The 121,896-nt window shown below is 40.5% G+C and overlaps 1 protein-coding gene across 3 annotated transcripts; it reads left to right on the top strand.

The window, feature by feature from the left end:
* The first annotated feature begins 23,996 nt into the window (after positions 1 to 23,996).
* Positions 23,997 to 97,248, top strand: LOC108701070 (rho GTPase-activating protein 39). Of its 3 annotated transcripts, XM_018235233.2 has the most exons (10): positions 23,997 to 24,193; positions 50,559 to 50,990; positions 74,125 to 75,370; positions 79,388 to 79,934; positions 83,932 to 84,024; positions 86,172 to 86,245; positions 90,184 to 90,383; positions 90,796 to 90,887; positions 93,742 to 93,911; positions 95,865 to 97,248. In XM_018235233.2, exons 1-10 carry the CDS (start codon positions 24,183 to 24,185, stop codon positions 96,057 to 96,059), a joined length of 3,060 nt encoding a protein of 1,019 aa, XP_018090722.1. In that variant the 5' UTR covers positions 23,997 to 24,182; the 3' UTR covers positions 96,060 to 97,248. The 3 variants fall into 3 exon arrangements, with proteins under 3 accessions (XP_018090722.1, XP_041433132.1, XP_041433131.1); XM_041577198.1 differs by lacking the exons at positions 23,997 to 24,193; positions 50,559 to 50,990 and adding an exon at positions 54,199 to 54,635; XM_041577197.1 differs by lacking the exons at positions 23,997 to 24,193; positions 50,559 to 50,990 and adding an exon at positions 57,032 to 57,167.
* The last annotated feature ends 24,648 nt before the right edge of the window (positions 97,249 to 121,896 follow it).

Raw genomic sequence — 121,896 nt, 5'->3', positions numbered from 1 at the left:
CTTCTGCTATTTTCGTGGCTTCAGGTCTTTTCGCCGCTTCGGCTGTTCGGCACTTCCGCTTTTCAGCTGTTTGGCTGTTCGGCTGGCCGCATATCTTCGTCGCTTGCAAGGGGGGGCTGGCTCTTTCCAAAGTACAGCACTGCCGGGCCCCCCTTCATGCCCCCCTACACTTGTCCCCCCCTGATGGCGGCCCTGTGTGCCATTACCCTAACTACATGGCTGAACACAGCAGACCCAATAGCAAACAGCATTCAGTCATACGAAAGAAACAATTTTTACATACGCAGGGTTGATTTAATTACAACATTTTCATTTTCAGTGTTACTGGTCCTTTAAAGCTACATTAGCTGTTTTGAGAAGGAAGTGCATTTGCCGGTATTCATATGACTCCCTTCTTTATTCCACTCCTGGGATTTTTTTTATGACACACAGTGACTCAGGGCATGGCAAGGTCATTGATCCCCATCAGGGTTACTGTTGTTTAAACAACTCCAATGCTGCTGTGGTGTCAACAACAGTAAGTCTGAATTTCCCATTGGATCATTTCTGATTCTCTCCTGACACTTCTATAGCTCTGCTATAATGATAGCTAGAATCTCAATGATTGGCATCAATGAGCTTATTATTAGTGTTATATATGAGAGTACCAATACTACCCTATCAGTCATACCAAGGACGTCTGAAAAACAACTCCCAGTATATCCCTGAAGGTGAATAACAAAGGAGACTGGATACCCAGGGGCTGCAAAACAATGGCTGGGAGCATACAGAGCCACTAAGGACTTACAGTATTTCTGTGCATCTTCAAAATAAATATGGAATAACTGGTGTATAACTTCAAAATAAATAAATAAATATGCAGGTATGGGACCTGATACCTAGAATGCTTGGAACCTGGGGTTTTCTGGATAAGGGATCTTCCATAATTTACATCACCATACATTCAATTATTTTTTAGTAGACTTAGACATTAAATAAAGCAAATAGTACAAGGTCATTTTTTTCATTACAGAGAAAAGGGAAATCATTTTTAAATATTGAATTATTTGGATAAAATGGAGTCTATAGGAGGTGGCCTTTCTGTAATTGTGAGCTTTCTGGATAACGGGTTTTCAGATAACAGATCCCATACCTGTCCCATACAGTTGCAGTTACTATAGTTTAAATTTGGGAGAAATGCAACGATTTCAGACAGAATTTCAACACTGCAGCGAATGCCTTAAAAAAAAGCACAAGCAGCAAGTTGAGCCAAGTTTGAACATAGGGAAAATCGCACAAAAAGCAGTCTTCAAACGGAGCCAATCCAGCCTATGCTGTTCACTTTCAAACTTGCAGTACGCTGCTCAACACCAGGGCCGCCATTAGTAGTTCACGGGGCCCCGTACAACAAAACTTTTGGGGCCCCCTGGGACTTAAATTTCGGCTGTTTTTGTGACTTTGGGTCTTTTCGCCGCTTCAGGGCTTCAATTTCGGCTGTTTTTGTGACTTCGGGTCTTTTCGCTGCTTCGGGAGTTCGGCTGTTTTCGTGGCTTCGGGTCTTTTCGCCGCTTTGGGATTTCTGAACTTTTGGCACTTTAGGCACCGCATTTGGGCTGTTTGGGACTTCGGAAATGGCCACACTGCTTCGGTGCTGTCAAGGGGTGCAGCACTGCCGGGTCCCCCTTCAGGCCTGGGCCCGGGACACTTGTACCCCTGTCCCCCTTTGATTTCGGTCCTGCTCAACACTAAAGGCCCCCATACACGGGGCAATAAAGCTGCCGACAGACCAAGTCGGCAGTTTATTGACCCCTGTGTGGGGCCATTCATGGAAAGTCGGGCAGATGCCAATCGGGCAGGTTAAAAAATCCTGTTGGATGCCACATCTTTTCGTTGATGCAACCAACTGTTTGGCCTCCAATCTGATTGTTGGACCCTAGGGCCCAATGACTGGATCAGCTCGATATCGGCCACTTCAATGTAGGCATATAGGGGAGAGATCCGCCTATTTGACGACATCGCCAAATGAGCAGATCTCCCTGTGGATGGCCACCTTAAGGGGCAGATTTATTAACCATCAAATTGAAAATTTGATTTAGAATTTTCTAATTTTTTTTCAACTCTCAAATTCGAATTGTGAATTATCCAACTCGATTTGAGTTTTAATTCGAATTCAAATTTCAAGATTTAGCATACTCTGTCCCTTTAAGAACTCAAATTTGACTATTCGCAACCTAAAACCTGCCGATTCGATAAGTCAATGGGAGACGTCCAACTTGATTCAAGTTTTCGAGGCCGTAAAATTCATCCAAGTTTTAGATATTAGATCTTTTATTATAAAGAACCCCCAGTTGAATTTCGAATATATTTGAATATAATAGAGTTTTGAATAACTCACATGAATTCGAAATTCGACCTTTAATAAATGTGCCTCTAAATGCTGATTGGTTGCTACTGGCAACTGTACTTGTGCAATGTATTGCCTGTAAATCAGCCCTCAAATTAGCATTTGTACTTGTCAGTCCCATGCAAATTGCAGAGCCAGTTTTTCTTGCTGAACCTTTGCGATAGTGGTGTTATGTCTGGCGCCAATAATGGTGTTTCAGCAGACACAAGTCCATATAGCCCCTAACAAGCCCAATAAAAAATGACTGTCTATGGCATCTTACCACAACCCCTCTGGCATTTGACAGAACCTACAGATTGCCAGTCCAGGCCTGCTCCCCAGTTCATAATTATTCAGATTATCTGTCAGGTTTCAAAAGGCTGAAACCCAAACTGACAGTTGGACCCGAACAGTCCTAGGAAACACTGAACTGTTTGGTTCAAAACCGAGCAGATGGCAACCCTAATCCTAGCAGAAATGTTGTTGTTGTTTGTTGCTTTGTCCTGTGTATAAAATAATTCTGACTAATGGCTCAGGAATAAGTCGTGGGTGCTCATTTGTAATGCTGATCCTGTACCAGAAAAACCAGCTTGTCTTTCGTTGGCCAGAATAATAAGACAGATACTGGAGGTGTAGGAGTGAAGACTGCAATTTAAACAAACTGCAGCATGTCCATTGTGTAAAGAAAAGAGAAAGGAATTTGTACATGCAAATGTCATTAGGCAAATAACCTGTACTTTTCGGGACCATAAAGGAGAAAAATAAAGGGGACCCCCACCCAAAAACTGCAATTCTAATCATCTCTTATAAGTTTGAAAGCAGTTTGTGACTGGCTGCTTATATTCTCTGTACAGCTGCTTCTGACTCCTGAAACAATAGACCTGGAGGAAATATGACCCATACACAGTGTTGGACTGGGACACCAGGGGCCCACCCAAAAACCTTAGATCAGGGGCCCACTCTTGGTACTATTATTATTCGTCTCCTCACTCAAACTCTATTCTCCTAGTCTCTTTTCTTTACATACTATAATCTATTATTCCATCTATTTAGCCTCTTTGTTCTCATAGAAATAGGGAATGGCCATGAAATAGGCCAAATATTTAGCAGCATGAGAGCCACGGACACCTGGGCCCACCGGGAGTTTTCCTGGTATCCCTGTGGGCCAGTCCGACACTGCACATACAAGACTAAAGCTGGCCATAGATACAAATATCCGACCGTTTGAGTTCTCGAACGATCGGACTTCCCCATCTCCAGACCTGCCATTCCAATCAAATAATGTACAAAAGAACAGATCAGCCGATGTTCTGCCCCTGACAGCAATCGTACGAAAGTTATGTCCGACCAATGCTAGTGACAGTCTCCCTCGGAAAATCGTATGATCGACAATATATGCAGAGATATTACCGACAGAAATCTTTTAACTTGTATGATCTACCAAACAACCGATTTCCGTGGGACGAAAAATGTCGGGACTCTCCACACACGGTCCGAAAATTGTACGAATCCTCGATTCGCACGATCGGATCTTTGCGTCTATGGCCAGCTTCAGACGCATTGAAAAGAAGGAACCGAATTCAGATTATTTATTACAAATAGCCTTATCACCGAGAATGTTTAACGTAGATTAGAAAGTGCTTAGAATTCTGTTTTATTGTCCATTTGGGTAGAGATCCCTTTAAGAGCAATATTGTAAAGATGAGCCTCGGGCGTAATAATTAAAAACCACAGTGCTAGTCCAAACAGAGGCATCATTTATTCACTGTCTTTATAATGTGCCAATGACTTAAGATAGGACACAGAGATTTAGGCTTGGAACACAAAGAACTATCATGCACTGATCTCACAGCCCTGCCATGTGGGATTAAGGGCTTGTATACAGAATCTTTGTCTACATTTATAAGTCGGTACAACTAGTTCCCATGATTCCCATACACTGACAGTATTTCATGAAATGATATTAAAGGAGTGGTTCACCTTTAAGTTAACTTTCAGTATGTTATAGAATTGCTAATTCTAAGCAACTTTTCGATTGCCTTTCAATTTTACTTTTTTATAGTCTTTGTTAAATATTTTTTTCTTTTTTAAAAAAAACCAAAAACTATTTTTTTCAAAATTCGACCAAACAACTCCAGATTGATTGTAGGGGGTCCCCCATAGGCTAAAACACCAATCAGCAGGTTTTAGATGGCGAATAGTCAAATTCGAATTCTTAAATAAATTGTCGAATTTTGAATTTTTTTTAAACTCAAATCGAATTTGTACTTTTCCCTAGTCGACTGACACTAAACTAAACTCGAAATTCGAATTTTTAATTCGACCCTTGATAAATCAGCCCCTTAATGTATCAATTTAAAACAGTTCCAGTCGGTGACCCCACTCCCAGAGCTGCTTTAAAAAATCATAAGATTGTGAAAAATGAAACTTTTAAGCTTCAATATTAGAATAACTGTCACAAATAGAAAACAGAAAGTAACTGAAAAAAGTGTTGAAAGGTCAAAAACCCCTTTAAGTGTCCTTATCGTCATCACTCGTATTGTTTTAAATGCAGTAAAGTGTAGTAAGTAAAGTGAAGTGTGGCACTAGGCTTGCTACCTTTTGGTTGGCCCCTTACCCATACCTCCCAACTGTCCTGTTTTTAGAGGGACAGTCCCTCTTTTAACAGTTCAACCCGCAGTCCCTCATTTGTACTGGAAAGTCAAGTTTTTCTCTGCACTGAACAGCCAGAAAAAAAACTATGTTTCTAACTTAATTGGCTTTTGGCAGAGAGCCCAGAACAGCCACAGCTGCAGATAAGATACTTTTGTAACAATTTCAAGATAAGCAATTACGTAATTGTAACAATATAAGATAACAGGTCCCTTGGGAAAAGTTAGACTCACGGCTTAAAGGGCAATTCACCTTCATTAGCAAAACTGTAATAACTGAAAATAACCACAGAAATATGTTCAAACATTCATAACCTGCCAAATTTTGTAAAATTAACATGGTAATTAGGGGGTGTGGCCACAAAAATGGGCATGGTCAAAAAGTTACTTTTCTGTCCCTCTTTTTATTTCCAAAATGTTGGGAGGTATGCCCTTAGTGGCTGATGGTGTGGAGGGGGTTAGAGCGAGAAGGAGCAGATTTGTGACAAAAATGAGTGGGACTATGACACAAATGGGGATGGAGTTGTGACACTGGCGGCCAAAGCAGAGGTAGAATCAGCTAGGAGACAGGATGAACGGGGTAGTGGGCAGGATGGAGGGGCAATGGGGGGGGTGGAATTGGAGAGGATAAGTTTCACAAAATAGCCAGATTTGTTGCTGCCTTACAAGATCCCTCGATCTTTATCCAGGCAGTAAACAGGGATGTTTCAGGCTAGTTCTGAAGACATAAACTCAACCGATCCTGCAGCTGCTGTTATCTTAAATGTAAATTACCCATCACAGATGCATTTTATCTCAAAACCCTTAAGGGCAGAGACACACGTGGAGATTCGGGGAGATTGGTCGCCCTTTTCTTCTGGGGGACTAACCTCCCCGAACTGCCTTCCCACCGGCTAAAATCTAAATCGCCAGCGGGATGGCACTCAGAGCGCTTCATTTTCCGAAGTTTCCTCGTCAGGCAACTTCGGAAAACGAATTGATCCGAGTGCCATTCCGCCGGCGACTTCGATTCTAGCCAGCGGGAAGGCAGTTCGGAGAGATTAGTAGCATGAAGAAGAGGCGATTTATCGCAGGTTACTAAAACTCCCCGAATCGGCACATGTGTCTCTGCTTTAAAGGAGAATGAAAGAGTTTGTCACTAGGGGTGCAAATTTGTTAGGCACTTCTAAGTGATTAGAATCGCTTTACTCATACCCCATCACTGAAAAACGCATTAACCTGGGGAACTATTCTAGCGTGTGCCACGGCAGCAAAAGAATCTTCAGAGGGGCTCAGGGCACCGGGAGTTGCTCCCCCTCCCTTGCTGGGGGCAGGCTGGAGGCAAATCAATAAGGACTTACAAATTGATTGGCAAGTACATTGCTGATATATTTATAAAACTGGCCCCGGCTGATATTTTACTGGCTAGACCAGAGAAATACCAGTCATGTGGCAACCCTACTAGGCACTCCCCAGCAAATGTAATCACTAACCTTAGACTCCAAGCTGGCATTCCTCTATGCTGAACATTTGGGTACTTATTCCATTGAAGGTCACACTGCCATCATTCTAGTATACTTTGAACCTAGGAGGGTCTGAGCTCTTACACACAGTTGTTTTTTTATGCATCTGACAGTTTTGAGCATACCCAAACACATTAGCCAAATGATTCTATTATATTGTGCCTAGCTGTACTCATGAGAATTTTACTCTGTTCGCCTTTCATTGTGATTTTTCAGTCGTATTGTGCTGCATTCTCTTGCACTTGACACACATTCAGAAACCGATAGAATAGAGGTTTGCATTTGGAACTGACAAAAACCACTTACTGTAGCTGTGTTTAAAAAAAATGCATATAAACGCAATACACATGGCTTTTTTTGTGCTTAGCATGTATTTGTAGACTTTTTATAAAAGCTATTGCAGTTGGGACCTTGGAGACAGATGCATAAACAAGTGCTAAGTACAATGTACACATTTATGTGTGTTTCTGTCCTTTCAGTTTGGTGGAGAAGAAGCTATAAATATATATGTATAAAACAAGCATGCTCCCTAATAGTCACAGCAGATTCAGCTGAAGGTATGACCTCATTGTCTCACTATTCTGTAACTGGATCTCATTTTCTGTTTAATGGCGTTTGGGGAATTCAAATGAACACAATCCTGGTAAAATAATACAGAACAAATCTTGCATTGCCAAACAGTACAAGGTAGGAGGTATGAAGCTTGGCGGAATGCTTTCTATAATGAAGAAAACGTACAACCCATAAAATGAACTGGATAAATAAAGCCAATTGGGCATATAGTGTACAGACCCTGAAGCGCTAATAATAGCCCAAACATTTGTTTTTATGCTCCTCTTTAAAGTAGTAGTGCACAAAAAGGTTTGGGGGGCCTACTGCTGAGAATCCTGGGTGCACCATGCTACGTTCCTGCAGAAGCACCATGTTGTTGTATAATGGGAAGTGTTTTGAGACAAATACCAGGAAAAACTCTCCCACAACCCGCACCCGTCTGCCCGCATCCGACTTCTAGGTTCCTTTTATAGACCTGTGCTGACCCGCTCCACAGATGACATCACAAAAGGGGCGGGGCTAGCAGGTGCGCGGCTATAAAGCCGGAAGTCTGAAGCTGGTATTTGTAGGTTTTATTACTTCAAAGATACAACTACAATAGTGATGTGCAGGCCAGCTCGATACCCACGGGACCCGTGGGTTCAGGCTGACCTCCAGGGCTAGAACTAGGGGTAGGCAGAGTAGGCACATGCCTAGGGCGCAAAGCTGGGGGGTGCGCCAGGCACGTACCTACTCTGTCCCCTACCCCATTGTCCGGTCCCGTCTCTCCCCGACTGCCGCTGATATTTTTCCGTAATTGCACTTCTGCACATGCGAGCATGCAGTTTTGAGCATGCGCGCTCGGGCGTAGTTTTACACATGCGCACCCGAGCGTAGTTTCATGCATGTGCACTCGAGCACGCAGGTTGCCTAGGGTGCCTGGCCGATTTGGCCAACCTTGCACTCTGTGGGTTGAGCTTTTCTTCTGCTCTCCCCGTCCACCACCTGCAAAGAGTAGTGCGAGGTCAACCCAAACCTGTGGGTCACTAGACAGTCACTATTTAGTGGGCTGGTGGGGGGCTGTTTGGGCCTCTGTGTACTTGGAATGCCAGGGCCTATTTTGACTTGGATTCAGGGGAAACCTGCAGCTACTGCCCCCTCAGTACCAGATGGTAGATCCAGGATTCCCTCAGTGGCCTATATCAAGAGGCACAGCATAGATGCTCCACGAGAATGACACACAACTGTAACTTTGACAGCAAGAATGATGCAATCCAGATCTTAAGCAAAATTGCATCTGATTTGCAATGAAGTGCAAGTGCACTTGCGTCAAATTAATGCATTATTTGCAATTGCGTCAGGCAGCAAATTGTGGGTAAAAAAATATGCCAATTGCTGTGGGAAATAGCATGTTACTCCAAGTGTCACACAAGAGACGGCCCTGCCCACGTCAGCTTGTAAATAGGGTTTATTATTCCATGAAATATTTAGCTTTGATGGTAAGACCAGTTTGGGTGTTGCCAGGCTGCATACAGTTACAGTAGCATTTAGCAATTAGTGAAACTTTAGATAGGAAAGAAGATCTTTTCCTCATATTCTCCTAGAACTCTCCTTCTCCATATAATAGAAACACAAGCGGGTGATAAAGGAAGGAAGTATTATTGTGTTCAGCCGTCATTTCCCTTTCATTAAAATATACAATAACCGTTTGTACTAATGTCATGTACTCGCTGGCCGTCTGACTTATCTACAACATTTTATTTGGCTTTGGTTTGTTATTTTGCATATTCTTTTGGAATGTAGCATTTCTGAAGAGTGAGTGTGTCAGTATCAGGGCTGGGTGGGGCCCTAGGGCCCTAGGTTAGATGTCTGTGTAAATGTGATAGCTCCACTGCAATAGGGACTGATATAAATGATCCACAATATATTTATATTGCTAATTATAAAAATAAAGGATAATAAATATATACTATTCATGATCATCCTTCAGTATTCAACTTGAAAGTCCTCGTCTTTTTACATAAAGGCAGAAGAACAGGGGACTCCATTATATGAAGAATAAGCAAAACTTTAATTCATATTAAAGGAATTGTTCATTATAAAAATAAAAACTGGGTAAATAGATAGGCGGTGCAAAATAAAAAATGTTTCTAATATAGGTAAGGAAGTTAGGCAACAATATAATGTATAAAGGCTGGAGTGACTCGATGTCTAATTAAATAGCCAGAACACTACTTCCTGCTTTTCAGCTCTCTTGGTTTCCACTGATTGGTTACCAGACAGTAGCCAATCAGTAACTTGAAGGGGGCACACGGGCATACCTCCCAACATTTCGGAAATAAAAAGAGGGACAAAAAATTTGTGTGTGTAGCGCGGCAGTTTTTTTGACCGAGCCTATTTTTGGGCACACACCCTAATTAACATGTTCATTTTACAAAATTTGGCAGGTTATTAAAATTTGAACAGAAACACGCTTAGGAGAGCACTCACCCAACAAACAAGGCAGGAACCGACCAGAGCAGATTGTGCTGACAACGTGGAGACGCCTCCGGATAGAGCGTAGCAATTTGTATCTATAAAGTCTTTAATCCACGGAGCACTAGACAAGGTCAGAGTTTAAAATGTTTAAATGTATTGAAGATCAGATAACATCAATGGAAATACACCAACAGTGCATCAAACAAAGCCCACGCTTTACGCGTTTCGTGGCCTCAACGCCACTTCCTCAGAAGCATAGGATTCAAACTCTCTCCCCACCCCTGAATAGTGCATGTACCCGTGGACAATTAAAAAGAATCAAAACATTTAACCCTAAAGACCCCCGAGGTTAAAAACAGCCACAAGATAAATACAATGAAATGTTATCACACTCCCTCAGAGTCTCGCGTGACTAATATGAGTTAAAAGCCATAACAAGGGATGGAAGGCAAGCAACAATACAAGTACAAGTACAAAAAAAGGACAAGAAAACATATCCCAAAATGATTATACTATATAAAAAGATATAATATACCCAATTTAAATATCCATAGGTACTGAAATGCAAAATAGTTTTAAACATTTTCGGAACATAGTTATCATTTTTAACATTATTAACAAGAACATTAATTACAAAAACACGAAAGCTCACACTTTCTATTCAAACCCCCATAATCCCCAGTAGTTTTTAAATGGTATATCCAAGACGTCTCCAACCTACTGGGGGTCATTTATCAACACTGGACAAATTTACCCATGGGCAGTAACCCATGGCAACCAATCAAATTGCTGCATTCATTGTTCTACTTGCAGCTGGCTTTAAAAAGCTAATCACTGATTGGTTGCTATAGGCAACTGCCCATGGGCAAATTTGCCCAGTGTTGATAAATGAGCCCCACTGAGTTTAGTCTCGTGATCACCCCCTCTGCTGTCTCCTAGTGGTTTATCTATAACTTGAAAATTAACCCTAGCATATCCATTGTGTTCCTCAACTATATGCTTCGCTACTGCAGATTTTAGATCCTTCCTGTCCACAGCCGACATGTGTTCCAGGAAACGGGTACTAGCCATGCGCTAGTACCTGTTTCCTGAAACACATGTTTTGCATTTCAATACCTATGAATATTTAAATCCCTTCTCCCAAGGGACCTGTTATCTTATATTGCTACAATTACTTATTTGCTTATCTCAAAATTGTTATAAAGTATCTTATCTGAACCTCGTGGCTGTTCTGGGCTCTCTGCCAAAAGCCAAATAAGTTAGAAACGTATCTTTTTTTTTTTGCTGTTGAGTGCAGAGAAATTGTGAATTTCCAGTAAAAACCAGTGACTGCGGGTTGAGCTGTCAAAAGAGGGACTGTCCCGCTGAAAACGGGACAGTTGGGAGGTATGCACATGGGTCATAACTGTTGCTTTTGAATCTGAGCTGCATGCTAAGGATCAATTGCAAACTCACTGAACAATTATGTTCCATGTTGCCCCCCTTCAAGTCGGTGACTAACTCAGAGTTAGAGAGCTGCAAAGCAGGAAGTAGTGTTCTGGCTATTATGTTAGACAGACAGTCCAGTCACTCCAAACTTTATACATTACATTTTTGGCTAACTAACTATATCAGAAACATTTTTTATTTTGCACAGCCTATCTATTTACCCAGTTTTTATTTTTACACTGAACTCTTCCTATGAGCAAAAAAACCCAAAAAACTCAACGCATTTCAATCCCATTAAAGGCTCTTCATCAGGGGAACATGCAAAAAAATTTAAAAAATTTAAAAAATACAATTCCATACAAATACAATTTTCATGCTCCCCTCACTGAGACCTCATGGGGTTGAAATTGGTTTTTTGGTTTTTTTTGCTTAATATGAATTAAAGTTTTGCTTATCTTTCAGTGAATGGAGTGCCCTGTACCTCCATCTTTATAACTGTTGTATGTTATGGGGACTTACAGGTTAGCCCCCTTACAGTGAGCACCCTGGCTAAAAACACCAATATAACATTGTCTGTACAAGAATGAAATACAGGGGCATGTTTATCAAAAAAAGAGGATGCTATCTGTGTTTTAAAGCAACGTGCAGGGGAGCAATACATGTGGTTATTTCAAATGATTGCTCCAAAAGAGTAAGGCAGCAATTTCCCTGATGCCGCACAGAGTAACGCTTTGTTGGAAAAAGCAGATAAATATCTACGGTAAGATGAACCAAAAATGAAAACTGAGTAAAAAAAACTGTCACTTTTTCTTGCGCAATATTGCCAAAATCCATCCCTTCCTTTCACCTGATACGTCCAAGACGCTCATGCATGCTCTCATCCTTTCCCGACTAGATTACTGTAACCTTCTACTAACTGGCCTCCCTAACTCTCATCTCTCCCCCCTACAGTCTGTATTAAACACTGCTGCCAGAATTATCCTCCTCTCATCCAAAAGGGTACAGGCCCCTCCGCTGCTGAAGTCCTTATCATGGCTTCCTATAAAACAAAGAATAACTTATATACTCCTCCTCATAACCTTCAAAGCCCTTCATTCCTCTGCTCCTAACTACATCTCATCTCTTGTCTCTCTATATGTTCCTGGCCGAAACCTCCGCTCCTCTCAGAGCAACCGCATGGTTGTACCCCCCACTACTACTGCTGTTTCCCATATCAAACCCTTCTCTCTTGCGACTCCTTATATTTGGAATGTCATTCCTGAAACTCTCCGGAGAGAATCCTCCTTCAATGTTTTTAAAACGAAACTCAAAGACTACCTCTGGGAGCACCTGGATAACACCTGAACTGGGGACTGGCACTTATATAACAGTGTAACAAACTGTAACCTACAGCACTTTAATACCCCTCCGAATTGTGTCTGTCTGTTACCCTCCCATTTAGACTGTAAGCCCTACGGGGTAGGGTCCTCCAGCCTTTTGTCTCCTTGACACCGAGCACTTAATCTGTATTGTAATTATATTTTATATTTATGTGAATTGTATTTTTAATAATGCACTTATTTTTATTTCAATGACCCCTTGTTTGTTACTTCTAATATATTGCTTTATAAAGGGCTTTGCCCTAATGGAGCACTATACAAATAAAAATATACATACATACAAAATCCTTTATTTGAGCAACTTTTATGTAGTCATTACAAAAATCTCTGGAACTGGTTAGACGGTGGTGTCCTTCTGAGCTTCTGTGCTACAGCCCATTGTTCTGTGCCAAGATTAGCAGTAAACAAAGGAGGATTTCTGGACTCCGTACAAGTGGAATTCACTGGCATGAAAAATAACCTTGTATAAAAACCAGTGTACTGGATTAAACCCGGAAGTCATTTACTGCTGCATTATTAAATTAGTAAACCCAGGAAACCATCTTCTCCTGAAAGTCAAAACTATATCAACAGAGAGACTTTGAAAATATTCAATAAAAAACATGCACGGTTGCATTCATTTTGGTAAATCAGACAGAATTTTGGTAAGCGCAGACAAATTTCATTTGTGACCACAAGGATGGTGGAAATCTGGAAAGAAATCTGCATTGTGGGTAAAAAAAACATAGTGATATCACTTGAAATTGCACTTTGCTCAATGCATTGAAGACTTACATGTGTTTTCTGGATTACTAATAGTGGTTGTAGTACTATGAACAGCAGGTTTCCGAGGTGCTCAAATTGTTCTGGAACAGTCTGTTGTGGTGTCTAAGGGCAGAGACACATGTGGAGATTCGGGGAGTTTAGTCGCCCAACGACAATTTGCCTCTTCTTCGGGGGTGTCTAATCTCCCCAAACTGCCTTACTGCCGGCTAGAATCTAAATCGCGGTGGTGTGGCAGTCGGATCGTTTTTGTTTTCCGAAGTCACCTGAAGTTGCCTCTTGAGGAAACTGTGGGCAACTTCAGAAAACGAAGTGGCATCCCGCTGGCGATTTAGATTCTAGCCGGCGGGAAGGCAGTTCGGGGAGATTAGTCGCGGTGGTAGTAGAAGAGGTGATTTGTCGCCGGGCAACTAAATCTCCCTGAATTCCCTTAAGGATTAATTTATTTTTGTATCAATTGAAACGTGTCTCTTTGTGGGAACCCCTGTTGTGAATAAAACACAGGTAAATACCTGCTTGAAGTTTCATTGGATGTTGCTGAGTCTTTAGCAAAGCCACTGTTGCCTTTTGAGTGAATTCCCACAATAATTTCTTTGAAAATGCAACTGCTGGAAATAAACATAGAATTAAAAAAAAACAAAAAACTCTTAATCCATTTAATAAATAAAAAATAAATAAATATAATACATGTTTTATGCAGGCAAAGTTTTCATACAAATAATATTATGGGAAGAAAGGATTTCCAGTATTTATTTCGATTCCTTCAGTCTGCTAGTTCCAAAGCTGATTCTCCCTGGGCAAAGTGGAATTCCAGACTTGTATAATAGAAAGAAAGGCTTGCAACTGAGTACTGAGCTGAAATAACTTAACAGCTGCCTGGTATTCAGCCCTGAAGATTCCTTTCCCCCTTCCTAGAAACAAACCCAGCCCTGGAAGCTACACTTGGGTAGAAGTGCAGGAGAAAAACAAGACTGACATCAGTGCTTCACCCTTGACCAATTCTCTCATTTGACTGAATAACAAATGTCACACCATTGAAGCACTTTTTTGTTGTTGTTGGAGATTCTATTAGAAAAATGATATAAAGAGAAATAACAACTAAAATATGCTGTTTTCATGTGTACAAATATCCTATGTGAATTACTTTAGCCCATTCACCAGGCAGATTTGCAGTAGGTTGCTCAGATTAGTCAGATAATGATGCTTATGGCCTTGTGCAATATCTGAACTGGGATTCAAAATCAGTCTTGTCCAGGGTCGGATTGAGCTGGAGGGGAGCCGGGAAAAAACCCGATGGGCCCGGCTCTCATGGGCCCTGCCGGCCCAGACCTGTTCCCTGTCCTTGCTGCTGCTGTGATGTGTCTCCGGGCCAGGTCCGGATTGAGAATTAAAGTAGGCCCTGGCATTTCAGTTACACAGAGGCCCAATCAGCCCACATAGAGGCCCAAACAGCCCCCACCAGCCCACTAAATAATGACTTTCTATGGCACCTTATAGCAGCCCCTCTGGCATTTGCCAGAGCCCACAGATCAGTCCGGGCCCAGTCATGTCAAGGAGGGAATGCCTGAAGTGGCTTCGGTCGAGGTCCAGAGGGGGATTTGCGGCAGGGTCGGGTCTCGGGGGGGGGATGAGATAGTCCGACCCTGGTCCTGTCATTTAAAGTACATAGAGGCCCAAACAGCCCTCTACAAGCCCAATAAATAGTGATAGTCTATGTTGGCATCTTACAACAGCCCATCTGGCATCTACCAGAGTCCTGCCTGCTAATCAGTTGGACTAAGATCAGGGCAATGACTGAGCCATAGTCAGACATTCCCCTTTATGTTCTTGAGCCGATACTTGAGTTTGTGATCATTATTGAGAGCTGCGTAAATTGAACTGGTATATACACGGGCAGATATTAGCTACCGACAGATTAAATTGGCATCTTATTGCCCAGTGTATGGCACCCTACGACGGGCTTCCCCAATCGATATCTGCCCGAAAGTCAGCCAGAGGTCTATTGACCAGGCTAAAAAATCCCCTCAACAAGATGCGGCCCTCGATCCAACAGCCCGTTTTATCCTCGGTATGATCAGGTAGTAGGGCCCATAATTTGATCAGCCGGATATTGTCCACCTCAAGGGAGGCATATCACCATACAATCAGATCTCCATATGTATGGCCAGCAGCTTTGATTCCTCCTCAGTCACCATGCCTAGCTCAGCATTTCATACACTAGGTGGCGATAAGATTGCTTTACCAATAACACTTCTTTCTTTTTTTTTTTTTAAATAAACTCATCCTAGTGTTTAAAAGCAAAATGTGTTTAAAAAAAACCCCTATCAAATTGTATTTACTTTCAGCCCAGTTACAACATCTTTTCCCGTAGTGTTATATTCCATAACTGGATTTGTTTATGTAAGGATTGTTTTTATTGCTTTGCTTACTGTGTTCACAATATGTGTGAGGGGAAGGTCAGACAGGCCTCATTGTGTGCAATGACCACGGGAAAGTCACCCAGAGGAATGTCAGCTGAGATACTCGTTTTATTACTGGCCATATGTGTTTCCCTGGTAACACTGAGCTGTCAGTGGGAGAATGTAGAATATATAAAAATAAACAAAAACATTACTATACTGTTATGCCAACATGGCAGCTTCCACCATACAGTATGTTTGTATTATCTTTTATTTATATAGCACCTTCATAGCATACATCAGAACGTGCATTAAATAAGCTGTGTGCACAAACTCTATTGTCTAATGGTAACAATTTGCCATCTTCCAATCATATGTATATACTCAAACACACTGGGAATGTGCACAAAATAAGCTTCTTTGCTTTCTCAACAATTTTTTTCACAGATCTCCCAAGCCAGGATATTGCATTTCAGTTTATGTTTATTTTTTTGTTGAAGATAAACATTTATCCTCATTGGTGTTCCTTATTCATGGCGACTCGTGTATATGCATATACAGGTATGGGACCTGTTATCCAGAATGCTCGGGACCAGGCGTTTTCCGGATAATGGATCTTTCCGTAATTTGGGTCTTCATGCCTTAAGTCTACTAGAAATTAATTTAAACCTCAAATAAACCCAATAGGCTGGTTTTGCTTCCAATAAGGATTAATTATATCTTCGTTGGAATCAAGTACAAGCTACTGTTTTATTATTACAGAGAAAAAGGAAATCATTTTTAAAAATTTGGATTATTTAGATAAAATGGAGTTTATGGGAGACAGCCATTCCGTAATTCGGATCTTTCTGGCTATCGGGTTTCCAGATAAGGGATCCTATACCTGTACATCAATTTATATGAAATTATTTGGAAAAAAATGACAATGTGTAAAAGCTGTATTAATAAACGTATGCCCATTTGAAGTGCCCTATGAGTAAGTGCCCACCTTTGGCACGAAATGCGTCTCACTAGAGTATGTCCTAATAAAGTTTTTTCATTTTTATAATATTTGGGCTCCGTCTTCACTAAACAGTAAGTCGTTCCCGATTTTGCCTTTTGAAATTATTCAACTATGTACAACCCTTGGACTGGGGGTACTTTGGGCTATGACTACTGTGTATCATTTTTGAATCATGACATTTGTGACTTTAATTAGACTTTGAATTACAGTTAGAAAAGTGGAGGCACACACCGCAGCAAAATTTCACATTTAAGTCTCAGCTACTGTTACTATTTTTCTTTTTTGTGTAATTACCCTCATTCCTTTCTGCCGTGTCTCTTACATGTTTCTTTTTTCCTCTGCCAGTATATGGTGCTTTCAGGGAAATGACTGAAAGGAGAAACATGTCACTTTATTTGTCTGACACTGAGCTCTGTGATACTACAAGCGCTTTGCATTTTTTTCCCTACAGTGGCTCCCATTGATGAATTCTACACCTGGGAAGCTTCATGCGTCAGAATTGAACGGCTACATCTTGCTCAAGACTGAAAAGTTTGAACAGTTGATATTTAGGCAACTGGCCGATTGGGGAAAGGTACATGTTTGTGGCAGAGATAACTATTCATTCCTATAGAGGACATATAATTCTATGACTGGGAGGGGGCAGTTTTTTTAGGCTCTTGGAGGCTGAGAGTAGGAACTATATTTTATGAAGAACTAATGAAGATCTAGAAGGCCAAACCATTGTCTTGTAGAGGAGCCCTCCAATGTTTTTCTTTCTGCTACTGGGGACAGTACCTACGACTTTATATTATTCAGCATTTTGCAGATCAAAACAGCCTTTTTTTCCCTTACATTTGTATTCCACTTCAGGCCATAAGAAATACTAAGGGGCACTTACAATGCATTTTTGCAGGTAATGGGCACTTTGTTTCTGTCCCACTTCAACATACGAATTGGCTACTTCGACCTTCGACTACGACTTCGAATGGAACGTTTCGAACTAAAAATCGTTAGACTATTCGACCATTTGATAGTTGAAGTACTGTCTCTTTAAAAAAAACTTCGACCACCTACTTTGCCACCTAAAACCTACCGAGCACCAATGTTAGCCTATGAGGACCTTCCCCGATGGATTTAAATCCTTCAAATCGTTCGATCGAAGTAAATGCGGTAAATCCTTCGACTTCGATATTCGAAGTCGAAGGATTTTACTTCGATGGTCGAATATTGAGGGTTAATTAACCCTCGATATTCGCCCCTTTGTCTACTATAGGACTGAGGGTGAGAGATATCCCCTCTTTAGAAGATTCAGCCAGGATATCTATCTATCTATCTATCTATTATATATATATATATATATATATATATATATATATATATATATATATATATATATATATATATATATATATATATATATATATATATATTTAATATATAATTTATATTATATATATATATATATATAATTATAAAGGGAACACTAAAGGGTTTTTAATCTAATTTGAATCAAGTTTTCCTCCGAAAAAAAACCTTGAATGTCAGCAAGGCAATTAATATATTTAAATGGTTCAACAGACCTCTGCCAGTGACTTGTAAATGAATTCAGCAGGTTTTACGTGGCGAATATTTGATTTTGGACTGTTTCCATGGTGAGGTTTGATAAATCTCACATTCGAATTTACATTCGAATTTGTGAATTTTGACGAATAGACCTTTTGACATATAGAACTTTAAAATTAGAACTCTTAAAAAAATGTCAGATTTCAAAATGATATAATACAAGATGATAATGATGCAGGCCATATTAATTATAAATAACTACTGATCAAAAGAGCAGCTTGGGTGTATTCTAATAATTTATGCCTAAATATAACTAAGAAGAAGGGTTTGGAATGCGAGAAAGGATAATTAGAGCATAACAAACCAAACTATTATTCTTTTAATGTATATTGTTGTTGTCATAACTGGATTTTCAGGACAAACAGATAACTGTTCAGGCCCATATTAAAAATGAAAGCCATTTTAGCCGTGTCTTCTAAAGTAACTTTATTTCTGGAGCGGTGCTTCGAAAATGTGATATACTACTTCTGTGGGTCCTTGATGTATACAAGTCAACAAACTCCAGAATACTATATGTATTATTTAAGCATTCAATAGATATGGGGATTTCTAGTTATAATTGTACACACAAAGTAGGTTTTCAAGATATATCTCAATATTATGGGAACTATGAGGCATATGGTTGTCCATAGCAACCAATCAGATCTTTGCTTTTGTTTTTTGACTTGTTGGAGATTGTTCTAAATCTAATTGCTGTTTGGCTGCCATGGCCTTGCTGAAAAACAACATGGCAGTTGGCAACCTCCTTTGCTGAAGGGCTATCTCAACATTCGGCTGCCATTTTTCTTACAGTGGATGCCTGTAAGAACGCCCCCCGCTGGCCTTTTTGGGGCGTGCCTTGCATTAGCTCACCTTGGTAAATTGATGAACAAAGACAGGGTTCTGTAGATAGCTAAAGGCAGCTTTGGTGCTTTACCGAATCATAAATATTGGTTCCCCATTAATGTGGCTTGAAGAAAAGCGACTTACGGCAAAAGGTACCAGCCGCGGATTAAACCCCAGGCCCTCGGGGTTGAAACCGGTGATTTGCAGCATGCAACATAGAACAATCCACCCCGGGATTCCAACCCAGGAAGACAACATGCTCTTTAGCCACCCACACTATAGAGCCTAATCCTGCTTGGAAGGGTTCTGGATGACCGCAACAACCAAACGTCCCCATGTGAAATTCTGGATGACCATAACAACCCAATGTACCCTTGTGCCTTTACATCAAAAAGGCAGTGTCGGCCGGCAAAGGTAGGGGTGAAGATAGCCTGCCTGTGATGGAAGGAGGGACAAGCTATTTGCCCCTAGGTCAGTTGATGGGATTGCCTAGGTGGGATGGGAAGGTAGCCTGACTGTGATAAAAGGAGGGTTGCCCATAGCAACCAATCAGATCTTCGCTTTTGTTTTTTGATTTGTAGGAGATTGTTCTAAATCTAATTGCTGTTTGGATTCAAACTCAGGACTCCACAGGAGACAACATGCACTTTAGCTGCCCACGTCACAGAGCCAAATTTTGCTGGGAAGGGTTCCGGATGACCACAACAACCAAATGTCCCCTTGTGCCTCTACATTGACAGGATTCTGTAGATTGCTTGAAAATAAACATTTGAGAAGCTGATAAGCGAAGGCAGCTTTTGGCGCTTTACCGAATGGTAAATATCGGTTACTCATTAATGTAGACTGAAGAAAAGGCAACTACTGCTATAAGGTAACAACCAGGGCACAAACACCGGGCCCTTTGGGGGAAGCAATTTGCTCCATGCGCCATAGAACTGACGTGTGGGGATGCCAGTTTTTGCAACTCCAAAGTAGCAGCCACTCTTGAATGCAGCCTAAAGAAAAGCTCTGTACAGGCATAAACAGAAAATCATCCACACAAGACTTGAACCCTGGACTCCACAAGCAGAGAACCGGCACTTTATTTAGTGCGCCACAGAGGCTAAACCTGCTGATTTTTCCAGATGACCATAACAAACGAACATTCCCTTGTGCCTCTACATTGACTGGCAGTGCCGGCAATCCATCTTCCGCCTCACAGAGTTAATATGAACCCCAGGTACCTCACTAAGGGAGGCCTCCGGAATGGTCAAGTGGTTAAGGCGCTTTCCTCCAAAGGTTGTGAGATCAATTCCCGTCTGTGCTGTAAACTCCATGCCAAAGCAGCTGTAGTTAGCTATGCTATGAGAATTCTAGATGGACCAATGGAAGTCACTGGAGAGAGGTGGAAGGACAAGCTGTCTGTCAAAAAGTAGGGACAAATCATAATGCCAGCTTTCACTGAAAGCTCATCGCTCAAGACAGTCAGAGTAATGGAAGGGCAAGTTGGCTGCCCCTATGTTGATTGCCCAGAGGAGGCTGGTGCTAACCCATGTGTGATGGAAAAAATGGCTTTTGCCAGTACCCTTTTCTACATTTGGCTGCCCAAGTATCTACTTCAGGCCAGGGGTTCCCCAGTATGATAACAAGATATGCTGTTCATTCTTATAGCATGCCTAGGGCCAGTAGTGTATTAGTAGCTCTGCGTGGCAATATATTTTGACTACACCCATGTTTGTGGCCAAACCTCCTAATTACCATGTCCATTTTACAAAATTTTGCAGGTTATGAAAGTTTGAACACATTTCTGTGCTTTTATGTGTTATTATAGTTTTGCTAATGAAGGTGAATTGCCCTTTAAGATGCACTTCACAGTTTCCCCAAGAGACCTACTTATCTTTAATAGTTACAATTGTTTCTTTTCTTTTCTTAAACTGTTACAAAGTATCTATGTGCAGCTGCCACTTATTCTGGGCTCTCTGCCAAAAGCCAATTAAGTTTTAGAAACTTTGTATATTTTTCTGATGGTTCAGTGCAGCAGATCAAAGAGAAAGTCCGGACATTTCAGTTACAATCCGGGACTGCTGGTTGAGCTGTCAAAATCGTGACTGTCAGTTGGGAGGTATATAAATGTACCACACATTAACACTACAGACAGTGTAATGTACAGAATGCCTTGTACTGAGCCCCAGGCCTCCCCATTGCTATAAAGAACCCCCTGTAACTGACTCATTTAATAACAATGGGCAAATTAACATTACTGTATTAACAAATGGCAGTTAATTACATTTTGGTGTAACACTGGTTTATTTTGTTTCTTCTGGTCATTCACTGATTGGCTGCTATGGGTTACTGGCCAGATGCAGATTTGCCTGGGGATAGTAAATGAGCCAAAGTGCTTTCATAGAACAGGGACATAAGTACACAGGTGCTGTAATGATATCTGTATATATATATTTATATATTTATATATATTATCATATTATATTGTTGTTCAAACAACTCTCCTAACTGGTGTAGGATACTCTGGGGGCTTCACAACTGATTAATATATATATATATATATATATATATATATATATATATATATATATATATATATATATATACATACACAGTGTCGGACTGGGACACCAGGGGCCCACCCAAAAACCTTAGACCAGGGGCCACCAAGAAAATTTAGACCAGGAGCCCACTCTTAGTACTATTATTCTTCCTCTCCTCACTCAACCTCTATTCTCCTAGTCTCTTTTCTTTACATACTATAATCTATTATTCCATCTATTTAGCCTCTTTGTTCTCATAGAAATAGAGAATGACCATGAAATAGGCCAAATGTTTAGCAGCACAAGGGCCCACTGACACCTGGGCCCACCGGGAGTTTTCCTGGTATACCGGTGGGCCAGTCCGACACTGTATATATATAAAATATGCAAGTCAGTGGCATTTAAGATGCTGAAAGTCACATGGTGCAAATTTTAGGATGTATGTCCATTCGACTGTAACTGAGAAAGGTGTTGTGTTGCGGAGGCACCTGGGGGCAGTAGCACCCCTGGGTATTTGTGGCTGTCAGGCAGCAAAAACGAAGCAAAAAGCTGTCAGGCAGAAAAGAGCCATCTCTCATAACTTTATGAGCTCTCTCCTCTCTGCCCGGCTACGGTCTGTAAGTGAGAGCGCACCTATTCTCACTGGTGTGCGTAAGCATATTCTCATTGGTGCACATGATCACCTACATGCGCATCTACGCAGCGGCCAGCCAGGTTGCCTAGGGTGCTACACAACTCAACAATACTGCACTGCTAAACACACGTCAGGCGTAGAGTGCAAATAAAATTGCAGAATGTGTCTGGTTTTGGCATTTTGCACCCTGTCTTGCATGTAGTAAATGAAGCCTTATTTATCTGCCTATCCGTGTTAAACGAAACAGCGGGAGCAGCCATGATTGCACTAATGAAGTGAAAGTACTTGCATACACTAATGTGCTAAATGAACTAAACAATAACTATTGAACAGAGTATCTCTTTGATATGGGAGCACCATTGTTTAGCCAGAAAAGCCTCACAAAGCTTGTATTATATCCTAAATATATTTTGGTTAATATAATGTTCCTTTAATTAAACTTCCTTTGAAAATCCCTCCCCACCCTATTCACTGGGACACAAAATGATTAAACAGCTCATTTGTTTTACCACAGAATGCACTGACGGCGTATATATATATAAGTACGTTTTGGAATGAAATATTGTGATCTATAATATAAGTGAATAATCATCACGTCTGTAATGTGGAAGTGAAAGTGTATTTGGGGAGGATAAAGTGAAGAAAACCCCAATGTGGGACTTTTGACAAGGGAAATTTCTCCAAAGGGGAATTTCTAAAAATGTTAATATCACCCAATTGGTAGCAGAGGTCCTGTGCATCAGTGGGGTGCAAGCAGGACGTAAACTCTGTGGGGAGCACAGAGCACTAGTTATATGGGGAGTGAAAGTTAAGAAACTCAACTGTGCTTCCCTGGTTTCATGAAAGGGACAGTAACTATGGGTCAGTTCGTAAGGCAACATAGAGTCAGAGTGTGAGAAAGTAAAATAATATGATGAATAATATGATGTCAGGGGAAGGGTCTGTAAAGTTGGCCATACATGACAAGTACCGCTCGTTTGGCGGATCATAACCCAATATGCCCACCAAAGTCAGGGCGATATCGGGTTAATTGGATTGTTTGGCCCTAGGACAAAATGGTCGGATTACAAAGAAGAAAATGGGTGCCAACGGGACGAGGACTGCATCAACTAGACAATGCAGTCCTAAATCGCAAAAAAAAAATCAAACCTGCCCAATCAATATCCGCCCGATATTTGGCCTGATATTGATTGGGGAGACCCGTCGGAACACCAATACACGGGCAGATAAGCTGCCGATATTGTCAGCTTTAATTTGCTCATGTATGGCCACCCTAACTACTTTAACTATGTAACTGTGTGTATTGTAAGGCAAGTTGATGTCAGGGGAATGGATTGTAACTGTGTGATAGTGTGAATAGTAAGGCAGGATAGTGCAATTGGAAGGGACTGTTACTGCAGGGTGGTGTGTGCATGGGGTTGCCACCTTTTCTGGAAAAAAATACCGGCCTTCCTATATATTTATCTTTTTTCCCTATTAATAACATTGGGATCAATAACATTGGGGCAACCCTAGTTGTATATAGAATGGCAAGATAGTGCCAAGGGAAGTGACAGTTACTATGGTACAGTGTGTACGTACAGCAAAGATGTAGGGGGAAAATGGAACCACTGTTCCTGTTGTTGCACTACAACTCCCAGCATACAACATCAGCCAAAGTCATTGGAAGCTAGGAGTTTTAGATCAACAGGTTGTTATAAATAACTAGGCGGCACCAGGGTATGTGCTCCCTGTACTTATGGAACAGCCATGTTGTTAAAGTGCCAGAGAGTGGTGTGGCAGGCAAGTGGTTAATCCCCCCCCCCATCCCATCTCTGAGCAGGCAGCTACTGCATGTCCCAGCTCTGTACAAAGCAGCAAAGGGGGTGGAATCTGAGGCAGAGGAATCACATTACACATCCTGCCTGGGAAGGCACAGCCTGAGTCACAACTCACACAGGAGGAGGGGGGGGGGACGCTCAAACCTACACTAGTCACTTTGCTCAGGCACACTGGATCCCAGCAGATCCCAGGGATCCCCCAGCTCACCGCTTTCTGGCCTTTTTGATCTACAAGTCCAGCTTTTGCATCAGACCATGTGAGGGGAGCACTCAGAAAGATGGCTGACAGGTAAGCACGGGGTGCAGGGCTGCAGGAGCAAACTTGGGCTGGAAGTTCTATGGGAAGAGATCCCAGAAGGGAAGCTTCTCTCTCAGTGTGACAATGTGGATGAGCAGCACTTCCACCTTCTGGGATCCCTCACTATGGGACTCATACAATGGATTGTGTTTCCCGGAAGGGGGAGCTTTAAAGTGTCCCCTGAACCCCACTCTGCTACTTATAGTGACTTAGAGAAACAGCACAGAGACAGGAGACTCACAGTTGCTTTTGTGTTGTTATTGTGACCTGGAGACGTTAGTGCTGCTGGCAACTCCACAAGCGTGCGAGGCACTTACACTGAATGGAGTGTGCTCGTCACTTCATGTTCTGTGTATTCTAAATATAATCTGGTGGGGTTTCATGGGACATGTTCAGTGGGGGAAGATTTTGCTTTTAGTGGTGTAAACTTGTATATAAGTGTGTCTAGGAAACAGAAAATTGGATAGCACAGGTTACATGACTAGTTCGAAAAGTGCTAAGAGTACACACTGGATATATATATAATTATATGCAATTTTACTTATAGGGTACAGATATCATTGGTATATATGTAATAAAGGTGTTGTATATTGTAGAGAAATGCTCTCCTGTTGGATATTGTTAAATAGTAGTGTTAGATATGGTTTTGTAGCTCGGTAACAACAACAGGACCACAAGTAGCCCCTCACTTTGTTGGGCTTGTAGCTCTTTCTCTGCAGTAATGACAGGACCAGGGGCGTAACTATAGAGGAAGCAGACCCTGTGGCTGCAGGGGGGCCCAGGAGGTATAGGGGCCCCATGAGGCCCTAATTCATATACAATTTCAATAAATATTGGAGAAACAAGTCAACCTCTAAACATTTTGGGGGCCTGAAAAATAATTTGCTTTGGGGCCCAGTAATATCTAGTTACGCCACTGGACAGGACAGTACTCAATGGTAACTAAGTCAGCACAGAACATAACTGATGGCAAAACGATCCTGCTTGGTATTTCTGTGTGTAGATCCTTTCTCAATGCATGGTGCTTGATATCATGGAATGATCCCTTGTTTGGAAAAACCAACATGTCCCAAGCATTCTGGATAATAGATTCCATACCTGTATATGTGTGTGTGTGTGTATATATATATATATATATATATAAAATAGATAGATATACCTATTTAAAGACAAGTAAATTACATTGTGTGAAGAAGAGGAGCCTCAGCCCAAAGGTGGCCATAGATGTTACAATTACGATCTTTCCAAGAAAGATCGTTTGTTTCAGTACACACGTGTAGAGCTGAATTGTCGGATATACAGGGAGAAAATTAAGAAATTTTACCTGTATCTGACGATTCAGCACAAGCAATGGCCGATGTTCCGATGCCTTCAAAGTCGCCCAATTTTCGGGCTGGCCCGATCGACGAGCCGACCGATATCCAAGTCTTCTGCCGATATCGGTTGTCTCGTCTCCCACCATACATGCGCCAAATATGGCATGAAAATTAGTTTCTTACACCATTGTCTATACGTCTATGGCCACCTTAGATGGGAGGTAAGCGACTAGAAACACTGAGGGTTATCAACTTCTCCTTTTAGGGTGAGGTATCCTATATGGGAATGTAATATATAGACAGTAAATGGGGTGCTTGTCTGTAGAATGAACATGGATTGTCTGTCCAACCAAAAAAAAAATTATTTCTGCTCCCCTTCCCCTGTGGGTGGCTCTGGACATGGGGTACTGGATTTTGACTATTATAGACATATGGGTTATTGTATATGTGACCAAGGTTTACCGTGCTGGACAGCTAGTGTGCCCATTGGGCGACCACTTGAAAACTCGGCATGATTCAAGTAAGCAATGTGATACCCAAAAGACTACAGCATGTTGGGCACAATTTAGTTTGGTTGTTGTTTGCACTGTGCCTTTCCTGACAGTAAGTTGTAATGTGCTATGCCGAGGGACAACAGGAAAGGACAAAGTTACATTCAGAAACCACCCCCAACTTTGTTAGAATAAAAACAAGTAGTATTACCTATCTTTGCTTTAAGTTTCATTTTTAACATTCTTTTGAAGTTGCTGTCTCTTTAAGAATGGGCCCAATATAAAAGTTGAATGGCTTGGCTAAGCCAACTGCAAGCACAGACAATTGTCCTTTATAATAGTGCTTCTCTGTTTTGGTTCTACACGACAGGCTGCAAATAAGTGTATTGAGGGGAAGGAGATGGTTCCATGCTAGCTTTGGGATTCCATATTATACTCTGAGCAGCTGCAGAATCGCTTAGAGGCCTGTAATGTGGATGCCGCAGGCAGGGGAACAGTAATATCGTGGCCCCACTCGTCTGCATCATTTCAAAATGTAATTAAAGTGTTATCGTCCGGTTCTGTCATTCCTCGTAACTGTCAGGGGGTGGGTATTCTGGGAACTCAAAATCCCATTGCTGGAGATCAGTGTTTCATTAGGCAGCATGGGAGGGGGTGGATTGTACTTTTTAAAAAATGTGTACAAAAATGAAAGTAAATATAACCGTTGAAGGTCGGTGACCCCCCTCCCCACCCCCTCCATAGAGAAAATCAATTTCCTTGAATTCCAGTGATTGTTAAAGTTCAGCAGCCCCGGCTTCCTTTTTCCCAGGGATCTTGTAATGCAGTGGGTGCCTCAGTGTAGTCACTTGGGAAACCTAAATGGATATACCAGTGTTTGTTCAGATGTTCTTCTGTTTTACTGATTTACCCCTGCCCATGGAAGGACATCTTTACAACCAACTGGCCAGCTAGTGGCTACCAAGTCCATAACAGCTAGCTTGCCAGATGCCTAGAATAGAAGTATCCTATTTATTCTAATTATCAGCATGGTTTCAATTCACTTTATTTTTCTATAGATGACGAGGAGAACATATTGGAAGCCTGATTTCGTGTTTGCTGCCATCTTGTTCCTTGTCGCAACAAACAGATATAGGACCAATTATTATAGGACCAATCACACTCCCTTCCCAGAGACTATTATCCCACTGTTACTATAGACACCATCTCTCCCTACTATACCTGCTATCCCACAGTCACACTCCCTTCCCAGAGACTATTATCCCCACTGCTACTATAGGCACCATCTCTCCCTACTATACCTGCTATCCCACAGTCACACTCCCTTCCCAGAGACTATTATCCCACTGTTACTATAGGCACCATCTCTCCCTACTATACCTGCTATCCCACAGTCACACTCCCTTCCCAGAGACTATTATCCCACTGTTACTATAGGCACCATCTCTCCCTACTATACCTGCTATCCCACAGTCACACTGCCTTCCCAGAGACTATTATCCCACTGTTACTATAGACACCATCCCTCCCTACTATACCTGCTATCCCACAGTCACAATCCCTTCCCAGAGACTATTATCCCACTGTTACTATAGACACCATCCCTCCCTACTATACCTGCTATCCCACAGTCACAGTCCCTTCCCAGAGACTATTATCCCACTGTTACTATAGACACCCTCTCTCCCTACTATACCTGCTATCCCACAGTCACAGTCCCTTCCCAGAGACTATTATCCCACTGTTACTATAGGCACCATATCTCCCTACTATACCTGCTATCCCACAGTCACACTCCCTTCCCAGAGACTATTATCCACTGTTACTATAGGCACCATCTCTCCCTACTATACCTGCTATCCCACAGTCACAGTCCCTTCCCAGAGACTATTATCCCACTGTTACTATAGACACCCTCTCTCCCTACTATACCTGCTATCCCACAGTCACAGTCCCTTCCCAGAGACTATTATCCCACTGTTACTATAGGCACCATCTCTCCCTACTATACCTGCTATCCCACAGTCACACTCCCTTCCCAGAGACTATTATCCACTGTTACTATAGGCACCATCTCTCCCTACTATACCTGCTATCCCACAGTCACAGTCCCTTCCCAGAGACTATTATCCCACTGCTACTATAGGCACCATCCCTCCCTACTATACCTGCTATCCCACAGTCACACTCCCTTCCCAGAGACTATTATCCCACTGTTACTATAGGCACCATCTCTCCCTACTATACCTGCTATCCCACAGTCACACTCCCTTCCCAGAGACTATTATCCCACTGTTACTATAGGCACCATTTTCCCTGCCTGTGGCATTACTTAACAGTCCGTTAATGGAGTTTATTGGCATCTCCGTGAAGAATAAATGCAATCAAACCTGTTGTAATATATATATTTTAATACATTCTTGCTGCATTGCTAACGCTATAAAATTAGTATTGTTGTTTAAAGCTTAGACAGAGCAACAGACAAGTAGACCCATGGAGCATGTCAGCCATATTTAGCTCCCATGTCTTGGTTTAGAAATTCCTGAGCTTGAGTGGGGAAAGACTCGTGACTGTGGGACATGAGTGATGTGGATTCAGGAAATTTGAGGTTTTGATTGGATAACATAGTTCTGAGGGGGTTATGGTTGGATATAGCCAACGTGGAGAGAATATCACAGACTAGAGTGTCCCATAGTCAGTGTGTTTAAGGGCATGTTACAGGCAAGTAAACATTTCTGTGTTCTCTCAGTGTAAGTAAATTGTAGCCTTTGGCCACGTCACTGACTACAAATATGAGAAGTAGGAGTATACTTTTTATTGTTTCCATATCTTCCCTTTGTCACTGGTCATTGTTAATTCCCACGCATTTAATTCCAGGCCAAGTTTGTGCTTTTGTACAGGGTCCAGAGCAAAACAGAAAGGCTGTGTCCCTAATGTAGTATCAAAGTCAGCTGGCTACATTCATGTACCCTATATGAAGTTATTGGCCCTTGGCTGATCTGATGATGGCATGTGTCTATAACTTCGGCAGTGGAAGTCCAACTTTTCTGTACATCAATTAGGATTTGAGGAGAATGCTTATTGCTGATCGGGGTTTTCTTGGAACCCGGTAGCACTAGGACTATAACCAATGGGTCTTTTTCTAAAAAGATTATGAAGACAATAGCAGCCCAGTGGGAGGTGATGAGGAGTGTATGGTAAGCCTGCATGGAGACAATGGCTGCTTAGGCAAGGCAAGCAAGTAATCCTTTCACAGAAGTTTGGAAGAACAACAAAAAGAAAATAAAGGACTTCTCTTGCTATATCTGTTAGGCACAAACACAAACATGAATCTCAAGTGGACCTTTAAGCTATGGGTACTTAGGTGCCATGCACATTATTGCTGGACATTGCTTTGCACCTTATTGACCAAGTGCCTTTGGCCTGAAGCAATGCTTAGGTTTTAAACCAAGGGTGCAAGCTCATAATGATGGAAGCCCATAATGATGGAAACCAATAAGCTAGGCCAGGACACAATGCATGCTAGAAATCTAATCATACTGAAGGAAACTAATGAAAAGGTAAAATATGAGTGTGATGGCCACTGCTCATTTTACACTTTTCCTTGCCCTGTACAGCAAACATGAAATTTAACTAACAGACCCCAAGAGATTCTTCAGGTTGTTTCTTGTAAACACACTCACTATATATTATTCATACCATGAAGTCTTACTGAGACGTGATAGGCCTCAAAAGCCGGGGGCCAGCTGTTAACAAACTGACTTATGGCGACAAATGGGCCAACTGTTGAGTGTTCTTTGCTGGCCTCTGTTCTTAAAGGGGCTATTTGTGAACTGGTGTATTATGTCAGAGCTTGAGTCCGTCTGTGACTACAACATAGCTTTCTCCCCTGCAATTACTGTAAGAACTGTTTTTTTTGTACAGTGGAGCCCCTCTTTAACTTTTTTTTTTTGAAAATCTGGAAAAATGTTAAATTATGCTTTAAGTGCTCTAAGGAAATATGTTCAAAATTCTTTGAAATATAGTATTTCACTCCGTTATGTTGAAATTACTTTGAAATATAGTAGAAATTACTGAAGAAATTTAAAGGGGTTACCTAACAAATTATTTTTGCACAGTGAAAGAAACTATAAATATACAAGAAGGTGTTTTTTTTGGTGGGGATCCCTTTAATCTTTAATGTGTTCAGTATTGTCATATTAGCAATATCTTGTATGGCTTTTTTGTCATGTAATCACCCACATAACTCTTAGGCTCTTTTTAAACAATTTTTGGCTTTGTCTTAAATTATTTGAATTACAATTGTACTAAGCATATATATATATATATATATATATATATATATATATATATATATATATATATATATATATATACACTATGGATGTTGGTTGGTTGGTGTTAACATTTTTGGACTGTGATCCTAAACAAGCGGAACATTAGAAAGATGGCCATATTGTCTATTGTCCCTTGTTTTCATCAGTAGGTTTAGCGCGCAGAATCTGCCTGTCTAGTTTCACCCACAACAGAGTTACATTCTGAAGCTGGTCATACTTTTCCAGGTCTATTCCAGATTTTGCCTACAACATTCTGTGCCAAATTGGGCTGATGTAAAAGTCTGGTCCCCTGGCCAACTATTGCATCATAATGGGACCCGATGCAGACCCATTGGTAGAAGATCACATCAATGTACTGATGCTGCCAAATCTGTAGCGCCAATTTGGGTCACTGGTAGCGATGCGGGAAATTTTTCTACAGGTTTCGCTGCAAAAAAAATTGTAGGCAATAGAATTTAAAAATGGCAAATTTTTCGCTGTCACGAAAATTTTCAGTGAAACGGGTCAGATTCAGCCATCACTAGTCACTGGCTCAAGCTAGTGCCACACGAAGCAGATCTGGGCCAATCCTCTGCTGATTAATGTGCCTCTGCTCGGGTGCAGGCGGACATGGCAGATTTCATCACCAAAACGCAAGATTTTGCATTTCAAGTTGATATCCACTTGTCTCCCTGCAGCCGAGTGGAGGCAATGTTTCCGGGTGCAGGCACATTGATCAGCAGAAGAGGATCAGGTAAAAACGCCAGTCAGTTGAGCTTGTGGAGAAGTTCAGCAGCTAAAATCTAGATGTATGAATGTAGCAAAACTATTGCTGACTTTCCTTGAGAAGCCTGGAGGCATGTGTAGCATAGCAAGGGTTAACCGAAGATGAGACAGAAAAGGGAGCAGTCAGGTTCACATGCAAAGTCCTCAAGGCTGCACAATGCAGGCCCATTAATGGAGACGGCATGTTGAGCCTTGTCTGCGGGTAGACACCTCTCTCATCTTGTGCATTCTTGTTCTCAGAAACATGGCTTTTCCCCCCACTTACATTATAGAAATCTCATAGCAAAGACTCCTTTTAACAGAAGTCTGGATTTTTGTCACTTCAGCTGGGGCTGTTGTATTATTCCGATGTTTTCATCACCCTTCTAAAGTGCTGGGAAAAAAACTGTTGTTATGAGAATAATAGACTGATCTTTAATAAAACGAGGACAGAAGCGCTGATGGAGGTGACTGCGATGCATTGTGGTTCCATTTGGCATCAAAAGAAGTACATTCGAGTTTCTTGGGAATTATATAACTTGTGGCGAATGGGTGTTTCGCATTCCAGTGTAATTATCTGCCTGAATTTACAATTAATTAGTTGCATCACACCATTATTACTTACGCTAGCACATTTATTGGGATACAATTGGCAAACTAAAAAAGTGTCCCCACCCCTTGGTGCAAGAGCATGTGATAGAAAGCACCAGCTCTTGGCAAACAGCTGGGCAAAGCAGGGGTATATTTCACAACTAAGGCGGTAACACAAATTGAATGCATAAGTTAAGACTTATTTTTAAAAATAATACCATACCTCCCAACTGTCCTGTTTTCAGAGGGACAGTGCCTCTTTTGACAGCTCAACCCGCAGTCCCTCGTTTGTACTGGAAAGTCCCGATATTCTTTGCACTGAACAGCCAGAAAAAGAAACAATGTTTCTAACTTCATTGGCTTTTGGCAGAGAGCCCAGAACAGACACAGCTGCAGATAAGATACTTTGTAACAATTTTGAGATAAGCAAATAAGTAATTGTAAAAATATAAGATAACAGGTCTCTTGGGAGTTAAAGTGGCCATAGACGCAAAGATCCTATCGTACGAATCAAGGATTCATACGATTTTCTGACCGTGTGTGGAGAGTCCCGACATTTTTGTCCGGCGGAGATCGGTTGTTTGATCAATCGGACAGGTTTGATTTTGTCCCGACCGTCCCGCCGGAGCCCATTGCGCTATCATCGTAATCCGATCACCCCCGATATAGCCATGCCCGTTAGTGGCATATTGGGGAAAGATCGGCTCATTTGGCGATGTCGCCAAACGAGCGGATCTTTGCGTCTATGGCCACCTTTAGACTCTTTAAGGGCAATTCACCTTTATTAGCAAAACTGTAATAACTGAAAAAAACACAGAAATATGTTCAAACTTTCATAACCTGCCAAATTAGGTAAAATTAACATGGTAATTAGGGGGTGTGGCCACAAAAATGGGTTTGGCCAAAAATGTCACCACGCTGCGCGCCAATTTTTTTGTCCCTATTTTTATTTCCATAATGTTGGGAGGTATGAAATACTCAAAGTTTTTTCAGAGACTCATTTTTTATAAAGGTTGGGCAGCAATAATATTGTTATAAGTGATCTATCTATACAATACCCAATACCCAAGACCTGCAGTTTTATCTGTGGGTCGGGCGAGTTTGGGTCTAAAAGTGGGGTTGTTGATTCTGGTGGGTGACCAAATCAGATTTTGATATTTTGGACCTGCCACCCTGAAGCCTTGCACTTTTTAGTTGCTGTTATCTTCCAGCGAGCCCTCCCTGTTGGGTTTCGGTTGAGTTAAAAACAAGAGTTTATGGAAAGTTAGGTGAAGGTCATAAATTTTGAGACCCACATATCACTTACTGGGAGTGGGTTATTCATTAAAGGTCGAGTTTGTCAGAGTTTTTTACTGCCAAAAACTCAAATTTTTAGAGTAAAAAAAACTTGAATTTTTCTAGATTTATTAAGCCCCAAAGAAGCAAAAAAATCCAAATCCGAAAATACTCCCATCTCAAACTTGTCGAGGTCCTGTAGAAGTCAATGGCAGATGTCCCTTTTTCCAGTTTGAAGATATTGTTGTCTGTGCTGGGTTTCGTATGATAAAAATTCAAGGTTTTCAGGCTATAACTCCAAAAAATCGTCAAATCTGAAACATTCGTATGATGAATTTTGACACGATTTTATCGAGACTTTTCCCAAACCAAATTTTTCAAGTTATTTTATTAATAAATAAGGTAATATCGTGGATAGGAGTTTGGTCGAGTTTGTTTTATTTAAATTATGAGAAACATTTGAGCTTTAGTAAATAACCCCCTTAATGTCAACATTTTGCCCTTCTGTCACTGTCTTGCTGTACTTTCTCCATCTTGCTCTACTGTTGCCACCTTGCTCTGCTATACCGGCTTTCAGAACTATGCCGCCCAATGATGTTCCCAGTTCAGTTACCCATATTCACATTTCACCTAAGGGAGCTAGCACACGGGCAGATTCGGGGAGATTTAGTCGCCTGGCGACTAATCACCTCTTCTGCGGGGCGACAAGCTCCCCGAACTGCCTTCCCCTCCTATAATGAGAAAATGCCAATGCACTCGCGGCGATTCGATTTCCGAAGTTGCGTGAGTGCATGGGCGCTGGCGTTTTCTCATTATAGCAGGGGGAGGGCAGTTCGGGGAGATTGTTGCTCCGCCGAAGAGGCGATTAATCGCCAGGCGACTAAATCTCCCTGTGTGCTAAAGCCATAAGGCTGCTTGGAGCCACTACTATTACCCTCCTGTTTCCTCTGAGAGAGCTAATGAAGGGGTATAAATAGCATCTAATGTCCAATAAAACGTTTCTTCTGGTGGATAGATACTTGCTCTGATTTACAAGCAATATATTATGCACATAGAAATATTTATAATGCACACTGAGTTGCATGGTGCCACATTAACAGATGCTCCATTGTGGAACAGTGCAGTGGTTGTACTCGCTTTCATTGATGTAAAATTCAACTACTTGGGTCTTATCTCCCAAATTAATACATTACCTATTCTCTGAAGTGCTGTTTAATCAGGTCAATATTTAATGTCTCTCTGAAGTTGTTTGGCTAATAATGGCTGCTTGATGAAAGCAATAGTGAAAGTAAGCACTGGTGTTGGACAGGAATGACCCTCAATATATTAAATCAAAGGTTGGAGTGGGGGATATGTCAAGTGATTACTAGAGCAGTGATTATTCACCTATGACTAATGTCACATGTTGTTTTCTCTGCTTGTGATCTATGGGCTGGGATCCAAAATTTGGTCCCCATGGTGGTTCCCATTGTTCTGTCTGCACTAGCAATGCGGGGAGCCCCCTTGGACCCCTTCCGGCACAGGAACGGTAAGTAATTAGGGGAGAGGCTCCTGGTAAAGATGAACCTCCTGCTCAGCCATTTGTGCCATTAGCTTTAAAGATGCAAATATTTGGCCATCCATGCAGCCTGGGGTGTAGTGATTGGATCATACTACAGGTCTACCAAGATTTGTTGGAAGAGGACTACATATTTGCCTGAGGGAGTTTCAAAACTGTCCAATAGGTGTTTGTTGGGTAGGGTTGGCCTGTGTATGGCCGGCATTAGTTTGGGTCCCCATAGTATAGGTCCTGAAGAGCACTTCCCTTTATTCTGTCCTGGCTGTTGTGATGTAAATCACTCATGTGCAATGTCAGCCTTTATTTCTTACATGTTTCACCGTGGTGTGAACACTTTGCATCTTAGGTTTTGGCTCCTCTGCGTGTAATCTACTTTGATGTGGTTGTCTGTTAGCAACAACCTGCAGCCATTTAATGGATTGGAATATTCACAACACAAAGGTTAACAGACAGCCGCCAAATGCAGGAGAAAGAGTAATAAAGTAGAAGTGGGATTCTCACATCTGCATGAAACAAAGTTGACACACCATCTTGCTTTGGTTGCCCTTTACTTTTATGTTCCCAGAATGCAATCCCTGCCTAATTCAGAGGTGGCCGGTAGGACAGTCAATCATACACAGCCTCCAGCACTAGCAGCATACAATTACCCATACTCCAATGGGCCACATGCTATAAGGACCAAACAAGCTAGAAACATTCCCCAGTTTGTTAGCAGATCCGGCTCATCCAAAGGGCAACATGTGTAATGCTTTATTGGAAACTTTGGAAGAACAAAAACAATGTGGGTGCAGCTCAACAGAATAAAAGAGTATTATTACATTATTAAAAACACAAGCCTTTTGTACAGACTTTCTATTTGGAAGACAAGTTTCTTTTGGGCTTCTGGATGTCAGTGGTGCAACTGGCTGTGGAATTGGATGTTAATGTAGATCTCCACCCTGAAACTGTTCATTAAAAATAATCAGTGGTTTTATGGTTAATTGTAAATGTAATTGCAGCTGGAAGCAGTCGTTTATCCCATTGTGCCTTTGACTATTCAAACAATGAAGCCTTCTCCTCTGTATCTCTTTATCCGCTGGCTTCTGCTACATTGTTTCATGGGTCAGAATTGAAGGTAGTGGTTGTCATTTTTTTTTCATACATGGGCACAGATATCAGCTTATATCAGTGTATCAGTCATTCATAGTTCCAAGAATATCTAGTACAGCACATACATATTCAACTTGTAAGGCTTTCAGTTGTATCTAGGCAAGCAAATTGCCATTCCTCCAAGTTCAGCCACCAACTGGCCTTCAGTCTGAACCCCACATCAGTGCTCCAAGCCCCCCAGGAGAGGCAGACCCACAGTTTGGGAAGCATTGTCCTAAGGCAGTGATCCCTAATCAGTAGCTCGTGAGCAACAAGTTGCTCCTCAATCCTTTGGATCTTGCTCTCTGTGGCCTCAGCATGAGCTTATTTTTGAATTCCAGGCTTGGAGGGAAGTTTTGGTTACATAAAAACCAAGTGTCCTACCAAACAGAGCCTTCTGTGGACTGCCAATCCACATAGGAGATACCAATACCAATCACAACCCTAATTGGCACCACCCAGGAACATTTTTCATGCTTGTGTGGCTCCACAAATCTTTTAACATCTGAATGTTGCTCACGGGTGAAAAGGTTGGGGACCCCTGTCCTAAGGGGTTATCAACAAAATCACCTGTGGCAAGTCCTTCAGCATTAAGGGGTGCAAACAGGCCCGGATTTGTGGAAAGGCCAAGGCCCAAGCCTAGGGCAGCAGGATTTTAGGGGGCGGCATGCTGCCCAACCACACCTACAGTGGTTCAAAAACACTTGGGATGTGCAGGAGATACATTTCCCCATTGCTCCTGTCCTAATGATGAAAATTTGCATGAATAAAGGGGAGGGGACAGGGGTGACGAACGGCAGTGGGCCTAGGGGCACCCGCTATGTAAATCTGGCCCTGGGTGCACAATCCTACTTGTAACAGGGAATTAAAGTGCAGCCTACCCCTTGTGCTGAACCCAGCACAAGGAATTAGTGGCATAAATTTGGGGGGATTTTTTTTTCTGGGCCCTCTGCCGAGGCAAAATTGAACTGTGATGCAGAAAAGATCACGAGTGACCTGTAATTTTTACATGCCCCCAACAGAAGAGTCAATGCGGTTCTCAGTCCAAACTGAAAATGGAACCTGACAGATATCAGTCTGGTTGGCCTGAATTGGCAACTTAAATCTGATCAAGTATGGCCACTTTTAGTTAAGACCAACATCAGGCCCTAAACCCGTCCACATTATGCTCATCCAGCCTATGAATATTTACTGGAATCCCTGATTATTGAGGAGTCTGGCCAAGAGCAATAATCCTGCTGCTGGGTGTTGAGACCTGGCTTTGGAACATTCTACTCGAGACACAAGCCTGAGATCTTGAAACTATTTAACCTTAATCCTGACTACAATATGTGATACTTTGCTAAGAACTTGTCCAGCGCTTACAGAGCAAGCTGAACCTGTTTGCAGAGTGTGCTTATGTAATAGATGTATTTGCACTGCACCTCTGTAATACGTGTCCGTCATGTCAAGGGATTTTTTTGATCACGCCGTACAGTGAAATTCCCAGTTTTGGTGTTTGTGTGCTGAAAGGTTCTCAGTAAACTTGTGAATCAGCGAGGTCATTATGGCTCACTAGGGTTTAAGTGAGGTAATCCCTCTTTAATTTTATAGTGCATGTAAAATACTTCTATTGCTATGTAGATCCAACTGGCACCGCTCATTCTGGATGTGGTCAGTCGTTTGCCTGAGAACTTTGCGGCTTTCTTTATATAAAATCTAATTTAATAGCTGCTGGCACTTGCACGCATTCGTTAATAATGCATGGCGTCTCCCATAATCTTTTTCAGAGGTGATTTGTAATCTTGTGATGAAGAAAGTTCATGGAACTATGAAAGGGCTGCTGAGCCTTCATTATTTCCCTGGAATGGATCACTCCCCCCCCCAGCATTTTTTGTTACTGTCTCAGCTTTCTCAAGCTGCCAGTCTTCCTGATTATCTCCCTATTGCGTTTAAATCCAAAAATAGGGTGGGTGAAGTTTAGTATGGTGATTACGGTTGTAGTCAGCTGATCGTGGTTGCTGTCAAATACTCCTGGCATGGAATTAGCATGAAAACCCCTAAGGCTACTGTTATATTAGGCATTTTCTCAATTGGTGGAGACAATGATATTTGGTGTTATTAGTGGGGGGTTCTGCCAGTGGAGAAAACCCCTAAAGGGTTATTTATTGTTCCTCTTTGCACAAGTGCAAGAGTCTCTATAACTTGCTGCACTTTATATTTGAAGCAGATAGTGACCCCTCTCCCGACCCTCATGGATATAGTGATGACGAACACAGCCCCTTCTCTGAAATAGAGTGCAGAGACTTGTGGCATTGTCACAAGGCAGTATGGAAAGTACTGAAAATGGGTACATTGCACTTTGAACTTTGCACGCTTCCTAGGAAGCCATAAATGCTCATCGCATACCTTAGCACAGAGGTCCCCAACCTTTTCCACCCATGAGCAACATTCAGATGTATACAAAGTTGGAGAACAACACAAGCATGAAAAATGTTCCTAGGGTGTCAAATAAGGGCTGTGATTGGTCATTTGGTAGCCCCTATGTAAGCTGGCAGTCTACAGGAGGCTCTGTTTGGCAGTACATATGTTTTTTATGAAACCAAAAGTTGCCTCCAAACCAGGAATTGAAAAATAAGCACCTGCTTCGAGGCCAGTGGAAGCAACATCCAAGGGGTTGGTGAACATGTTGCTCACGAGCTACTGGTTGCGGATCACTACCTTAGCAGAACAGGCACTGACGAGTGCTTACAAAATGATCTAAATTGTTCTGTAATTAGCATTCATCAAAAGGGTGCAGACCAGTATTTAAATGATTGAGTGCAGACAGCTGAACCTCGGAATGCCTGTGGCTCCATACAGGTCATCACCAGCGAGGGGTTCTAATACTGCACAATAATCTGTGCCAGTGACACTTGTTCATGTGATTTGCTCTGCGGAAGCCAATTAGTCACACTTTGGGTGTCTTCCCCATGAATTTAGTTGTTACAAGAATGTGACTTCAGTTTTTCTTTTGCAGCTGTGGTAGAATACAGGTTCAGGATACTGACCCTATTCTGGCCTTTGGATGGGGGGTGGTGAGGCTTTTGTGTATTGGATGTTCTGGTGTGTACTAGTTTGTTGAGTGATGAGCCAGTAGAGTTTGTCTCCCCGAATCTGCCTGTGTGCCCTGACCCTAAGGGCAATGACACACAAGATGTTTTATGCCCACATTAAATCTCGGTTACAGATGGCGACTAAACTTTCCTTCCCGGCTATCATTCGAATCGCCGCTGGGGAAACGTACAAAGTAGCCCGGCGGTGATTCACATGTTAGCTGGTAGAAAGTAAACAATATATATATATATATATATATATATATATATATATATATATATATATATATATACAATATCAAAACAGGGGGGTTGTGGGAGCACTCTAAAGGCTTTAAAGTATATATATATATATAAGTATAATAAATGCTATTTAGCCCTCACTGAAAAAACAGCGTTCAACGGACATTGATTACAGGTAATGCTAAAATGCACATAAAATATAAAACAAGTTAGGGACCGCCATTCGGGGTTTACCTTGACGTGGTATGGTGGCTTATCAATTTTATGATCATAACTTTGTAACAAAATAACCCCTGTTTTGGGTACATATGCAATAGCATTTATTATACTTATATATATACTTTAAAGCCTTTAGAGTGCTCCCACAACCCCCCTGTTTTGATATTATATATATATATATATATATATATATATATATATATATATATATATATATATATATATATATATATATATATATATATATATATATATATTGGTTTATATATGTGAATGTATAGATAGGTCTGTATAAGTATGTGTGTATATATGTGCACTGGGGTTCATTTAAAAGTGTTGAACTTGATGGACTTCGGTCTTTTTTCAACCCTACGTAACCATGGATGGGACGTTTTGTTGCCCGCTGTACCCGAGAGTAATTGTGAATGACAAAACATCCCATTGTCCTTCAGAAGACAGCTCTACATTAGTTGTCTCTTTTTGGAACTCAGGAGTTGTGACCCGATCTAGTATTCATCTCCAGATCCTGGACTACATTAGCTTCAATGAGTTTCTCTAAAATGTGAGTAACTCTGATTGGCTAAAAATAACCCTTTTGGCTCATTTGCACATTTTAATGCCACAGCTGAGCTAAAAATACCTCTAATTGTTATTGATGTTTCCTAGCAGATTAGGGAAGGATGAATCCTTTGAGCTCCACTCCTGGCCTCTTGGCCACTCTTTAAGCACAAGGCTATTTGGAATGTGTTAACAGAAATGAGCAGCTGCTTGTAGGGCGTCAGGATACCTGACACTTGGTGGCTGGAAGATGGAGGAAAAAATGTACCAGAAAAGGCTGGAAAAGAGAGGCTGTAACTAGGGTTGCCACCTTTTCTGCAGAAAAATACCAGCCTTCCTATATATTTATCTTTTTTCTATTAATAACATTGGGATCAGCCATCATTTTTACAGGCCAGGTGGCAACCCTAGCTGTAACTAAAATACATACTGGAATGTGTTTATAAACAAATAATTCATCAAGTATTCTAATAAATGAACATCCCAGCACAGTACAGTATAGGAAACTGTATTACCTGTTTATTATTTCCTTTACATGGTTCCTAGTTAGGAATCTTAAGCTCCGCGTTTGTATCAATTCCTGCTTCAGCAGAGCTTACAATCTAAGGTCCCTGTCAAGTTCACATTTTGTGACAATATAAAGGCTAAGGGCCCAGTACTTTAAAAAGGGTCATGGAATTCTGAGTTTACTTCTAATATCTCCACCAGGGTAACATGATTTCTTTATGAATACACAAGCTTTAATGATTCCTGTAACACACTAGTGACATCACTAAGCAAACTTTATACCTGATGATATCACTGATATCGTTTACAAGATTTTAATTGTTCTTATGTATTCTCATTGTTTAGATGTTAAGACCTGTGAGTGTTGTATACTTTGTTATTTTATAAATATATATAATATGCTGTAATATCATGAATCTGATGGCATTATGACATCATCACAGTGTTTTTTCCGTCCACTAGGGGTTTAAAAATTTGTTAGGCACCCCAAGTGATTATAATTCCCAACTTCAGACCAAGGGCTGGTGCTTCTCTTTACTTAAAACTGCACAGGCCCAGGGTACTATTGAAGGGAGGACACCTCTATTATGGTTTCAGAACCTTGATCAGTGATCATACCAAAAAACATTATACTCCCACTTTTTCATTAATTGGGTTGTGTTGGTCTTCATTTGCACTTTTAGATGATTGTTGGTGCTTGGTCAAATGATTATATATGCAAAACTTCAAGATGGACCAGCACATCAGTTCCTTAAATCACCAATTTTTATTGAGTCATCACTTGTGCATCCAAAGTTACGTCCCTCATTGGGGCCTTTATCATCCTTGATAAAGTCTAGGGTTAACACCTTTGTGCGGCTCATAATCCGGGCAGCGGGTCATGACGTCACCGGGGCGAGTCAGGGATGTTGCGGGCGGGTTGTACTATGTCACGTGGGTGGGGCCAATCACTGTGTCAATCAGGGGAGATCCTGCCGGGTTTTCTTTTTTTGTAAAAAAAAAATGGTCAGTCTGTCTTGACCCGGGCAGCCCTTCTCCAAACCAGGCTGTCCGGGCCAAATCCAGACAGGTGGCTACCCTAATAAAGGCCCCAATCAAGTGAAAGAGCGCAGGTCAAATTAATTAATGGTGTGGAACTGTTAATATGTTTACAAAATAGACAGAAATCAAGGATCTACTGATCAACTGACTGGCTTCCTGTAATAATTAGACCATCTCATTATTAACTGATAAACCCAATGACACTTTTTAATATTTAACTTTCTGGTTTTCATCGTTAACCTGTTGCTAAAATCATTGACGGAATGTTGAAATCCATTGAGATTTAGCGAATAAAGGCAAAGAATTCTTGCCTATCCCCGCATGACGTGTAACCGCATCTAATAATAATATCAGATGTCATTAGACATTTGGACAAAAATGTTGGCGAACAATCCCAGCAGTTTTATATGGAACATATGGGCCCAAAAACTGCATCCAAACTTGCAAAGCTGCAGTGCGATTTCTTCATAAATAGGGTTCATTTTTATTCATTTGTTTATTCATTATTATTCATTCAATTTGACTTTAGAGCAGGGGTCCCCAACCTTTTTTACCTGTGAGCCACAAAAATAAAAAGAGTTGGAGAGCAACATAGGCGTGCAAAAAGTTTCTGGGGTGCCAAATAAGGGCTGTGATTGACTATTTGGTGGCCCCTATATGGACTGGCAGAATACAGGAGGCTCTATATAGCAGTACACCTGGTTTTTATACAACCAAAATTGCCTCCAAGCAAGGAATTCCAAACTTTGATTCCACTGGGAGCAACGTGTTGCTTGTGAGCTACTGGTTGGGGATCACTGCCTTAAGGTGGCCATACACGGGCCGATAAAAGCTGCCGACAGACCGTGTCGGCAGCTTATTGGCCCGTGTATGGGGCCCCCCGATGGGCTTCACCGATCGAGATCTGGCCGAAAGTCGGCCAGATCTCGATCGGATGGGACAAAAAATCCCGTTGGATCGCGGCCGCATCTATTCGTTGATGCGGTCCCGCGATCCAACCGCCCGTTAGGCATCGTTAGGATCCGATCGTTGGGCCCTAGGGCCCACGATCGGATCAGCCCAATATTGCCCACCTCAAGGTGAGCATATCGGAGGGAGATCCGCTCGTTTGGCGACATTGCCAAACGAGCGGATCTCTCAGTGTATGGGCACCTTTAGAGTATGGCCGATCTTTCTATTTATAATAATAGAAATAATAGGTAGATAAAGCATACTGTGTGCACAAACATATTGACTTAAAGTGACTGGGGAAGGTTAAGCACTTTCAAATCAGAAATGGAAATTATACAAGATTACAGATGATCTTCTGATAAATTGATTTTTTTTCCCTCAAGTTAAAAGTTAAAAGATGACTCCAAGGTCACCAAAACCAACTCTTCTTTCCAGGCCTGGCAAATTTGGTCTTTTAAAACGAATACTAATTTGTTGAGAGCAAAATGGCAAATGGGTTGCGATAATGACTCTTTATTGCTAACAGATGTCTAGATCTTCTCTTCATCCCTCTTCATCCCTCCTTCAAGTCGGAGCTGTGTCTAGCCTCTGATAATTTCCCAGATAACAGCTTGATATTTTCACAAAATGGTTCAGCACTGCAGTGGACTGATATATGGATTCAGGGGTCGAGTAAATGTGAATTCAGGGTCAAATAATATATAAAAAATCTTCTCATGGACCCGCACTCCAAAATGTAATATTTCAATTTGCTTTTATTGTGTACATTTTCATACATCTGACGTTTCGGCCCACCTTTTCTGGAAAAAAAAAATATTTTTATGTTTCTTATTAAAACAAAACCCTACTGTTATTATAAAAAAAACATGATTCCTTGCCTGTGATTCCCCCGTTTACTCTGATCGGCTCTGATCACTGATTGCAGAAATTCTTCGGTGGCTGCCAGCTGGACTACAGTGAAACGATTGGCACTGCTCGGAGTTTTGAACGGTGGGGCAGCAGTGTGCGGAGTTGTTTCGTGCCTTTGCTTCTCACTAAAGCTAACTTCGGTCAGGAACAACCCTGCCAGCTGGTGTTGTGCCATCCAGAACTTGGGTAGCGATGATGGTTTTGAAATAATGCAGCCGGCGCAGTCTAAAGATTTGTGCATCCGTAATAAGAACCAGTGGAGTGAAGGAGGGGGATCACAAGCAAGGGATCATCATATTTTTTTTATAAACTGTATAATGTAAAATAAATATATATTAGAAATAGGTTTCTTTGTTTAATGTAGAACTTGGGACTATTAAAGCCCCTGGCCACCAATGTGTGTGTTTTGGTTTTTAACCACTAGGCTCTTGGGGAGGAGGAGGCCTGACAATTCCGTTGTACGGGACCCTGTGATTTCTGATGGCAACCCCGACTAATCCCACACCTGTATTTGCTTTTATATAAATATATTACTTACAACCACCATAGTGCTTGTTATAACCAAGGCATTCACCATATGGTTTAACAGAAATGCAAAGAGGTTTTGGTGAGTGAGATTTAATTAAGGTTTATGGGGAATGAATCATTTGAGGCAAGAAGTAGGGAAGTTTTCAGCCACCTGTAAATAATATAAGTGATGGTGTAATATATCAGAGTTGGCAGTGGTATAACCCAGTCGAGGGGTCTGCTGTGTGAAAGTTACGCCACTAAGAGCCTCCCTCCCCTGTAGAAAAAATCTTTGGGGCCAATCTCACATTCTTCCAAGTTCATATCCCCAACCAGAAGGTGAAGGATGAGCAGCAGACCCTGCGATGATCCAGTCTCCCCCTGTCTCTTGTTCTACGATAGGGTAGTTTGCTACAAATAAATATGGCCAATGACAACCTTTACAGAAATGTAAGGAAGCCTTGAACAGCCAAATTCTGCATTTTTAAGAGAAAGGAGCAATGAACATATGGCCAGTGTTTGTTATGAAAATGGCACCCTGTGTTTCCTGCCCAGGGCACTGGCTTGGACAGAAGGGAGAATGGAATGTTATCAGATTCAGCCATGAATTAGAGCACAGCTCTGTCTAGCCTGGTACCACCCGCCTGGTGAGAGATTTATTGTCGTCTAGGGAAGAGAGCAAGCTCCCCTTTTTCTTTTTCTATGCACTTTAACCCTTTGTGATCCATGGATCATGGAATCTATGGTGCTGACAGAAGTTACAGCATACCCATAAAACATAGATGACAATTTCTAGTTTCCTTGCCTTTCTGAGCAGAGGCTGTACTCGACTCAAAAGAGTTCACCTTTAAATCAACTTTGTTGGCGATGGACGATGAAATTCCAAGGCAATTTGTAACTGATCCTCTTTTTTTTTTTTCTGGATCATTTTCAAATTATGGAGCCCAGAGGGTCTCCAGTTTGGAATTTCTGCAGCTCTGTGGTTGCTATGGTCCAATTTCCCCTAATGAACAGTAGTTCAAATGAGCAGTGGCGTAACTACGTCCTAGCATGCGCAACCATACCTCTCAACCTTTTGCAAATAGAAAGAGGGAAAAAAGTTTTGCGACACTGAGCGCAGCATTTTTTAACCACTGCTTTTTTTGTGGCCACACCCCTTAATTACCATGTTAATTTTAGAAAATTTGGCAGGTTATAAAAGTCTGAACACATTTCAGTGTTTTTTATGTGTTATTACAGTTTTGCTAATGAAGGTGAATTGCCCTTTAAGCTGCAAGTCACAGTTTCCCCAGGAAACCTGCTTATCTTAAATAGTTACAAGTGTTTCTTTGCTTATCTTAAATTGTTACAAAAGTACCCAAGTGCCCCTGCCACTTATTCTGGGCTCTCTGCCAAAAGCCAATTAAGTTTCAGAAACGTTGTATCTTTTTCTGGCTGTGCAGTGCAGGAAATCAAAGAGAAAGTCAGGACATTTCAGTGGGGCTGTGGGTTGAGCTGTCAAAATCGTGACTGTCCCGCGAAAATGGGACAGTTGAAAGGTATGCACAGAGGCAAACTTTGCATCCCTACCACAAAGTCTTATGAATCCATGTATGTATTTAGTATTGGGATATGTGTGTAAAGTGAAATGAAGGATGGGATATAATGCACAGAACAGGCAGAGGAAATTAAAGGCATCTTTCTTCTGAATATTCTTCTGATGCTCACGACTTTGGTAAAAGGAGCTCTGGTATAGAAATGTACATATTCCAAAGTTTCATTTTTATCATTAGAACATACAGGGAACATTAAACCAGCGGAATAACTGGGAGTGATTGGGGACCTCAAAATTTTAGACTCCCCTCATTGCAAGCTGTTGGTTATTAGACTAATGAATATTTCAGTATGTCTACCAACACCCACTTTATAAAACTCATGTATCACTGAGGCTTTTTTTGGCTGGATACTTCTGTATACTAAAAGCTGAAGCACCCAGCAGTCTTATCAGGAACACTCGACCCTGTTGCAGGATTTGCAAACACACACAACCTTTCCCCCCTACTTTTGCTTAATCCACTGATAATAATGTCTTCTGCTGATATGCTCTTAAATTGAATATAATGTTAAAATGACCTCTTCTTCCCATCCATGTAAATGTGAGGATGTGCCTCCAGCAAGGACAATTCCTGTGGGTCCCCCACAAGGGTGACTTTGAAAATGTATTTCTCCACCATCTAGTCTTTCTTCGAGAGCGGCCCTTGCCTTTTCTGGCTGTGGTGCTCCAGCTGTGCTTCTGTTACTAGACATATTTTTGGCTGAGACTTCCCTCACCTCAGTTTCTTTGCAGAGTTACACTAGACTCGGAGCCAAGACGTTGATCTCAGGAATCTCAACTGCTAACAGCCACCTCCTTACAACTGTACAATTAAGGGCTTGGCCGAACCAGTGCTAATTCCTTCAGCATGTTATTGAAGTGAATAAATGCATAGTGGTTCTGTAAAGGACCGGACCTTTAAAGGGATATTTCCGATAAAATAGACCCCACGTTTAGAATGCAGAACGAAGTGAGCAAAAAAGCAAAGTGCAAAAAAAGGCTGCAAATGGCAATCATTAGAAAAAATAGGATTTAGCATATACAGGTAGAGGATCAGTTATCCAGAAAGCTGATATCTGGAAAGCTCAAAATTACAGAAAGGCTATCTCCCATAGAAAAAATAAATTCATTTTTTTAAAAAATGATTTCCTTTTTTCTCTGTGGTAATAAAACACTACCTTGTACTTGATCATAACTTGTCCTGGCCCTGTATTTAATGCTTAAAGGAGAAGGAAAGGTGAAAATTAAGTAAACATTATCAGAAAGGTCTATATAAATATACCAGTAATCCCTCAAAGTAATGCTGTTCTGAGTCCTATGTCAAAAGAAACACAGCATTTCTTTCCTTCTATTGTGTACACATGGGCTTCTGTATCAGACTTCCTGCCTTCAGCTTAAACCTCCAGGGCACGGCTTGAGCATGCTCAGTTTGCTCCTCACTCCCTCCTCCCCTCCCTGCTGTAATCTGAGCCCAGAGCTATGATTGTGCAGGGAGAGAAGCAGGAAGTGATGTCACACCAAGCTAATATGGCAGTTGCTATCCTTAACAAATAGAGAACACTTCAAGAACTGTTTACTCAGGAATGATAAGCATTCTGCAGAATAAAAATAGTGTTATAGCTTGCACTATTGTGGCTAATCTATTGGCAATAAACTGCTTCAGTAGCTTTCCTTCTCCTTTAAGTATTTTTATAGCAGTGTTAAAGTATGGAGATCTGAATTACATAAAGATCCCTTCTCTGGAAAACCTCAGGTTCCGAGCATTCTGGATAACCAGTCCCATACCTCTAAATGTATTGAAACCATTAAGTACCGTGGTCATAAGGCTAACTCACATGTCACATGACTGTAATTACTACTCTTTGTCCCTGGGGCAAATGTCTCTTTAAACATACCAGTGTTACTTGTCCGCCTTGGGTCTAATTGGGGCAGATCTCATAAACATGTCACTGTCACGTACAGAGTTCTCATCGCCTAAGAATGACCTTCTCCTTTTCAGCAAATTGCCTAAGAGCCAGGGTTAGCCGTGGGAATTTAGAATCCAGGCTTGCAGATTTTCATTTATTGGACACTTGTTTGGTTTCACTAAAGCCCCGTGTTTATAGAAACACAAGTGGAGGTTTGAAACTAATTAAATTGTAAGTACACCCTCAAAACTTTACAAAAATAATTGAAAAGTTGCTTAGAATAAGCCATTCTATAACATACTAAAAGTTCATTGAAGGTGAACTGCCTCTTTAAAAGTTCATTGAAATGGACAGCAATCCGCATGAGCAAAATATTGGAAACATGGAAAATCAGGCAGATTTTACCTGCAGCAATTTTTGTTCATCTCAATGAAAGGAAATTTCCGGCTGCTTTGTCGGGGAGCTTGATTTCCTGCTGGAGATAAAGCATCCTGCGTCCCATCAACTTCAAGAGGGAAAACAAAAACTTAGCTCATAAGACAAAAGTAAAGTTGGTGTTACATTTCACCCTATGTCACCCTACTATTCAGACTGAAGCAGTTTGGGTTATGTTTTCTGACCTAAATTGCCATCCCAAAAGCCATGTCTCTGCCCCCTGCTAGTGTATGAATGTCTAGACTTAAGGTGGCCATATACACAGAGATCCGCTCGTTGGCGATTTCGCCAAACAAGCAGATCTCTCCCCGATATGCCCTTGAGTTGGGCAATATTAGGCTGATCCAATTGTGGGCCCTAGGGCCGTAAGATCGGATCATAATGAGCGGTTGGATCATGGAACCACATCAACAAACAGACGTGGCCGCGATCTAACGGCATTTTCAACCTTGCCGGATCAACATCTGTCCGACTTTCGGGCCAGATATCAATCGGGGAAGCCCGTCGGAGGGCCCCAGACATGAGCCAATAAATTGCCAACTCGGTCTGTCTGCAGCTTTTATTGGCCCGTGTATGGCCACCTTTACTGTGGCCAAAGTGGAATTCATAAGGTTTTGGAGGCTTTTTCATGGCCTTGAAATATTGGGAAACGGTTTTAATCTGGCCTCGACCTTAAACTTCTGCAAACTTTCCCCTATTAAATCTGTCATACGCACCATAAAGGTCAATACTTGAAATTGTTAACATTGCTGAAAAGTGGTGGGTGTTGGTGGGTGAATCCCACAAGTAAAATTCTCGGGCCTCTTGATTCACATTAATCCCAACCAATGCTTGCTTTGTTTTCTATATTTAGCTGCCGATATACATTATGGCCCCAGGCAACTTTGCTCAGCTTTGTTTTCCAAGTGTTGTATATGTCTGCATAGATTCTGGATGACTATATGGAATCTGAGCCCTGATCCACAATTCCACTTCAGTTCAGCATGATTGTGCCCTTCTGCGGAATGAGAAAAGCTTTTGTGTGCTATAGAGAGGGGGCTGGTCTTGCTCTCATTTCCTTTGCTAAGGAACGATATATTTCTTTAACTAGTGTGCGTTTGTTTTAGGGTCTCTTTTACTGTATCTGCTATAGTGTCCATTTATGACTGCAAAGTGCAATTTTGCAAATTGCAAAGTTTTTTACCCATAATTCTAGTATAATTGTGGTCCTGATGAATTGTGCTTTGATGCCAATTTTTCACAATTGGGATGAAAATATACAATGTCTGGATGGCACAATTTCCAGTGCCAAAATGACTTTCAATTCTTTATGTACAAATTCTGCAGTTCCACTGTGGAGCAGGGCTAGAACTAGGGGTACGCAAAAGAGGCACCTGCCTAGGGTGCAATGGTGGGGGACAGGCACCCCTTCTGCCTCTAACTTCAATCCTGTTCTTTAATGGGGAAGCTATGGCAGAAGAAACAGGAGAGGTGCTAGCAGAGATTTGAGGCAAGAGAATTGCTAAGAGTGGGGGGCATGGTGATGGGGAGAGGCTGCCACGTGGATGTGGTTTCTGAGTGGAGATTTGAGGCAGCAGACGTCGTGGGTTTTGACTTGAGCCCAGCTCTGTTCTTGAGCTTCCACCTTAAAGGTGACCAAAACCTGCAAAACATGTTTGGAGGCAAGTACCTTTAAAGAATGCCGTCCAACTGTGACTGCAGGTGTAAATGAACACTTATGGGCCACTGGAAGGAGGCTTCATTAGCTCTGCAAACTCTGTATTGTCAAGTTCTGCTTTAGCCTTACAATAGGAGGCCAGGCACACATGTATTGTATAATGGAAAGTGAAGTCAGGGATAATTTGACACCCAAAGAACATTACTTTTCCCCTAAGAGCAAATTCTGCTCCAAATAGCTTATATTTCTTATAAAACCGCTCTGCTACATATATGAGAATGTAACCGAGTAGAAAAGGATTGTATTTCAGTTATTTCGGTTATAGCCTTTAAGGAAAGTAAGCATTGTTACAGTGATGTGGTGATTACAATGTGATCCATCATGTTTGATCACTGCAATGCTTTCAGCGAACAGAGGAGCACAGGGGGTTTTGGGCATTTCAAGGGTTATTGCAGATTTGCAGTTTCCAGCTGCTGTTTCACTACAACTCCCAGCATGCCCTGACAAACCACATGGAGTGTAAAGGCCATGGGCTTAATATCCGTGTTTGATTCAGCTTCTCTAGTGTGAATATTTGGGCCTGGGGTGCTGTTGTATTTGTGGTACTTAGAGACCTGGAATCTGGGTTCCCTGGTGGTGATGTTTATCCAGAGAGAGACGGAAAAAAGCTGGTTAAAGATTAGCCACAAGAGCAAACTTAGCATGCCCTGATATTTACCATACTAAGTGAATGAGCACAAGGTTGGGACTGCTGTCCCTGGCTGGGTAGACCTAGAATATGCATACGAGTTCAAAGTCCGGATGATCTGTTGTGGGTTTATATGCCAATGTTAATCAGGGCCTGCTTTTACAGATTGCAGTGAGCTTGATAAAAAAGGAGAACTGATAATGCAAATTCCATCTAATTTAGTCAGTCACTTCACGATTGCAGCTGCCAGGGTCCTTTTTAGAGCCCAGGAGCCGCTCCCCTGCTGGGTACTAAGGCAGGGCTCCTCCTCCGTCTTTCCAGCTTTGCTGTGTGGCTTCCAACATCACTAAAGAAAGATTATTGCCCCTCTACTGGCAGAGCAGCCCGGGGGAACAAAAAGAAACTGATATATTGGATGTCTGCTGTATGGAGCTGCTGTATGACTTCCCACACTCGGCAGCCCTGTTTAGCTTGTTTACTGAATGTGGTACAGCAGCTCTTTGCATTAACTGAATCAAATTCTACTTTCATCATCCCTGAAGTGGCACTTTAATTTGGGTGTTAAAAGCAAGTGAAGAAAGCACAAACTGAACCTGCTAAATGTGACTATTTCCTCTGACTTTACCTAAATCTATATTCCTTTACAGCTCAGACTGGGTGGAAATCATTGAGCCACGCTCCCAGGAGCGAATGTATGTGAACCTCGCGACTGGAGAATGTGGCTGGGAGCCCCCACTTGACGTGCCCGTTCGCCAGTCGGACAAGAAACAGTGGTGGGAGCTGTATGACCAGCAGAGCAGTCGCTTCTACTACTACAATGCACAGAACCATCAGACAGTGTGGCATCGACCCCTACAGTGTGACATCGTGCCCCTGGCCAAACTACAGGCCGTGAAACGTGCCTCCCAGCCTGGCATCTTAAGTTTATCCAGACAGGAGCGGCTTAGCCATCGTGGCAGCACTAGCAGTGAGGGTGGGCACACCTCTTCCGAAATCCTAATGCTTCAGGATGCCTCACTTGAGAGGGACGGCGAGAAAAGAAAAGGGGACAGTGTGGATAGCAGAAAGGATTCTGGGAGGTGAGCCATTTTTCTTCATATATGATTTTGGTTCATTGCTTTGCTTTTATAGCTTTTTCCAAAGAAAGGCTGCATAATCTAATGTCTGTAGATGTAAAAAGAAAAAGGAAAATATACTACAGGTATTACACCTTTTTTCAAGCCATTGTTGTTTTTTCCCAATTTCCCATTTTTGCAGTGGCGTAACTACTCACCGACGGGCCCTGGTACAAAATAAGTACCTGGGCTGTCAGCCCCTCTCCCCTATGAATTGCACGATGGACTGCAGATGGCGTGCACGCTGTAAAATCTCCCCCTGCCCAGCCACCAGCCATATTCATTTTCTAGGCTCCAGCAGGCCCCACAGGGGGTGCAGGCCCTGGTGCGATCACACCCTTTGCACCCCTGGTAGTTACGCCACTGCATTTTTTCTTCCACTCTTAAGTCGGCTTTTATGAAAAGTTTCACTTGCTTTGCAACCTGGCAGATCATTATCAACCTTAGCCACAATCAGATCATATTTGAGCCTATGGAGGACTGCATGGAAAGCCAAACATGATTTGTTGATAGCTGCCCATTAAATATGCGTATGTTATGGCTATGGGTAAGAGAGATAATGATATATGCCCCAGATGCAGAACTCCAGCAGCTAATTTCATACACATGATTTGGGCCTGCCCAGTGATCAATACATACTGGGCTCAGATAATAGTAACCACACTTGATTTAGGGCATTACTGTATTATGCAAAGACAAATATAATTATGCACTGGGTGGGACCCACTCCTCCCACGAGAAGCTCCTGGATAAAAGTAGTCAATGTAGTAATACCACTGATTAAACTTACACACGTAGCTAGGGGCACGGCTCATAAATTTGATAAGATACGGAGCCCATGGTGGGAATCGGGCCCTGGTACTCAACCAAGGTTTGACACGATGCGGGAATAAGGGTGTCTTTTTACAAATTAACATTGGGAGTTCTAGACCAACCTGCAAGTAAGAAATAAAGAATTTGATGCAACGTAAAATAAATCAAGTGACAAACAGAAATGTTTATTGTTATTTCAATGTTTATTGTTTATAAAACGATTAAAATTATACCTTTTAAAAAAACAAATAAAACATGTGTATGTTAACTAGCTACATATCCGTATGTGGCACAATAATCTATTGATGCAGTTCTAAAGGCCGACTAATTGACGTGTATCTCCAGAAAGGAAGCAAATATACCTCCCTGTACAAGTGGCCAATCTAGTGACCATACATAGGCCGATAAGTTGGCAACTCAGCTCTACTAGACAGTTGTCAGCTTAATGGTCCATGTATGGCACCCTCCTGACTGCCTGGCAGATCAATCTGTCTGAGAACTAGGTATATATATATATATATATATATATATATATATATATACAGTGTGTATACATACTGACTTAGGGCTAGTCCACACGAAGAGATCCCCGAACTGCCTCAGCGTTTTTCCCCATAGGCTAGAATGAAAAGTCGCCTGCGCTAATGCACACCCGGTGAGGAGTTTTCTATAGTCGCCAGAAGTTGCCTATGGGGAAAACGCTGAGGCAGTTCGGGAGATAGTCGCTCAAAAGACGAGGAGATTAGTCGCCAGGCGACAAAATCTCCCCGAATCTCCTCGTGTGGCCTTACCCTTAAAGTGGCTGGGGTAGGTGAAGCACTTTCAAATTAGAAATGGAGACCATGCAAGATTACAGATCTTCTTTGCTGAACTTCTGATAGATTGCGGAATAATTGATGTTTTTTTTGTCAGAAAGGACACACACCTCAAGTAAAAAGATGACTCCGGGGTCACAAAACCAACTTGTTTTTTCCAGGCCTGGCAAATCTGGTCTTCTAAATCTAATTTGTTGAGAGCAAACTGGCAAATGGGTTGTGATAATGACTCTTTATGGCTAACAGATGTCTAGATCTTCTCATCTCCATCCCCCTTCCAGTCGGAGCTGTGCTGAAACTTCTAGCCTCTGATAAATTCCCAGATAACAGCTTGATATTTTCACGGTTCAGCACTGCAGTGGACTAAAATAATATGTAAAGGGCTTTTTCAACCTTCTAGATACTTTTTTCAGTTGCTTTCCATTTTTTTGCTGTTTTCCTAAAATTGAATTCAAGTTAACTGTTCAGTCTGGCAGCTCAGTAATTCAGGTGCAGATTCGGAACTGTTACAATTTGCTCCATTAGTTGATCCATTTCTCAGCAGCATCTGTGGAATATTAGCAACTATTGTGTCAATTTTATTTAATGAATTTAATGAAACTCATGGATTCTGCTCAGCAGGGACAAAGATCAGAAATGTATCATGTGATGTGACAATTTAGAACACTGTATAGGGTCAGCGACCACCTTTCCAGAGATGCTTTAGAAAAACATAAGAAGGTAAAAAATAAAACTTTAATTTTCAGTATTAGAAAAACGCTCACCAATAGAAATTAGAAAGCAATTGAATTGGTGATTTAAGGACATTTTTGGTCCTCTTGGCCCCCAAAACGTTGGTATGTCACCCCAAGGGCCTGATCACCTGGGTTCGATACTTTTTTCCTAAATGTCTGGTTTTTAGTTTCAGCTGCCCAAACATGTAGGCCTGACTCACTAAGAAGCAGTGGATGCTAATTTGCAGCAGCAGCTCAGGTTAATGACTTGGAGCAGGAATTTCAGACAGCAACCACACTGTAAGGGCTCTTACTGACGAGCGGTTGTAGCTGCGCTCCCCTGCATTCCGTTTTTCTGCGTTCATCCGCAGTAGAGCGCAGGAATAGACGCATTACGTTTTTTCCAATGGGGCTGTACTCACACAGGCTCGTGTAGGCGCCGAACGCAGGTTGAGACGCAACATGCTGCATTTTTCCTGCGTTCGGCGCCTACACGCGCCTGTGTGAGTACAGCCCCATTGGAAAAAACGTAATGCGTCTATTCCTGCGCTCCCCTGCGGATAAACGCAGAAAAACAGAATGCAGGGGAGCGCAGCTACAACCGCTCGTCAGTAAGAGCCCTAAATGTCCTCCCTATAGGAAAGCAGGTCACAGGGATAACTTTCTTATCCCTATCATCCAATTTGACTGTATTTTAGATGTATATTGTGCGTTCTTTTTTTTTTTTTTTTTACATATTTTGACTGATCGCCATATTGTTTGTTTTTTATACTGTGCTGTTGGCCTGATTATCCTCGGAAGTTCGGAACCCTATCTGGGTCGAGCCGACTGCTAATTGATTGTATTTAAATGAATTGCAGCCGGCACTGCCCTGCTAATTGCATTTTGCAGAAGTGTCCCCTGATTTGTTACATAATGTAGGATCTTTAGTGCTGCCAAACAAAGGGAGGTGTAAAGCAAACACTACAGGCTGAATAGGGCTGCTTCATTTTGTTGATTAGCCATTTCCTTTAGCAAAATCCCCCCTTTTGTATATGGATGAAAGCTGTCTAAGCTGGGCATGTATGGGTGGGAGTTGTAAGTATTGGTATGCAATGACCAGTACAGCTAATATGTGCTGTGTTCCATCTCTGCGAGGGAGCCATATGTTGGCAGAGGAGGTGATCGCACACATGGGAGATGCTTGGAATTGCCATGTGTTTGGTCAGATAATACTCCTGGCCTTCTGTACTCACACACTTCTTCATTTCAGTTCTCTGCAGAAGGGGGTAAGCAACCGAATGCTCTTTATACTTTATATGAAATGATCTTACTAGGCCAGTAAATAAGCATGATATCACAGAGCTAAGCTTTATACAATTATATATTATAATAGCATACAAATGGGTTGTGAGACGTCTATGGTTGATCACAAATATGTTGGGCAGAAATCATTAAACCTCTGTCGACCGTGTGCCTGGTTGCCTAACAGCAGGACATGTCTTTTGTCTGCTTTACTGCCCCATATGTCACCACCAGTGCTTGCCATATATATATATATATATATATATATATATATATATATATATATATATATATATATATATATATATATATATATATATATATATATATATAGAGTGTTTCCCCTTGAGTAGTGGTGTCAGGTAATTGACTACTGCAGAGCACCGTAGTTACATGTGCCATAGCACTTAAAGTGATACTAACACTAAAAAAAACTACTCTTCAATGTATGACTGTACATTATGGGGCACATTTACTTAGGGTCGAATATCGAGGGTTAATTAACCCTCGATATTCGACCGTCGAAGTAAAATCCTTCGACTTCGAATATCGAAGTTGAAGGATTTACCGCATTTCCTTTGTTTGTACGATCTAACGAATAAATCCTTCGAATCGAACGATTAGAAGGATTTTAATCCATCGATCGAACGATTTTCCTTCGATCAAAAAAAGCTAGGAAAGCCTATGGGGACCTTCCCCATAGGCTAACATTGGTGCTCGGTAGGTTTTAGGTGGCGAAGTAGGTGGTCGAAGTTTTTTAAAGAGACCGTACTTCGACTATCGAATGGTCGAAAAGTCGAACGATTTTTAGTTCGAACCGTTCGATTCGAAGTCATAGTCGAAGGTTGAAGGTTGAAGTTTATTCTATTCCTTCACTCGAGCTAAGTAAATGGGCCCCTAAATGTTGCCTATAGGTCATGTTGATTTTCACTGATACTTCTGCTTTTGTAAGTAATTGTTACTTGAAGTTCTCAAACCTGACTGTTTTTTCCAACCTGACCCTTCTTAATCTGTCAGTTTCTAATGCTAACTGACTACTGCTGCACAAATATGGCCGACCCCTCATAGAGGAACATGGGGGATCAAATAGGTAATGTAACCGCTCTGGACAAATAATTTTTGTGGCCAAATTATAAATAGCATGCGAAGACAGTGTCAGTCATTTCATTTCTGGTGTCAGTATCCCTTTAAGGGAATCCAAAACATTTTTGCAGAGTTATGAGGTGGGTACCACCAGCTCTTTGTTGCAACATTGACAACTTTCCCTGTATGTTTATTGTGTGTAAATAATTTTTTCCCCCCTGCATCCATATTTATAGTTAATGAAATGTATTTTACTAAAAGTAAATTTACAGTTTATTGTTTATTTGTTTTAAGCTCATTTGTAACACGTGGGAAATCTGCGCTACCAATGGGTAACAAATCATCTGAAAATACCTTTGAATACAACGTTTATCTTTGCTGGTAAAACACAATAATTGGATAATTGCACGAAGTTTCCTTCCAAGGTTACTGTGCATGATTACCTAATGATTGTGTTTTATTTCATTGTTCCAGGTGCCAAGGAATTTTCAGGTGATTTTCAGTGAGCTTTCCTGTCGGCACAAATCTCTCCATGCGCCATGAGCCTTATGGTTATGGATGTTTATTACATATCACTGTTTCCATGACGCCTGGAGGTGACTTAACGTTTCCACCTCTCCCTGACAGAAGCCTACCTTCAGCAAAACTATTGCCTTTTTTTTTTATTGAGTCAGGGCTTCACCTGTCATGGTGAGAATCATGTGTGCAATGGATAACCAGGGATGGCCAAAAACCACCTCTGGGTTTTTTAAAAGCGGAATTTGGCTCTTTCAGTGCAGAGAGTGCATTGGCTCCCCTACAACCAGCTGTGACACTAAAGAGGTAAACATTAGGGGGCAGCACTGGGGCTTTTGGAAAGCAATCAATCCCCTTATATAACCCCACTGAAGGCTTTCTGACACTTAAAGGAGAAGGAGAGTCATTTCTACTTGGGGGTGCCAAAGGTTAGGCACCCCCAAGTGATCGCCTTTATTTACCTGACACCCGGGCCGGTGCTCCTATCAGCAGAAAACTGCTCCAGCCCAGAGTTATTACAGCGAGCATCACAGAGCGCTCATCTGCATATGCAAATTAGGGGCAGGGAGGGAAATCGAGTGACTTTTTATGACAAAACAAGGAAGTAAAAAATGTTTTCCCATTCCCATCCCTAATTAGCATATGCAAATTAGGGTTTGGATTCGGTTCGGTATTCGGTCGAATCTTTCTCGAAGGATTCGGGGGTTCCGCCAAATCCAAAATAGTGGATTCAGTGCATCCCTAGTTACTAAGTAAATAGTCAGCTTTTTGTTAAAGTTTGGCTTTTCACTCTACTGGGAATGTGCAGCCTCAAGAAGAAATAAGATGCCGGAAGAGGATCGCTCCGTGGTGCTTGCTGGAAGAACCCCAGGCTGGTGCAGTTTTCTGCTGATAGGAGCACTGACCTGGGGTGTCAGGTAAATAAATAGGGATGCATTGAATCCAGGATTTGGTTCGGGATGCGGCCAGGATTCGGCCTTTTTCAGAAGGATTCGGATTCTTCCCAGACGATCTGAATCCTAATTTATATATGCAAATTAGGGGGCAGGGAGGGAAATCTCGTGGCTTTTTGTCACAAAACAAGGAAGTAAAAAATCTTCTCCCCTTCCCGGCTTAATCCAAATAGTGGATTCGGTGCATCCCTATAAATAAATACGATACCCCCAATTATAACCGGAATTTCCTCCTTTAAGGTGGCCATACAAAGAGATAAATATAATAGATGCCAATTTGACCATTCTGAACCAAGTGGGCAGCTTATTGGCCCAAGTATGGGGCCCGAGGCCAAATTATGGCAACAGCCCAATAGATCAGCTCATTCGGTGACCTTACCAAACTAACTTATCTTTTGGCATATGGCCAGCTACAGTTGCTACAATTGAAAACTTGTTGTAACAAATAAAAATGAATTACAGAAAAATCATTGATGTAGTAAAAAAAAGGGATTGACCCACAATCAACACATGATAGATCTCTCTTTTTAGACATTAAACAGTCCATATATTTCAGAAGTATACCGCTAATTTAGGTGTTTGCTTTCCCTTTAATACAGTTTTATTATAACACTTTTCTTTTCTATTCCCTGCTCTAGTGCCAGACTCTCCCTAACAGAAACTTGATGCTGCTTTGCTTTTGTAGCTGTTCAGTGGGCACACACACACATACATGCACACGCACACACACGCACATACACGCACACACACGCACATACACGCACATAGCCACTGGTTCTCTGGTAGTGCACACGGCAATGAAGAGCTCAGCTGGCAGGGTAACTGGAGATTGTAAGGTTTGCCGAGCAGAGCAGCTGCTTCTGGAATCTGTTCAGTCAGCAGATAAGAGGGTGCATATCTCCCTCTCAGGGTACAATACATTCTTTCATTAGCTGCTTGTAACCGCCACGCAGATAGAGGACAGACAGACAGCTGCAGCATTGTCTGATCTGCAGACATATAGGAAACAGTTCTAGATACTTTCCCAATACCATCACTAGTCCACAACAAATCTGTTTATGGCCAGCTTTAGCCAAACCTGTCCAGAGATATCTTTAGGGTTGGGGCAGACGGGCGGATTCGGGGAGATTTAGTCGCCTGGCGACTAATCTCCCCGATCTGCCTTCCGCCTGCTTGAATGAAGAATCGCCTGCGCTAATGCACTTGCTGCACTTCGATTTCCAAAGTCGCCCGAAGTTGCCTCACAAGGAAACCATGGGCCGACTTCGGAAATCGAATCACCGCGAGTGCATTAGCGCAAGCAATTCTTCATTCAAGCAGGCGGAAGGCAGTTCGAGGAGATTGTCGCCCCGCAGAAGAGGCGATTAGTCGCCAGGCCACTAACCTCTCCCTGAATCTATCCATCTAACCCTAAAGGACAACTAAAGTCTAACTAAAGAAGTAACTAGAAATATTGTACAGTATGTTTTGGGCTTCTATACCAGCTGAAGGCAACTACAACCCTTTAGCAGTAAAGATATGTGTCTCCAAAGATGCCCCAGTAGCTCCCCATCTTTTTTTCTGCTGATTCACTGCACATGCTCGGTGCTGAGCTTAGGGACTCACTTACAATATATAGTACACTTAGAATAGAAATGTCACAATATAAGGCTGATTAGTAATTAATACAGATAATTACTACATGGCAGCATAGAAACCAGTGCAATTAGCATCAGAATTTAATAATCAGCCCTGTAGCATCATCTTATATGACAGGCCAACCTCATTTCCTTCTTGATAATTTGCAAAAACCCCTAAGTTTAGCTTCTCAACAGCTGCTCAGAGCCCACTGAGCATGTGAGTGTCACAGACACTTTACAAGATGGAGACCCCCTGTGACAAGTTTGTAGTCCTGGATCATTGCTGCTATTGACTAGCTGAAACTTTAGCCAAATACATTTTTAGGGTTTAGTTCTCCTTTAAGGAATGGGACCCCCAACATTAATAACCCAACAAGCTGCATATTAGAGTGAGAGCCCCAAAATTAAAAGTTTTTTTTCATACAGAAATAACAAAATGGTTATTTTGGCTTCACCTTGGAACCCAGAACCAATTATTTTGGCTGTTATGTAGGGTCACATGTTGTTTCATCTTTGGGCGTATCTTATATGCATAACACCCTAATGGCGCAGGCAGATGCTGACAATATTTGCAGACATATTAAAGCATAAAACATACACAGTGATAGGCTTTGTGGTAACTGACGTACTCAAAAATATACATATGCAGATGGATTTTCACGCTCCAGTGTGACGTAGGATGTCCTTACCGCCATAATTCGTTTGTTCTTAAATGGGACTGTGCTTTTAAAAGTATCACTGTCATTAGTACACTTTGGGCCTAGGATGGAAAGCATTTTAATAAGCAGGTGTTTGTCAGGAGCCAGTGGTACAGAAATAGAAGCTGGATTGTGTCCTAGTGACAGTGGAGTGTATGGGTCGGCAGGTGTGATTAGTAATGCAAAAAAGAAATGTGAATCAGATGCAAGCAGCTGTCAGTTCTTAGTAAAACATGCTGTGATGAGCTTGCCAAGAATTTTGTGTGGGGTGGGGGAGAAGAACTGGCATTTGCATTTGTTGTACTAGAATAGGTCCTGCTTGTGCATATATTTGTAATTGATTTCTCTATATCTCGCTAGGTGTTTAATACAGAAGCACAATTGCAAGCATTAACCGCTCTCAATATTCATGGATGTCTACTTTTTTAAATATAATTCAGCTATAGTTAAGTGCGTGTGGGTTAAGATTCTACATTAAGGATTTTAAAGGGACGAGGACACCCTGCTACAGAAAGCACTTAGATACAATTGGAGATTATAATAAATAAATAGCCTTATGTTTGCTTTTCTAGTCTAGTAACGCATGGCAACTAATCAACAGGTAGCATTTATTGGCCAACAGTTTGATAACAAATATCTGATTGGTTGCTATGGGTTACTAGACTAGCAAACATAAGGCTGTTTATTACATTATCTCCAATTGTATCTAAGTGCTTTATGGAGAAGGGTGTCCTCGTCCTTTCTTAAGATTCTTAACTATAGCTGAATTATATTTATAGAAGTAGACATCCTCCAATGTGTTTAGCGGTTAAAAGCAAGGTACTGCATCAAGGCAAGACTCTTTATAACACCATTCCCTTGTGTAGCAGCAGTTTCCAATACTTGACAAACAGGTACAGGTATTGGACCTGTTATCCAGAATGCTTAGGACCTGGGGTTTTCTGTAGGGATGCACCGAATCCAGGATTCGGTTCGGGATTCGGCCTTTTTCAGCAGGATTCGGCCGAATCCTTCCGCCCCCGGCCAAACCAAATCCGAATTCTAATTTGCATATGCAAATTAGGGGTAGGGAAATTGCGTGACTTTTTGTTATAAAACAAGGAAGTAAATATATGTTTTCCCCTCCCACCCTTAATTTGCATATGGATTCAGTTCAGTATGTGGCTGAATGTTTCGCGAGGGATTCAGGGGTTCGGCCGAATCCAAAATAGTGGATTCGGTGCATCCCTAGTTTTCTGGATTACAAAGTCTACTAGAGAATCACGTAAACATTAAATTAACCCAATTGGCTGTTTTTTTTTCCAATAAGGATTAATTATATCTTTGTTTGGATCAAGTACAAGCTACTGTTTTATTTTTACAGAGAAAAAGGAAATCATTTTTAAGAATTTGGATTATTTTTAGGGATGCACCGAATCCACTATTTTGGATTCGACCGAACCCCCGAATCCTTCATGAAAGATTCGGCCGGATACCGAACCAAATCCTAATTTGCATATGCAAACCAGGAGTGGGAAAAATGTTTTACTTCCTTGTTTTCTGACATAAAGGCACGTGATTTCCCTCCCCACCCCTAATTTGCATATGCAAATTAGGGTCCGGATTTGGTTCGGCCTGGCAGAAGGACTCGGCTGAATCCGAATCCTGCTGAAAAAGGCAGAATCCCGAACTGAATCCTGGATTCGGTGCATCCTAATTATTTTATTATAATGGAGTCTACGGAGATGGCCTTTCTGTAAATTGGAGCATTCTGGATCATGAGTTTCCTAATAGTGGATCCCATACCTGTACTTCATTTATCAGAGGGCTGTTCCTTATTCACCACTCAAGATGCAGACTCCATGGCCACTATATGATCAAGGTGTGGTAAATACACTAGACCTAAATCTTGAGTTTAGTGTCTGTGGGTACCTAACCCAAGGCTCCCCTTAGCCACAGCTAATCAACAGCATTCATACAATTGTACAATTAGACCACAGACATATATCGCTGGAGCTGTTGCAGTTGTCTGGTCAATAGACCTTGAAATGAGCTGATGGCTATACAGGAGGTGCCAGCATTGGGTCATGCACATATGACTTTATTCTCTAAACTCTGGATTTGCAATCCTCTTCCAGGGTGAGGAAAATAGGCACTGCTTTAAAAATCTGAAAATGCAGTTTATTTTTACCCCAGTTTGAGCTCTGTATACAGTCTGGTCTGTTGTGCCTGGACAAGAACTGATGCACATTTGCACATTTCAGGAAGTTATCATGCGCTGATATTTATAAGGAACGCTGGTCTTCTCTTCCTGCTTACATAATAAAGTCACATCAAAAGATATAACACTATGCGGTGAGTGTGTATAGTGCGCTGTACTTGTGTACGGATCACTAATAAATAGGATAATCCAACTGAATATCATTTATCTCTGAATATTCATTTATCAACGTAGACTTAACTGTAGTGTTATCGTTTTTCCCCCCTCGGTTAAAGGGTAACATAACATTTAGTCTACATTTCCTTATATAATTGGCTTATGGAAATACTAGGGGCTTCTAAGAAAGTGTTTTATTCAGGCTGGCTATGGTCTCCCTAACCACTTCCCACAGCCCATCTGAAGAGTCATTATTTGTTTTTAAGGGGTCAGCAGGGGGCATGTTATGATATCACTTGGGGCATGATTATTGGGAAACAATCAAGGATTGGATTTTACAAGCGAAAACATGGTAGGAGCTTGTTAAGGTTTGTAAGAAGTGGAATACCATAATCACATGTCAGCATGTATTAAGCTTAAAGGGATACTGTCATGGGAAAAAATGTTTTTCTCAAAATCAGTTAACAGTGCTGCTCCAGCAGAATTCTGCACTGAAATCCATTTCTCAAAAGAGCAAACAGATTTTTTTTATGTTTAATTTTGAAATCTGACATGGGGCTAGACATATTGTCAGTTTCCCAGCTGCCCCTGGTCATGTGACTTGTGCTCTAATAAACGTCACTCTTTATTGCTGTACTGCAAGTTGGAGTGATATCACCCCCCTCCCTCACCCCCAGCAGCCAAACAACAGAACAATGGGAAGGTAACAGCTCCTTAAAACAAGATTTGCTGCCTGGTAGATCTAAAGCTGGCCATAGACTCAAGAGCCGCTAGTTTGGGGACATTGCCAAACAAGCGGATCTTTCCCCGATATGCCACTTACGGCATGGCTATATCGGGGGTAATTCGAACGTTCGGTCGGTTAAAAATCAAACCTTCCCGATCGATATCGTGGCCAGATATCGATCGGGAAGACCCGTCGGAAGCCCCCATACACGGGCAGATAAGCTGTCAAATTGGTCCAAACTACCGATAACAGCAGCTTTATCTGCCTGTGTATGGCCACCTTTAGAACAGCACTCAATAGTAAAATCCAGGTCCCACTGTGACACATTCGGTTACATTGAGTAGGAGAAACAACAGCCTGCCAGAAAGCAGTTCCATCCTAAAGTGCTGGCTCTTTCTGAAAGCACATGACCAGGCAAAATGACCTGAGATGGCTCCTACACACCAATATTACAACTAAAAAATACACTTGCTGGTTCAGGAATGAAATTTTATATTGTAGAGTAAATTATTTGCAGTGTAAATGGTGCAATTTAGAAATAAAAACGACATCATGAAAATCATAACAGAATCCATTTAATTGAGTAGGAACAGCCATATCATAATATAGGTACTCCTCTACCCAAAGCACCTTTACTTTCTAATATAATATTAATAATATTAAATATCTATAATATTACCGGATTGCCTATGGTTTCAGCTTTCTTCCCCATTGGCATTGTGGCATTTCCCTTTAAGAGATGCTGGCTTCATGTGCACAATACATGTATGCGTCGTTTAGTTTCCATAAACAAGAAGATTGTTCTAGCAGAAAAGGAGCTTGAGTCAGCTTTGTCTCCTGCACCATGATGTAATGCAGGTTTCTGGCTCAGTGCGAGTCCAAGGATTGGAAATGAATAGTTATGGGGTATCTGAGGGGGCCAAATGTATCCACGGAAAATGTTACAGGCGAAACGGAGACTTATCTGCAGGAATACTTGGCAAGTCCTCACTGCCTTTTTAACGCAAATTAATGTGTCTGAGGATATAGATGCCTCTCGTTAGCACAAATTAATTTGTCTGTAGATGTGGAAGGTTGGACGGTTTCATGCCGTGCCAAAAAGTTGCACAAGCCTCAAATGTTTTTGATGTATTTCCCTTAAAGCAAAACCAACACTTATGTACAGTAGAGGATGTTGCAGATTTCTTTAGTATTTACTGAACCTATTTTAATATTTCTTCTGTATTACTTATATATTTGAATATATATTCTTTCTGCAAGTAACCTGTTCCATGGATGTCCTTTTGTGCCTTCCAAGCCCCCATTACCACCTGGGTCGGTGGAGGATTGTTGCAAATTTGTCTGCTTCCGGCTCTGGGGGAATGGAAGCGGTGGAGGAAAGTGCATGGCCCTTTTTGTAGATTGTTGCCACATCTGTCACATTGGGCAATGGCTCACAGGCAGAGTGTGGGTGTTTATTTAATGATGCAAAAAAATCATCTTTGTGTGCCATTACCTTTAAAGCAGTCCTGATTAGTATTGTCATCTGTAAACTGGCATTATGTATTAAATTGCTATTCAGCAATATTTATACCTGGGACCTGGGGCTACTACGAAAATAATTTAAACATGAAATAAAATTAATAAGAATTTTGACTTTAATAAGGACTAATGGTAAATGTATCTTAGATGGGATCAAGTACAAGGGCTATTTTTTGTAATTCTGAGCTTTCTGGATAACGGGTTTCCAGATAACAGGTCCCATACCTGTGTATGTATGTATATATGTATGTATGTATATATATATATATATATATATATATATATATATATATATATATATATATATATATATATATATATATATAATACACAAAAGCCATGAATATCCTGTAAATTATATCCTTATAAACGGTGAGTTCTGATGTCATCAGTTATAAACGGTGAGTTCTGATGTCATTTCCGTCACATGACTCACTTAAACTTGTGTATTATAATAAATAAAGTACCCCAGTTGCAAAATATGAGGATATTAGAAGTTACCTCGGAGTTCCATGACCTGTATAAAAACACTCAGCCTTCGGCCTCGTGTTTTTATATGGTCATGAAACTCCTCGGTAACTTATAATATCCTTATATTTTACAAGAGGGGGTACTTTATTCACTATATATATATATATATATATATATATATATATATATATATATATAAATATATATATATATATATATATATACACATACATACATACACAGGAGCCATGAGTATCCTCAGGGGCGTAACTATAGAGGAAGCAGGAAGCAGGGGGGCCTAGGAGTGTAGGGGGCCCAGTGAGACCCTAATTAATTAGCAATTTTAATATATCTTGGTAAAATAGGCCAACTTATAAATATTTTGGGGCCCTAAATTGAATTTGCTATGGGGCCCAGTAACAACTAGTTACGCCACTGAGTATTCTGTACATTTTATCCTTATAAATGGTACTCAGTGATGTCATCAGTTATAATCGGAGCTTAGTCATGTAATTGAAACTTGTGTATTATAATAAATAAAGTACAAACTGTTGCAAAATATGAGGATATTGTAAGTCACCTCAGAGTTCCATGATTTGTATAAAAACACTCGTCCTTCAGCCTTGTGTTTTTATATGGTCATGGAACTCCTCGATAACTTAAAATATAAAATGTGTGTGTATGTATGTATGTATGTATTTATGTATCTATATATATATATATATATACACATACAGGTATGGGATCAGTTATCCAGAAACCCATTATCCAGAATGCTCCGAATTACAGATTGGCTGTCTCCCATAGACTCCATTATAATTAAATAATCCACCTTTTTAAAATGATTTCCTTTTTCTCTGTAGTAATAAAACAGTACCTTATACATACTAAGCTATAATTAATAGGGATGCACCGAATCCACTATTTTGGATTTGGCCGAACCCCCGAATCCTTAGCGAAAGATTCGGCCGAATACTGAACCGAATGGGTAGGAATGGGAAAACATGTTTTACACGATTTCCCTCTCCGCTCCTAATATGCATATGCAACTTAGGATTCGGATTCTGTTTGTCCAGGCAGAAGGATTCAGCTGAATCCGAATCCTGCTGAAAAAGGCAGAATCCTGAACCGAATCCTGGATTCAGTGCATCCCTAATAATTAATAATATAATCCTTATTGGAAGAAAAAACTGCTTTTTGAGTTTATTTAATGTTTACATGATTTTCTAGTAGACTTAAGGTATGATGATCCAAATTATGGAAAGATCAGTTATCCGGAAAACACCAGGTTCCGAGCATTCTGAATAACAGGTCCCATACCTGTACGATGTGGATAGACCAGCACTCTCTTTTAGCGAATTTCTGCATTTCGCCGCCGGCGAATAAATTCGCAAAACTGGAAGGAAAATTAGACAGCAAAAATTTAAGGGAGTCCAAATACCCGGAAGCCGGCATCCGTTTCTTTGGGCGCTGGCGCATTTTCGAATTTCACGGGAAATTCACAAATGTTTCAGCAAAACGGGACAAATTCGCCCATCACTACTCTTTTTACGTGAATGATTAAAGATGTACTATTCATGGTGAAACACATCACAATCCAATGTTTCAGTCCCAACTTTTTCCTAGACAAAACATTGCATTGTGACGTGTTTCACCATGAATAATAAATTAGAAATCATTCACGTAAAGAGAGTGCTGATTCATTCACTTCGTATATATATATATTATATTGGGGAATTGATGTAATAGATGTAATATTGCGCCAAGTGGGGTTATAAGGTGAAAAAAGAGTTGCAATGAGTTTTCTGCTTTGCAAGAAAATGAACTCTGCTTTCACGGAGTTGGCTCTTTCATAACCCGCATCCTGCTGAGAGACAGCTGTTGCTGGGAGTTGTAGTTGAACAGCTAGATACCCTTCCCAGCTGCCGGGTCACAGGTTGGATATCCTCTTCCTTTCGGACATGTGGCCCCACCTATCCTTTTGCTTGGGCACAAATGGACACTGGCCGTGGAAGCGAGTTACAAAGAGAACTCCTCAGGGACTGGGAGAGCAGTAAGTGTTTAGAAACATTGGCTTCCTGGTGACTCTGTGCCTTTGATAAAAACCCGTTTCCACAAATTGAATTAAGAGGATCTCTTTAGTGTAATTTACAGAGGCTGTCAGTATAGTAATTCCACTGTCCCGGGAACAATCGTTCACACCTCCAAAAGACAACTGCTTCCACGGAACACAAGAATCCATTGGGATGGAAAGGCCGACTCCATTGACTAAGAATAATTTAAATGCCCCCCTAGGAATGGCTAGTGTGAAGTCTGGGAATCAATTCTAAAGGACGGTTACCAAATGCAGCCTTTGTTGTTTACAAAACCAAGGTTAACAATACATTCAGTAATGCAGTTAATTCCACGTTACACTACATTGCAACTATAGGTCATAATAAATATCCCTTGCGTTTCAATAAACCCCCAACTACATAATCATCTCAAAACTCATCTTAAAGGGATCCTTTACCTTTAAAATTTTAGTATGTTTTAGAAAGGCTAATTCTAAGCAACTTTTATGTTGGCTTTCATTTTTCTTTATTATATTTTTTGAATTATTTCCAGGCCCAGATTTGTGGCGAGGCCACAAAGGCCCCGGCCTAGGGCGGCACAATTTGAGGGGCGGTATGCCGCCCAGCTGCATCTACAAAGGAAAGGCGAGTGTGCGCTCGTGGGGAATGTGCGTGCTTGCGGGCGCTAGGACCTGGCAGACTAGGGACAGGCGCATGCGCTCGCAAGGGGGTTTCACGCTTGTGGGCGGCGCTAGGACCCAGGTGGCCTAGGGGTGCGAAAAGATGAAATCCGGCCCTGATTATTTCCCTTCTTCTTCTGACTTTTTCCAGCTTTCAAATGGGGGTCATTATAAAAACAAATGCTCTGGAAGGCTACAAATTTATTGGTAATTGCTACATTTTATTACTCATCTTTCTATTCAGACATTTTCCTATTCATATTCCAGCCTCTTATTGACAAAAAGATGGCTGAAATTGCAAACTGGAGAGCTGCTTAATAAAAAGCTAAATAACTCAAAAACCACATATAATAAAAAATTAAAACCAATTGCAAATTGTCTTATAATATCGCTTCCTACATCATACTAAAAGTTAATTTAGAGGGGAACAATCCCTTTAACTCTATCATCTTAATAAGTACATATGGGGTACCTAAAATTAATCCCTACCATACAGTACAGGTACGGGACCTATTATCCAGGGGTTTTCCGAATAACGGATCTTTCCGCAATTTGGATCTTCATACCGTAAGAACAATATACTAGAAAATAATGTGAACATTAAATCAAACTAAAAATCTGGTTTTGCTTCCAAAAAGGATTAATTATATCTTAGTTCGGATCAAGAACAAGGGATTGTTTTATTATTACAGAGAAAAGGGGAATAATTTTTAAATATTTGGATTATTTCATTATAGTGGAGTCTATGGGAGACGGCTATTCCGTAATTCAGAGCTTTCTGGATAACAGGTTTCCGGATACCTGTATATGCATGTACTACTGATTTAGGCATTTAAGTAGTTTTTTCTTTTGTCCTTTTGTTGAATCTCCATGTGTAAGTACTGATTGATTGTACTTTTTCCCTGTGGAAAGTTCTCTGCTACAGCGCAGATAGGAATGTTGGCAAAATCCCCCTGTTTAATCACAGTACGTCGTTCCATACCTTCAGTTTTATATAAGCGCACAATGTTGTGTTTATGTACATGTTAAGTATGCAGTTCGGTTCTCAAGTAACTCATATTTCATCTGGTTCAGTTTTGCTGTAGGCAACAAGCAAATAGAAAAGAGCTGTTCTTTCCTTGTAATACCCACTAGCCATCAGAGGCATAACTACAAGTCACTGGGCCCCACAGTAAAATCATTTTAGGCCCTTCTCTCTAAAATTTGCAAATATACAATTTCCAAATAAATATACTGTAGTTTTTTATTAAACAGTGTCCCATTGGGCCCCCAATTCCACCTGTCTAGTTGCTTCCTCCATGCCCCTACTAGCCTGCTAATATGTTATTATATATTGTATTCGCTGATGTGGAATACATGGCTGGAAAAATCACCTTGGAGTTCCATGATCTGTGGCCTTGTCCCGTCAGTTCCTTTGGTTTACTGAAGTAATCAGACACTTATAAACTTCTTACAATTTACTGTAGGGGATGAAGTATTCCCCATATACATTAATGGTGTTGTGTAAATCATCCTTCGACCTTACCATTCCTTTCCATGGTCACAGAACTAAGTGACTCCTAATGTAATTATCGGTTATAATGGAGGCACAGCGATGTCACTTTTGTCACAAGATGCGTTAAAACTTGCATATTATAAGAGATATTTGTCTTTTAAAATGTAAACAGATGAGTCACGGTGGAATTTCATGACTTGTATATCTGAGCTATATCAATAACTCAGTGACTAATATCCTTATAATTTACACTAGGGAAACCTTATCCTTATAATACATGAGTGATACTCAGAGTTCCCTGTATAACTCAGCCTGCAGCCTTGTGCCTTTATATGGTCACAGAACCCCTCAATGACTTCTAATATCATTATAATTAACAGTAGGGAAACATTATCCCTTATAATACATGAGTGATACCCAGAGTTCCCTGTATAACTCAGCCTGCAGTATTGTGTCTCGCAGAACCCCTCAGTGACTTTGAATATCCTTATAATTTACAGTAGGGGTACATTATCCCTTATAATACATGAGTGATACTCAGAGTTCCCTGTATAACTCAGCCTGCAGCCTTGTGCCTTTATATGGTCACAGAACCCCTCAATGACTTCTAATATCATTATAATTAACAGTAGGGAAACATTATCCCTTATAATACATGAGTGATACCCAGAGTTCCCTGTATAACTCAGCCTGCAGTATTGTGTCTCGCAGAACCCCTCAGTGACTTTAAATATCCTTATAATTTACAGTAGGGGTACATTATCCCTTATAATACATGAGTGATACTCAGAGTTCCCTGTATAACTCAGCCTGCAGCCTTGTGCCTTTATATGGTCAGAGAACCCCTCAGTGACTTCTAACATCCTTATCATTTACAGTAGGGGGTACATTAACCCTTTATATTACATGAGCAATACTCAGAGTTCACTGTGCATTGTGCTTTTTATTGTTCACATAATTCTGCGATTAGTATAAGCCTAGTTTTCTTTGTGAACTAGGATTTCATATCTATCTTTTTTTAAGTTACTGCCAATTTGAGAATTCTATAATGACATGTTTCTTTGCCACTTCCGTGGTTACTAGAATGAAATAAAACATTTAATGGAGAATATTATTTGTAATAATGGGGTAGAAACACAGTGCACTGGCAGAAGAGTTGACTTGTATCAGGTGAATGGAAACCTTTGGATACCAAGGCACCCAGCAGAATGCCAAGCAACTCCTACAGCACCAGGGGAGAGGAGATGTTTCTGGCATCAGACGATACCTTAATCTCATACGTGCGAAGAGAGTATGTTTTCCTCTCTATAAATAGGGTCCACATTTTCTCGTCTTAGGCTTCGTTTCCTGAAAACTATAATAAAACTTGTAATTAAAGTCTGACAATGCCAGGAAGTGCTGTCCTGAGGAGTAGGAGGTAGGAAAACTGGCAAAATTGTTTTGGGGAGGAAAAAGGAATGAGAGAGGGCACAGGAGGCCAGCAGAGTGCCAATAACTACCCAAGGGTAACACACGGAAATGCTTCCCCCCCCTCGCATTATATGTAATGTTTATTTTATTTTCAAACATTCAGCAGCATTCATACAAGAAATAATATTTATTATTTCTATCTTTTCTTTGGCCCAAGGCATGGATACTATTATCCGAATTCCACTGGGCACAATAGAACAAACAAGGAGTTGTTTAGGTAACAGATAAGTAACCAAGCAACATTAGCAAGGCAACATATTTGCATGTACAGGATATCAATGCCTCGTATGTTAATCTAAATCTAAATTATTTATGTGCCTCGGGTGCTTTAAAAGGTGTTTGCATAGCCAGGGCGTTTTATATCTGGACGTATTGTATTTGCATACTGAAACAAAATGTGAACCTTCCAATATACATCCATTTAAAATGTTCAAGCTGTATTAAAGATGCTTGGAAATGTAAATACAAATGAAATCAATATTTGTCTGGCTGTCACCGCTGGTTCTAACTCCAGAAACAAAGTAACAGAAGCCAGGTGATTAACAGACGTAGAGGAGAACTGGCTTCCACCATATTGTTTTAAGAGTCGGAACCAGAGAACAGAAAGTCATACATAGTAATTACATGTGTATATAACTTTAAAATCATTGACATTTTTAAAATGAATGTATATTGGAAAGTTGCTGTGAATGGAATCTTCTTTTCCGTGTTGTGAGGCGTTAGCTCTTAAGACATTTGATATGGACCAAGCAACTCTCTTCTAAACGTAATTGGGGCTCATTTATCAACACTGGGCAAATTTGCCCATGGGCAGTTACCTATAGCAACCAATCAGGGATTATCTTTTTAAAGACAGCTGCAAGTAGAACAATGAAAGCAGCAATCTAATTGGTTGCTATGGGTTACTGCCCATGGGCAAATTTGCCCAGTGTTGATAAATGACCCTCGCTGTGTCTTCTTAGCTTTTGTTGTGGGTCTTACAGACTCATAGTGGGAATTCTTGCGTGAGCAGGGAATAATGTCTCCGTAAACCTAATATTGTGCCGTACATTTTCCATAGAACGGCATAGCAGGGGAGGAGTGAAATGTAAACAATGGCATACAAATAAGCGATGTCGCCAAATGAGCGGATCTCTCCCTGATATGCCCACATTGAGGTGGGTGATATCGGGCAGATCCGTTCGTGGGCCCTAGGGCCCGATGATCGGATCAGAATGGAGGCAATACGGGCGGTCGGATCGCTGGACCACATCAACGAACAGATGCGGCCGCAATCCGACAGGATTGTTTTCCCTGCCCGATCAACATCTGCCCGACTTTTGGCCAGATATCGATGGGACGCCCATCGGATGGCCCCACACATGGGCCAATAAGCTGCTGACTCAGCTTTTATCGGCCCTTGTATGGCGGCCTTTAGCATGACCATGGCGGCTCATATTTAGAATCCCTTGCAATTCAGCAATTAGCACTTTGAGCCAGGAACCTTACTGTGCCTTTGAGGGTTGATACGAGATTATGGTGTCGGTATGGCGGTGCTTATATGTTTGGCACAAATACAGGAGAAAGGGATAGAGAAAGAATTGTGTCCAGCATTTCCAGTTCAAACTGAGGTTACTAATCTTAATCTTGGGATTATATCACATGCACTTTAATCACCACTAATTCTCAAACGCAATGAAAAGTGGCATTAAGATGGATTTCCTCCCTGAAATTAGCACTATTATTTGATATGGAATACAAGCCAGAGGGTCAGATCATGTTAAGAAATAAAGTATTATTAATGAACGCTGTTAAAATCTTGTTGTGTATTAGTTAGGAATTCAATAATATCATGTTCGACCTTCCATGTGTTTTTCTTCCTCTCTCTCGTCAGAATGCTGGCCATATATGCCCAAGTTTGGTTGGGTAGTTTGTCAGTTCATATTTCCTACCCAGCTGGGCATGTATCTCAGCTTGGGGGGGCTGGTTTGATATGCCATCCTGTGATCTGTCTAGGGTTGCCACCTTTTCTGGAAAATAATACCGGCCTTCCTATATATTTATCTTTTTTCCCTATTAATAACATTGGGATAAGTCATCTTTCTTACCGGCCAGGCCGGTAAAATACTGGCCAGGTGGCAACCATAGATCTGTCCAACCTGAAAATATCACTGTGTCTGTGGGTTCATGGTATATTGGCAGATGAGTATGTGAAGAAGAGCAATAGCTTCTGCTCTTACATGTGTATCACTGATCCTGCACGGAACATTTCTGCCGTTGGGAAATCCTAGATATCTGAACACGGGTGAACAAGCACATACATGCCCAGGCATGTATCCTCATAAATATTTATACACAAAAGCAAGGACATATCTGCCAACACTGCACTAGGCTTAAGTTGGGTTTTAATGAGGGTTCACCTTCTTTTGTTGTTCTTCAGCAAATATCAAGGTCAGGAAATCTTAAGCCATTTCCCTTCAAAATATTTTCAACTTTGAGTAATGTTCCATCTTCAGTAATGTTCCATCTTCATCCTTTGCAGTTCTTTTCCTTTTAATCCTCCCTTGTCTGTCTCTCCTCTTCCCTCTCCCCCTTTCCATCACTCATTGAACAAAAAAAATGCCCTGTAACAAAAGCCTGATTGTTGCCCTTAAACCCTAAGCTATTTATCAAGCTTCTATTTCCTGTTGTCCACAGTGGGGCAGGACCCACCCAGATTAGCCCCTGCCAGGCGATTGTGTGAGCACAGAATTTGGAACAGCACAAGAATCTCATTGTTGTCATAATCTGACAACGGATATGTGGGGGTCTGAGTGTGAAGGACTGCTGCACATTTGCTCTGCCAATAAAACACCCTGACACCCGCTAGAGGTTTTATAGGATGGCACATTAGATACAGATTCCAACCATTTGTGTGCATGAGTGCAGCTGTACAACAGCAGAAGGAGTGTGCGTGTAAAGGAAACCTCACAATATTGCATATATATATATATATATATATATATATATATATATATATATATATATATATATATATATATATATATATATATATATATATATATATATATATAGATATATATAGATATATATATAGATATATATAGATATATATATAGATATATATAGATATATATATATATAGATATAGATATATATATATATAGATAGATAGATATACATATATATATATATATATATATATATATATATATATATATATTATATATATATATATTTTTTCTTTTAGTGGAGATCTTACCTTATCTACTTACAGTATATGTAGAATAATAAAGTCTCCTAAATTATAAATGATGTGGCCAGAACATTCCTTCTTTGTATATTTGAATTTGGGATAAACTATACTGTGTCTCTTAGAATATGCCTTTTCTTTATATTTGTATTTAAACATGTGGATTGAAGCTGCCACATTCCTTTAGAGTTTAAACAAGACAGCATGGGCCTTATTGTGTTCCCAGAACATTCCTTCTCTGTATATCTGCACTTTAATAGGGACATTATAACCCAGACACTAGTGTTGCATCTTATATGCAGTATGTACTATTCTCTATTGTACCAACACATTTACATTACTAAAAGATATAGATTACAGCTTGCCTACAGAATGAGTTTCATCTTCATACTATATGACCCAATAAAAAATGTTTGGCTAATATATTTTTGGTTGAAACAATTACTTTTACTGGTAAATTCCTTTTGCTATGGATTATTTGGATCAAACTCTATGTATTTATCCTGCATGCTTATGGTTTATGTTGTATATTGGAAATGTGCAAATTAACGCCTCCAGTTCATAAGGAGTGTCTCATATGTCATATTTTGTTTTACAGAGAAAGCTCACAACGGTGGCAGCCGGCCCCCGGGACCAAAGCAGCCATGTTGGTAAAGGTGAATAGCCTAAGACAAGGCCCTACATCCATATCCAGTGCAACGAATCACAGCAGCAGCCCAAAACACGTAGTCCACAAACCCACAGCATACGCACAGCCTCAGCCCTCTTTTCTGCAGCTGAAAACTAATGTAGATACCCAGCAATCAATGCAGATCAAGAAGACAGACAATGGAGGGTTTTGCCTTGTTATGACAGTGGATGGAGCCAATAGCCAAACACCACAAAGGACTCCTACAGGGACAATTCAGCCCATGTCTCCCCGATATGGCTCTCCTCCTCCTATATATGATGAACCATCAATTGACTCACCCATATATGACGAGCCACCAGTGGAAATGGATTTTGAAAGCATGACTGTGCATTCACTTTCTCCATCACTGTCCCCTACTAATAGCCTTCAAAACCAACCTCAGGTCACAAAACTTCTTCCCTACCCTGGCGTTCATCATAAACATAAAAGGAACTCATCCGCTACAGAGTACAGCCCAGCAGGCCGGGAATACATTAAACACATGGTAAATGTAGACCAGTCTTCTAAGCAAACTGTATCCCCAACTGGATCTCTTGACGTTCCTCCAAAGCCTGGACATTTGGCTCTAAAAGACAGTTTCAAACATTCATGGAAGATCTTGGAAGCTAACGTTCTCAAGAACATGGAAGCGCACCATAATCGCCAGAACAGCCTTCCTCAGGACTACCCAACAGTGGTAAGCCAACAGGATTCTGGCTACTCCACTGGACCTTCTCCAAGTGTGAGAAAGAGGAAAGGAAGGAGGCAAGGCAATGTACAGATAAGGCCGGGCTCGTTGGGCAGCAGCAGTGAGCTCAATGCTTTGAATGATAAACTTATAGCAGAAATGAGGACAGTGGTGGGCAGGAACACGGCTGGTCAGGGTAGCAAAACCAGCTTGGACACCGAAATGCTGGAACATAGCATTCCAGCAGATGGAAATAAAGTGAGGTTTCAGACAGATGCCTTGAAAAAAGGCAGTGGGAGGGGCTCCAGAGATGACATGTCGGCCAGCAACAGGTCCTTGTACAGAGTTGGGCCAGAGAATCGAGAAAATAACCAAGGTGAAATGGCTGTGCAACAGGAGGTTGTACGGCAAAAAAGGACTTATGAGAAGATAGTCACCAGCCAGATCAGTTTGTTGTCCTCGGAATCTGCAAGAACCACGTCACAGGTATATATTTCTGGTATCTTTTCAGACCCCCTCTTGTTTATCTACCATTCTTCCATCTGGAGGCCTGCAAACTGTATATAGGTATAGAGCCCCCCAAATAGTTTTCCTCACCCTAGGGCTATGTAGTGTGTATAATACAGTTATCTGAATACATTTTGATTGAGGAGCTTGCGGTATAGTAGATCATTCACTCTAGAAGTGTTTGGACAAAAATAACCCCTGTAAAATATGTCTAGAAAACTAAAATGGCCAGAATGTTTGTTAGTTTAAGGTTGTATTTTAGGAATATTGAGGTAATGTTTGTTCCCAATGTCTGCGTTTCCATCTTTATTTGTGAGTGGAAATTCTCTATTGTGGCAGACAGCTTTATTCCACTGTGCCGTAAGTTGACTTGTATTCTAAACAGTACAGTGTGCTGATGCTATGTATATAAAGCATGTCTAGAAATCTCTGCTCTGGCTAAGGATACAAAACGTTTCATTTAACCAAACCTACGTTGTTTTATTTCTGTAGCCATCCTTTCCCACCTTTAACCACTGTACCACACCTTTGACCACAACAAAATTTAATTTAGGTTAGGAAATAACCAGCGGTGACCACAATTCCTGCAATTTTAGGTTTGCAATAAAGCCAGCCCTTTGCTGTGTGTTTTAAATGGCTTCTGTTTGAGCTCTGCCTAAAATTGTTCATAGCCGAAACTTCCCATAAGAGGCCCTTTAATGAATATTCCTGCACTCGGGCATTGTAGAAGAATAAGAGTGAAACTGCAGGACTTTGTATCCAGGCAAGGATTTTCTTCCATTTATTTTGCCTTAAATATGCAGTTTAGTGCAAAGTAATATCTTGTGTGCATTTCTTCTCTGTATATTTGTATTCATACAAATGTATGTATGTATAGAGATCATTACTTATCAGTATATCTGTAGTTATGTTTATAGGTGGGAGCTGCAATGTAGTTTTCCTTCTGGGCTCTCTTCATAAGGAATACCTCCCAACATAGGGAAGTTAAAAATGTGGACACTTGATGGCAGGGGGTCCCCAAACCTTTTTTTACCTGTGAGCCACATTCAAATGTAAACAGAGCTGGGGAGCAACATAAGCATGAAACATGTTCCTGGGAGTACCAAGCAGGGCTGTAATTGGCTGTTTGATAGCCCGTATGTGGACTGGCAGCCTACAGGAGGTTCTGTTTGGCAGTATATCTGGTTTTCATGCAACAAAAAATTACTTCCAAGCCAGAAATTCAAAAATAAGCACCTGCTTTGAGGTCACTGGGAGCAACATCCAAGGGGTTGGGGAGCAACATGTTGCCAAGCCACTGGTTGGGGATCAATGCTTTAGGGCGATGCCCTCAATCTGCCCAGCCATGGCCCTGATCCACCTAAAACACCTCCTGCTTTTGAGTAGGCCCTGTCCCTTTCTGGGACTCTGTTGTTGTTGTACCCTTGTCTTATATGGCATAACCCCAACAGTAGGGTTGCCACCTGGATGGTATTTTACCGGCCTGGCCGGTAAAAATTATGGTTGATCCCAATGTTATTAATAGGGAAAAAAGATAAAGATATAGGAAGGCCGGTATTTTTTTCCATAAAAGGTGACAACCCTACCCAACAGTCTCCCAACTTATCTCGGTTTCGTCAGCCGTCACCAAGACTAGTGCTTCTCTTGTTGTACCCCTAGCTAATACAATATACCCCCCACCACTAGACACTATTCTGCATATAAATTACAGTTTGCCATTCAGCATGTGGATTAGGTATGTGCCCAGTTCTGAAAGGGTTTGCTGATGTATCCAGATGCAGTTTGCTAATTTATCTCCATACACACTGCTTGGCATCCCAGACACTGGCCCAGTCTGTAGTTTGGTTGTTAATGAACGTCTAGTAGGATAGGGATTTAATTATCATTTGTAGTACCCTGTCTCTGCTCGTCCTTCTTAGCTAGAATGTTATTTTGCTGAGGTGTTTCATTGGATGCCTCAGACAGGCCAGTTATTTTGACTGTTCCTACTGTAGATGTTCCAACATGCTAGTAGCCAATTATAATCCTATTATATAAGATCTGGTCCCATCTTGCAATAGAGATAATTATTGGGCGTGCCTCTGCTACAATCTAAGAACCTAAAGATGAAACCTCATTATCTGGACCACACAAATGAAAACAGCTTTGCTCCTTGCTGTTGATCACTGTGTGGTCTCTTAATATATATTTTTTGTGTCTAATTAAAACTCCAATCTGCAGTCCTCAAAGCTGATGGACTCTCAGCTTTCCCCGACAGACTTCTTTACAATGTAGTAATCGATCAGCTGTGGCTGCTTGCTAAATATTATTTACATTACACTGCTTAACAGTGTAATGATGTAAAGAATAGCCGCTGTCTGTGCCTACAAAGCTGCCAAACTGATAGAATATTCACATTTTGTGATTAATGCTGCTACTGTATGAGCTGGGAAATGAGAGAGGTCACAATGGGTGTCCAACGTCTTCAACAATGATTTCTAGAAGACTAGTTTCAGATTTATTTTCATAAGGTTCCATTTGAGGCTCAAAGTTTTAACCAGTCCCAGGTTTACAGAATATCTTTGGACAGCTAATTTGACAAGGGGGTGGAGTCTATCCATATACCTCCCAACTTCAGTTTTTTGGGGGACAGTCCTGATTTTGACAGCTCAAACTGCAGTCCCAGATTGTTATTGAAATGTCTCGACTTTTTCTTCGATCTCCTGGCACTGAACAGCCAGAAAAAGATACGTTTCCAACATTTAATTTTCTTTTGACAAAGAGCCCAGCATAATTAGCAGCTGCACTTCGATACATTTGTTAAAATTTTAGATAAGCAAAGAAACATTTGTAACAGTTTAAGGTCTCTTGGGGAAACTATGACTTGCAGCTAAAAAAAGGGCAAATCACCTGGATTAGCAAAACTGTAATAGCACATAAAAAACACAGAAATTAGTTCAGACTTTCATAACCTGCCAAATTTTGTAAAATGGACCCTGTAATTAGGGGGTGTGGCCATAAAATGGGTGTGGTCAAAACATTTTCCCCACAGCAAATCTTTTTATGCATCTAAAACCTCAAAGCAGTATTATTATTATCCTATTGCCCAGACATAATTTGCAGTGCTTCACAATGTGTTTATCTTATTCCCTGCCCCAGTGGAGCTTACAATGTAAGGCTCGTATCACATTCATACATTCTAATAGGGGTGATACCAGAATACCATGTGACCCACACAAGTTTGGGGGTGAGGGAATTAATACAAACTCTTGGCATGTTGTGTTATGCCCTAAACCATGATGATATATGCCCTTTAATTGTTTCAGATTGAGAAATATAATTTGCCTTTAAAAATGTTTTTTTCCCCTAATATATATGTCTGTTTGTTATTATGAGCGAGCAGCAGAGAAGAACGCTGCCTGTTTTTTAAGACAACATAATGTACAAAGGATAGGTACATTGTTCTGAATAATTAAAAGCAATCTGTTCCACCACTGCTATGCAAACAGCTTGTTGCAGCCGCTATTCCTGGATTTGCGCATTATTCATTTATATGTCCCACTCTCTGATTTCTGTGCTCCAGGTGCTGTTATTTACAGTGAAGCCTGGATACATGCAGTGGCTCCATTTATCTAATGTGGATTATCATATTGGGTGAAGGGGAGGGTAGTTACAAACTCATAATCATAATTATGAATATTTTTTAGTCTTTTGCCTGGGGGCCTAGGACACATCTTCTCTGCGCATTGACCCCCTAGATGATAATTTAGTTATTTGTCCAGTAAATATTTGAGGCAAAATTCACAAAACAAGTATGATTGAGCCGTAGTAACCAATCAGCAACTAGCTTGGATTAGTTAACAGCTGTAAATGAATTAAAAAGGTTTGTTACTATGAATTACTTTTGAAGTTTTTATCTGTTTAAGAGATCCACGTTAGGTGTTTAATTATGAAATGACGATCCTTGTGGTTGGTTATGTGTGCTGTATATGGTCACTCAACTTTCTTTTTTTGCAGAGTGGAACATTGGAGGCAAACCCCACAAGTGACGGACGTGGACAGCAAGGATTTGGATACCAGTTCCCTTATACAACCTTGAGGAAACCCCTCTCCCAAACTAGTATGGTGGACTGGGCCACTAAGAACCTGAACATGCACACGCAGGGCATCTTCCGCAGGAGAATCTCCATCTCCAATATGCTCTCGTGGAATGGAGGCTCCATCAAGAAGCCTATGTTGATCACCAGCAACAGAGTGATCAAGAAGGAAGCCTGTGAAATGTTCAAGCTAGTCCAGGTCTACATGGGAGACCGTCAGGCACGGACAGACAGAAACCAGGTGGCACTGGTGCTAGTGACAAAATGTTGGAGTATGCAGGGTTTAAGGGATGAATTGTACATGCAGTTAGTAAAACAGACCACCAATAACATGTCCTACAGGAGCTTGTCCTATGGATGGGAGCTCATCGCTATCAGTCTGGGATTCTTCTCACCTTCACCAAAATTTCAGTCCTATTTGGAGGGTTATATCTACAAACACCTGGATGAAGTCAATGATTTGAACAGTAAGTGTTCTGCACAATTTTGTCAACAGTGGGGTGTCAACCCTTGTTCTTAGCTCTGAAGTGTCTGTTTAGAAACTATGAGACTTAGCATCACATTTATTAGCTGTGAGTTCATGTTATGGATATATTTCTAATAGTTACTATACATGAAGTCTGACTGTATAAGCAGTCATGTAGATCACATGTGGCCTTTGGCTGTGGCTATAAAGTCCTGTGGGCCATTTCAGAATCAGTGATGTATGGTGAATTTTTGCTGCCTCAGCCTACATTTGCCTTTACAGTTACGTGAGTCACCTCTCTGGGCTCTGGCTATGCATATACAGTCCTGTGGGTCACCTCTCTGGGCTCTGGCTGTGCATATACAGTCCTGTGGGTCACCTCTCTTGGCTCTGGTTGTGCATATACAGTCCTGTGGGTGACCTCTCTGGGCTCTGGCTGTGCATATACAGTCCTGTGGGTCACTCTCTGGGCTCTGGCTGTGCATATACAGTCCTGTGGGTCACCTCTCTGGGCTCTGGTTGTGCATATACAGTCCTGTGGGTCACCTCTCTGGGCTCTGGTTGTGCATATACAGTCCTGTGGGTGACCTCTCTGGGCTCTGGCTGTGCATATACAGTCCTGTGGGTCACCTCTCTGGGCTCTGGTTGTGCATATACAGTCCTGTGGGTCACCTCTCTGGGCTCTGGTTGTGCATATACAGTCCTGTGGGTCACCTCTCTTGGCTCTGGTTGTGCATATACAGTCCTGTGGGTCACCTCTCTTGGCTCTGGTTGTGCATTAACAGTCACATCCCTTTATGGGAAGCAGCCTTGTTGGCTGTTGGGAACATCAATGTATTTAGTGGACATTTGTGACATTATGGTTCAGCCAGAAGACTTGTATATACAACAGGACTCATGTGCGTTACATCTGCAGGATTCACTGGACTGGAAGCAATCAGAAATCTGTATTTAATGCTAGAATGGGATTTTTTGCTGTAATAAGAGAGTTCCACTGAAGTATGATGAACTGCAGCTCTGGGTATACTTGGGCAGCTGCACATTCGCCATACTATGCTGAAACTAATATCATTTTGATCTTGTTTATATACAGAACTGAAAGAATGTGTTCACTGAGTCCCTTCTGTCTGAAGTTATAGCTTAGGTCAGTGAATTCAGGACTCCAGAGCTCGGAATTTCAGGAAAAGAAATATATTTGGAATGCACGTGTCTGGCAGCCAACCAGCACACATACGCGTCACATATTCTGCCTCAGTATATGGTGAAATTCCTTTATAAAGTAATAATGCAAAAGCAGAGGCATTCTTTTATACGTGCAATAGAAAATGTGGTCAAACAGGCGGTACAGTTAATTAGTTCTCTTAATGCCACCTTAAAATCCAACACAACCATATTTAAATTAAGGATCGCAGGGAGTTTTAATAGCTTATAATAAAGCATGTATTATTAAATTAGAGGAAACGTTAATGTGCATTTAGCCTCAAATTATATATTCATGAAATTAAAAAGCCATGGGTATCATGTAAACCAGTAGTGATGTTGTTAGTTATATATGTGCTTAGTAATGTCATGTGATTCACTCAAATGTGTGCAATATTTATATATTAGGACATTATTTCCATGTCCTGTATAAAACCACTTGAGGCCTTGTGCCTTTATAAGTTTATATGGTGCCAAAATGCTTTAGTTATTTCTAATATCCCTGTTATTTACAGTAGGGGTACGTTTAGCCTTATAATACATAAGTGAAGAGTTCCCTGTATAACTCAGCCTGCAGCCTTGAGTCTTTATATGGTCACAGAACCCCTCAATGACTTCTAATATCCTTATAATTTACAGTAGGCGGTACATTATCCCTTATAATACATGAGTGATACTCAGAGTTCCCTGTATAACTCAGACTGCAGCCTTGTGCCTTTATATGGTCACAGAACCTCTCAGTGACTTCTAATATCCTTATAATTTACAGTAGGGGGTACATTATCCTTTATAATACATAAGTGATACTCAGAGTTCCCTGTATAACTCAGACTACAGCTTTGTCTTTATATGGTCACAGAACTCCTCAGTGATTTCTAATATCCTTATAATTTACAGTAGGAGGTACATTATCCCTTATAATACATGAGTGATACTCAGAGTTCCCTGTATAACTCAGCCTTGTGCCTTTATATGGTCACAGAACAACCCCTCAGTGACTTCTAATATCCTTATAATTTACAGTAGGGGGTACATTATCCCTTATAATACATGAGTGATACACAGAGTTCCCTGTATAACTCAGCCTTGTGCCTTTATAAGGTCACAGAACAACCCCTCAGTGACTTCTAATATCCTTATGATTTACAGTAGGGGGTACATTATCCCTTATAATACATGAGTGATACGCAGAGTTCCCTGTATAACTTAGTCTGTAGCATTGTGCCTTTATATGGTCACAGAACCCCCCAGTGACTTCTAATATCCTTATAATTTACAGTAGGGGGTACATTTTGCCTGTATCATACTGCTGAAAATTTCTGCTGAAATTTTATGACTTTACACCATTTTTGTTTGGTGCTATTTACCTTTTTCCGTGTGGCTTTTTATCTACAAGCCTCACACAGTTTATAGCCAGCAGTGAGGAAACAGACTATATAATCTGTTAAAGCATATAATAAGGGGCTAGTGTAGGTTCTTTTAATGTGGGGGCAGACTAAACCAAAGTTTGAAATAGACAGAAGCGCTCTGTAGCTAATTATACACGCTGTAATTAGACAAGTTCATGTGTAACTGGAACCGAAGTACAAAAATACAATTTGTATCAGAGTTTGGAACATAGGTGAGCCTGTGTATTTCTAAAAAGGTTTATAAAAATCAAGAACGAGTAATCCTTTTTCCTGCAGATATTCTATATGAGAATATTTGAATGTCGTGTATTACTATTACTAATTGTCTTTCTGTACATCTTTCGGTACATCTGGGAAAATAGTTAAATCTAGTTTATCCGTTTTGTTTTTTTTTTCATTGTATACAGTGTCCTGTGTAAATTTAGAATAATAAACCCCCCTGCGACAGTAAATTATAAGAATGTTAGAAATGAGGACGTGCGACCATATAAAGGCACAAAATGTTCTGCCTCCTCCAAACAGTATGTGGAACCTGCAGCTCATTTACCCTGTTTGCCCTAAACTCTCTAAGAGGGCAGAGCTAGAAGATATTATGAAACACAATGCTAAGCAATAAAAATTCCATACACTTGTATTTTTAGCTGTCTGGCACAAAATTAAAGGGATCCTGTCATCGGAAAACATGTTTTTTTCAAAACGCATCCGTTAATAATGCTACCCAGCAGAATTCTGCAGTGAAATCCATTTCTCAAAAGAGCAAACAGATTTTTTTATATTCAATTTTGAAATCTGACATGGGGCTAGACATTTTGTCAATTTCCCAGCTGCCCCCAGTCATGTGAATTGTGCCTGCACTTTAGGAGAGAAATGCTTTCTGGCAGGCTGCTGTTTTTCCTTCTCAATGTAACTGAATGTGTCTCAGTGGGACATGGGTTTTTACTATTGAGTGTTGTTCTCAGATCTACCAGGCAGCTGTTATCTTGTGTTAGGGAGCTGCTATCTGGTTATCTTCCCATTGTTCTTTTGTTTGGCTGCTGGGGGGAAATAGGGAGGGGTGATATCACTCCAACTTGCAGTACAGCAGTAAAGAGTGATTGAAGTTTATCAGAGCACAAGTCACATGACTTGGGGCAGCTGGGAAATTGACAAAATGTCTAGCCCCATATCAGATTTCAAAATTGAATATAAAAAAATCTGTTTGCTCTTTTGAGTAATGGATTTCAGTGTAGAATTCTGCTGGAGCAGCACTATTAACTGATTCATTTTGAAAAAATATTTTTTCCCATGACAGTATCTCTTTAAGAATAACCCTGGGGTATAGTGTTCTAGACTACCCACAACCTGTTTATACACAGATCACATGTACTAAGTATGACTTTTAATTTCTAGTAACCCAGAAAATTCATGAAGTTCAGGAACTGAATACCAAGAAGATCTCCAAATCTCGAAAAAAGAGGAAGCAGAACGGAGATGAAGAAGAAGGTTAGTTTCATTTGTTCTTTTTCTTATGTAAGACCAGACTGATATAGAGACGAAGGTTGTATTGGTTTTCCTCCAGGTTTTCTAGTTTCCTCCCACACACCAGAAACATACAGTATAACTATCCTCTGATTAACAGTCCCTAGTGTGTAAATATAACAGTGACCTTGGCCAGGGACTTATGGGAATAGCGAACAATCTCTGCAAAGTGCTACATAAATATGCCAACACTATATAAATGAAGGCTGATGATAATTTGGGTATAACTTCCCCTTTAATCAAACCATTTGTGTCTGGACAAGCCAGGCTATTAAGTTCATAAACATCCTTGGAAGAAATGTGTTTGGATCAATTTGCCTTTAGTTGGCCAGTCTTGTGTTTGGTTATGCTGGGAGTTGTAGCCCAGCCACTCCCAGCAAAATGTAGGTAACCCATGATAAACCAAAACATTTATTAAAGGTTAACTACCCCTTTGAGTAGTGTATTTAACTAAATTGAATTGTAGATGTGCACTTTATATAGCAGCTTGCCAAACTGCAGATTTTTCTCATAAAACAGATGCCAGAATGTCTAATTGCTATGGCAAATATGGCAGTTTCTTTGGTGATACTTCCCTTTTTTTTTTTAAAGAAAAATGATAGCACGCTTCAGGATCTTGAAAAACAAAATATGGAAGGTGATAACATTTCAGATTATTTAGGGTCCTTAAAGTAGGGTTGCCACCTTTTTGCCCAGTGGAGGCGGGGCCATGACATGCAGGGTGTGAGACCATGATGCAGCAGGGGCGAGCCATGACATCGAGGGGCGGAGCTATGACACGGCGATATCAATCATGGGGAATTCTGCCCAGTTTTCCTAATTTGGAAAATACTGGGCTGTCCAGGTCAAAACCGGACAGGTGGCAACCTTACCTTAAAGAGGTGCTACACTTAAGTGTTTGATGCGTGTTTAAAACCCAGGTCTTAGTGCACCTAACTGCATAAGATCATGGCCGGATTTATACATATTGCGCCCCTAGGCCGGGACCATTTGTCACCCCCCATTCCCCCCTTCATACGCACATGAAAAGTCTTATTTCATTGGGTCCAGAGCATAGGAATTGGTGCACAAGAGAGTTGAAGAGCTATGTCCACATGTCCCCAGTAGGGTTGCCACCTTTTGGCCCAGTTGAATCGGGTCAGGGGGTGGGATGTGGTACAATGGGGCGGTATTGTGATACTGCGGGGGACGAGTTGTGGCGATTGGCCAAATGCCGCGTCAATCATAGGGAATCAGTTTTGACCCAGGCAGCCCTTCAAAAAACTGTGCTGTTGGGTCAAAACTGGACAGGTGGCAAACGGGGCCGGGCCAAGGGGTAGGCAGAGTAGGCACGTGCCTAGGGTGCAAAGCTGGGGGGACGCCAGGCATATACCTTCTCTGTTGCCTACCCCCAGTCAGGTGCCGGACTCTCTGTGGTTTTTTCATCTCCTTGCGCGAAAGCATGTTCACGCCAATTTGCGCGTGCACAGAAGCGCAAAAGAAGTAAAGACCACCTCCTGCGCACTCGGGCTAAGCCGGCGCCGCATCACCTGGCTTGCCTTGGGCGCCTGTGTGGCCCAGCCCTGGTGGCAACCCTAGTCCCCAGTGTTTTCTCAACATATTGTGGCTGGGTGACATGTCACCCCTAAAATTCTGCTGCCCCTAGGCCCGGGCCTTTGTGGCCTTTCCACAAATCCAGGCCTGCATAACATAATTAAATCTAAAAATTTCCATATTTGAAATTCTGAACTTACTGCACCAGCCTAAAGGTTCAACATCCCAATAACATTTATGACCCAGGCCTTCACAGTTGTACACAGGACCTCACCATCTTGGATTTTGAAGATCGAAGATTTTATTAATATATGTCTATGTCATGGGACAGAAATAAAGGGCCAGATTCAATTCCTCGGGAAACACATATTTCACATAATTCAATTCCAAATTAGCCCACAGACTTCTAATGAGTTTTTTTTTCTCGTGAAACTGAATCTGGCCCAAAATATCTGTTATATGATCTTAGGCTCTGCCCTAAATATATGTTCTTAGGCTCTGCCTAAAATAACTGTTATACGTTCTTAGGCTCTGCTTTTATTTGTAGGTGATCACTAAAACTTCCTGCTTCGTTTTAGGTTTACCCATCAGCACCTACGCCAAGTACTGTTACCGCAGACTTCAAAAGGTGGCAATTACTGGGGGAAAGAAGGTAAATGGAAACTGTCATGCCAAAAATGGCAATAACATAATAATTTCTTTCTAACAGTGCATTTATTCGTATGCTGCTATTAAGTAGGGGTGCACCAAAGGCATTATTTTTATTGCCTTGAATAACAAATCCTCCACCAAAGACTTAGGAGAAGATAAATGCCCAGGTATGAGGTCCATTATCCAGAAAGTTCCTTATTACAGGAAGGCCATCTTTCATAGACATTTTAATAAAATAATTCAGTTGTTTTTTTTTTAAACATGGTTTCCTTTTTCAGTGTAATAATAAAACAGTCACTTGCACTTGATCTCAACTAAGATGTAATTAATCCTTATCGGAGACAAAACAATCGTATTGCTTTTATTTCATGTTTAAATTATTTTTTTTAGCAGACTTGCTAAAGATCCAGATCACAGAAAGATCCCTTATTCAGAAAACCCCAGCATTCTGCATAACAGGCCCCATACGTGTATTAAGAAAAAACATATTGCCTTCAGTCCAAAGCTCTAAAGTCACATGCGTCAAGATTTGGTTGCCATAAGCACTAAAGAATTGACTGCATTAGTATCCTAAAAAGTGCTGAGATTTTGCCAAATCCAAGACCAAATCTTGGCTTCCTTGGAGATTCCTAGCATAATACAGGTATGGTATCCGTTATTCGGAAACCCATTATCCAGAAAGCTCCAAATTACGGAAAGCCTGTCTTCCATAGACACCATTTTATCCAAATAATCCAAATTTTTTAAAAATATTTTTCTTTATAATAATAAAACAGTAGCTTGTACTTGATCCAAACTAAGATATAATTAATTCTTATTGGAAGCAAAAACAGCCTATTGGATTTAATTTATGTATATATGATTTTCTAGTAGACTTAAAGTATGAAGATCCAACTAATGAAAAACCTCTGGTCCAGAGCATTCTGGATAACAGGTCCCATACTTGTAGTACCAATTAAACCACACAGATTAATACCATTGCCCCTTTAACATTCTCAAAATCCTCCCCAAAACATACTTCATTATGTTAAATCACAGAACTGAGTCATCTCCTTCTCCTTGTTCACCTTTAAGTTAACTGTTAGTATGATGTAGAGAGTGAGATTCGGACACAATTTGCCATTGGTTTTCATTTTTTATTATTTGTGGTTATTGAGTTATTTAGCTTTTTATTCAGCAGTTATCCAGTTTGCAATTGTACCAATCTGGTTGCTATGGTCCAAATGACCCTAGCAACTATGCATTGATTTGAATGAAAGACTGGAATATGAATAGTCGAGCCATGAATAGAAAGATGAATAATTAAAAATAGCAATGACAATACATTTGTAGCTTTACAGGCCATTTGTTTTTAGATGGGGTCACTGACGATTTGAAAGCGTTAGAAGAAGGCGAATAAATAAAAAACTATAAAAAATAAATAATGAAAGCGAATTGAGTCTATAACATACTAAAAATGAACTTAAAGATGAACCACCCCTTTGAAAGGCCCCTATAAGTTAGTGGCTCAGACTTTACTAAGCAGGGTACAGGTCGGGGCATATTTATTAGTGTTGTGCACTGCTAAAGGTACACATAGTTTTTAAAATAGATTGGAGAAATGACTGTCCCTTTCAAGGCGGAACTTGATCAGAGTGAAAGAGGAATGAGTTGCTTTGTTCCAGATGGAATTCATACTGAAATAGGAACTAGGACAGAAATAACACGCCTGTTAAATAAAATAGATGAAAATATGTCCTTTTGTGCTTAGGCGCTCTGTTTTCCTTTTGTTATTTTGGTTTATTTGCTTTGTTCTTCATTGTGGATATTAGATCCCCTAGGAAGGGAACGTCATTAGCTCTCTGCAGGGGATGCGCTTTAGAGCTATTCGTTAATAGCTGCAGTGCTGATAGGAAACCTGTCACCAGCTAAGCAATATAAATAGATGGAGCAATAGTGAAGTATGTGTGAGTGTTGCATAAACACTGGAGAATAGGATTGAATGTTGTGTGGATATGGAAGGGGTGTTTATACATCCCTCAACGTTTGAACTATTCTACAGGGTTGAGCAAAGTCTTCCCCCAAACAATACATTGTCTGCTCATACCACTCACTGCACAATAGAGGTAAGGTCATCCGACACCTATACTGTACAATACAGGGCCTGCTTTTTAAACCTTTTAAGGGCAGAGACGCATAGATTTGGGGAGATTTCGTTGCCCGGAAACAAATCACCTCTTCTCGACTAATCTCCCCCAAAAGCCTTCCCGCCTGCTAGAATGTAAATCCCAGGCGGGATGGCACTCGGAGCACTTCATTATGCAAAGTCACCCGAAGTTTCCTAGTGAGACAACTTCGGACGACTTCGGCCGGCGATTTTGATTCTAGCCGGCATGAAGGCAGTTCAGGGAAGTGTCACCCGAAGAAGAGGCGATTTGTCGCCGGGTGACTTAATCTCCCCGAATCTTCGCGTGTGTCTCTGCCCTTAAAGCTTACTTACTAAAGGAGTGCAAACTGTATAATAACAACACAAAGCACCATGCTTTACCCACAATGCAGCATTCTTTACCTTTTCCATAAAAGCTTACTAGTCTAAGTTTCGGTCCTATATTTTTCAATTGCAGCACGTTTTTTTATTTTTTAGGGTTTAGATTCAGCATGCTGAATGTTTAGCCGTACCAAATCCAGGACACTTCAAAAAAAACTAAAAATTACATTTAGAAAATATAATTCTAAGCAACACCCCTATATAACTTAATTAAAAATTGTAAATAATTCATTAGTTATTGGTAAATATAGGGATAGGATCTGTAATACAGATGACATTCCCGTAAAGCTCTGGATTATGGGAATGTCATCTCCCATGGACTCCATTTAAATCAAACATTTTAATAATATAAAAAAAATACTTTTTAAAATTGATTTCCTTTTTCTCTGTAATAATAAAACAGTACCTCGTACTAGATCCAAACTAAGATATAATTATCCTTATTGGAGGAAAAACAATAGGCTTAAGGTATGGAGATTCTAATTAAGGAAAGATCCCTTATCTAGAAAAGCCCAGGTCCTGAACATTCTGGATAACAGGTCCCATACCTGTATAACTTCTATAGAATTACATTTATAAATAAATTACTTTTCCAATTACTTCAAATTAGAAATTTCCTTAGAATAAATTTCTCTTCATCAGGCAAGATGTCATGTTTGTGTTTACTAGGGATGCATAAAATCCACTTTTTTGGATTCGGCCAAACCCCCTGAATTCTTCGTGAAAGATTCAGCCAAATACCAAACCGAATCCGAATCCTAATTTGCACACGCAAATTAGGGGTGGGAAGGGGAAAACATGTTTTACTTCCTTATTTTGTGACAAAAAGTCACACAATTTCCCTCCCTGTCCCTAATTTGCATATGTGAATTAGGATTTTGTTTGGTCGGGCAGAAGGATTCGGCCGAATCCTGCTGAAAAAGGCTGAATCCTGGCCGAATCCCAAACAGAATGTCGGATTCGGTGTATCCCTAGTGTTTAAATCCCTTTGACTGGTGTGTGACTTTAACGCACTGGACATTTTTATATCATTATGCATGGTGTTAAATGTATCTATATTTTAATGGTACAGGTATAGGATCTGTTATCCAGAATGCTTGGGACCCGGGGTTTTCCCCCATCATGTAATCATTAAATAAACCCAATAGGCTGGTTTTGCTTCCAATAAGGATGAATTATATCTTAGTTTGGATCAAGTACAAGGTACTGTTTTATTATTACAGAGAAAAAGGAAATTATTTAAAAAATTTGGATTATTTGATTATAATGTAGTCTATGGGAGAAGCCTTTCCGTAATTCGGAGCTTTCTGGATAACGGGTTTCCAGATAACGGATCTCATACCTTTATATGACAGTGTTTGTACAGGTTCCAAGAGGGAAAGAAGTTTTAACTCATTTTCTCACCACAACAGGGTCTGAGAAAGCCAACCATTGAGGAGATAGAGCAGGCCCGCAATGCCATCCTTACTCCATCTTTGTTTGGGAGTTCACTGGAGGAGATCATGGAGCGGCAGCGAGAAGTCTATCCAGATCGACAACTCCCCTGGGTGCAGATACAACTGTCCCAAGCAGTACTGGCACTAGGAGGGGAGCAGACAGAGGGAATCTTCAGGTGTGTGTATATGCCAGCGACCTTAAAGTGTTATAAAGTGTTAACTTTCTCTGTGTTCCTGCCAGCTAGGATATAGCCCAGTGGGGTTTTTCTTTTTTTAAATCAGACTTTAATAAATTATTTCGCATCTGCAAAATCATTATTTCCAAATCATATATCAAACCTGCTTGGGTTGGTAACCGCTTTAAAATGTGAAGCTAAATAGCATCACTGAAAACACCCATGACTTACAGGGTTTTATTATGGGAAGATTCAAAGAGACGGATGCCATATAAATAGGGGGGAGCCTGTTTATTGAGTACATATGGATGACTGAGCTGAATCGATAGCTCTTGCCTTTGGTACAACTGCAAGAATAAACACATTACAATGCTGCCTTCTTGAGTTCTAGAACTGTTTCATTGTTTTACAGGGTGCCGGGTGACATTGATGAGGTGAATGTGCTAAAAGTGCAGGTTGAACAGTGGAGAATTCCTGATAACCTTGAGGATCCAACAGTTCCAGGTATGTCTATAGAGATGCATAGTCATTCATAAATATTTTATATATATATATATATATATATATATATATATATATATATATATATATATATATATATATATATATATATATATATATATATATATATACTGTATATATTGCACCCCCACAAACTGAACAAAGAGTTCAGGGCTGCATGTACCTGCATGTAGGGGGGCTCAGGAGCCATAAGGCCCTAAATCATATACAATTTCAATAAATATTGGTAAAACATTTTGGGGGCCTGAAAAAGAATTTGCTGAGGGGCCCAGTAATATCTAGTTAATATCTAATTATGCCTCTGCACTGATCATTGGTCAAAGAAGGGTTCTCTGACAGTAGCGGAACTACTGGGGGAGCAGGGGGTGTGAGCGGGCCAGGGCCCGCACCCCCTCAGGGACCCCCGGCAGTCCGTTCGCCGCTGATGTATATGTATGTATATATATATATATGTGTATGTGTATATGTATATATATGTGTGTGTGTGTGTGTGTGTGTATATATATATATATATATATATATATATATATATATATATAGAAAAAATAAAAAAATAAAAACTGACACAGCACTCCAAAGTTTTGTATGCAAAAAAAGATATATATTGTAGAAAAACATACCAAAGCCCATAGGGGCCCTATGGGCTTTGGTATGTTTTTCTACAATATATATCTTTTTTTGCATACAAAACTTGGAGTGCTGTGTCAGTTTTTATTTTTTCTATGATATTGGCTACTTTGGCAGTGCCTTTCTGACTACTTGCACCCAGAAACCAAGAGGGTTGTGCGGCAATATCTCTTTTTATATAGTTGTATATATATATATATATATATATATATTTATATAGTTGTATATATATATATATATATAGATATATAGATATATATATATATATATAGATATATATATATATATATAAATAGTAATAATAAAACAGTACCTTGTACTTGATCCCAACTAAAATATAATTAATCCTTATTGGAAGCAAAACCAGCCTATTTGGTTCATTTAATGTTAAAATGATTATATAGTAGACTTAAGGTATAAAAATCTAAATGACCCCAGGTCCTGAGCATTCTTGATATCAAGTCCCATACCTTTACAGTGAAATTAAATTGTTGCAAAGGAATGTAATGGGAATAGTAAGTGCAGTTTGGTGGAAAGGATGCGAAAACCATGGGATAAACATATTACCAGGCTAAGCTACAAGGCTGATGGCCAAGTCAGCAGACTTTGAAACCCACTGGCTCCCTGGTGGAGTGGTTATACAAAAACACACCAGAAATACACATAAAATACAGATCAGTATAATATATGTGTAGCTTACAAAATTGTCTGGAATTTCCATCAGCTCGGCTGCACCTAAATGCTGCTAATAATAGCCAGCGGAAGTGCCCAGCACTTGTGAGAGCTCAGCCTGGCAGCGGCAGTGTCTTCTCTGCATTCTTCTGTTGTGCTGCAAATACAGATGCCTGCTTATTATCAGTGCCCAATATGAAAGGTCCCCCACCCCTCCGCAGATAAGTTCAGAGGAGAGATTTTCAGAGGGAGCTTTTTCATGAGAAAACTCACAGGACTAAATAAATCATACACGATAAGAACATTCTAACTGCTCTTGAGGTTTAGAATGTTAGGGATTAAACTTGGCCAAAGAAAAGGAATCCTAGCGAGTAGGTGCTAAACATTGGGAGGGGTTTCAAAATCCTTACTATACATGTACGTCTAGTTTCCTTTAAGTTTAATCAGTGTAGTTTATATGTTTCACAATGCATCTATAACAGGTTAAGTCAACTCCTAACACATTAATGGAGTTCTGGAAACTAGGGATCCTACAAATAATATAATCTACCCCCCAACTCTTAGGGTCAGGGCACAGGCAGATTCGGGGAGATTAGTTGCCCAGCGACTAATCTCCCCAAACAGACTCCCCTGCCTTTCCAACGGCTAAAATGTAAATCGCCGGCGGGATGGTACTCAGAGCGATTCTTTTTCCCAAGTCGCCCCAAAGTTTCCTCGTGAGTGACTAATCTTCCTTGGGGAGATTAGTCGCCCCAAAGAAGGATTTGTCGCCGGCGACTAATCTCCCTGAATCTGCCTGTGTGCCCTGACCCTTATAGTTAATTAAAAGGGGTTGTAAGCCTTTAAGGTAACTTTTGGTATGATGTAGAGAGTGATATTCTGATAGGTTTTCATTATTATTTGTGGCTTTTGAGTTATTTAGCTTTTTATTCAGCAGCTCTCCGGTTTGCAGTTTCAGCAATCTGGTTTCTAGGGTCCAAATTACCCTAGCAACCATGCATTGATTTGAATAAGTGACTGGAATATGAATAGGAGAGGATCAGTAATAAAAAAGTAGCAATAGCAATAAATGTGTAGCCTTACAGAGCATTTGATGGGGTCAGTGATCCCCATTTGATAATGGAACTAATCAGAAGAAGAAGGCAAATAATTCAAAAACTATCAAAAAATAAAAATAAAATTTGAAGGCTTATTCAAAAGTCGCTAAAAAAATTCTACGCGCTATCTTAAAGGGGAACCGCCCCTTTAATTGTTTGATTGCCACAACAAATATTATATAAGATTATTCAAAATAATTAAACATTTTTAAAAAAACCATTTTTGATAAATGTGCCTCTTCCTTTTTAAATTTTTAACAACATTTTATGCTTCAACTGTGCCTTTGATAAAAGGCTGAATTTTGACTTTCATTAGGACTTTTCTTTCAGGCAACCTATGCACAGAATGTTACAGTTGTTGCCCCACTGATAACATGTTCTTTTGTGTGACTTGATATACAGTTATAATATGTTCTGTTCTCTTTTCTTCTCTCCCTCAGCTTCCCTCTTAAAGCTGTGGTATCGGGAGCTGGAGGAGCCTCTAATTCCCCAGCAGTTTTACAAGCAGTGTATCAGTAACTACGAAAATCCTGATGCAGCCGTGTCAGTGGTACATCAGCTCCCTGAACTGAACAGGCTGGTGCTTGGTTATCTCATCCATTTTCTGCAGGTAGGAAATCAGCCACCAAATCATTGGTTTGTGTTATTGGATTGAGAGTGTTTACAGGATCGATACATTTTAGCTGTGACTCTTTTAGTATTCAGAACAACAAATAAATCGCCTCTTCTTCGGGCGACTAACCTCTCCGAACTGCCTTTCTGCTGGCTAGAATCGAAGTCGCCGGCGGAATGGCACTCGGATTGATTCATTTTCCGAAGTTGCCTGATGAGGAAACTTCGGAAAATGAAGCGCTCTGAGTGCCATCCTGCTGGCGATGTAGATTTTAGCCGGGGGAAGGCAGTTTGGGGAGATTAGTCGCCCGAAAAAAAGGTGATTAGACGCTGGGCGACAAATCTCCCCGAATCTCCACGTGTGTCTCTGCCCTCACGGGTTTTGAGTGGGGATGGGCGAATTTGACCCATTTCGTTTCGCCAAAAATTCGCTGCAGGCAAAAAGTGTCGCCAACGCTAATTTAAGTCTATGGGCATCAAAAAAATTTTGTCGCACAGCAAAATTTTTTTGATGTGTGTCTTTTTGTTTTGACGCACAACGCCATACAAGTCTATAGGCGTAATTTTTTTGGCAAAACAAGGCGAAAAAAATTGCCTATCCCTAGTTTTGAGATAAATTGCAGCTGTATGACTATATGGTGATAGGTAATTTACATTTAAGATAACGGCAGCTGCAGGATTGATTGAGTTTATGTCTTCAGAACTAGCCTGAAACATCCCTGTTTACTGCCTGAATGAATAGATCGAGGGATCTTGTAACGCAGCAACAAATCTGGCTATTTTGTGAAACTTAAGCTCCCCATAGACGCAAAGATTTTTCTTGCCGAACGACCGATTTTACCGAAGTCCGACCAATCCTTCGAAATTATCGTGAAGTTAGTGGGATTCGAACGATCGTACATTTTACGATTTTCGTCCGACAACTGTCAGGAAATTGATCGGCCAGGTTAAAAAATCTTTGTCGGTCCCAGTGCAATCTATCTATGTTTGCAGGGCCAAGCAGGCAGCTCCCCTTTGTTTTCCTCGCAAATTGGTCTTTGTAGTTGATGGTAAATTCGTACGATCGTTCCGAGATAATCGTGGTCTCACGATGACTCGGATCTTTTAAAAATCTCAACATCTATGGCCAGCTTTATACAGGTATGGGACCTGTTATATAGAATGCTTGGAAACCTGGGGTTTTCCTGATAATCTTTCTTTAATTGGGATCTTCATATCTTGTCTACTAGAAAATCATTTAAACATTAAATAAACCCAATAGGCTGGTTTTGCTTCCAATAAGGATTAATTATATCTTAGTTTGGCTCAAGAAAAAGCTACTGTTTTATTATTACTGAGAAAAAGGAAATCATTTTTAAAAATTGTAATTATTTGTATAATATGGAATATGGATAATATGGGAGAATTCTGAGCTTTCTGTATTACGGGTTTATGGATAACAGATACCATATCTGTATACTATAAAGAACAAATTAAAGTACAGTGGGGAAAAGTAAAGGAATAGGACTATGGGTTACAGGGACAGTCTACGTGCAGAGGACGAAAAATCCATTTGTGTTTGTTAAAGAGAATCTCATATGTGTAGGGGAGAGATACCAAGAGTTTATGAGCACATCTGGTACATGAAATTTGGGTAGGCTAATGGCAGTTAATATTAAAAACAAAGTGTGTAATGGAGAGATCATATCAAGGTTTATAGATAAAACGGTGCCGGGAGATTTATGGGAACAACGGATGTGTCTATGCATAAGATCCGACTAGGATTAAAAGGAGAATCCGATACATGTGGGAGGGTTTCAATAAAATCCTAACCCTTAATTTATACTGGCCAGCCAGTGCCATTGCTCAGAATGTTTTTTAACCCCATGTAATAGGTGTGACAGAATAGTCAGAAATTAAAAATAAAAAACCATAAATCTGACCATACGTTCTTCCTTTTCCCCAAACACAGATCTTCTCCCAGCCATGTAACGTGGGCACAACAAAGATGGACGTCAACAACTTGGCTATGGTGATGGCTCCCAACTGCCTGCGCTGCCAGTCGGATGATCCCAGGATCATATTTGAAAACACCCGGAAGGAGATGTCCTTTCTGCGCATGCTGATTGTGCATCTAGACACCAGTTTTGTCAGAGGTGTGATCTGAGAGGGGCATTTGCTTCTCTATAAATAACACTTATTTTTATTCACGAGAGCGGGCAGGTGCACTTCCTCCAAGGACTCGTTGATAAGAAGTTCTCAGGATATCTACAAGCATTTTTTTTTTTTTTGCCTATCTCTTTTCGCTCAATACCACTTTATATATAAATATTATAAATAATCGGGTCCGATGGATAAGCTGTGTATACAATAATAAGGCTTCAAATGTGATAATGTTTGAACTGAGCATCTCTCAGAAATGGCCGACCCCTTATTTCAATCAGTTAGATGAGCACTAGAACATTTCAGGAAATAAATGTGACACTTCTTTTAGAAGCCATGGGTATGCTCCATCTGCAAAGGGAATTCATCACACAAGAAGTTGTGCAAAAAGCGTGCTTTAAATCCTTGCAGGGACTGCACCCCAAATATATATATAATATATTTTTAATGCATTTAGCTGTTTTAGGTTTAGGTTGTAATGTTGCAGGGTCTCCACAGACATGGCCATACACTTCAGAGCAAGTGGCATTTGGCAATTGATTCTTTGGAATTAACATTTTTCTATGTATTTTATTTATTGTTTGGCTTCCTCCTTGGGTTATCCTAAACATCGGCAGGAACTTCCTGCTCTTTGTGCCAAATTGTGATTGGAACCCTAATTCTAACCATGCTACAACCAATCGGAAATTGCCACATCATAGACATAAGGTGGCCATAGACGTAACAATTACGATCTTTCTTGGACAAGATCTTTCCAAGAAAGATCGTTCGTTTAGAGTTGAATCGTCAGATATACAAGTAGAAACAATAGAATTCTACCTGTATCTGACGATTCAGCACTAGTGGCCGATGTTTGGGTGCCGTCAAAGGCACCCGATCAAAATTTCCCGTCCAGTCTGATCAACGAGCTGACCAATACCCAAGTCTTCAGGCGATATCGGTCGGCTATTTTTCCAACACACACACACCGAATATCGTACGAAATTTCGTACATCACCTGTTCGTCTATGGCCACCTTTAGAGCTACTGTGATGATGCTGTTACGTTTAATTGGTTGCTAGGGAGCTGTTTTTATGGCTAAATATTTGGGGCATCTTTTCCCTTTTACATTAATTAAGATATTAATATTATTCGTTATTATTTTATACAAAATGTAAGTCAAAAAGAAAAAATTAAAGCCAGAGTTGCATCCATATTAAAACAAGAGCATGCAGAATGCGGTGATTTCTTTCCTCTATTCCAGTGTTTGGTGCCGCCACTTTGAGACAGTGAAAGTGGAACACAGGCAGTTGCACCCATAAAACTATTAGGAAATCGCCACATTCTGCAGTCTCTGTGCCTTTTATTTTCCCGCATGTCGCCCTTTCATAAATCATGTCTCTGTAATAGAGGGTTTTGTTACATTCATTTAATGCTGGGCGTAGCACAGCTTGTACTTGGTCAGGACATTCTGACTTCGGAAACGTCCTCTTTCATTCTAGTAATTCCGCAGAAGCTGTTTCATAAAGTGCATCTCTGGCTACATCTTCAGGGGAACAACAAACAAGCCTTTGTTAGGCTGAAAATATGCACTTAAAAATCCATATCCATGTTTTCCAATGTATTTTTGTACAAGAAAAAGCCAAATGCTAATTTAAATATACAGATTCCTTTTGTGTATATATCCAGAGAAGCAGCTTAGATGGTTTTAACAGGCAGGAAATACTGTGTTTGTGTGTGTGTGTTTTTAATTTCATGTCTACATATAATTTTTTTTGTAATCTGAATCTATGTGAATTGAGAGAGAGAGGGGAATACCTACTGTATGTTGGTACAAACATGATTTGCAGAAATGCAGATGCCTGGCTGACTTTGGGAGGTGTATATAGATTTATGTAACAGCTGTTATACAGCAGAGAGCCGTTCTACAGTGTCACACCCAGACTGGTTTGGAAAATAGAGTTTATAGTCGATCATCTTACTGTGAATACAGAGACCTCCAGTCTTTTCTTCACTCTACTAGGCCTTACCACTCACAGTTGCTTCCATGACACAGTTTATTTCTCTTTACACTGATGATTTACTAAAGATACAATGAGGAATGATATAAACGTTCATTTTCTCTGCCCTCTTAGGGCTATTCCACACGGGGAGATAGCGACGCGTTTGCGACAGTCGCCGCGACCGGCGTAGGCGACAGTTTTGTATGGGCGCCTATGTAAAAACGCCTGTGCTAACCACACGAGGCGATGCGCTTTTCAACAGTCGCCTGAAAATGCCTCGCCAGGCTTTTTCAGGCGACTGTTGAAAAGCGCATCGCCTCGTGTGGTTAGCACAGGCGTTTTTACATAGGCGCCCATACAAAACTGTCGCCTGCGCCGGTCGCGGCGCTTTGTCGCCGCGACCGCAAACGCGTCGCTATCTCCCCGTGTGGACTAGCCCTTAGTGTATTACAGGACAACTTGTGCCTCAAAAACCCCGGTGCAAACTTTTGACATTGCCCCTACACCCTGCTTTCACCCCCTGCTGATGAGCCAACAGCATCCCAGTGCCATGGAGCACTCATAAACCTGCCCGTTATCCCAACTTTTTGTTTTGCTGTTTATCCAGTGATCACTTGATTTGAAAGAGACGAGCAGTTGGTTATTTATTAACTGTGCTTCTGTTAGCTTTTTTTACCTTGTGGAGTTTACTGCCAGTTATGTGAGACGTTTTCAAAGAAATCAAACATTGTGTCAGGAAACAGATCCACTGTAACATCTGCTGCTAACTGCTCTCTTTGCTGAGCTCCCCTCCTGCCGAACATGAATGATGGCTTACCCATTACCTCCTTATATAATGTTGTTTTTGTTGCACCAGGACTGCACACTTAGGGGGTTATTTATCAAGGTCCGAATTTATCGGAGTATTTCTAAGTTAGAAATGCGAGCAACTCCGAATGCCCGAATGGACCTTATTTATGAAGAATAAAGCCGGAAAAAATAGGGTCGGGCAAACTTCGGAGCTTTCCCTGAAAACTCCGAATTGTTTGTTTGTGGTTTCTGCACAAAAAAACTCAGAAAAAAACTTAGTTTTCTGAGTTTTTTGCGTAGAAACCACAAACTCATCAGATATCGGTATGGACATCAGCGCAGACATTGACTTATACAGGACCTCAAGAGCTTTTAGATGCCGGGTTTCGGATTCGGCGTTTTCAGACCATCGGACTTTAATAAATCTCGAAAAATTCTTCGTTTTTTTTTTCGCCTCCGAGGTTCGGATATTCAGACCTTGATAAATAACCCCCTTACTGTTGGTCCTTTGATTTCCTGAAAAGGATAACAAAATAGTCCAAGCACCTAATATTTAATCACTCTATAATCTAGGGCTGCCATCTCCGTTTTTTGGAAGGGCTGCCTGGGTGTAAAGTTACAAGTTAGGAAATCCAGACAGGACATTTAAGTGAATGACATGGCGATCAGCCAATCGCTGATCGTCATGTCATCAATCCCGCCCCCACCACCAATGTCACTGCCCTGCCCCCGTCACCCGACATCACCCGGCCAGCGCCCTGCCTGTCTTCCCAACACAATAAAGGTGGCAACCCTACTATAATCAGCCACCCCAAAAATAGGGATGCACGAAATCCACTATTTTGGATTCGGCCGAACCCCCGAATCCTTCGCGAAAGATTTGGCCGAATACCGAACCGAATCCGAACCCTAATTTGCATATGCAAATTAGAGGTGGGAAGGGGACATTTTTTTTACTTCCTTGTTTTGTAACAAAAGCCACGCGATTTCCCTCCCTGTACCTAATTTGCATATGCAAATTAGTATTAGGATTCGGTTCGGCCAGACAGAAGGATTCGGCCGAATTCGAATCCTGCTGAAAAAGGCCGAATCCTGAACCGAATCCTGGATTTGGTGCATCCCTACCCAAAACTACATAGAGCAATAATGAATGTTAAAGCACTGTGTTTTTCCCTGAAGCCATTCGCTTGTTTTATTTTACAATTGACAAAACTCTCTAGTGGGAGTTTTTGGGGCAGAGAAAAAGAATCCGAGAGCTTTTCTTAGTGGTGAATGGAGGCAACCAAGTCTTTTGCCTCTGATTCCAGAGCTTGGTTACTTATTTTAAAATGCACTGTATGCTGTCCAAGTCATCCACAGGAACCAATCAGATTGTTCCTTTGATAATTTCAACTTCCTTAGGCTGGTAAATGGTGACAGCTGATTGGTTGTTATAAAGGTGGGCAATCAATAGCCTTGTAATTATATTTTTCCAATGTTCTTTCTGTGTTTCAAATTAAAAATTATAAAAGAGGACCCACATTTGAATCTCCATTATGTCAAGGGCTGGCGTGGCCTGCTCTGCATGTGTAAGTTAAAGGAGAAGAAAAGGCATAATCATGATGGGGTGCCAATTTTTTTGCCACCCCTTTGATTATAATACTTATCTGAAACCCTCCTCATTATTTTTTTATTCTTTAAAGAGGTTGTTCACCTTTGAGTTAACTTTTAGAATGGCGTAGAGTGATATTCTGAGACAATTTGCAGTTGATTTTCATTTTTTGTTATTTGTGGTTTTTCAGTTATTTAGCTTTTTATTCAGCTAGGGTCCAATTTACCCTAGCAATCATGCATTGATTTAAATAAATATGAATAGGAGAGGGCATGAATAGAGGGCATGAAAAAGTAGCAATAACAATACATGTGTAGCCTTATAGAGCATTTGATTTTTAGATGGGGTCAGTGACCCCCATTTTAGAGCTGTAAAGAGTCAAAAACTATGAAAAAGAAAAATGAAGATCTATAGCATACTAAAAGTTATCTTAAAGGTGAACCACCCCTTTAAGAGAAGTGTCACAGTAATGTTGTTCCCAGTCTGTGATCTGGTTCCCTGCACAAAGTTTCTGACCATATTGTGATAAAGCAGTTACATTTTCATTCTGAACCACTATCCACTTGTGTGTGTGTGTGTGTGTGTGTGTTTTCAAAGACTGTGCTATTTTGTAATATGTTTTACTGTACAGAATTTTGGATACAATGCTTGTAATTACTGTGTTGATATGTAATCTGCTCATGTTCTTGAGGCCTTAGTAATTTTGCAGGTGTATATATGCAATATTCATTTATATTTCTAGAAGCTGTAATTAAAAAAAATAAAAAGGCCCAACATCGCTAAGAGGAAGTGTGCAAAGGAAAATGTCCTCCCCTTGCAGTTGATCATGCCTACATATGGCTTTTGCGCCTCCTGATGTTTTCTCATTACAATGTGACCTTACCATATTGATTTGTAATTAAAACGGCGTCAGTTGTCTATATAGGAGAGAAATCTGACATCTTTATCATGGCTGCTGCTGATCTCTACTTCTAATCACCAGTCAGTACTTCCAGCTGAAGTTTAGAAAGAGTATTTGTGACTCAGGCTGCCAATCCTTGTTATTTATCATGTGTTAAACAGGCTCGAGCTGGAGGTCCTGGCCCAGAGGGCTCTGATGAAAAGGACTTTTGAAATCCCTAATCATAAATAATCAGCCAGACTCAGCCGCAACCTTCATTTTTCACTGGTAGGCAGGCACGGATTTGTGCTGAGGCCACCAAGGCCCGGGCCGAGGGCGGTAGGATTTTACCGGCCAGGCCGGTAAAACACCGGCCAGGTGGCAACCCTAGGTCCAGATGATGAAAATTTGTGCAAATAAAGGGGACGGGATGGGTCGACGAACTTCAGGGGGCCTAGGGGCACCTGCTATGTAAATCCGGCCCTGCTGGTAGGAGCTGTACCATGTTTAAGGGCAGAGACACACGCGGAGATTCGGGGAGATTAATCGCCTGGCAACAAATCGCCTCTTCTTCGGGCGACTTATCTCCCCGAACAGCCTCCCGCCGGCTAGAGTGTAAATCGCTGGCAGGATGGCACTCACAGCGCTTCGTTTTCCGAAGTCGCATGAAGCTTCCTTGTGAGGCAACGTCGGGCGACTTTGGAAAATGAAGCACTCCAAGTGCCATCCTGCCGGCGATTTAGGCATTGCGGAGAGATTAGTCGTCCGAAGAAGAGTTGATTTGTCACTGGGGCGACTAATCTCCCCGAATCTCCACGTGTGTCTCTGCCCTTAGTCAGTAAATCCTCCTCCAGCTCTGAAATCGTTTCCTAGTGTATAAAAACCTGTACATAAAGCTTTCAAAGTGAGGTCTGTGTATAATACCATGTATCCCAACGTGTATTTAAACTAACAGCTCCCCTCCCACTCCACCCTCATATACAAACTGCCAAAACTCTAAAAGATGTTGACACAATGTATGATGTAACTGGCACCCCATCACTGAGCTGGCAGCGGCGGTGTCACGACAGAAAATCCTGCAAATTGTTGTTTTTTTTAATGCTAATTATTATGTTGTATTAAAATACAAAAAATATCCTGTGCCTGGTTTATGGACGGTGTGAGTCTATTGCGACTGTTGTACTATAAAGTATGAGATTTGTACAATAAATATGTGATCTGCTTTTTTTGCAATCCTTTCTATCTTTTTGGTCACTGCACTACACTGGATCTCTCCCACCGCATTCTACCGAATATTCGCTGGCCGTGCAATGGCTTTTCCCTGCAGATATTTCTGCTTTGTATGTTGTGCAAATAGTAAAAATAAATAATAGTTTACAAACTTTTTTTTTTGTGTGTTTTCCTTTAGTTAGCATACAACGGTTAGTTTACTGTCCAAGGCAAATATTGACTCTCTGTGCTGGGAAACATGACCCCCCCATTCGCTGCAATGTAATGTATTTAGCTGAACAAAACCTCTTTTATACACTGAAATTTAAAGGGGTTATTCACCTTTTAGTATGCTGTATTGTAGAGAGTGACATTCTGAAACAATTTGCAATTGGTTTTAATTTTTGTGCTTTTTGAGTTATTTAGCTTTTTATTCAGCAGCTCTCCAATTTGCAATTTTCTAGAGTCCAAATTACCCTAACAACCATGCATTGATTTGAATAAGAGACATGAATATGAATAGGAGAGGCCTGAATAGAAAGACGAGTAATAAAAAGTAACAATAACAGTACATTTGTAGCTTTACAGAACATTTGTTTTTTAGATGGGGTCAGTGACCCCCATTTGAAATCTCAAAAGAGTAGGAAGAAAAAGGCAAATAAACTATAAAAAATAAATAATGAAAACCAATTAGAAAGTTGCGTAGAATTGGCCGGTTTATAACATGCTAAAAGTTACCTTAAAGGAGAACTAAACCCTAAATATGAATGTGGCTAAAAATGCCATATTTTATATACTGAACTTATTGCACCAGCCTAACGTTTCCGCTTGTCAACAGCAGCAATGATCCAGGACTTCAAACTTGTCACAGGGGGTCACCATCTTGGAAAGTGTCTGTGACACTCACATGCTCAGTGGGCTCTGAGCGGCTGTTGAGAAGCTAAGCTTAGGGGTTGTCACTAATTATCCAGCAGAAAATGAGATTTGTCTGTAATATCAACTGATGTTACAGGTTAAATTCTGATGCTAGTTGCACTGGTTTCTGTGCTGCCATGTAGTCATTATCTGTATTAATTACTATCAGCCTTATATTGTGACATTTCTATTCTATGTGTACTGTACTTACTAAGCTCAGTAAGTGACAGCAGCACAAAGCATGTGCAGTGAATCAGCAGAAAAGAAGATGGGGAGCTACTGGGGCATCTTTGGAGACAGATCTTTACTGCTAAAGGGCTGTGGTTGCCTTGGGCTGGTACAGAAGCACAAAACATAATGTACAACATTTATAGCTACTTCTTTAGTTAGGCTTTAGTTCTCCTTTAAATGTGAACCACCCCTTTAATTTAAAGGTGAACAGTCCCTTTAATGTACTGCAACAAAAATCTGCATCCAACCAGTTTTCCCCCATACAACTGTCAGTTACATCATAAAATGACATCCAATTTAGATGCAAATGTGATCATTTCCAGAATAGCATGCTATTTCCATACCATTCTCATAGATACATTTTACCTGAGATTCCTTGTGCGGCCTGTTGAACCAGATCAAAGTGACAGAAGCTGTTGCTTCCAAAACAACACCAGGGAGTTAATGAAGAGACTAACCGGTCTGACTGAGCTACGGTCTCATCAGAATTGCATAATATGTCAGTACACACAAGACAATGTTGTCTTAGGAAAGATAAACTCACTTGCAAGACAACCCAATCACTGACAACCACCAAAACAAAAATCTTAAGGTGGCCATACATGGAGAGATTCGCTCGTTTGGCAAACAAACGGATCTCTCTCCTATATCGGGCTGATCCGATTGTGGGCCCTAGGGCCCAATGATCGGATCCTAATGAATGAGAACGGGCCGTCGGATCGCGTCAATGAACAGATGCGGCCGCGATCCGATGGGATTTTTTCTCCCATCCGATCGAGATCTGGCCGACTTTCGGCCAGATCTCGATCGGGGAAGCCCGTCGGGGGGCCCCATACACAGGCCAATAAGTTGCCGACTCGGTCTGTAGGCAGCTTTTATTGGCCCGTGTATGGTCACCTTTAGTTGCAATGAAGATTAAATAAAAAAGGTAAAAAAGGGTACCAGCTTGTTCTGCAGAGGGAGCTGTCATAATGCAGCTATATATAATCCAATGGGCTGCTGCACACCCCAAGAGGCTTGATAAAGGGCCCTGTGAGGTCCGAAACGTTGCCCGTCTACTTGGTATGAGCCAATAAATTGCACAAGTAAATAATGGATTTATTTTATCAGTGTGCAGCAGCCCGTTGGATTGTATGTGACTTACCAACCCGTGGCAGGTTGGGTAATACGCTGACTAGCACCTGTTCCCAAAAAAGGAATACAGAGGTAGAGCACTCCAACATTGAGTGGAATCGAATAATACAGCTATATAAGCATGGGATCTGTTATACGGAAGCCTGTTTCCAGAAAGCTCTCACTGAAAAATCTGCCCGTAAGTCGTGTCGTTTGTTCATGCATCTACTGTATATTTGACAGTCAATGTATTTTAATAGAAAGGTCAGTCAGACACCATCAGATTTTGTCTCGTCGGATGAAGATTCAGCATTACACATCAGTCTCATTATTCAGCATTACACATCAGTCTCATTGTTTTTTGACCCACGTGATCTACAGTCGACTTGTCGCCATTCAACAAAATCTCCCTTGTAGTTTAGCCCCTTTGGGGGAATAAAACCTTGCCAACTGTGCTAAAAATTGCACTTTGTTCACAGCACTTACAATAAATTACCCTTTGAGCATTATTATATGCAGCATAATATAACTGCTCTACAGAGCATGCCAATTCCAAATATATATACTGTAGTTATATGGAGGTTTTTGACTTGTATAGATCAAAAGTACATAGCATTCTGAAAATGTTCAAAGCACCACAAAATTTAACAAAAAATCCATATAAATTTCATATACTGTCCACAGTAACATTGTATCTGAGCCAAAAAAAATGATAAGCTCCCATCAAGTCATATCCCCCAATTGTAAGTTTTCCCTCAATTTACATTTGTTTTACGTTTTTGTGGGTCCACTAATATATATTACATAATTTATTTCCCTGATTTTACCGGATTTTACTCCATTTTTTTTCTTGTCCCCTGAAAAACATAAAATGGGAGTTCTGCTGTAACATGTTAAAAGAGAACAGTGGTTACAAAGATGAGAAGAGCAGTTTGGGTCAGTAAAGGAATGAACCTTTAAATAATTGTTAATGGGAAATTTGGGACTTGCAGAACTGCTGGGTTGGGAGAAACCATTTTTCTCTGTTTTCATGCTGCTGGCATAGGCTGTAATAGTTACAAGATGTTCTCAAAAACTTGCTGCAAGTTGAAACATTTCAACAAACAACTAAAGCATTTTGCTACCTTTTTTTTTTTTAGTTGAATGAAAGGCGGCATGTTGTAACACTGGGCTCAGGTCAGGCTGCATAAATGAAATATGTGAAAGGAATAAATGGTTACAAGAGCCAACAAACCCAGAATGGTGAAATGATTTACATTATATTCCCATGGTCTGCACTATTCTGTATCATTTTTAGAAAGTATTTTTCTGATTTAAAAAAAAAAAAGCTGCTTTAATAATCCAGCGCTCTCTGGGCCAAGTGGTGAAGCTGTCATTACTTTTACAGGATAGAAATAATTGATGTGTAAATTACAATGAATCATTGTTGTGTTTTTGTTGTTACCAACTGAGACAATGCTGTATATTAAGGCCCCAGGTTACCGTTTCTGTTGTTTCTTTCAACAGGAATGTATCCCATTAAAGGGGTGGTTCACCTTTAAGATAGCTGTCAGTATGTTATAGAATGGCTAATTCTAAGCAACTTTTTAATCTGTTTTTATTTTTTATAGTTTTTGAATTATTTGCCTTCTTCTGACTTTTTACACTTTTCAAATGGGGGTCATTGACCCTATCTAAAAGTAAATGCTCTGTAAGGCTACACATTTATTGTTATTGTTACTTTTTATTACTCATCTTTCTATCTGGGTCCTCTCCTATTCCAGTCTCTTATTCAAATAATGCATGGTTGCTAGGGTAATTTGGTATATGGCATGATGATTAGCTGTGTTTATTTTTATTTACAATTGTTTTTAAATGGACTAAATAAAATGAGATTTTAACAAGAAGGCCAACGTTTCTTGGTGCTCTGCAAACTAGGGTAATTTGGAGCCTAGCAACCAGATTGCTGAAAATGCTTACTGGAGAACTGCTGAATGCAAATCTTAAATCACTCAAAAAATTCAAAAAAAAAAATTAAAAATTCAAAGCAATTGCAAATTGACTCAGAATATCACTCTCTACATCATACTAACAGTTAATTTAAAGGCAAACAACTGATTTAAAGGGATACTGTCATGGGAAAAAAATTTTTTCAAAATGAATCAGTTAATAGTGCTGCTCTAGCAGAATTCTGCACTGAAATCCATTTCTCAAAAGAGCAAACAGATTTTTTATATTCAATTTTGAAATCTGACATGGGGCTAGACATATTGCCAATTTCCCAGCTGCCCCCAGTCATGTGACTTGTGCTCTGATAAACTTCAGTCACTCTTTACTGCTGTACTGCAAGTTAGAGTGATATCACCCCTCCCTTTTCCCCCCCAGCAGCCAAACAAAAGAACAATGGGAAGGTAACCAGATAACAGCTCCCTAACACAAGATAACAGCTGCCTGGAAGATCTAAGAACAGCACTCAATAGTAAAAACCCATGTCCCACTGAGACACATTCAGTTACATTGAGATGGAAAAACAGCAGCCTGCCAGAAAGCATTTCTCTCCTAAAGTGCAGGCACAAGTCACATGACCAGGGGCAGCTGGGAAATTGACAAAATGTCTAGCCCCATGTCAGATTTCAAAATTAAATATAAAAAAATCTGTTTGTTCTTTTGAGAAATGGATTCAGTGCAGAATTCTGCTGGAGCAGCACTATTAACTGGTTCCTTTTGAAAAAAAAGATTTTCCCGTGACATTATGCCTTTAAGAGCCAACCAGCATAGAATGTACGGCCCCCAAAGCTGTTCCATTGTACTGGTTCTCTAGATCAGGGATCCCCAACCTTTTAAACCCGTGAGCAACATTCAGATGTTAAAGGAGTTAGGGAGCAATGCTAGCATGAAAAATGTTCTTGGGTGCCAAATAAGTGCTGTGGTTGGCCATTTGGTAGCCCCTAGGTGTACTGTCAACCTACTTGAGGCTCTGTTTGGCAGAATAGGTGGTTTATATGCAATTAAAAACTTGCCTCCAAGTCAGTAATTCAAAAACAAGTGATTAGTTTGAGGCCACTGGGAGCAAAAAACAAGCAGTTGGAGAGCAACTTGTTGCTCACGAGCTACTGGTTGGGGATCTCTGCTCTAGATTCTACCTTTTTATATTGCATTTTGATCTATGCCATGCTGCATGTTTACTGGCAATATCAAAACAACACAGCACTTAAAGAGTCACAGCACATCCACCACCTTTTGATATAATAAACTTGAACTTGTTATCTCACAGGCTACAGGCTGTTGAGCTGCTGGTTACCTTCATGGAAAGACCTATAAAGACAATAAATAGCACTGCTGTGTTTCTGTTGTGTGGTTGAAAGGAGAGAAGAACTCTAAAGGGGTCATGTAATAAAAGTTGCAAACTTTGCTTTGCATCATTGGGGTTTCCTCTTTTTCCCCAAAATAAAGTACAGGTGTAATGCAAGTTTACAGCAGTGATATCCAGACTGCCAGACTGCCTGTATACAGGTTTACAATATTAACAAATATAAAGCTGCTGCTAACAAACATAAAGCTGCCTAGAGGATACATGTTTCTCAAGGGACGTGCGTAACCAAGCAGCGAAGAAACTGATCTGAGGACCGTCTGGGATATTTTAAAGGAGATCAGGCCCTTTTTGGAGTCGAAAAACTGAAACTGGATCAGTCTACAAATCACCATTGTACTGTGAGTTATACTAGCAGTGGCCTTGTACATTATTGCATGCTAAAATGGTACATAAACCCTTCACTGAGACACTCTATTGTAAATTATCACCACTTCTTGGAGAAGCTTCCTCATCCTCAACTTCTTTTCTGTGCCTTAGGACAATTCCTTCTTTCTTGTTTTCTGTAGCGATGCTCTGGTTGTCTTCCAGAACACTGCACTGGTGGGTAAGTATCTGAAAAGGATAAAAGGATAATCCTTAAATAAAATGTTGTTAATTTACAATTTACATTATTATTTTTCAGTTTCAGAGCTACTTAGGTTTTTATTCACTGCCAATATAATGAATTTGGAAACATCAGCGCCACCTTCTGGTGAGTTCATGTAACTGTACAATCAAAAACATATACCTTCAGGAAGGAAAACAGAGAAATGTTCTGATGTTGCTCTGTTCACGATGGAGATGGTCTTCTGAGGCATCTGGTCTTTTTTCTAAGTAGAGCAAAACAAGAACACTTCTCTGTTTCCTTCTGAAGCTATCTCCTTGACTGTACAATCAAAGTACTGACCAGAGAGGGCTCAGTTCTTAGGTAATTCTGTTGCTAGACATTTTCTGTGCTAGAAAATTATATTTACTATATTAGATAGTGCTTGAAACGTAATTGTGTAAATTGCAACAGTGCTTAGGAAAGAGTCCTGAGCAATTTTACATCCAAATTTTTTTTTGTTTAAGGTTTACTTTAGCAGTAGACTACTTGTTGAGGACTTTCTGAAGTTACTGATGGCCATCTGTTGGTTGAAAGTAGTATTGCAGCAGTAGAGTTCTCCCACCCAGAGAACATTTACTGCTTTTAATAATTATATTTACAAATAACTTTAAAGAATTCATTTAATGTTTAGTAATGTAATAGCATGCACAATATCTATATGGCTTACAGGAAGGCAGAATATATCAGCTTATCATCAAGTTACCATTTGCTCTCCTCTCCTCTATTTTTCCTTACCAGCTTACAGATCACTGTTTTCAGTGTTCTGACTGGTGGCATCTCCATCTCCCACATGACTGCTTTGCAAGTATTGATGTTCTTCTGGTTAGGAAAGGTTGGAGAAAGATTTCTCATTTTTTCCTAACCAGAACATCAGAGCAGCCCTCTTTCTTTTTTTATATAATGAATGTACATTGCAAATGTGCTTAGAATAGCACTCTCATCAATTTTACATTCACGTATTTTAAAGGTTTACTTATCCTTTAACAGTCTCAGTCTAGATAAAGTAAGATGGTCAGGCTAGATAACTTACAAGCAGTTTCAGACAGGCCAAGGGTCAATGCCAAAGATCAGAATAGTAACATAGTAAGTTAGGTTGAAAAAAGTCACAAATCCATGAAGTTCAACCTTTTGAAGCCTCTCCAATTTGCCTCAGAGGGGGAAACAATTCCTTTCTGACTCCAAAATGGAATCAAAATCAGACTAGTCCCTGGATCAACTTGTACTATAAGCCATCTTCCATAACCCTGTATTCCCTCACTTGCTTCTTAAAGTTACAGTATCTAATGTATCAGCCTGTACAACTGATTCAGGGAGAGAATTCCACATCTTCACAGCTCTCACTATAAAAAGCCATTCCGAATATTTAGGCGGAACCTCTTTTCTTCTAATTGGAATGGGTGACCTTGTGACAGCTGGAAAGAACTACTGGTAAATAAAGCATTAGAGAGATTATTATATGATCCCCTTATATATTTATACATAGTTATCATATCACCCCTTAAGCGCCTCTCCTCCAGCGTGAACAACCCTGAGATTTTCCATACCTTTTACCAACTTAGTTGCCCTTCTCTGTACCCTCTCTAATTCAAGCGCAAGATAACAGCAAGAAACACTAGCACCTATCCTGGGCAGAGTGACTATCTAAAGGACTGACCAACAAACAAAGTACATTGGCATAAGTGGGACTAGGTTTGAATTCTGTGGCACACCTGGCGTCCAGTGGGCTTACATCGGTCCTTGGCCACATGCCACAGAAGTCACTGAGCTAGATCAGCATGATCCCTATATTGGTTTACTCTTATTTAAACTCAGTTAATCTTTACTTTCTTTTTTCTCAAGTCTACATGCTTGCCCCCTACGTCAATCCCGTGGACCCACAGTGGGCCAACTCCACAGGCTGGGAATCACTGGTATAAAGGAAATGATAACAATCATGTTTTTTCTTATTACCCAGTGTTCCATTGGGTGATGGTGAAAGAATCCCCCAAAACTGGTATTGGATATTCATACAATCTCCCTTATTCTTTCCTCCAGGTTTGTTTTTTGGTTCCATGGTATCTGGGACCTCACAACTATGTCCACTCTTTGATAGGCAACAGATTAGAATGTTTCTGCCGAGGTTACAGGCTGAGAATTAGTCCATTTAATCTGCTTTTCTCCCTTGGAAACATCAGCAATAACTTTTTCTCTGTCCTTGGTGAGTTGTATTTGTGGTTCTGTTCAATGTAATGAACAGTTTGGTTGAAAATGGAACCTCTGTTTAGTCTCGGGTTTTAAGCAAACAAAATTGTGGAACATATATTAAAACTGCTCTATGTATAACAACATCTGCTGATCTAATCTTGAAAAGAACTAAGCCTCCTCACTATAGACTAAGGGGGGAATTCACAAAAGTGTCGGTAAAAAAAGTAACCCAGAAGTGGCGGTCGACAAATTTGTAAAATGTCGTATGAACGGCAAATTCACAAAGGCAGATGTTACCATCTCTGAATGTCTCGTAAGTCTGACAATTTTCTAAAATGTCGTATATCTTTTCATCGTACAAACGACATTTACCAAGACTTTTTAAACGACAATTTGTCTGACATTTTCATTTTGGAGAGCCTAAAGTGTCTGAAAAATTGTCCGTAAAAAAAATGAGTTTACGAGTAATTCATAAAAATGGCGGGAAAAGTGGCGCCGAAAAAACCACGCCCACTTTTAACGACACAAATTCAAAAGTGTCGCACATGTCGGAAAATTGGCGGAGAAATGCTCTGTGAATTTGTCGGCTGTTGCTACGACACTTTCTACGACATTTTAAAGACATTTTTTCGTTCCCGACACTTTTGTGAATTCCCCCCTATTAGTCTGATTACTCATTCCTTTTCAGTTAAAGTTGAATTAGTTGAATTGTGATTATTATGGTTCATGTCTAAAGCTCTAAACCTGAGCATAACAATAAAGACATTGGGAATGAAGGTGTCACGGTCGGCACCCAACACCAGAACAAATGCCAAGCACCCTGGTCTCGGCTCGTGCTTCACCTGTAGTGTGACCACCTTTGGCCTCGGGAGGAGCCCTCAGCTACTTGGATGCCACCAGGACTTAAATGAGAGGTGCAAGGCTAGAGGTTCTGGATAGGCAGAGGGGCACGACTGTTAGCTAGAGTCTTTGGGCAGAAGGCCGTAATACAAGGCGTTAGGCAATAGAGTAGCCAGATCAGGCTGGCTCGAGGCAGGCAGAGAATAGCGTAGTCAGGCAGGCAAGGGTCAAACCTGGATATCAATCAGAGGGGTTACGCAGAAGAGGTAGTCGGTGTTCAGGCAAGGGTCAGGAATCAGAGGTCAGAATAGTCAGAAGCCAGGCAGGGGTCACAACAGGAATCAATAAAGAGTAAACAGAAGCTCAAAAGCACAGAAGCACCAGGAACAAGATCCTATAACGGGCAATGTGAAAAATCCAAACTGCGCCTTTAATACTTTTAAATTTCGCGCCACTGCGCCGCGCACCTAAACCCTTCCCCATTTGCGGGCCAGAAAAGCAGCGTGGAGGGCGTCCCCGCCGAGAGGGCTGCAGGCGTCCCTGCAGACCCCCTCCCGCTAGACCACCAGGTATAGTTGTTACAGAAGGTTAGGAATCCCTGGCCTAGTTGTTAATCTCTCTTATTAAAAGATTTCTTGTTTTTCAACGTTTTAAATAGTTAATTGTTAAAGACTCAATGCCCCTGTATGTAAGTCGTTAGGATAGTGTTTCAGTCCGGCTTGTGGCCTAGTCTCTAGGAGGATTGATCCTAATTAATAGACATGAGGCAAAATAACACCATTATCAGAGTTAAGCCGGCCATAGATGCAAAGATCTGATCGTTTGTTCGAATCCTTGAACGATCAGACTTATCGTCCGAAAATTGAGGATTCGTACAATTGGATCTTTACGTCTATGGCCGTCTTAAATTAGCACACGCACATTCTGGATAGTGTACCTCTGGGTTATTTTCATGGGCAGGCACTTGTAATTCGAAATATGTGTTAGCTAACACCTGGTACCATGAAATCATAGTGCTTTATTTACAAAAGACAAAGTCATGTTCTACAGTGAATTTCTGTTAGCCAATCATCATTTTGCATTAAATATGATATCATTATCTGGATTATACAATGTTTGTATCTTATCTTAAAGTAGCTATCTTATTTGACTTCACATTGTTGTCGGCAAGAATCAGTTAAAACATAATTGCCTGTTGTATTTAATCAGTATATACTGTGTCTGATTGGATCTCAGCCAGTTCTTTACTAAGGCTGAGGGCACACAGGGCATACTGTCTGGTTCTTTTAACCTGTGTTTTGTATGCAGGTGGAGAGCGGCAGATCAGCTCCTCTCGGGTCACATCTATATCTCTACTGACAGTTGCAACATCGGCCTGAGTGCAGCTAAACTGAGCAGAAATCAGCCCAAAAATACACAAATAAAGAGAAACAGACTGTACCCGTGTGCCCTCAGCCATTGCGTGAAAAGCTCTGCTCTGTCTTTGGAAAACATGATGTTTTTAGTTACTGTGTGTTTTCAGTCTGTACCAAGTGCTCCCTCTCCTGGAGAAACCAAGTCATGTTACACAAACAGCTACACGTGTTTCTAGACATAAGGATACGCTTAAAACAAATTGAAATTATTGTTTTTTAACCCATAAGAACTGCAAAGTTTAAACATACGTTGCCCTTATTTGCATGACTAGGTTGTTGCAATCAGATATATAAAAAAACAAATCCTCATGTTACATAACAACAAAAGTTTTCACCTTTTCCAGTCTACAGAAAATAGTGTGCAATTAATACAAGGGAACAACACACAACACAAATGGAAAAATGTGTATTTCAGTATGCCAGCTATCCACTTTTTGTCTTAAAGGGATTGTTCAATCAATTTTTAGTTGTGTAAAGTGTGATAAAAGAGACAATTTGCAGTTGTTTATATTTATTTTATTTGTGGGTTATTTAGCTGTTTATTCAGCAGCTCTTCAGTTTGCAATTTCAGCAATCTGGTTGCTAGAGTACAAATTACCTATCAAAAGTTTTCACCTTTTTCAGTCTACAGAAAATACACCCCTTAGTGTGGAATTAATACAAGGGAACAACACACAACACAAATGGAAAGGATACAATTTGTACTTACCTGAAATTTTCCTTTTCTTTAGTCCGTAAGGCAGCACACACCAATGGGTTCCCCTAGCTCCAACCCCTAATGACACAGGAAAAAAGAACAACCAATAATATCCATAAATACCTCCTCAGCACCAATCCGCTTTGTGTTATTTCAAAGCTCCCCCAATAATAAAGACTGACAACATATCATGCAATAATTTTATTCAATCGGGAGGCAATATTTGTGCTGCCTTACAGACTAAAGAAAAGGAAAATTTCAGGTATGTACAAATTTTATCCTTTCCCTTAGTCCTACAGGCAGCACACACCAATGGGATCTAGCAAGCTACACCTAAAGGGGGGGGGACGACTTAATTATATTATTGGTCTTGGCGAACTGCCTCCATCACACGGCTGCCAAAGGCTGCATCCTAAAAGGCTGCTAAGTCTAGCCTGTTGTACTTTACAAACGTTAAGGGGCTTCTCCAACTGGCTGCCTTACAAATCTCTTCCATGCAAAGAGATTACTTTTCTGCCCAAAAAGTAGAGACTGCCCTTGTTGAGTGAGCTTTCAGGTGCTCCGGCAGATCCTTTTCTTTCAAAGTGTAGGCCAATGTAATCACTTTTTAACCCAGGAGGAAATCATAGATTTTGAAGCCTTATTTCCTCTAGACCCCTCCAAACAAAATGAAAAGATGTTCCGATTTCCTAAAGCCTTTTGTTCTTTCATTGTAACACAAAAGACATCTCCGCTCATCCAAATTATACCACTTTGCCTCTTTCTCATCTGACGGGGAGGGAAAAAAAGATGTTAATACAATTTTTAGATGGGGTCAATGATTTGAAAGTTGGAAAGAGCCAGTAGAAGGCGGAAAATAATTAAAATCCTATTAAAAAAAATAATGAAGACCATTTGAAAAGTTACTTAGAATTGGCCATTCTAAAACATATTAAAAGTTAACTTAAAGGTGAATATAAACTGTATTTTTAAACATATCAGCCTGTTCTAAAGTGAAGCTCATATATTTCTAATTCTACATTGCCTTGGGAAAGCTGCTTTTCTGCTTCACACATACATAAGCCATATGCAGTATAAATAAGACAATCTCCTTCCTAATTTCTGAGACTAGCATGTCCTTCCTCCCCCCCCGCCTCTGGCTATAGCAAAAAGTAAGGTATTCACAAAGTGCAGTTCTTGTAGTTGCAGGTTACCAATTACCCAATAATTACACAAAGTTTTTTGGAGGCCAAACCCAGCATGTATGTGCAGAGATGATACGGATAGTATAGTAAACTACTTGGGCAAGACCTGTTCTGGGATTTTAGTTACCCTTTAACCAAGCATACCACATTGTTTATTTATATAGATGTTTCCGAATTTTACTGTAAAACTGCCTGCCCTGTACTGCTGCAGTTTGCAACTCTTTGTGTGAGTTTATCTCAATTATGCCTTGCTTCTACTAGTGACAAATTGTAGGAGTTAAAATAAAGTAAACTGATAACATTGTAATGGAAGGAAATTATTAAAATATAACTGTTGCCCTGTATTCTTTTTTGTATTTAAGTTTTTTTTTAAAGAAATACTATGTCACTTGTGTTATTATAACATGCTTCCTAAGTAAGGCAAGCAAACACATAGCAATTCTAAAAATGTGACAGTTGCAACTGTAGCGGAATAGATAAGTCTGGCTTCTCTTGAATTAAGGGCACAGCATGCCAATTTTGCAGTAGCGTTTTATATTTGTATGTGCCTTTAATGCAGAGAAGTTTTATGTCGACAAAACAATTAAATGGATATTTTAAACCATTATTGAAGACGGGGGCAAAACCACCGTTAATGTAATAGGTGAAGATGACTTAAGGGGCATCTAAATTTAGATGCTTGTTTGGATAAATATGAGAATATTATATTATATTTCCAGTAATGTATCTTTGGTAAAGGTATCTTAGGTCACCATCCTAAAAGCGCCTGTGGAGACTGGCATGCATCTGTTGTTACAGTCCCTGCCTAAGATTTGTTTCTGATCTCCCGGTAGTGGATTAATGAGGCGTGGGGCCCCTTTATTATCAAATTTGGTGCCAAGCAGTGATGTCACAGCAACATCATGCACCACTGCACCTGCATTCAGTCGCATTATGATGTCATGACATGCCCCAGCACTGATGGTCCAATTATCCCCCTTCCCATGCCCTGATCTGGAGCAGACAAACAGATAAAGGGGGTGGTGAGCTGTGCTATGTCTGACAATACAATGGCCCAAACTGGCCCTGTACAGGACAATTTTGTAATTAGTTTAAATTCATACCATATTGCTACATAGATGTCAATGAAATCATAAAGTAACTAAAGTAATTGCTAATTAACAAATTGGGAAGTAAAATAGTTTTAGGCAACAGAATGTTCTTGAATGCAATTAAAGCAAGACATTTTTCTGTTCTACACTGCACAAAAAAATCTCTAAACTTCTTGAATTTAAAAAAAGCCTGTTTTTTATTAACTTCAAAGATATTAAAAAAACATGTAAAAGATCAAACTTCATCCAAGCTCTAATTCCCCCTGCCCCCAGAAAAAAGAACCAACACCAATTTTCTTCATACCTTGGCTACATCTCATAAAGTGTGCCTGCTGTTTTCCCTCTGTTGATATAGAGCATAACTAACCCGTTGCTGAAAATATCATTAACAGAATTGACACAGCATTGAAGGCTTCCATGAATAGAAAAATACTTTTTATAATAAATAATATATATATATATATAATTTGAGGTCTTTGTATTTATTTCTTCACACTGTTTGTAGGGTTTTTAGATTTCTTTTTGAGAAGTGAGACCAGTATCAGTATATATTATATAGGTGATAGAGCTCGGCTATTGTAACAAACTTGTACATATATGTTGTGTAGTGTTTGGGCTCAGCCATTTGATAGAATTCCAGTATACTGTGTTCTGTATTCAGTATATAGGACAGTGGTACCATTTCTACAAATTGCAAACTTTGAAAATGCCCCATGCACCAAACATGGGGCAGAACATGTTCCTTAGGGGGTTTATCTAATATAAGTAATTCTAAAACAACTGGACTTGCTGAGTAATCATTGAAGATGTTTCGCTACTCATCCGAGCAGCTTCTTCAGTTCAACTGACTCATGTGGGAAGTTCTCGGCATATAAACTCTTCCACTAATCCAACCACAATGGCACATTGTAACTCTTTTTCAAACTTGGGGGTATTGCACGAACCCAGCGCACATCAAAGAATCTCCCATTGACTTATATGCAACTTTGACAGGTCTGAGATGCCAGATTTTCTGATTCAGACTTTTCCATCCTTTAGGTTTAATAAATTCTGGAAAAAAATGTAAAAGTCAGATTTTATTAAAAAAAACAAACAAACATGGGGCACATTTACTAAGGGTCGAAGTGAATTTGAAGTGAATTTTCAAATTCAAAAACTTTGAATTTCTGGGTACATCGACCATCGAATAGGCCAAAATTTGATTCGAATTGAAAAAACTTTGAATATTCGACCATTTGAAAATCAAAGTACTGTCTTTTTAAAAAACATTGAATTCGCCACTTCGCCACCTTAAACCTGCCGAATTGCTATGTTAGCCAATGGGGACCTCCTAGAACCTACAGCCAATATTTGGCTAAGTTTTTAGAAATCAAAGTTTTTTTTGAAAATTGTTCGATTGGTTGATTAAATCGTTCAATTCTAAAGATTTCTACGATCGATCAAACGATTTTAATTCTGTCGAAAACAGCCAAATTCAAACAAAAAACAAAATTTAGACTCGAATTTTTTCAATTCGATGGTCGAAATTCAAAGTTTTAGCACTATAGGCAATTAAGAATACTATTTCATGTGAAAATGTGATGTATCTTTTGCTCATGGTAATTGTTGCCTAATTTATAGTGCAGTAAATCTATAACAAAGATTTGAAAATGGCAAACATGGCTAAACTATATTCACGTAGATGCACTAATCCATGTGTGTTAAAAGTATAGGAATTACACCCATATGTAATATAAGGCATGAAGTTTGCTCAGGAAAAGTAATCCATGGCAACCAATAAGATGTTTCCATTTAAACAGGTGACTAGTAAATTCTACCTGCTGATTGGTTGCTATGGGTTATTGCCCCTGGGCAAACTTAGTGCCTTTTATTACATAACTTCATTAGTCTTTGGGAAAAAAAAGAGAAATTGGTGATTTTTTTTAAAGAACTGCATTGCTGTTTATGTTCAATACTATTACTGTATTTTACCTATAGTAAGATAGTAATATAGTAGTAGCCAATTGTTTAAAATACTTTTGTTAATCGTATCAAAAGCCCAAGTCCAGTCCTTAGTGGAGGCATTGGGCACTTCTACACAGACACCCCACGCCGCTTTCAGTATAAGAAATGCAACTATATTTAACAAGACAAGCAGAATGAACTATGTAAAATGCCATACATTTATATTTATTTTAAAAAAAAATTATAAATGTAAAAGGATTGGTCGCTAATCAGCATTTCTCAATTTCCTGAATCTTAAAGGGATTGTTCACCTTTGTGATAACTTTTAGTATAATGTAGAGAGTGATATTCTGAGAAAATTTGCAATTGGTTTTTATTTTTCATTATTTCTAGTTTTTGAGTTATTTGGTAGTTATTTTGGTATTTTGGGTCCAAATTACCCAATGCACTGATTTGAATAAGACACTGGAATATGAAAGGCATGAATAGAAAGATGAGCAATAAAAAGTAGCAATAACAATAAATGTGTAGCCTTACAGAGCATTTGTTTTTTAGATGGGGGTCAGTGACCCCCCCTTTTGAAAGCTGGAAAGAGTGAGCAGAAGAAGGCAAATAATTAAAAAAAAAAGATAAATAAATAATGAAGGACAATTGAAAAGTTGCTTAGAATTAGAGTTATAAGCAGGACCAGAATATAGTGCAGGTCCCAGGTCAACAATTAAAGTTAAAGTCCCAATCTGAGAAAGAAAAGTTAATTAGGGATATCTAACATGTGCTCCTTTAGCTGTTTTTGAGTTACAACTCACATGGCCATGCTAGGGGCATGAGTAGAATCAAGGATATTTGGGTAATAACAAACTGCACCAATCAAACTAATATCTATGTATATGTGCCCTGTCTACCCAGAGAAATCCCACAATCTGTCCAGCTAACAGTGAACTCATTTTATGCGTAGAGCTTAAAGTGAACACTTCTTGTTAGTCAACACATCTTGCTTCTGTGCATATCAAAAAGAACTGTGAGTAGAAAAATTATATTTGTGTTTTTGGCTATATGTGTTTATGTTATATTTATCTAAACGACTTTGCAATGTTGATCTTCCCTGATCTGTAATCCTTATATATTTATATGTATTTATTGATGTCTAGATATTCATGGGGCTAACCTACGGGCTCAATATAACTAAAATTATTAGTTGTTCTAATGTTCTATAGGGGAAATTGTGTAATTGTGGTTTTCAGGATTGTATCAAAGGGAAATCATGAAAAAAATTAATATCTTGCCTAAAACCTGCTGAGATGCAATGGGATGGGTATTTTCAACATTCAAGCAAGTTTATTTGAATTATTGTTTGGAATGCATTGAGATTTGCATTAAAGGGGTTGTTCACCTTCATATAACTTTCAAAAATGTAACAGTTCATGTCAAAATAACAAGCTTTGCTATATAACTGTTTAATAAAAAATGTGCAGTTGATGAGATATTCACCTCAGATGGATCCCTTTGCAGATGGGGCCCTTTCATCATGGACCCCCTGTGCGGGGGTCGCGACCCCCAAAAACACTACAGTGACTGTTGTATGTCCTTATTTAGCAAATACAAAACGGGGTTGTGGGAGCACTCACATTGCTAAGTAGAAATGTATATAAGTATAAGGGAAGTGCTACTGACATAACCAAATGGGTTAGTACACATTCCTCACATTGCTAAGTAGAAATGTATATAAGTGCACTGAATGTGCACTGACCCATTTGGTTATGTCAGTAGCACTTCCCTTATACTTATATACATTTCTACTTAGCAATGTGAGTGCTCCCACAACCCCCTTTTGTATTTGCTATTGTAGCCTGAAGCCTTGGCTAAGCTTCATGTGGTTTGTAGCACCCTCCATACCCACCCTTGGGTTGCCACCCGGCCGGTATTTTAAAACACCTGCAATGTAGCTGCCGGTAATTTGTAATACCATTTACAAAATCCCCTGCCCGCCGATGAAAACTTACATTTTCGTCAGGCTTTGGGCGGTGGACCGCCCCTTTTGTGACGCTACTCCACATGGCCCGCCCCTTTTGTGACGATACTCCCCCATGGCTCCGCCCCTTTTGTGGGGCCCTTGATGGCTCTGCCCCTTTTTGCATCACGCACCGCCCCTTTCTTTTCCGCCCCCCCACCATTGCTGGTAATTTTTTTCTTTAAAAGGTGGCAACCCTAACCCACCCCGATCAACTAATGGTGGCCCTATGTTTTTAACCGCACCAAATCGCACTTCTGACACCCATTTACATTCACTGTACCTATTGCTACACTTATTTAATTTGTCCTTTACTTGTTTTAGTTCACTTTTTTTTATTTATACTTGTACTAACACATATACATATATACGTATGCACTTATATATTTAATTTTACTTTGTCTTTACCATTTTCATATTATACTTTTTTTTAAAAAAATGGGAGTTGGTTTGGGCAATCACTCTCTCTTAAAAGCTGCAAGTTAGCAGCGGGGAAGGATCTAGCCCTCAGACAGAAACCAAGGTTCAGCAGACTTCTACTTCAACTAATGCTATTATACAGAGAGGCACAGGATCCTCAATACTATGACTGGAGGGAACAAGTTAGGGACCGCCATATGGGGTTTTCCTTGATGTGGTATGGTGGCTTTTCAACTTGATGATCATAACTTTGTAACTAAAAATCCCCTGTCTTTGTGAACACATGCATTTGCATATCTACTGAATTACTTAGACAGGGGCCCAGGGAATGTGCACTGACCCATTTGGTTATGTCAGTAGCACTTCCCTTATACTTATATACATTTCTACTTAGCAATGTGAGTGCTCCCACAACCCCCTTTTGTATGTACTTCTTTATTTAACATCATACACACTACTGGCAGAAGCAGGAAGTGCACACATGCAGCAGTTTCTGCTCTGATTGGCTGATTCTCCTGTCAGTCAACAACCAATCAGTGATTAGCTTTTTAAAGCCAGCTGCAGGTAGAACAATGAATTCAGCAATTTGATTGGCTGCCATGGGATACTGCCCATGGCAGTATGTATGCACAGAGACGTTTCTTATGTGAAGGGGCTGACTTAAAGGAGGTGAATGTTTAGCTCTGTGTGTGTGCATGTGTGTGTGTGTGTGTGTTGGGAGGACAGTGTGTCATTTTCACAGGGGGTAAGAGGAGGGTGCGGGGGGCACAGGCTTGTGTGGGGTTGGAGGAGGGAGCTGCTGTATGAAGGGACAAGTGATCTGTGACTGATCCACATGGAGGGAGGAGGGGTTCATGGAGTGTCTGTCAGTGCTGGGTGGAAGGTCTGTCACTTGTGGGGACATGTGAGGAGGGAGAACTCTGTCTTTTGTGTGTGTGTGGGGGTGACTGTGTTATAATGGGGTTTGTGAGGAGAAAATTATAATGTTAGTACTTGGGGAGGGCTGATGAATAGTCTCATGTGGAGGGAGAGCTCAGTCACTTTCAGGCAGGGCTCAGCTGACATTTCTCACTGTTTGGGGTTAAGTTTTAAGTGGACAGACTCCATTTTCTAGAGGGGAATAAGTGTTGAGAGGGTGTCTTCATCTTGGTTATGGAGTATGTCTTTCACATGATACTTAAAATGTACCAATAAATGAGCAATACAAGCACATCACCTTAGCAGAGTGTTCTTATTGTGTCTGTATTCTATACTCAAATGACTCTGCACTTTAACTTTAAAAACACAACTCTGTCTGTGTCGCATACATTACATTTTAGCAGTATTTGCTGAAGAGGATTTCTTTTATTAATTACTCTATAATCATTACACCAGACAGCCCTGGGATTTATTATTAACCTTCAACTCCTG

This window comes from Xenopus laevis, chromosome 9_10L, assembly GCF_017654675.1.
Source record: "Xenopus laevis strain J_2021 chromosome 9_10L, Xenopus_laevis_v10.1, whole genome shotgun sequence".
Classification (NCBI taxonomy): domain Eukaryota; kingdom Metazoa; phylum Chordata; class Amphibia; order Anura; family Pipidae; genus Xenopus; species Xenopus laevis.
Note: the sequence above shows the minus strand (reverse complement) of the source record. Positions and strands in the feature narration are given on the sequence as shown.

Coding starts and splice junctions, on each gene's coding strand:
- LOC108701070 (XM_018235233.2), top strand. Junction 79,935..83,931: donor TGAAGTCAATGATTTGAACA/GTAAGTGTTCTG, acceptor TTTAATTTCTAG/TAACCCAGAAAATTCATGAA. Junction 90,888..93,741: donor TGAGGATCCAACAGTTCCAG/GTATGTCTATAG, acceptor TCTCTCCCTCAG/CTTCCCTCTTAAAGCTGTGG.